The sequence below is a fragment of the Microtus oregoni genome, unplaced genomic scaffold (genome assembly GCF_018167655.1).
Source record: "Microtus oregoni isolate MIOR12 unplaced genomic scaffold, Mior012 000054F_ref0000373, whole genome shotgun sequence".
NCBI lineage: Eukaryota > Metazoa > Chordata > Mammalia > Rodentia > Cricetidae > Microtus > Microtus oregoni.
Window position 1 is genome coordinate 6,352,457 of NW_024543830.1, and position 144,179 is coordinate 6,496,635.

The 144,179-nt window shown below is 43.3% G+C and overlaps 3 protein-coding genes, 1 long non-coding RNA gene and 1 pseudogene across 12 annotated transcripts; 1 reads left to right on the forward strand and 4 right to left on the reverse strand.

Annotated features, from left to right (window-relative positions):
* Positions 1-7,374: 7,374 nt before the first annotated feature.
* On the reverse strand, positions 7,375-9,806 carry LOC121437804 (annotated as a pseudogene).
* Positions 9,807-14,206: 4,400 nt separating this feature from the next.
* Positions 14,207-24,447, reverse strand: LOC121438015 (3 beta-hydroxysteroid dehydrogenase/Delta 5-->4-isomerase type 2-like). The gene is made up of 4 exons (XM_041638187.1): positions 24,256-24,447; positions 20,710-20,916; positions 16,538-16,702; positions 14,207-15,363 (listed from the first exon to the last, which is right to left on the reverse strand). The coding sequence occupies exons 2-4, from the start codon at positions 20,852-20,854 to the stop codon at positions 14,552-14,554; spliced, it is 1,122 nt and encodes a 373-aa protein (XP_041494121.1). The 5' UTR covers positions 20,855-20,916; positions 24,256-24,447; the 3' UTR covers positions 14,207-14,551.
* Positions 24,448-24,563: 116 nt separating this feature from the next.
* On the forward strand, positions 24,564-89,420 carry LOC121438018. Of its 2 annotated transcripts, XR_005973026.1 has the most exons (4): positions 24,564-24,697; positions 27,382-27,528; positions 34,429-34,562; positions 89,233-89,420. It is a non-coding gene; the product is annotated as an uncharacterized LOC121438018 (long non-coding RNA). The 2 variants fall into 2 exon arrangements; XR_005973025.1 differs by lacking the exon at positions 89,233-89,420 and having other exon boundaries at positions 34,429-34,656.
* Positions 49,625-54,339, reverse strand: LOC121438017 (3 beta-hydroxysteroid dehydrogenase/Delta 5-->4-isomerase type 1). 2 transcript variants are annotated; one of them, XM_041638196.1, is made up of 3 exons: positions 54,195-54,339; positions 52,345-52,509; positions 49,625-50,436 (listed from the first exon to the last, which is right to left on the reverse strand). In XM_041638196.1, the coding sequence occupies exons 1-3, from the start codon at positions 54,337-54,339 to the stop codon at positions 49,625-49,627; spliced, it is 1,122 nt and encodes a 373-aa protein (XP_041494130.1). The 2 variants fall into 2 exon arrangements, with proteins under 2 accessions (XP_041494130.1, XP_041494131.1); XM_041638197.1 differs by lacking the exon at positions 52,345-52,509.
* Hao2 (hydroxyacid oxidase 2) lies at positions 75,419-94,741 on the reverse strand. Of its 7 annotated transcripts, none has more exons than XM_041638191.1 (10): positions 94,571-94,706; positions 90,420-90,559; positions 88,215-88,443; positions 87,454-87,592; positions 86,284-86,435; positions 85,083-85,366; positions 83,472-83,681; positions 77,461-77,619; positions 77,086-77,155; positions 75,419-75,816 (listed from the first exon to the last, which is right to left on the reverse strand). In XM_041638191.1, exons 3-10 carry the CDS (start codon positions 88,252-88,254, stop codon positions 75,761-75,763), a joined length of 1,110 nt encoding a protein of 369 aa, XP_041494125.1. In that variant the 5' UTR covers positions 88,255-88,443; positions 90,420-90,559; positions 94,571-94,706; the 3' UTR covers positions 75,419-75,760. The 7 variants fall into 7 exon arrangements, with proteins under 7 accessions (XP_041494125.1, XP_041494123.1, XP_041494127.1 ...); XM_041638189.1 differs by having other exon boundaries at positions 94,628-94,689; XM_041638193.1 differs by having other exon boundaries at positions 88,174-88,443; positions 94,628-94,689.
* Between the last annotated feature and the right edge of the window lie 49,438 nt (positions 94,742-144,179).

Below are 144,179 nucleotides of genomic sequence, written 5' to 3' on the forward strand. Positions count from 1 at the left end.
TGGCTAGTACAAAAGAATTATGGGTAACTATCCAGGCACTGAGATATCTCTGTCATTTCTAGAGTTTTTGAAGATGCTTACAATGCACTTCCTGTTTACTTAGGTAATATTATATTCTTCTGGAATCTTTGATGGAATTGAAGAATAGGTAGATAGTTATAGCTATAGTTTTCCTTTGTTATTATAAAAGATAAAATAGATACAAATATTGTAACTGTAATTCTTGCTTGATAACTGTTTTGTTATATGTAATTTTACTATGTTAATATTAAAGCCTTCCTTTCCTTTTTAAACAGAAGAGGGGAAATGTTGTAGGAGGTCTTTCTGTTTATGTGTCACTTTCATTGGTTAATCAATAAAGAAACTGCTTGACCTTATAGGGCAGAACTTATGTAGGCAGAGAAGCCAGAACTGAATTTTAAGAGGAAGAAAGCAGAGAGTCAGAGAGGGCCGCCATGGAGCCACCAGGTCAGACATGCTGAATCTTTCCCGGTAAGCCATGACCTTGTGGTAATATATACAGATTATTAGAAATAATTTAAATCAATATGTGAGAGTTAGCCAATAAGGGGTTAGAGATAATGGGTCAGGCAGTGATTTTAATGAATACAGTTTCTGTGTGATTATTTTGGGTGTAAAATAGCTGGGCGGCTGGGAACAAAGGGCCACCCTCTTGCCATCATCAGAGCAACAACGTCCTGACCTTTTGATAGGTTGCCACTACCTGTCTGGTAAACTAGTGACCATCCTCAGGTGGGGTCTATGGCTTTAGAGCCTGGCTGCCACACCATATAGAAATATGGGCTTACCACAGTTCAACAATTTCCTTGGCAGATAATCTTAATTTGTTATGCTATTTTTACACATGCAATTCATATGGATTGAACTCTTTTTAAAACTATTTTATTGACTCTTTGAAATTTCATAGAGTGTATTTTGATCCTATCCACCTGCAACTCCCTCCCCTTAGCTTTTCCCAGATCCAACCCTACTCAATGTAAATAAAAATGTTTGCTGGTAAATGGACAGAACTAGAAACAAAGTTGTTCTGAGTGAGGTAACCCAGACCCCAAAAGATAAATATGGTACTTGTTTATACATTAGCTGTTAAATATTTGGTAAGCAGGCTATGATCACTATAACCACAGAGGTTAGGTATAGACCAGGAATTGGGATGAGGGAAGGAATTCCCTGGGAAGGGGAAATAGAATAGATAGTTATGGATGAGTGGGGAGGGGTAGAGAAAGGCATAATGAAGTGGGGAGGGGAGGAAAGAGACAAGGGAAGAAATACTGGGCAGCATAGCTAAAACTAGAGTGCCATTTGAGGGGTTGTATTGAAACTTCTAAAAATATAACATACATAAATAATTCTAAATTGGAATCACCACTAGCAGGGGAGTCAAAACCCCAACTAGACATCTCACACCACCAAATGAAACCACCAGTACTGGAAATGGTTTACCTATAATCCAGTTTGGTTGTTGGTCACTGGAGCCCCATGGCAATCTATAAATAGCCCTGGCTAATGGCAAGGCTGTTGGTTGCTCTCCACAAACTGATGGTAAGGTCTTATTGCTGAAGACAGCACTTTCATAGCTCACTAAGCATGGAGAAGTTGAGCTGGTGCCTGCATAGATTCTTGGCCCTTATTGAATACTGCATTAATACTGGAAAACACTCTGTACACTGCCAGAGGAAAAAGTTAAATATCAACCCATGTACAAACGCTGCTGCCAGCAGAAGTTTCTGTCCTGCATGCTGCTCCCAAGTAACCACTCAGAGGTTTAATATTAATTACAAATGTTTGGTCAAAAGATCAGGCTTCTTACTAGCTGACTCTTACATTTAAATTAACCCATATTTCTACCTATTGTGGGAATTTGATCCATTTAGCCAATAACTTTTGGGGCAACAAGCCCTAGGGTGTGGTCTTCTCTGCCTATGTGATAATTTATAGATTGAGAGAAAGGGTATCTGGCTTTCTTGTCCTTACACTCTCTTGGGTGGTTGAAACAGAGCAGGCAGCTTATTGTTGGTACTCTTCACCCCTGGGCAGAACGACTATACTTAAGTAGCTGGATCCGTGGTGGCATCTAACTCATTGAGTATCAGTGAGTATTTACCCCTATTTTATACCTCAATCCATTCTTTTTTTATTTTTTATTAAAAATTTCTTCCTCCTCCCTGCATCCACCTCCCTTTTCCCTCCCCCTTCCCGCTCCCCTCCCCCTCCTTCTCCAGCATTAAGAGCAGTCAGGGTTCCCTGCCTGTTGCAAGTCCAAGGTCCTCCCTCCACCATCCAGGTCTAGGAAGGTGAGCATCCAAACAGCCTAGGCTCCCACAAAGCTCAGTTCGGTGCTCCAATGTGGGTCTCTGTCTCTATCTCCTTCCATCGCCAGATGAAGGTTCTATGATGATATGCAAGATATTCATCAGTATGACTATAGGATAGGGCCATTTCAGGCTCCCTGTCCTCAACTGCCCAAGGAACTAGCTGGGGACATCTCCCTAGACACCTGGGAACCCCTTTAGGGTCAAGTCTCTTGCCAACTCTAAAATTGGCTCTCTTAATTAAGATATATACTTCCCTGCTCCCATATCTACCCTTCCTTTATCCCAACCATCCCATTCCCCCAAGTTCTTCCCATCCTCTCCTTCTTACTTTTCTCTCACCATCCCATACCTCACCCCTATACCCCATCCCACCCCAACCCCAGTTCTCAGTTTTTACCTGGCAATCTTATCTACTTTCAATATCCAGGAGGATAACTATATGTTTTTCTTTGGGTTCACCTTCTTATTTAGCTTCTCTAGGATCATGAATTATAGGCTCAGTGTCCTTTATTTATGGCTAGAAACCAAATATGAGTGAGTACATCCCATGTTCATCTTTTTGGGTCTGGCTTACCTCACTCAGGATAGTGTTTTTTTATTTCCATCCATTTGAATGCAAAATTCAAGATATCATTGTTTTTTACTGCTGAGTACTACTCTAATATGTATATATTCCACACTTTCTTCATCCATTCTTCCATTGAAGGGCATTTAGGTTGTTTCCAGGTTCTGGCTATTACAAACAATGCTGCTATGAACATAGTTGAGCAAATACTTTTGTAGTACGATAGGACATCTCTTGAGTATATTCCCAAGAGTGGTATTCCTGGATCCAGGGGAAGGTTGATCCCAAATTTCCTGAGAAACCACCACACTGTTTTCCAAAGTGTTTTCACAAGGTTGCATTCCCACAAGCAATGGGTGAGTGTACGCCTTACTCTTACCCTCCCCAACAAAGGCTATCATTGGTGTTTTTGATTTTAGCCATTCTTACAGGTGTAAGATGGTATCTCGAAGTTGTTTTGATTTGCATTTCCCTGATTGCTAAGGAAGTTGAGCATGACCTTAAGTTTCTTTTGGTCATTTGAACGTCTTCTGTTGAGAATTCTCTGTTCAGTTCAGTGCCAATTTTTTAAATTGGGTTGATAAGCATTTAAAGACTAGTTTCTTGAGTTCTTTATATATTTTGGAGATCAGACCTTTGTCTGTTGCGGGGTTGGTGAGGATCTTCTAACAGTCAGTGGGTTGCCTTTTGGTCTTAGTGACAGTGTCCTTTGCTTTACAGAAACTTCTCAGTTTCAGGAGGTCCTAATTATTCAATGTTGCCCTTAATATGTGTGCTGCTGAAGTTATACGTAGGAAGTGGTCTCCTGTGCCCATGTGTTGTAGAGTACTTCCCATTTTCTCTTCTATCAGGTTCAGTGTGTTCAGACTGATATTGAGGTCTTTAATCAACTTGGACTTGAGTTTTGTGCATGGTGATAGATATGGGTCTATTTTCATTCTTCTACAGATTGACATCCAGTTATGCCAGCACCATTTGTTGAAGATGCTTTCTTTCTTCCATTGTCTACTTTTAGCTCCTTTATCGAAAATCAGGTGTTCATAGGTTTGTGGGTTAAAATCCGGGTCTTCTAAACGATTCCATTGGTCGACTTCTCTGTTTTTATGCCAATACCAAGCTGTTTTCAATATTGTAGCTCTGTAATAGAGTTTGAAGTCAGGGATGGTAATGCCTCCAGACATTCCTTTATTGTATAAGATTGTTTTGGCTATCCTGGGTTTTTTGTTTTTCCAGATGAAGTTGATTATTGTCCTATCAGGGTCTGTGAAGAATTTTGATGGGATTTCGATGGGCATTGTATTGAATCAATAGATTGCTTTTAGTAGAATTGCCATTTTTGCTATGTTGATCCTCCCAATCCAAGAGCAAGGGAGATCCTTCTCTTTTCTGGTATCCTCTTCAATTTCTTTCTTCAAAGACTTATAATTCTTGTCAAATAGATCTTTCACCTCCTTGGTCAGAGTTACCCCAAGATATTTAGATATTTTATGTATTTGTGGCTATTGTGAAAGGTGATGCTTCTCTGATATCCATCTCTGCTTTTTTATCCTTATTGTATAGCAGGGCAACTGATTTTTTGGAGTTGATCTTGTATCCTGCCACATTACTAAAGGTGTTTATCAGCTGTAGGAGTTCTTTGGTAGAGTTTTTGAGGATCGCTTATGTATACTATCATATCATCTGCAAATAACGAAAGTTTAACTTCTTCCTTTCCAATATGACCACATACCGAGTATGTGGTCAATTTTTGAGAAGTTTCCTTGAGCTGTAGAGAAGAAGGTATATTCTTTCCTATTTGGGTGGAATGTTCTATAGATGTCTGTTAAGTCCATTTGCTTCATTACCTCCATTAATTCTCTTATTTCTCTGTTAGGTTTCTGTCTGATTGACCTGTCCATTGGTGAGAGAGGAGTGTTGAAGTCTCCTACTATTAGTTTGTGCAGTTTGATGACTGGCTTGAGTTTTAGCAATGTTTCTTTTACGTAAGTGGGTGCTTTTATATTAGGGGCATAGATATTCAGGATTGAGACTTCATCTTGATGAATTGTTCCTGATTTGAGTATAAAATGTCCCTCTCCATCTCTTCTGATTGATTTAAGTTTGAAGTCAACATTGTTAGAAATTAGTATGGCCACACCTGCTTGTTTCTTAGGTCCATTTGCTTGATAAGCCTTTTCCCAGCCCTTTACTGTGAGTAGGTGCCTGTCTTTGTGGTTGCGATGTGTTTCTTGTAAACAGCAGAATGTTGGATCTTGTTTTTGTATCCAATCACTTAGCCTGTGCCTTTTTATAGGTGAATTGAGACCATTGATATTAAGTGATATTAGTGACCAGTGGTTGCTGACTCCGGTTATTGTTATTGTTTTTGGTAGTAGAGTTTGTGTGTTTCCCTTCTTTGAGTGTGCTGGTGAAGAGTCACTAGATGTGTGAGTTATTGTGGGCAGTGTTTGCAATGCTGGATTCCTTGAGTTGTGATTTTTCTTCTATTACTTTCTGTAAGGCTGGATTTGTGGCTACGTATTGTTTTAATTTGTTCTTATCCTGGAATACTTTGTTTTCTTCATTGATAGTGAATGATAGCTTGGCTTGGTATAGTAGTCTGGGCTTGCATCCATGGTCTCTTAGTTTCTGCAGTACCTCTAACCAGGACCTTCTGGCTTTCATGGTTTCCATAGAGAAGTCTGGTGTAAGTCTGATCGGTTTACCTTTATAGGTTACTTTCCCCTTTTCCTTTGCAGCTCTTAATATTCTTTCTTAAATCTGTATGTTTTGTGTTTTGATTATTACATGGCGAGGGGATTTTTTTTTGATCCAGTCTATTTAGTGTTCTGTATGCTTCTTGAATATTCATAGGAATATCTTTCTTTATGTTGGGAAAGTTTTCTTCCTTAATTTTGTCAAATATATTTTCTGGGCCTTTGAGCTGTAATTCTTCTCCTTCCTCTATCCCTATTATTCTTAGATTTGGTCTTTTTATTGTGTCCTATATTTCCTGAATGTTTTGTGATGAGAATTTGTTGGATTTGCTGTTTTCTTTGATCAGTGTGTTTATTTTTTTCCATGGTGTCTTCAGAATCTGAGATTCTTTCTTCTATCTCTTGTATTCTATTGGTTATACTTGTTTCTGTAGTGTCTGCTCGTTGACCTAGATTTTCCATATCCAGCCGGCCCTCGGTTTGTGTTTTCTTCCTTGCTTCCATTTCAGTTTTCAATTCTTGAACCGTTTCTATTACTTGTTTGATCATTTTTTCTTGGTTTCCCAGCGTATCATTTATGTATTTACTCATTTCTTCAAACTTTTTGTTATACTTCCCATCCATATCTATCAGGGCATTTTTTACATGCTGTTTAAGGGACTCTATTGCTTTGATAAAGTCAATTTTTTCCACTTCTTCTGGATTAGGGTGTTCAAGTCCTTCTGTTGTAAGATCATTGGGTTCTGGTGTTTTCACATTGTTTTTCAGATTGATGGAAAAATTCTTGCCTTGGCTCCCGCCCATCTCCTCCTACAAATGCTATCCAATGGGTCTTTGAAACAGGATCATGTTCTTATGCTGGCCAGTAACCTCACTGACACAAGGCCTACCTTTCTGAAGGCAGGCTACCAAAGCAAAGGAACTCCCACCACCCTTTGTCCCCACCACCTTTCCCAGTGCCCAAATGGGTTGAGCTGGCTGATCCCGCGGCCCCGCAGAAGGGAGGAAGAAGGGAGGAGGTTCATGGGTGCAAGCTGGGATGGACTAGCGAGAGAGAGGTCCTAGCAGAGGGGAGCAGACCCAGCAGAGTGGAGCAGCCCCTGCAGAATGATCAGGGAGTCAAGGGGGTCTGAGAATGTCCCTATTCCATTTTCTGGCTCTTGCCGTAGGTCAAGAACACACTCTCCACTCAGATTGGTCTTCTGGAACCAGGTTCCCGGTTCATCAGGGACCTCACTGACAAAGGGCCTACCTTTGTGCAGGCAGGCTACCAAAACTAAGGAACCCCTACTGCCCTTTGCCCCCAGCAACCGTCCTGGCACCCAAACAGACTCCCTAAGTCCATTCTTGAGAACCTTTATGAGACTCTAGTGGAGTCACACTACAGTATGCTTTCCACATGACTTGGTAACTTTTCTTAGTACAGCATGTCCATCTTGCTTCTCTCTGCAACTGCTCACAATTCCAGATTCCGTCCTTCCTCTTCTCATCTTCCTTTCTGTGTTAGGTAGTTTCATCAATCTCTTCCTGTTCAGCTACTGACCAATCAGCTTTTCACTTACAATGAGAGTGATGTGTATTTGCATTGTACGAAGATGGTTTCACAGCACCCTGTACTCAACAGTGGAGGCCTGCTCTGTGAGATAGAACCCATGCCTGATACCACACAAATGCCCAAGAACCTGAGGCTAGATAGACCAGGGACCTAGGAGAATCCAAATATTCTTCTGTTAATGAAATGTGGCAATAAAATGAGTCCTAATGACTTCTGCTATGCTCATAGATCAGTGGCTTGCTCAGCCATCATCAGGGAAGCTACATCCTGCAGTGGATGGAAATGAATACAGAGATTAACAGCTGGATGAGAAGCAGAGAGAGTGAGAGACCTTGGAACACTCAATCCTAAATGGGTTGTTTTCAACAAGTCCCTCCCTTCAGGACTCAGGGAACTGTGCAGAAGAGGAGGTTGAAAGATGTTAAGAGCCAGAGATAATGGAAGACATCAGGGAAACAAGGCCTTCTAGACACAGCAGGGCTCACACTCATGCGAAGTCATAGACACTATGCAGTAGCCACAGGGCTACACCGGTCTAAGCCTGACTGAGCATCGGTGCTGAGAGTGGAAATAGACAGAGACCCCTTCCCTAAACCAGAATTTATCTCCAATTAATAATGAATCACAAAGAAAAAAATTGTTTTTTGGAGTCTCATTGGGTCTACAAAGCATACTGAAGGGCAAGCCTCATGTCCACCAGTAGTTAACCAACACAAAACAAACTCAGTGGTACTTTTGGAGTCTTTTTTTTTAAAACTTTACAGATCTTTTGTTCACATGCTATGACTTCCAATTTTGTTTTCATCTGTTTTCTGTCTGTGCAAATGTGGTAATGAACAGGACAAAGAGGTGACTACTTACAGGAGTGTGGATGCTTCCTGCAGAAGGCTACACTAGAAAGTCTGTACATTCCTGGCATCATGTGAGAACTTTTCTCATAACCAATCACACGATCTCTCCACTCTCTAGTCCTATCTACCCTAGCCCTTCCTCGAGGTCACATGAAATTAGAATAGAATTGCATACAGTAGATCATATAGAGTGACTGGACACTCAGAGATGGGGCCCATGATCCTTCCTTCCCCTTCTTTTGCAAAACCATGTCAATGGTTGACTAGTCCAGGTGGAATGATCTGCATTTAGGAACAGTGAAACTTGGAAAGATGGCTATTGTTTGGCTCAGAGGATAGCCCTCTACAGCTGAAATAGAGACTGAGAACATCTTCTGACTAGGATCATTTGTTAAGGCAAATATGGCATCCCAGGTGTTCCTCAAAATTTCTCTTGATTCTGTAGAGTATCACATGTGGGACTGGGTAGGGGATGGAAGCCAGGAAACCTAAGGGGGTTCTATCAGGAAGCAGCAACCCATAATCTGGAGCTCTGCTGTTCCTCTGACTAATTGGCATAGACTACAGGATTCAGAGGGAACATGAAGGCTTCCAAAACTGTTTCCCTGATGAACTATGTTGACTCCTTTCCAAGGAAAGTCAGCCAAGAACAGGAGCTGGTGATGCAGAAGGGTCTTTATCTATCTGTTGTTTCATTGGTTGATTAATAAAGAAAACTGCTTGGCCTGATAGGTCAGAACATAGGTAGGTGGGGAAGACAGATCAGAATGTTGGGAGGAAGAAGGCAGTGAGGTAAGGCACTTCAGACAGACGCCATGCCTCTTCTCTCCAGTCATACGCAATGGAGCCAGCCACCAGGTCAGACATGCAGAATATTTCCCGGTACGACACCACCTCGTGGTGCTACACAGATTATTAGAAATGGTTTAATCAAGATGTGAGAACTAGCCAATAAGAGGCTAGAACTAATGGGCCAAGCAGTGTTTAAATGAATACTATTTGTGTGTTGTTATTTTGGGGCATAAGCTAGCCAGGTGGCCGGGAGCTGGGTGGCAGGAAGTGGCCCGCTGCTCCTCACTACAAGCTGGCACAGCAGGGATAGAGGAGGGCTCCAACTGGAATTGAGGCAGAGGCCCCAGCCCTTGCTCAGAGTGTAATTTAAATCATCACAGCCTTGGTGAGGAGTTTCATCTGAGATGTAGTAGAACTGTCCTTGAATGTTTGTTGACTTCTTGGTGGTCCCTGGCAAATGTGTGCTCAGGCTACATAGCCCACGTATTCTGGGTTGACTGTGGAGAATTTGACAGTAATGTCCAGAATAGCATTATTTTTGAGGGCCCTGATCATTGCCTCAGAAAGGAATGAGATTCCCTCCTCACAAATATATGTGGGTCTTAAGGCACAAGTATGCAAAGTGCCACCATCTTTCAGGGTGCAACCATTGGCTGCCAACACTACCTTCTCAGCCATCTTTTTGCTGTATGGGTATGGATCAGACCATTTATTTTCACGTTGTTTTTGCTCATGGCCATTCAGTATGATCTCCTTGTAGGAGCTGGGCCCTGCAACCTCAACCGAGCTGGTGTAGTTGAAGGCTGGTACACTAGCCCGAACACAGGCCTCCAACAGCTTCTGGGTATCTAAGCACAGACAACACTCTGTCAGAGTCAAGAAATCACCCAAGGAGTCCACATGATTCCTGTTCCTTTCCACCCTAAGCCCAGCTCCCTGCTGTATTCTTTGCTGTTTCTGGATCAGCAGGGGCTTGGGTTCATTAGCAATAAAAAAGGAAAATGGTGACATGTGCTATCTGCTCATCATGGTTTCTAGCCTTCCAGCCTTTACAGGTCTTTCTCTGTCTGTCTTTCTGTCTCTCTCTTTCTCTCCCTCCCCCTCTCTCTGATTGTGCACACACACACACACACACACACACTTCTGACAAAGTACTTTGATTCAGAAAAGAACAAAGTATTTCTAGTCTTTGCTTTGTCAATACAGTTTTAAAAAATGACAATATGTCATTTTGTTATTGGGAAGCAATTTTTTCCTTTTCTTTCTTTCTCTCTCCCTCCTTCCTTCCCTCTTTCCGTTCTCCTTTTTTCCTTCCTTCCTTCCTTCCTTGCTTCGTTCCTTTTCTGAGACAGAGTTTCTATTTATAGGAGCCTGTCTGAAATTCACTGGATAGAACATGCTAGCCTAGAACTCACAGAGATCTGCCTGCCTCTGTCTACTGAGTGCTGGGATTAAAAGTGTGCACCAAAACAACCAGGCAACAATTTCTAAATTACCAAAAAAAAAAAGCAGTCTCTGGCAAGGACAGGTGAGAATGCTAACGCTCCAGTGCCACATGCAGTTTTACAGATGCAATTGCACGGTGAGATGGACATTAGAATGCTAGAACTCTGGGGAGGACAGAAATTGTCACAAGCACCATGCCTAGTCACCCAGCAAAGGTCGCTGAGCTGTGTGGAGATATTATACTTTCTATGACTGAGGCTACCTTGTCTTCAGCACTGGAGACTCCCTCTTCCATGTTTTGTGCTCTGAGGTTTTAGTTTCACTTCCCAAGGTTTTTCATTTCTAGTTTCCTTTCTGTTTGGCTTTGCTTTAGCAACTCCATCTCAACTTTCATGTCTTGAGCTGTTTTCATCACATCCTTGACTTTACCTTTGTATTTTCATAGACTTTGATGAGAATTTTTTCATTTCCTCTTTAAGGTCCTTGAACATATTCATAATTGCTGCTTTGAAGTCCTTGTGTTTTCACACTGGTGCCTAGGCCTCTGGGTTTGTGATGAGCGACATGACTTTAGATGTTGATTTCGGGTCTTTGTTGTTTGGTTTCTGTTGGCCTCTCTTGACTTTAGGAGAGGGTGGAGGCTGTGGGTTTCCTGGTAGACAGTGCTTCTGAAGGTTGGTGAGTGGCAAAGGGTAATAGAGGTGGGTTATGTAAAATGTGCGAGAGGGGCTCCAGGAAAGAGCCAAATGTACCTGACTACATCAAGAGATGGGGTGCTCAGGGAGTGGGAGAGTGGAAGTCACCTACCCAAGTCCACTAGGGTCCCAGTTAGAGAGCTTTTGTAGGTATAGGTTGCTAACACAGAGGTGTTGGAGGAGGGGAAAGCTGGATCTGCTGCAAGGTTCCAGGAGTCCCCAGGAAAAAGAAGGGGGAAGGGTAGAGGGGATCACCCTGCAAGCCTGTTACTTCCTTTGAAAGTGGTATCTTCTACTTTTTGCAAATATCTAATCTAGGAACAACAGATAGAGTTAATATAATTTCCCACTTTGTCTCCTTTGACAATTAATTCTCCCCCCCCCCCCCTCTCTCTGTCTCTCTCTCTCCAGGGTTTCTCTATGTAGTTCTATCTGTCCTCGATCTGGCTTCTTTGTGAATGAGGTTGATCTTGAACTCAGAGATACATCTGAGAAGTAATTGCCTGTGCTAAGAATTAACTCCTAAATGCCTAAATGCTAACATTTTAGCCCGAGTGAGTTGATTAAGAACCTTCCCTAATATATTTATTTTTTGAGAAGCAACAGAGAAAAGAGAAATGGACTGGGGCCTATCAGACAGAGACACAGTCTCTGCATCCATTGACAACTTCAGCTTAAGGGCTGGTGAGATTGTTTAGCAGGAAAAGCCTCCTTCACGAAAGACTATTAATCTGAGTTCAATCCCTGGGATTAACTCCAATATGTTGGCCTTTGACTTTTATACACACTGCTGTGGTTTATAGGCACACACACACACACACACACACACACACACACACACACACAAAATAAATAAGAAATGCATAATTTAACAATAATGTTCATATACTTATACATACACATTTACAAAACTGACTTTAGGTTAGATACAACAAGAACTGTAACTTATGCAGAATGAAAAGTTCAATTGACACAGATATATAGTCATAACAGATACCCAAATCATTTACTTTTCAGAACTCCAAGGGTAGATGAAGTGTGCTGAATGCCTTGTTTTAGTTTATTTTATTAGAGGATCTTCTCAGAAGGTGAAGTGAGACCGAATGCTGGATGGGTGTTGCGGAATCATTGAGGTGCAGTGCTTAGTGAGGGTTCCTCCCCAGAGTGCCACGAAGGGCTAGGCATTGTCTTTTCATGTGTGAGGAGGGCCAGATCCTAAAGTATATGTGACATGGCTCAGGATATGGGGTGACAAAGTCCTTATGTCCCTGTCACAGAGGAGTTGTTGTAGTTTCTTCCATACCAGAAATGGGATATATTCTTCTGCTATGGTTCCCTGTGAGGCCTGTGTAGGTCATGGGGCCAGATATCTGACACTTCTATTAAGGGCCTTGTTCCTCCTTACCTGAGTGGGCTGGAGGGGACATTCGTAGAGAGAACTATTGTAACTACATTGTTCTTTCCTTCATTAGGCCAGTCTTCACAGACCCAGACACAAAGTTATCAGGCTCAGAAATGCCATGTTATATAAAATGTTAGTGAAGGCTGTCCATTCCCAGGGCCTCTAGGGGCAGAGCAGCAGGCTCTGGCTATAGCTCACACTTGATCAACCCAAACCCCTGATTTCTGTTTGTCATAAGCCACCTTGGGGAATTACAAATGGATTTGTAGAACACAAACTTCCAAAGCCCCATTCAGCTTCCTTGCACACCCAAGGGAGAGAGTGCCAGTGCTGCGTTCAGCCCCAGGTGTGGAATCTTAAATCACGGTAGGGGAGAGTGTCTGCATGGAGTCTGGAGTCTGGGTCCTGTGCAGTCCAGGCATGGGGAAAAGAGACTCCCAAGGCGCAGCAATCCTAATGCACATATTTCTTACCCAGAACTGTATGCAATGTGTTCCCATGCCCTGGGGCCACTACCTTAAGCAGAGGTTCTAAGAAGCAGGCACTCTTCACTGTGAAATATTAGTTAAAGATGTGTTACAGTCCTTTATGCTGCTCTATATTTGTTTAATGATGCAAAGATGCGTTGCTTTCTTTAATGTTTCATTTGTTAAACTCTTTAAAATGGTGTTACTGTGTCTGTCTAAGACACCTGATGGTCTAATAAAGAGCTGAGTGGCCAATAGCTAGGCAGGAGAATGGATGAGCTAGACTGGCAGGCAGAGAGAATAAGTAGGAGGAGAAATCAGGGAAGAGGGATGGAGGAGTGAGGAATGAAGAAGGGGAAAGGATACCAATCACCCTGCTACACAGCAAGCCTCAGAGTAAGGCATAAGAAAAGGTATACTTAATAGAGCAAGATAAAAGCCCAGAGGTAAAAGGTAGATGGGATAATATCAGTTAAGAAATGCTAGCTAAAAACAAAGCAAGCTAAGGCCAGGAATTCATAAGTCAGAATAAGTCCCTGTGTTAATTTGGGAGCTGGATGGTGATCCCCAAATATAAAGAGTAAAACAACAACAACAACAACAAAAGCAACTACACTTTCACATTTTTTTTTGAAACCAACAAAGGTAAGTGAGAAGATTTAGAATTCCTAAGAACAGCTTCCAAGAACTTTCCTACCACAAACCCAATAGCACAGCTTCCTTCAAAATTAGTCTGTGCTGGAGCCCATTGCCCATTCTCAATATCCCCCTATAGGCAGTTGGTGCCACCATGCTTGGAAAAGGGGATATCTCTCTCACCTCCAGCAACTGCTGCCAATCCCAGAGTATCAACCTACGGCTACCCTCTGCTGTCTAAGCTTACACACAACTGGTCCCAGGAGTCTGGGATTTGAGATACAATTCTCTGTGCTTTAGAAACAGAAAACTCTGAGGCATTAGGTTGCCAGGGGAAGTGGGTTTCTTTACAGTTCTGTCCAGAGCTAGGGAGAGAAACATTCTTAGCCTCTGCCCACTGTTCTCCTCCTAACAATTTTACAGGAAAACTGCAACACAAACCATCAGACAGACACGTGTAGATTTAGCTGTGAGGGAAGCTGTGACTCTGACAACATTCATTGGAGGGAATCTCCTCCTGTCCCAGCTGGAGAATCTCCTGGAGCCATTGTGACTTTAGCCTTGCTTCTCTCAGGGTCGGTCCCTATTCCATTAAATACAGTCATCCAGTCATCTAGGACACCCCTGAGACAAGGGGCAGGGATTAGTCTCATATCCCTCACCCTGCCCTGATTTTCCTCTGTCTACCTAAGATCTCCAATCTTTTTCTGATCCTAGCACGGCCTTGTCTAGACAGGGTAGAGGAATAGAACAGAAAAACACTGATTGCAGATAAAGTATTAGCAAATATTTATTATTCGTTTACTTGATTTTTATAAAGCAATGGGAAATTTCTCAAAATGAGACATATGTTATGGGGAGGTTAAGCAACGAGAGCTCTCAGATCCATGGGGTCTGAATAGTTTGGAATTAGGAGCCGTGTGCTCTGGGCCGGTGCTGAGGAAAGCCTGTGATTGGGGCAGTGATTGGCAAAGCTGTGGTGAATGAGGAAGAGACTGAGTTGGTCTCTGTGTGAAAGGGAGGCTGCAGGACCTGGGTTGTGCCTCTGTCCCTTCTGGAGGACCTGACAAATATTTTCTGATGGCACCCAGGGACATGTCCCTGCCATCGTTACTGAGTCTTTGTGTTCAGTGTCCCCTTGTGCTGCTGCACTAGTGACCCAATCCACTCTGAAGTTTTCTCCCTGGCCTCCTCCCAGCTGACAAGAGGCTCATAGCCCAGATCTCGCTGAGCTTTCTTGTAGGAGAAGGTGAACACAGTATTTGACACTGTGATCAAGTGGCGGGTGAAGGGAGGCCGGTATTTGTAGATTGGACGCAGCAGGAAGCTCACCACTTCCAGCAGGAAGGCAAGCCAGTACAGCAGGGGCAGGGGAGGGATCCAACTGGAACCAGGGCATAAGCCCCATTTCTTGCTCAGGTTGTAATTTAAATCATCATAGCTTTGGTGAGGAGTGTCATCTGAAATATAGTAGAACTGTCCTTGGATGTTTGGTGACTTCTTGGGGTCTCGTAGGCCCCTGGCAGCCAGAACGTGTGCCCAGGCCCCATTGCTCACATACACTGGGTTGGCTGTGGAGAATTTGCCAGTAGAGCTCAGAATAGCATTATTCTTGAGGGCATTAATTATTATATGAGAAAGGAATCGGCTTCCCTCCCCATAGATGTACATAGGCCTTAAGGCACAAGTATGCAATGTGCCGCCATCTTTCAGGGTGTGCCCATTGGCTGCCAGCACTGCCTTCTCAGCCATCTTTTTGCTGTATGGGTATGGATGAGAGCTTGTGTTTTCACGTTGTTCCTCTTCATTGCCGTTCATGACAATCTCCTTGTAGGAGTTGGGCCCTGCAACCTCAACCGAGCTGGTGTAGATGAAGGCTGGCACACTTGCCTGGACACAGGCCTCCAACAGCTTCTGGGTACCTAAGCACAGACAACACATTGTCAGGGTCATGACATAGATAATCCAGGGGGTTCACCATGTCCACACCTTCATAATTCTTTTCATCTTTAGCGTAACAGAGCAACTGTTACACATCACATCACATGCATTTTCTGTGCCCTGGTCTCCCAGCTACCACGCTATAACCTAGGGACAACAGTGGATTACCAAGAGCAAGAAACTTTAGGTTTTTATGTTCACTGCCCTGTGACTGTTTGCATGCATTAGTGTGTGTTTCTTTTATTTTCAAAGGCACCTAAGCTTCTTGCTTGTCCATGCCTAATGAGTCCATGAAATAATTATACTTTTATTCATATAAATTCATGCTTTTCTTTTAAATGTACAGAAGCAGAAGATCATATTCTTAGATTATGAACAAGAATAGTTCTTTTTAACTAAGAACTGTTGGAGAATTAAAATGGTCCAAGGTCAAATCCAATTGTGTACAGGTGATGTGCATGTTACATAGACATTTCTTAGTTACAGTATTTTTGTCATTTGATGATAATCTAAACTGTCAGAAGGACAACTAGTCTGAGTTATAGAATAATAATTGCTGGGTTTTGGGGGGGGGGGGAAGTAGAGGCACAGCTGGTGTTCCAGATTGTATACACAGTGTTAAAGATTCTTGCTTTTGTCTGTGACTTTATGTACTCAGTTATACAAAGAAGAGGTGATGAATATTCCGTCTAATTTTCATTCCGGAAGCCAGCACTGACTGACCTCATCTGTTTCTCTGGGTAGAAAACTAAGAGGAGCTGAGTGTTCCCTGCTGGGAATTCCCATAAGGGCAGACCCTTGTGAGGCCTGAAGCACTCTCAGAACTAACAGCTTGCCTGCAGGGTCTAGGCTAGGTCTAACCCTAGGGAGGCACTGGGTGGATGGCTATCAAATGCCTGGGGTTGGAGTCCAGTCTCATGGACATGAAGGACAACGGTTTGCTTGAAGTTGAAGTGGCATAGATGTGATTTACATCCTAGGTCACCCACTTTCTGTGTGCTGAGCCATAGCCTTGTAATAGCCCTGAGCTCTTCCAGCTGGGTCTGCTGAGCAGAGACATTCAACTCAGTCATGTTCCCTGATGAGAGATCCCCTTCCTGATCTGTGTTGACACTTTCAGCTTCCCAAGTTTCACCTTCCCTCCAGATACTGTACCTTTCAGATTAACATCCACTATGGTCTCTCTGGGAATGTCACCCATGACATCAATGACGGCCGCAGTATGAATGACAATGGAGATGCCTTGGCAGGCTCTCCTCAAGTACTGGGCATCCAGGATGTCTCCTTCCAGCACGGTCACCTTGGTCTTTGTCTGTAGGTCTGTGGAATACATGACAGGTCATTGGGAGGCTTTTCTGTGGGCTGGAATGTTCCCTGTGCACAGATGTCAATCAGTTATCTAGGTTATCGAGAATTGCTACAGTAGCAAAGTCAGAGAGGAGGCCTGATATATGGAAGGAAGTAAAAAAAAAAAAAAAGCATTCTTTCCCACTGCAGGAAACAAACCAGATTAGCAAGCAATCAAATGTGCCCAGGGTGTGAAATTGGTTCAAGAAAGTGGGGGGAAGTTGATCCATTCATCAAGGAGAGTCAGAAGTTAATGGGGGTGGGGGACTGAGAGTGTGACAGGGTTGGGATAGGAGCGGACTGGGTAGAAGTGAGATTAACAATCAGAATGTCTGTCCCAGGGTTATGATGAGGAAGACCCTGTTCCTAGCGGAGGGGAGTAGAGAAGGAAGTCACACAGATATGAATCTTAGGTATGTGTCTCCCCGCATACTCCCTTTGTCAAAGCCTGATATTTTCTGGGCTTGTGCTGAGCACAAAAGGAAGAGGTAATGCAGCACCAATTGCTTGTCTTAATAGACCCACGAAAGTAGAGGTGCTGGCAAGAGAAATAGGATAGGCTCCCTGGCAGGGAGTGGCGCACACCTTTAATCCCAGCATCTGGGGGGGGCGGGGCAGAGGCAGGCGGATCTCTGTAAGTTCAAGGCCAGACTGGTCTATAGAGTAAGTTTCAAGACGTAGGATGGGTTCAGGTATAGGTACAATGGAGTATCTCCTACGAGATATTACCAAAAACCCAGAAGTCTATGTTGCAACAGGCTCTCCAGGGACCCCTTACAGCTGTCTATGCCAAGGCAGTAGGTACAACGCCAGTACCTTTGGGTTCCTCTGCCACCCACAGAGAGCACTGCCTGTCATTTTGCCACTCAACTCTCAAAATGAACTGTGTGCCAGTGTGACACATGCTGTCTTCACCAGTGCCCTGTGTTTGCTTTGGCTTCTTAATTTGCACCCAACTTTCGGAGCTTCCTTATTTCCTCTCCACACTTCCTAGAGCCTGGCCCTCTGATGAGGAAAGTGGGGGCACAGGTATGGCGGCACCAACTGAGGGACCTCACTTGACCTATCTCCACTGGCGCCTCTAGCCCCATTCTCTGGGGTTGCTTGGAATCAGGTTTTCAGTGGCGAATTAAAGTCACTGAACTGAAATTGCCAAGGGAGCCAGATAGCAGCGAGGAGGGCAGGAGAAATTCGGAGCTGAGGGAACATTTCCAGAGACACAAATACCAAGGTTTGCTCCTAAGTCTCGAATGAATGTGTCCTCTTTGCAACCCCTCCTCTCCTCCAGCAACTGCAGGACATCCCTGAAGGACAGAGGGGCAAGCAGGGGACTTCTCAGGAGAAAGCCGGTACCTAGCAGAGGGTTAAATTCCCAGATTATGATCCTATCTGCCCATGTCATCCATCTTCTCTTTCACTACTGATTTAGACAGACTGGTTCAGGGATGTCGCCTTGACAGGACAGAAGGAATCCAGATCTCTATTAACATATATTCTTATCCATGAGCTATTTGGAGACCCCGAGATCCCAGGAGAAGACTCTAAGAGTGTTTCCTGGTGGAGCCACAGCTGCAACCTTATCTAGGAGACCAGGGTGTGGCAAATATTGCGCAGCCACCTGGTGGAGTGTTGCTCTCATGAGAATTGTGTCAGAGAGAGAGACCCCAGGAAACTTCTACTCACAGAGAGTGTGAAGCGCATAAAGGTTGCAGCTAAATTTCCTGGGCTCCCATTCGGTTGGTTGATTTTAGCTGTGCTATTTGGGCAAGACAGTTAACTCCTGTGTCTATTTGTCTTCAGAGATAGTGGCGGGGGCAGGGGGAACACAGTAACTACATTCCAGGAAGGTTGTACAGAGCTAATGAGCTATTGCCCCAGAAGGCACCAGAGAGGCTGGCACAGAAAGCACACACACGGACAGGAGTCTCAGCTCTTACCGTTCTGCAGGGCCTCTATCCATTCCCCCTAATGGTACTCACTGTGGCGCTCTTCCTCCAGACCAAGGCCTGGCTACTTACAAATATTGCTGAGATATTGGGATTCTAGCTAATAGAATTGGCTGTGTGTTTGTACGTGATTTCTGGAAGCAGCATTCAAGCCAATAGAGGAGCAAATTGACCTTGGAAGAGGTCGGAGATAAGGAAGTAGTGTAGAGGATTAATGGTTGTCTCAAAGAGTTGGGGGGGGGGGGGGTCCTGTGTGTAGGGCAGATCCCTAAGTATTTGACGTTTACCCTTGATGCTGTGGAGGAGGTCAAAGAACTAGCTTGAGGCAAATATAGACAATGGGAAACACTGAAGATTCTGGGGCCAAGGCAAAATTAATTGAGAGAACCTCTGGCTTGATCTGCGATCCTCATTAATCAGATGACGTTGCTATAATCATCTTTATTTTCCCAGCTCAAAGTCCTTGCTGTCCAGGTGAGAGTGGGCCTCCTTTCCTACTTTCCCTGCAAGGCTCGTTTAATGACAGGGGTTGAAGAGGTGGTTAAAATATCCCATGAAATCAGCTCGTCCAGTTGTACCTGAGATAACAAATTGGCAAAGGAATAAAGGCCTAGCCCAGTGAATTCTGCCATCTTTTTCTCAGTGATGACAAACACCAGTGAGGAACGATGAGGCGAATGTAAGAACAGCCCAGGTGAGGCATGGGCAGTCCTGCTCACACTGGCTTTGTGTTGGTCCCTTGGTGTGACCTCGTGCAATTGCTCAGAAAACTCACTACCTCAGAGCTCAGTCTCCATATCTGCTTTTTCCTGGCTGCCTGGCTGCCCCTGCTCCTTTCCTATCTTGCCTCTGTCTATTCTTCTCCCTTTTATATCATTTTACTCCTTTTATTTGACCTCTACCCAAGACACTAAATGAACGACACCCCCCACCCTCCACCCACGCCCCCACTGCAACAGAGAAAACCACAACAAAACAAACAACTAGATGGGTAGCAATTAGGAGAGACAGGGAGCTAGCACCAAAACCTCCAGCTTAATAATCTTTATGGATATTACCTGGCTATTGGCAAGTCTGCATTGAAGAGCAGACGGGAGAGAGAACCCGTCAGTCTTCCCCAAGTGTACAGTGTTTTTTATGCTGTGTGCTCTGTTTCTTCCCGATTAATGTGGACATGGGGAAGTGTAATGACTGCTAGCGTTTTTCATTTACTTGACAAGGGAGGAGCCCTCCAGGCATCCAGTCATCCAATCAGCTATGGTTATGCAGTCACGTGCCTAAAGAGTCCAAGACGAAGAATATAGAAATGAAGGTTCCAGACATAAGAACGGGGAAATGAAGAAACATAAAGTTGTAAGCCCAGGAGAATATGAACAGGTTGTCAGCAGCTTTCTTAGCAGCTTAAGGATTGACAGTTAAGAGTGGGTTACTTTGCTTTACAACCCATAGCTCTGTCTGCAAGGCTGAAGCGGCCCTCTGCAAACCAAGGGTCAGCTTTTAGATAACCCCCCAACTACTCTTGACTAACAACTGATGTGAGCTAAGTTAACCTTTAATGGGATATACACAACTTCTTGGCTGTGCATTATCCCATACCCTTCCCTGCTATACACAACTGGTAGTATCAGGGGCGGGGCAGAGCTTAGGTAAACACCATCAGAAAGCGCCAAAGAGAAACAATGGGCAAAGTACAAACATTAGTTTAACTGAAAAACCCTGTTAATGGACGTTATAAAGAAGGCAATTTGTGTCTGAGTTTTACCTCAAGATTGTAGAAATTCTTCTGTTCATGCCTAGTGCTTGCTTCTTGCTATAAAAAGGGGGAGTTCAAAAGTAGCCCATTGCCACAGCCATGCAGATTCATCTTCAACTGTGGTCTCTCAGCTAGATGAGAAGCTTTGTGTGCCCCATGGATATTTTTTTTCTTTTACTGGAATAAAGTTTTCTTCTGGTTTAATAGACTTTGATGGGTCTGTCCCCCATCTTTGTGCAACCTTGTGGACCCAACAACACCAGATCCTCAAGTTTACTTACTGAAAAATTCCTCCTTGGTTTCCGGCCTGAAGACCTTGTCCAGGACTCTGACCTCTTCCAGATCCTTCTCCTGCACCAGCAAGTGGACGACCCTCTGGCCCAGAAACCCTCCTGCCCCTGTCACCAGGCAGCTCCACCCGGGCATGGTCAACACAGGAAGCAGGTCCAGTGAATGCAAGGGGTGATGTGGGGTGATTCTGGAGATGACTGAAAAGAGAGAGCCAGGGATGACTCAAGCCCAGTTTCTCCCACCAACCTCTCATAACTCAGATGGCAAGACGCAGGAAGGTTTCTCCACAGCACTAAGCAACGTGTTTCAATGTATACCCAGAAACTGTAAGGCCTTCAGGGTGTGGTTGTGTCCCAAGATTTCTGCTTTCCCAGATGCCTGTTGCAAGCCCAGGGTGTGCTTCGGACAGGGCCCCAAACTCACTGCACACAATCAAGTTACATAAGCAGTTCGCAGAACTCAGAGAAATGTTTACTTTGTTGGCTACAAAAGGTGAGGCACAAAGAAAGAGATCCAGAGTTTTTATGTCCTTGGGGAATATCCTCCAGGGACCTGAACAGGTCCGGTGACCTGGAAACACAGGAAGCCTGTAATTGGGCATCTGTTTTGATGACTTCATTTATGGGCGTACTGGAATCATGTACAATTTTGCTGAAACAAGATAGGATTCAGAGGATCCAAGTGTATCTGATTGGATGGGTGACCTCGTAAGATCTGTCTTTTGAAATCCCTCAGCATTTCTTCCTTGAGGGTGTGGGACAGACGATGTTTAGACTAGGAAGGCTCTGCCCATAAGGAGGTACAACCCATCAACCCATTTTGGAGTGAGATTTGAATCACATACCATAGAGAAAAAAACACATTTAGGGGATAATAGCAAATCCACTGTCTGATATATATATCTCAAATCCCTAAATCCCTCATGTCAAATAGAAATGTCATCAAGAAATCTGCCATATCGAAGGAATTTTATTTAACCTTTATTAGTAAGTTCCATGCTTTATGCTATGTGAATACATTTCGAAGGCCAGAATCAGCCACCACACTTCCTTTTTCCTCGCCATCAGGTTACAAAGCAAGTTTTTTTGCAAACTTACACTTTCATCTTTCCAGGAATCTTGTGTAATTGGGTTATGACATAGTACTGTGTCTTTCTCTAGATTCGCTGGAGGTGTAGATGTAAGGAAAGATCCCCTTCCAGTTAGAGCCTAGTTATTCCTTTCTCTTCTCTCAGGGGCTCCTCCTTTTCTCCCAATTCACCAACAGCCAAATATTTTCAGGCTTGGAAGGGACATTAGGTGAGGCCACTTGCTCATCTAGATTGCATGCAGCAATGGTAGCCTAATAAATAGCCTCTCTCCCACATAGTAGTAGGGTTAACTACATCTTGTAGAACTGGTGGGCTATCTGAACCACTAGCCAATATAGCAGCACTCACTGTTAATCCCAGCATCACCCACACCTTCAGAACTCCAGGAAGTGTGATAGAAGTTTCCATGGACACTGTCCCTAGCACAACACTTTCAGTAGCTTGAATCCTGGTCTTCAGATAGTAGCCTTGGTGCATTGGGAGCTGATCTTTGAAGAGATATGTGAAGCAAGAATGTTACACAATTGCACACATTTGTGTGTGTAATCACTTGTGTGCATACGTGTGCACACACACGCACACACACACACAAACATACATGCCATTTTCCTAACCTCTGATTTGCATGGCGACCGTTTTATACACCAGGCTGGAGAAAGATTTCTCTGTTAGAGTCACCCTCTGCTCCCATAGAAGCAGGTAAAAGTGACAAGGAGCTCGGGAAAGGCTGGAAGAGATACCTCTTCTGTGAACCTTGTCTTCATCCCACCACTGTTTCCAGTTGGCCTCCATTAAGAATTCAGCAGCACATTTTGCTCTAGGAGGACTTCATCAGGGAGCACAGCTCAGCTAGAAATCCCTCCCTCCTCAACTAACACCAAGAGACCAACATCAAGAAAAAGTGGTTCAGTTTATCATATAATTCCAGTTTAAACACTTCAAGTTTGTCACCTACTCATCTCTTATATTTAAATGTTTTAGTGCCAAGTTAATTTCCTGGGTGCGTTTTTCAATCTAGTCCACTAAGCTGCTCACCCACTTGGAGGATAACCCTGTGTCCATTTTGACCAGGTAGAGCCTGCCTTCTGCAGCCATGAGTCCTGTCCTAACCCTAGTGTGTTCGTCTTTGTGCAGTTTTTAGAACCAAATCACTCTGCTCGATCAGCTACTCTCCCAATCCATTTGGACAACACCCATGAAAGAATTCCTTCACGTTACACCTTCCTGCTTCCACCGTCTCTTGCTATCACCTTTCCCGTTAATGGATTGTGCTTTTGGTGACCAGGAGACAGGAAGAGAACCCCTGTTGTGCTTGTGTAGTTTTTCTTGGAGGCACTGCTGACAGTGGAGGTCTGAGGTCAACCCCGAGTTGCTGTTCTGAGCTCCATCAAGCATCAGTCTGCCCCACCGTTCTGGGTCCTTTCCTCCCACGTCAGGCACCCTCTGTCTGCATCAGCCTGACCCAGCATTCTCTGCTAAAAATGGCCAAAGTTTCACCCCTTTCTTACTAGTCTGTGTGTTTCTGTGCACACAGGGACACAATTCCCCAGCTGTTGTAGCCGTCTCTAAGTCTCAGTGATAACTTTAAATAAATGATTGTGAAATGGGTCCTACAGGAAGAAAACAGGGGATGGAAAAAGGGCTGTTTACAGCCTTGTGCTTACCAGGCACCTTTCAGGACATATCAATATATTTATTTCCTCTCATATATTGACTTTTCTCTGATATGTTGATATTTTATATAGACCAAAGACAAGGGCAGTTACCCACGACAATGAGCAATCTATTTCTGAGAATCACCTTGTCACCTTAAGCAAGGTGATCTTTCTTGGGCAACACTGCAGAAGCTGGCCTGGGACAATGATCAGTTAGCTCACATCTTGACAAGCATTGCCATAACTCTGTTTACCTATGGCTCCTATAGCAGCTCTTCCTCTGCTGATTGTGAGCTCATAGCAGTACCATGAATATGAACTTGGGGCTCACTGAGCGCTGTTATCTGTTTTTCTTCCCCCGTCCCCCAGAGCCACGTAGAAGAGATTTTTCTCCCCTTTGTTTTTTTTTTAGCAAATACTTGTTTCATTAATTGGTAGGATGGCTGCTCCAGTCCAGGTTTTTAACTTAGAAGTTCTGGTGACAAAATGCTGTGACTGATGGTCACACAAATAGCATGCTTGGTAGTTAGTAATAGCTTAGTGTCGCCAGATAGCTTGTGTGTTTGGGTCAGGGTTCTATAGAGCAACAGAACCAAGAGGATGCCTGTCTGTCTATCTATCTATCTATCTATCTATCTATCTATCTCCCAGAATTCATTAAATCAGCATTAAAAAGAGTAAGAACAGTCAAGTCACACCTCAGGAACTAGTGGTTACCTGCTTCTTGAGGCTAAATGCCTCAGCAGTTTGAATGGTCCCATAATAGCTGTGGGGAGACAAACTGTACTTACGTAGCCTCAAGGCCGGTGTGTCAGTAGTCCCAACCTGGAGCTGGAAGTGTGGAAGGTTTCTGAGACCCAGCTGGTCTCCGGTTCACGAAGCAGGCTTGGAAAAGATTGTTTCTGCTATCTACAAGGGAGCCAACAGCAGCACTGCCAGTCAACTCCGATGCAAGAAGGAACCAAAGCCAGCACTGGGCCAGATGTTCCTCCTGGACAGGGCGTTTTTTTTTATTTGGGCTGCTACCAGAGGGTGCCGCCCACAATCAGGGTAGGGCTTCCCACATCAGTCAAGGTAATCAGGGCATTTCGTTGAGTGATTTTCCTTTGTGACAAACTGACACTAAAACCGAGGTCGGAACCAGCTGAGGAGGACTTCTTTTGGCAGAAGGCTACTCTTGAGCTAAAGAGAACATCTTGTTCTACAGTCCAAAGACCTGCCTAAAATTAAAAGGTACAAAAGAAAATAGATTTGTTTAACTTAAAAGGAAACCAAAACATCTTACAGAAAGGGTTTTCCGTAAATCTGCGGGGAGTCCCTTTATTTGTCTTATGACGTCTAATTCTATATCTTTAACTATAGATAAATCTAACTTTAAAAGGTTTTGAATAGTGATGGTCAGCTCTTTCTTTGTTGTCAAGGTTAAGGGTGGAATCAGGCGGAGTGCTGTGAAGGCCACACGAAGGCCCAGCAGAGGGCTACAGCTGGCTGTGTTTCTGTTGATTGGAAGACAGCATGGTGGGGGGGGGGGGTCACTAGGCTTCAAGAGATCTTAAGAGGGCTGGTAGCTATCTTTGCACTGTCCCCTTTCACATTTTGGGTATATTTTAGAGGCTGGAGAAGGTTTGCAGACTGAGATTTAATATATGACCATGACCACCGGTCTATGTCTCCTGCTTCAATGGATAGTTCCATATTCAATCCTGTGGATATTATCCTTAAAACGACACAGAGTTGGGAGGGGCAAGGGGCAAGTGTTGGGGCAGGGATGCTTGGGCAGTGTTTGAGGAGAGTGGTTGGGGGATGAATATGATCATGTTTCACTGTATATGCATATGAAATTCTTAAGAATAAAGAAAAATTAGCATAAGAACCTACTATATGCAACCAAAATCACAGCTTTAAAATCTAATTTCTATCTACGTTTATGTAAATTTACACGGACGTTATAACAAAAACCTCTCAGCCCCACTTAAAGATTTGTCAAAGTCCTTCTACAGTCCAAGTATGGATGTCTAAGTGATAAGGACAAAAAAGAGTGTCAATACTTGGATCTTAGTCCTGGAAGGTCAGTGAGAACCCAGGGGTGGGCAGGTGCCTCTAAAAATTCCAGCGTGAACAGATACCATGGAAGCACTAAAGGGTGAACATTAACCAGAATTCTCTTGGAAGAGGGGAACCATTGAAAAAAAGGTCTCTCATGCTTGAATGGTCAATAAGACTTTGACCCATCCCTGAAGATGGTGACGATAGGTTACCTGCATCCCCCAGGTATGGTTAAATTAGCAATTCAAGGTTTCAAGGTTAATTATTGGCCACCAACTCTGTCTTGAACACCAATAGGAAAGAATAATAACAACACCAAGCAGTTATAATATTTTGGAACACATACTACCAGGCCCGGACTAAGGCTCCCGGACTGACATCCTTCAGTTAGGGGCCCTATCTACCTACAGCAGAGTCAGTAAGTGACTGGTTTTAGTCATTCTCAAAGGGATTTTACTAGGTGTTACTAACTAATCCAGTGGCTGTTAAACTCCATGGGTTACTAATGAGCTGCACCTGGGCAGGGTCAGCATTCCTTTCCAGAAAATGGCTGAAATAAGCAGAAAGAGAGCCCCTACGAGAGCATTAAACCAACTAAGTAAGCACCGATACTTTCCCTTTAAAGGGAACCCTAAAGGTCGGTTGCAATAACTAAGTATAAAAGTCCACGACACAGAACTTCCACTTTTAAAACTGTCCTGGTGGAAAATTGTAGCACGAGACAAAAGTTGGGGTTCAAACCGAAGGCCAGGAAAACAAAACAGCCAGCCACTGGTTCTTATCTCAGTCCGAAATGGCTATCCTTCATCTCAGAATGAGACTGACTGAGAGCTGTCTCTCCCCCATCTTATGTTCCTCTCCAGTGCTGGGATTAAAGGATGCACCACTACCACCCGGTTTCTATGGCAAACTAGTGTGGCTACTGGGATTAAAGGTGTGTGTCACCACTGCCTGGTCTGTAAGGCTGATCAGTGCAGCTGTTTTACTCTCTGAACTTCAGGCAAGCTTTATTTATTAAAATACAAATGAAATATCACTACATTTCCACTTTTTGTCTAATATTAAGAGGGGAAGTTATAATTAATGTAAGAAAAACTATATACAATAAGTATAATGACTATAAACAATATATACAGATAATAACTACATCAACAATGTCTAGTCCATTTGCATTTGACAAACTTAGAGAAAATATTCCCTATCTATCCTATCTTGGTGAGTCCAAAGTCTTGTACCTAATTTACTTTCTATCATAACTTGCTTTCTGAGTCTGGTAAACTACAACTCTATCTAATCTCCAGCTTTCTCAGAGACCTAAGAAGGAAATAGTGTTAACTGAGTAAGCAGGAAGTGTGAGCAGACAAAATTCAAATGGAATATTACTACAGACAGTGTCTCAGTGACACGCATGCTCCCCATCACTCCAGGCAAATTCTTTCTTGACTGCTATAAAATTCTTCCCAGGATATTCTGTCAAAACTAATTTTGTCTGGCTCTGACTACATAAGAGTCTAACTCTGTCCGATATTCCCCCAAATCCTCCATCACGGCTCTGTCATTCATCCACAGGCTCAGCATACTCTTCCTGCCCTTTAGACAGACTTCACAATGTTCCCCTTAACTCCTGCATGGCTCAGACCCCAGGCAATGCACAGGGAACGAGTGGGCTCCTGGGACACACCAATTGATCATCCCTAGGTCTGTCCTATTTGCTGTCTGTTACCTCAGAGACCCTTATGGCAAGCAAGTCAGCGAATTCTTGTTGTAATACAGCAGGCTCTTGTTAACCTCTTCTCTTCTGAAGGGACAGAATTTATTTACTCATTTATTTTTAATGCCAGGCATTCTGCCGTGCCTCTTCTCATGCCCAGTTTTCACAGGTCCTTGTTAGGCTGCGTGCCCACGGATGTCGCATTTCTTACTGTTCTTATTCAACTGGACATTTTCCATCCCTAACACCTACAGTGGCTGAGTTCCTTTAAGAACTCTAAAGGCCTTCTGGCTAGAACAATTCTGAGGTAAGTTGTCCAGATGGGTTTGGACGCTCTTGGGGTCTTAGGGTTTCTATTGGTGTGATAAAACACTGTGACTGAAAACGAGACGGTGAGGAAAGCATTTATTTCAGTTTATAGCTCCACATCAGAGTCCATCACTGAGGGCAGTCAGGACAAGAACTCAAACAGAGGAGCCTGGAGGCAGGAGTTGGTGCAGAGGTCATGGAAGAGAGAGTTGCTTATTGACTTACTCTTCATGGCTTGCTCAATCTGCTTTCTTACACCATCCAGGCTACCTGCCTAAGAGTTGCATTGCCCACAGTGAGCTGGGCCCTCTTACATCAATTCTCAATCAATGAAATGCTCTCCAGTCATGCATGCCACAGACCAATTGCTATGGAGGCATTTTCTCAGTTTAGATTTCCTTTACCTACATGGTCCTAGCTTTGTGTCAAGTTGACATAAAAACTACCCAGCCCACATGGCTTTGTGCTTTTATGTCTTAACCTTTTGTCTGCTTAATCTTCTGATGTAATTGGAATATTCTATATAGTGAAACATTAAGCTACTATCTTTGGGATATCAGCTATTACCATCAACCATGAAGCCTGTTTCACACCTTTGAGACTGTCTTGAATTCCAAAGGCTGTTACAGGCTAAGCCTTTGGTCTCTTGTGATGGTCACTCCTCTCTTCTCTAAAATACCCCAGTGCCTTCTAGGCCTGAGAGCCCTACAGCCTTATGGTAGATCAGCCACAGCAGCTATGACACCAAGACCCATGCTCAGCTCTGAAGCAGTTTCACAGTCAATACCTTGACGTTGGTGATCTACAGGTAGAAATGTAGAGCTAAGTTCCCCACACAAAGCAAAGTGACTACATTTTGACCATCAGCCTAGGAGCTTGGTACTTTCTTTTGATTTGCTATGAGGCCTCTGCTCGTCATGGGGGTCAAGCACGTCCTAATACCAATTAAGATGCTAGTCACCTAGAATCACCCAGAACAGGCTAGCATAAACGTTTGTCTCTTATCTTTGGATTCCGGGGAACTCATGTGGCTCAATTTGTAATGAATTCATTGCTATAGGCATCAAGTTTTCAGCTTCCATCAGAGATGCAGACTAATAAATTAATATTTAAGATAATATATAAAAGTTACATTTATAGTACACTATAGGACTAGCCAGCAACAAGTTTTCTCTAGGTGATGTGGAATTCCCTTCTGTTTGCTGTGAATACCATTGATTAATAAAGGACAGTTTTGGACTTATAGCAGGGCAGAACTTAGCTAGATGGGGAAAACTAAACTGAATGCTGGGAGAAAGGAGGCAAAGGAGAGAGAAGCCATGTAGCCCTGCTGGAGACAAACGTTGAAACTTTATTATTTTTGGGCTGAGCAGTCAGGAAACAAACAAGCAGCCTCCTTGCAACATGGAGGGACCTCAAAGATAGCATACTTACTATTTCTCATAGCTACACAGAACCATAGCCATAATTCAACAAGTTGTCTTGGTTTTTCATGTCCTTTTAAGGGTTTTACCTTGGGACCTGCCTATCTGGGATCAGATTGTTGATAAAAATTTTTGTTGTTTTTCAACTCAGGTTGTCTTTCTGCTTTTAGTGGAATGGTGTTCAGGAAAGACTAGGTTGTGGTGGGCTTGAGGTGACACTTTCTTCTGTTAGTCTGTTGTTCAGGCACCAGGTTGTATCCCCAGACACCTACCGAAGTTGAGTACTGTCTGTAACTATAGTCACGGTCCAGCAATAAACACACCACACAGAGTGTGAGTTGACGACAAAACAATCATTCTGTAAATACAAAATGTTATAGGAAATAGAAGACGGCCCTGTCGTATGGTGTACACGGATTATTGTGAGAGAAAGTGAAGAGAGAGAAACAGTGGGGTAGTGGTTGGTATTAGGTTGCTTTACTAGAGGTAAAGAATGGAATATGCACAGGAAGGAATGGCAAACACAAAAACAAAAGCAAGAGGTGAGATGTAGAGGTTCTGCTTAGAAGTAGATTAAAGAGAAAGGGGTCCTGATATGCACTAAAGCGATGCTGAACATGCTCATCTCTGACTAAGGAGGTCTACACGCAAAGGTTCTACAGTGTAAAGTAGTCTGTGTTCTTTGGGAGAGGAAACTTATAGACTATAGTGTGTGGACAAAAACAAAACAAAACAAAACAAAGGTGTGAACCACTGGACCTAGGTGGCCTGTTACATTGACCATGTGTGTACTACAAATAAAGAAGAACTGAGGGGGACTGACTAGGGGGTTACCATCTAACTTCCTGGGCTAGAAGGGAAACATGGGGTAAGGTCCAGAGCATGAGCAAAGTCTCCAACCTTAAATGGTGAAGAAGAGCTCAGGCCAGAGCCGAGGTGGCTCTCCAACCTCAAGTGGGGGAACTAAGGCTGTGGTGAAGCCTAAGGAGGAAGGACAGCCTCAGATGGTGAGGCAGTGCCAGGACCTGGGCAAACACACCAACTGCAAACGATGAACCCAGTTTCTCTTTTTCTTACTTGATGGGTCCTTTCTGTCGTTTCAAAATTTAGAAGAAACTTTGAATATGTTTGTGTTCATGTGACTACACTTGTGTGTGTATGTGTATGTGAATGTGCTTGCATGTGTATGTGCTTGTGCCGTTTAGCCTATGGTATACCCCAAATGTTGTCCATCCTGTTTATGAAATAGGATCTCTTGTTTGCTCTGGAACTCTCTGACTACATCAGGCTTGTTGACCAGCAAGCCGTAGGGTTCTCCCTGACTCGAAACCTGTGACAGATGTTCATCACACACCGGGTAGAACGTTAGATTATGCGTGTAATCATTCCAGTATTTGGGTTATGAGCTAAATGTTCTGTTTTGATACTTTCAAATGCATAAGAAGACATATCATCTAAGCCCACAGAGCCATGTGGATAGTTCACTGTTTCTAAACTCTTGAGTTTTAGTTCATTTGAAAGTTCAACTATACTAATTTTGTAGGATAAAGAAAATTCGAGACAGAGACTATTCGTGTCTTCTGTGCCAATGAATATTTCAGGAATGTCTACATATTTAATAGAATGTAATATTGCAAGTGGGGAATAAGTCAACAGAGACAAATCTCTCTTGCTTTATCATCACCTTGAATATCTGCTTTCTAAAAAAATAATCAGGGGAGTTTTATCAGAAGGAGATTATTTAAATTTGATCTTAGAGTAATTTAATCACACCATTTGGAATAGAGATTTAGACTTAAATCTTTTATCTGTTAATGTGAAGAAAAAAATAGCTATAGCTAGGTTTCTAAGCAAAATAGCCAACATAGACAGCACCGGGCTGGTTTTGATAACTCCCTTGTCAAGTCCAACAGGTGTGCTCCTTGTGATGTGGTGGGCATTCTACCACGCACACATAATGTCTGTTCCCTGTTGCAAAAAAGTAAAAAACTTTGCGGCCCAAATATCTGTGTCTATATAACATGTCCTTGCTATGTTCAGATGAACAGAAGGAGATATGCGGGAGGAAAACACCAGAAAACCACCATGACCTTATGCCCTAAATATCATTAGAATTGAGAAGAAAAACATCTTGCCCTGAATTCCATTCTGGCAGTTGAGAGAATGCGCAGCTGCCTGGCTGGGCAGCTGGGTTTAAATGAGTGAGCAGGGGCTCCTTCCTGCCAGGAGAGCTGCATGCTTCTCTCTGGCTGCCAGCTTCGTCTTGTCACTCCTGCTTTTGTGGCTCCCAGCTTTTCCAGCTGTGCCAGCTACAGGTTTCCAAGTGCTCCCAACTTTCCTTCCTAATGAATTATATTTCAAAGGACATCCAGGAATCTGTAGCAAAAAACAGAACACATGTACACTGTATCCTAAATAATAAATGCTGAAAAATACAGGAAAATATGTCAATAGTTTTGGACTTTTAAAATCATCCTTTGAAAAACATACTATTTTAAATAAATCATTTGGGGACTATATGCATGTATGCAATGTATTTTGATCATGTTCACCCCCACTCTTCTACCCAACTTCTCCAGGCTGTAAGTCCCTATCCCCCACCCCTTTCCAATGTCATATTCTTAGAAAAAACCCTATGCACTCAATTTGTGCTTCCCACCTAATTATGGGTTGTACACCACCCACTGAAGTTCGGTCAAGCTACTGGGAACCACATCCCCAAAGAAAGCTAACTTTGTCTTTCCTAGCAGTCATCAGCTGTCAAAAGCTTCTCAGCTAGAGGTGAGGGCTCTGAGCCCTTCCCCATTCCAAGATGTGATGTTAACTGACTTAATCTCATGTAGGTTTGTAGAAGCAACCACAGCTGATATGATATTATAAGTACAATAGCCCTGTCACGTCCAGGAAACAGTTTGGCTTGGTTTCTTACTGACCTTGGCTCTTACACTCTTTCTGTGGCCTCCTCCCTGGTGTCCTCTGAGGCTTTGAGAGATGGCCTCTGCATCAGCTTCTGCCTCTGCATTTTTTCCCTGTTAAGAGTTTCTGTCCTAGCTTCCTTTGATGATGAATAGCGGTTTGGAAGTACAAGTCAAGTAAAACCTTTCCTCCCCACCTAGCTTTTGGCCGTTGTGTTTGATCACAGCAACAGAAACCCAAAGATAGCATGTGACATAGATGTCCCACTTAGAGGTGAGGGTGCCATGGATACCTGTTTTCTGTACTTTGACCAGTTGTGAATTTCTGTTTTGTTGTCCACTGCACAACAAAACTTCTCTGATGAGGACTAAGGGCTGCACTCGTCCTTGAGTACAGAGATACGTATTTAGAGAACAGTTTGATACTATGTCTGTCTAGCAAAGTAATAGTAGCAGCTTCCCCCCAATCCCATGTGCTCCAGAACCAAGGATTCTTCATCAGATCTACAGGACAAGGTATGCATTTCCGCTTGTGTGTGGTCCTTATACCTCACAAGAATGTTGTTGGCTACTCCTATACCATTTGGGACAGCATTGCATCAAAGACATACGTATGTTTCCAGGCTGGTTATTATTGTAGCTAACAGCACTCACAGTTGTATAAGAATGGCAATGCTTTCTTTCTCCCTGTAGACTTCATGACAACTTATGAAAGCTAGCCAGCAGGCAGAAAGCTTCCGGATAGTACCAGCTTAATTTTTCCATATCCTATGACCAAAGGGTATGGTGTATTCAGCAATAGATCTTACCATAAGTTTTGATGGGCAACCAGGAGTGATAGCATAATTTGGCAATCTGTGTTTTCTGAGAGGAACAGCATTATCCTGAGTAGAGCAACAAACTTGTATATACACAAATTAGCAGGTTTCCATATGGCTTTTTCAAGTATCTTAGTATTAATTATACCTTCCCAAGCTCTTCTGTTCTATCCTCCTAATTGCCTTCTCACTTTAATTCTTCCTCGTCATTATATCCTTTCCCTTTCATATTACCTGCCTTCTACGACCCATATTCTACATACTATCTTTCTTCCTCCCTCTTAGTGGCGCAAAGTGTTTCTCCAAGTTAAACACACAAGTCTAAAGATTTAGTTCTGAACCCTACACATGCAGCATTTGTCTCTCTGGGTCTGGGTTAGCTCACTCAAAGTAATTTTTCCAGTTTTCTTGACATCATTAACTAAGCTAGTTGTAAAATATTTACCTTGTATTAACAGATACTTAGAAATTGTTTTTTTTTGTCTCTTTTTTAGGCATAAAACTGAATATTTATTACTTAGAGGACAGAGAGAGAGAAGGAGAAGAGAAAGGGAGAGAAAGAGAGAGAGAGACAGAGAGAGGGAGACACATGTGCACACACGCCAAGAGGGGACAGTGAGAGAGATTCAAGATGGCGAAGGCCGGGATTGGGGGGGGGGTCACTGGGAGTGGGCATGGCTTGTCCCTTAAAGGGACCAGAGACCAAAAGAATAACAATAACTGATCTCAAGATTTGAGGAGTACAAACCAGTTTCAAGGATTAGGGGCCCCAGAAGGTGTTAGGAGTGGAACTTGCAGGAAACTAGTAAAATGCACACATCAGAAAAGTTCACTTTTGGATTGTTTTGTCTAAGTTTAGTTAGACATCTTAAAATCTTAGAGGCCTGCAACTTAACATTGTCTGAAAGACTCTTACATGACATTTATCCCCGTGGACACCATGCTGTTAAAAGCAAGAAATGGGGTGAGGGAAGGGGTAGAGGGAGGGAGGTCTTTATTGGACCACTTGCCAAGAATTGTGCTCATTCAAATTATGTGTAAAAATATGCTTTAAAATCACTTCCTTGTAATGAGTTCACAAACAAGGCACTATGCAGCAGCGTTAACACCCAAACACCTCTCTCGTCCCAAACTTAACTTGCCAGGGACCTGCTCTGAAGCTCTAAAGCCATAGAGTTTCATGCAGGGTTTTCCACCTTCACTGCCAGTTGCATATCTATAAACACATCTGCCATAGAAAGTGAAAGAAAAAAAACAATGAAGTTAAAACTCGTAAACAATTAGCTGTATAGCCTCTTGCATGACTCATGTGTGCTTAATGTGAATTTTGTCCTTACCAGGCATTTCTGCCCTTCCTGGTTCTCCCTTCTAAATGTTGCTCTTCTTCTACATGTACACATATACTTGTTTGCATGTATATATTACACGATATGATGCTATAACATTTAGGAAGCAATGGATTTGAATAAAGCATAGATTATATAAATTTGACTGGCAAGTTAAAACATTAGAAGATTATACTCCCTTTTGTTGTATCAACACATATCTCCAAAATTCAGTGGTAGAAAGAGAAAGTTTCTGAGATCTCACAAATTTATCCACAGAACATCCAAAGATGTAAAAAAGAAGATTCAATTAGTAGCAAATTACAGGATAAAAGAAATTAGGTTGAAAAATTGCTTTAATTAACACATTGATTTTGTGTTAAACCTTTAACCAAAATTCTGTATCAATCCTCTAGGTGGCGCCACATCGGCTTGTAAACTCTAATCCGGAGCTGTGGTTGCTTCTCCTTGTGGTCTACATGCTGAACCCAAAACTATGCTCAGTTGAAATAATTTCACCCTGTGTATCCGCAGCCAATATGCATTCAGTGTAAGTAAACTGTGCCTTCTTTCCTCCAAATGTCATAATACAGGTTCCTGGTTTTTAGATGAGGGAGGTCAGGAGGGTATTTTCTCCTTCTGAAATTGAGCCTTGCTGCTGGAGGCAGAGCCTACTGATCCCACAAACATCATTTTCCCCTTTCTTTCTGGCTGACAGCTATCATGGCTCAATAAACTTTATTCCAGAGGTCTCTTGTCTCAAAAACTTGAGATTTAGCAATGGCATATAAACTATATTTATTTCTCCTCAAGTACCATGACAACAGTTGGTCACCTGTGACACTGCTCTCTAGGCTCGGCTGGGTTCCACCAGTCTTGACATCAGGGTAAAAACTCTTCCCAGACTATAGCAGCTGCCTCTGCTCAGTGTTCCTGTTTCCATCTTTTTTTTTCCCCCCATATACCAACAAATACTAGTAAAAAAAAAAAAGCAGGGAGTACTTGGACCACTTTGCCCCCTCTCCAGCCCCACTTATTTACACACATTTTCACATATAAGAGAATCAATGAGTAAACAAAGTCAAGGAAAAGGGAGAACTCTAAATGTTAAGCAATGAGGAAGTTATGGTGTGCCAAGCATGTCTACTGTCCAGAGGCTGGGGATAGACCATCAAAAACCACCGAGTGTCTACGTGTGGGTCTGAAAACCTTGTGAAGGAAAAGTAATCTGAAGTACAGTAAAGGGAATAGAAATAAAAAAAACAGGTGACTGGATGCACACACAAAACGATGAGGTGATGGAAAAAAATTTCTTTGCTGAGGATAATTTACACTTAGTGATATGGAAGAAATGCCAAAGTGAAAGATTTCAAAAAAAAGGTTTGTATACAAATACGTCCATAAGGGGAGTGTAATGTTCCTTCCTAAAGAGTTTATTTGAGGTGATATTAGAAGATATTATTTAGACTATTCAATTGATCTTTCCCCCTGACTAAACCTCTTCATTACATAGGAGTTTATCCTGAGGCTTGCTCTCTTATGGATTCAAGATGGCTCGGAGGCCTCTAAGTAGCATATCTTTTTCTTTCTTTCTTTCTTTTTTTTTATTGAAAAATAAAAAAAATTTCCGCCTCCTCCCAGCCTCCCATTTCCCTCCCCTACCTCCCACACTACTCCCCCTGGCCCCCTCCTTTCCCAATCCCTCTCCAGTCCAAAGAGCAGTCATGGTTCCCTGCACTGTGGAAAGTCCAAGGTCCTCCCCCCTCCATCTAGGTCTAGGAAGGTGAGCATTCAAACTGGCTAGGCTCCCACAAAGCCAGAACATGAAGTAGGATCAAACCCCAGTGCCTTTGTCTTTGGCTTCTCATCAGTCCTCATTGTTCAGAGAGTCCGGTTTTATCCCATGCTTTTTCAGTTCCAGTCCAGCTGGCCTTGGTGAGCTCCCAATAGATCAGTCCCTCTGTCTCAGTGGGTGGGTGCACCCCTCACGGTCCCGACTTCCTTGCTCATGTTCTCCCTCCGTCTGATCCTCATTGGGACCTTGGGACCTTATTCTGGTGCTCCAATATGGGTCTCTGTCTTTATCTCCATCCATCGCACGATGAAGGTTCTATGGTGATATGCAAGATATTCATCAGTGTGGTTATAGGATAGGGCCATTTCAGGTTCCTTATCCTCAGCTGTCCAAGGCACTAACTGGGGACATCCCCCTGGGCACCTGGGGGCCCATCTAGGTTCAGGTCTCTTGCCCACTATAAGCTGGATCCATTATATAAGATATATACTTCCCTGCTCCCATATCCATCCTTCCTTTATCCCAACCATCCCAATTGCCCAAGTTCCCCCCAACCTCCCCTTCGCACATTTCTCTCCCCATCTCCCCTTACCCCTATCCCACCCCACCCCCAAGATCCCAATTTTTGCTCGGCAATCTTGTCTACTTCCCATATCCAGGAGGATAACTATGTTTTTCTTTGGGTTCACCTTCTTATTTAGCTTCTTTAGGATCACAAATTATAGACTCAATGTCGTTTATTTATGGCTAGAAACCAATTATGAGTGAGTACATCCCATATTCATCTTTTTGGGTCTAGGAAACCTCACTCAGGATAGTGTTTTCTATTTCCATCCATTTGCATGCAAAATTCAAGAAGTCATTGTTTTTTACCACTGAGTAGTACTCTAATGTGTATATATTCCACACTTTCTTCAACCATTCTTCCATTGAAGGACATTTAGGTTTTTTCCAGGTTCTGGCTATTACAAATAATGCTGCTATGAACATAGTTGAACAAATGCTTTTGTCATATGATAGGGCATCTCTTGGGTATAGTCCCAAGAGTGGTATTGCTGGGTCCTGGGGCAGGATGATCCCGAATTTCCTGAGAAACCGCCACACTGATTTCCATAGTGGTTAGACAAGTTTGCATTCCCACCAGCAATGGATGAGTGTGCCCCTTACTCCACAACCTCTCCAGCAAAGGCTATCATTGGTGTTTTTGATTTTAGCCATTCTGACAAGTGTAAGATGATATCTCAAAGTTGTTTTGATTTGCATTTCCCTGATCACTAAGGAGGTTGAGCATGACCTTAAGTGTCTTTTGGCCATTTGAAGTTCTTCTGTTGAGAATTCTCTGTTCAGTTCAGTGCCCCATTTTTTAATTGGGTTAATTAGCATTTTAAAGTCTAGTTTCTTGAGTTCTTTATATATTTAGGAGATCAAACCTTTGTCTGTTGCGGGGTTGGTGAAGATCTTCTACCAGTCAGTGGGTTGCCTTTTTGTCTTAGTGACAGTGTCCTTTGCTTTACAGAAGCTTCTCAGTTTCAATAGGTCCCATTTATTCAATGTTGCTCTTAGTGTCTGTGTTGCTGGGGTTATACATAGGAAGCGATCTCCTGTGCCCATATGTTGTAGGGTACTTCCCACTTTCTCTTCTATTAGGTTCAGTGTGTTCAGACTGATATTGAGGTCTTTGATCCATTTGGACTTGAGGTTTGTGCTTGGTGATAGATATGGATCTATTTTCATTCTTCTACAGGTTGACATCCAATTGTGCCAGCACCATTTGTTGAAGATGCTTTCTTTCTTCCATTGTATACTTTTAGCTCCTTTATCAAAAATGAGGTGTTCATAGGTTTGTGGGTTAAAATCCCGGTCTTCTATATGATTCCATTGGTCGACTTCTCTGTTATTATGCCAATACCACACTGTTTTCATTACTGTAGCTCTATAATAGAGTTTGAAGTCAGGGATATTAATGCCTCCAGAAGTTCCTTTATTGTATAAGATTGTTTTGGCTATCCTGGGTTTTTTGTTTTTCCATATAAAGTTGATTATTATCCTCTCAAGATCTGTGAAGAATTTTGAAGGGACCTTTATGGGGATTGCATTGAATCTATAAATTGCCTTTGGTAGAATTGCCATTTTTACTATGTTGATCCTCCCAATCCAAGAGCAAGGGAGGTCCTTCCATTTTCTGGTATCCTCTTCAATTTCTTTCTTCAATGCCTTAAAGTTCTTGTCAAATAGATCTTTCACTTCCTTGGTCAGAGTTACTCCAAGATATTTTATGCTATTTGTGGCTATCATGAAAGGTGAGGCTTCTTTGATTTCCTTCTCTGCTTCCATATCCTTTGTGTATAGGAGGGCAACTGATTTTTTGGAGTTGATTTTGTATCCTGCCACATTACTAAAGGTGTTTATCAGCTGTAAGAGTTCTTTGGTGGAGTTTTTGGGGTCGCTTATGTACACTATCATATCATCTGCAAATAATGAAAGTTTAACTTCTTCCTTTCCAATTCGAATCCCCTTGATCCCCTTATGTTGTCTTATTGCTATTGCTAGAACTTCAAGCACTACATTGAAGAGGTATGGAGAGAGTGGACAGCCTTGTCGTGTTCCTGATTTTAGTGGGATGGCTTTGAGTTTCACTCCATTTAATTTGATGTTAGCTGTCAGCTTGCTGTAAATAGCTTTTATTATATTTAGGTATGTCCCTTTATCCCTAATCTCTCCAAGACTTTTATCATAAAGGGATGTTGAATTTTGTCAAATGCTTTTTCAGCATCTAATGAAATGATCATATAGTTTTTTTCTTTCATTTTATTTATATGATGGATTACATTGATAGATTTGCCTATGTTGAACCAGCCCTGCATCTCTGGGATGAAGCCTACTTGATTATAATGGATATTTTTTCTAATGTGTTCTTGGATTTGGTTTGCCAGTATTTTATTGAGGATTTTTGCGTTGATGTTCATGAGTGAGATTGGCCTGTAATTCTCTTTCCTGGTTGAGTCTTTGTGTGGTTTTGGTATCAGAGTAACTGTAGCTTCATAAAAGGAATTTGGCAATGACTCTTCTGTTTCTATATTGTGAAATACATTAAGGAGTATAGGTCTTAGGTCTTTTTGGAAGTTCTGGTAGAAGTCTGCATTGAAACCATCTGGTCCTGGGCTTTTTTTGGTAGGGAGGTTTTTGAAAACAGCTTCTAATTCTTCACGACTAACAGGTCTATTTAGATTGTTCACCTGGTCCTGGTTTAACTTTGGTATATGGTATTTATCTAAAAAAAAGTGTACGTTTCTTCTACATTTTCCAGGTTTGTGGCATACAGGCTTTTGTAGTAAGATCTAATGATTCTTTGAATTTCCTCTGTGTCTGTGGTTATGTCCCCCTTTTCATTCCTGATCTTAATAATTTGCATATTCTCTCTCTGCCGTTTGATTAGTTTGGATAGGGGTTTATCAATCTTGTTTATTTTCTCCAGAAACCAGCTTTTTGTTTCATTGATTCTTTGGATTGTTTTCTGTGTTTCTATTTTGTTGATTTCAGCCCTCAGTTTGATTATTTCCAGTCTTCTACTCCTCCTAGGTGAGTTTGTTCTTTTTTTTTCTAGAGCTTTCAGGTGGGCTGTTAAGTCTCCAATGTGTGCTTTCTCTGTTTTCTTTAAGTGGGCACTTAGTGCTATGAACTTTCCTCTTAGGGCTGCTTTCAGAGTGTCCCATTAGTTTGAGTATTTTGTTTCTTTATTTTCATTGAATTCGAGGAAGACTTTAATTTCTTTCTTTACTTCTTCTTTGATCCAGGTGTGGTTCAGCTGTTGACTGTTCAGTTTCCTTGTGTTTGTAGGCTTTCTGGGGGGTAGCATTGTTGTTGAATTCTAACTTTAATCCATGGTGATCCGATAAGACACAGTTGGTTACTAATATTTTTTTGTAACTGTGTAAGTTAGCTTTGTTACCGAGTATGTGGTCAATTTTCGAGAAGGTTCCATGAGCTGCAGAGAAGAAGGTATATTCTTTCCTATTTGAGTGGAATGTTCCATAGATGTCTGTTAAGTCCATTTGATTCATTACCTCCATTAATTCTCTTATTTCTCTGTTAGGTTTCTGTCTGATTGACCTGTCCATTGGTGAGAGAGGAGTGTTGAAGTCTCCTACTATTAGTTTGTGCAGTTTGATGACTGGCTTGAGTTTTAGCAATGTTTCTTTTACGTAAGTGGGTGCTTTTATATTAGGGGCATAGATATTCAGGATTGAGACTTCATCTTGATGAATTGTTCCTGATTTGAGTATAAAATGTCCCTCTCCATCTCTTCTGATTGATTTAAGTTTGAAGTCAACATTGTTAGAAATTAGTATGGCCACACCTGCTTGTTTCTTAGGTCCATTTGCTTGATAAGCCTTTTCCCAGCCCTTTACTCTGAGTAGGTGCCTGTCTTTGTGGTTGAGGTGTGTTTCTTGTAAACAGCAGAATTTTGGATCCTGTTTTCGTATCCAATCTCTTAGCCTGTGCCTTTTTATAGGTGAGTTGGGTCCATTGACCTTAAGTGATATTAATGACCAGTGGTTGTTAACTCCGGTCACTTTTTTGGTAGTAGAGATTGTGTTTCCCTTCTTTGGGTTGTGTTGGTGAAGGGTCTCTAGATGTTTGAGTTATTGTGGTCATTGTTGGACTCCTTGGGTTAGTGATTTTCCTTCTATTACTTTCTGTAAGGCTGGATTTGTGGCTATGTATTGTTTAAATTTGTTTTTATCCTGGAAAATTTTGTTTTCTCCATTTATAGTGAATGAAATCTTGGTTGGGTATAGTAGTCTGGGCTTGCATCCATGGTCTCTTAGTTTCTGGAGAACCTCTATCCAGCACCTTCTGGTTTTCATGGTTTCCTTAGAGAAGTCAGGTGTAAGTCTGATAGGTTTACCTTTATAAGTAACTTGGCCTTTTTCCTTGCATCTCTTAATATTCTTTCTTTATTCTGTATGCATTGTGTTTTGATTATTATATGGCGAGGGGATTTTTTTTTTGATCCAGTCTATTCAGTGTTCTGTATGCTTCTTGAACCTTCATAGGTATATCTTTCCTTAGGTTGGGAAAGTTTTCTTCTATAATTTTATTAGGTATATTTTCTGGACCTTTGAGCTGCACTTTTTGTCCTTCTTCTATTCCTATTATTCTTAGGTTTGGTCTTTTTATTGTGTCCCAAATTTCCTGAATGTTTTGTGATGAGAGTTTGTTGGATTTGCTGTTTTCTTTGATCAGTGTGTTTATTTTCTCTATGGTATCTTCAGAATCTGTGACTCTTTCTTCTTTCTCTTGTATTCTATTGGTTATGCTTGTTTCTGTAGTCTCTATTTGTTTACCTAGATTTTCCATGTCCAGCCGGCCCTCTGTTTGTTTTTTCTTCTTTGCCTCAATTTCAGTTTTCAAGTCTTGAACTGTTTCCATTATCTGCTTAATTGTTTTTCCTTGGTTTCCTAGGGTATCATTCACTGATTTACTCAATTCTTCAAACTTTCTGTTATACTTCTCATCCTTTTCTATAAGGGCGTTTTTTAAATGGTGTTTAAGGGCCTCTATCACTTTCATAAAGTCAATTTTTTCTATTTCTTCTTGATTAAGGCGTTCATGTCCTCTTGTTGTGAGGTCGCTGGGTTCTGGTGGTTTCATGTTGTTTTTCAGATTGTTGGGTGAATTCTTGCATTGGTGCCTGCCCATCTCTTCCTCTGAATGGTCCCCTATGGATCTTCCTTTACAGGACCAGGTCTCCTTGCCCACATATGTACCTTCCCAGTGATGTCACTCCCCAGTGATGGCTCTCCTGGTGCCTAGATCAGATCTCCGTGTTGCTTGGGTAGCTCATACACAAAGGGCCTACCTTGCTTGCTGCAGGAAGGCCATTGAGACAAAGGAACTACTGCCCTCCCGGTTGCCCTCCTGATTCGGATTCGGTCCCAGCGCCCGAACAGGGAGAGGTTATGTGGCCAAAGAGAGGAGGGAGGCAGAAGGCGGGAGGATTCTGGATGCAAACTGGGTGGGATAGGAAGAAAGAAGTGGTATCGGGCAGTATAGCCCTTGCAGGAAAACCAGGAAGTGTAGGAGGGGAAAGGAACATCTGAGTTCCCTGTCCCGGGTTGCTGCCGTGGGTCAGAAACTCACTCACCCCAATGATGGCTCTCCTGGTACCTAGATCGGATCTCCGTGCTGCTTGGGTAGCTGGTACACAAAGGGCCTACCTTGCTTGCTGCAGGCAGGCTATTGAGACAAAGGAACTACCACCCTCCTGGTTGCCCTCCCGCTTTGGATTCGGTCCAAGCGCCTGAGCAGGCTGAGCTGGGAGATGTTATGTGGCCAAAGCTTAGAAATTGTTTTTGATTAAGCATTTCTTCCCATTTGGATACACTAGGCAACTGGAAGGCAACATTCTATCTCAGAACTGCTTTCATCTCTTTGACTTTAGGGTTACCTAAGTTATTGACCCAGTACATTAAAACAAGGGAAATTAAAACTGCTGGAGTAATGACTCAGCAGTTAAGAGCACTTATTGCTCTGATGTAGGACCCAGGTTAGACTCCCCGAATACACATGGCGGCTCACAACTGGGGGAGACACAGAGGTCCTTGTGCTCACAAATGAGCACTAGGGTGACTATGAATGTCAAACACACAAGCTTGCCTCTTCAAAGTAAAAGATATATGATCTGTTTTCTACCTGAAGTTTGAGAGAGGATATGGTTAATAACCTGGTGACCTTTGTACTCTCTGTGTGGCTGAGACCACACCAAATCCTCCCCAGACCCTTATCAAGAGCTTCTCAATCTACAGAACTCACCTTTATAGAAGATGTCACATGTACTCAATCTATAGAACCCATCTTTATGGTGGATGTCATATGCACTTCACAAAGAGTTTCGGTGCAGTCATGTCTCAAGCTTTATTGTACACACGGGTTGGGTTATTTATTATCAGGACGTTTTCCACCAAATTATGCTGTGCTTGTATATGCCAAAGGAGATACTATAAATAATTCTATAGAAATACAGTATACAATTACAGATGACTTAGCAACAGACTGCAACACTTCAAAGAAATGAGCAAATACATTTAGGTCTGCTCACTGCTTTTGTTTTGTAAGTCTGTGTGTCTTGGCATCATGTGATTATCAGTTTACAACTTTACATTGTTACATAGTGACCTTTTTCTTTCTTCTTAGCATTTTTATATTAACATCTGTAGTTGGAGGGCACTTATTCATTTCCTGGCCACCCAGCCTCCTTAAGTAACCACACAGAAACTACATTAATTAAATCACTGCTTGGCCAATCACTATAGCATATTCCTAGCAAACTCTTACATATTAAATTAACCCATGTCTATTATTTTATATTTTTGCCATGAGGCTTGTGGCCTACCTGCAAGGTTCCAGTGTGTCTGTCTCTGGTGGGGGCTCCAGGGCTTCTCCTGACTCCTTTCTCCCAGCATTCAGTTTAGTTTCCCTGCCTAGCTCTGTTCTTTTGTGTTTGAATTTACTTTTTAAGCTTTCTCAGGGTTTACATGGATTTAACTGGTACATTTTGGAGCACCAATTTGATCAAACATCTGTCTTCCTTATGCCATTACAGGGTTCTCATCCAATTCTGCAGCTGAAATCTCTGCTTTGTTTGAGCTTGTTTTCTTTTCTTCCCTCCCTCCCTTCCCTCCCTCCCTCCCTCCCTCCCTCCTCCTTCCTTTCTTTCTTTCTTTCTTTCTTTCTTTCTTTCTTTCTTGGTTTTTCGAGACAGGGTTTTTCTGTGGCTTTGGAGCCTGTCCTGGAACTAGCTCTTGTAGACCACACTGGACTTAAACTCACAAAGATCCACCTGCTTCTGCCTCCTAAGTGCTAGAATTAAAGGCATGCTCCACCACCACCCAGCTTCAGACTTGTTTTCATTGCTGCCTCAGGATCATGCACTTCTCACAAGGGCCTTTGTAGGCTCCAATGCATCTAACTGTGTAATGTGAGGTTTCTCTCCTGCCCCAGTTCCTGAATAATCAGTCAGAGACTTACTATTATTTATAAATGCTTGACTGATGGCTTAGGCTTATTATTAGCTGGCTCTTACATTTGAACTAATCCATATTTTTTTTTTATCTATGCTTTGTCATCTGGTTTGTGACTTGTTGCCTCATTTTCTACCTGTCTTGCTTCCTTGGTGGATGATTGGCATCTCCCAGGCTCTGCACTTCTCTTGTATCTCTGCTTGGATTTTCCAACTGGCTCTATCCTGCCTTACCACGGGCCAAAACAGCTTTATTTATCAACTGATGAGAGCAACACATATTCACAGCATACAAAAAGACCATCCCACAGCATACCTGGATTATTTTTTATTTTACAATGGTGAAATCCCACCCATCTACCATCATGCAGCCCAGTGACAAGGGCTTTTAAGTCTTTGTCCAGACAGGGTATTGTCCTCAGACACGATCTTTCTCAAGCATTATACACCTTCCTGTCTACAGCCAAGACCAGATCTCATGTTTTGTCTCCAAACTATACCATGAATTAGGAGCAGAGATGCAACTGGAGGCCAGAGGTAAGTGATCAGCCCACAGATGGGCTTTCTTAGTTTATATTCTTCACATGGCCCCACAACTGACTTTCTAAAAAGATCTTCAGTCAACTGAAAACACGTAGTAGGTTAAAATGTGGTAAAATGTATTCTTGTGTCAAAGCAGCACAAAAGAACAGATATGTCACCATCTTGCCGAGAAAGATGATTCCACACCCACCCTCTTCCTTGAGCTTCCCAAAGCTCACACTCCAGTCTTTGGAGATCAAAATCAAACCCTTGATATTCTACCACACTCCTGGAGATGATCTCTTAAACAGACCATCTACTGGACACTCTGCTGGGTCCCAGAAGCCACCCTTGTTTAGTGCCTGACTCTGACCGGCACCCAGGACATCCACTATCTCTCAACAAAGCCTGCTTAAGTAGAGTCCAGTGTCTTTACTCACTTTGGGGTTCTACCCTCCCCCCATTCCTCTTCTGCACCATCTCTTGGGCTGTCCACCCTGCAAGGATCCACCTGATTCACCTTTCCAATTCCTACCTATTTCCCGAAGCTTTCCCAGACACTTTCTACTCAGTTCCGTTCCTTCAGTCATATGCACACCACACTTAAACCCGTGGGGGAGCTCTGTCCCTGTGCTTCTCTTATTCCATGACCACAGACTGCATAATCCAGGGGGAAAAGGAAGGGGGCTCACAGGCTGGGACAGCTGCCATTTTCCTGTATCTTTGCTGCCCCTTCTTGTGTTTTACTTGTGTAGTAATAAGGGCGGCGGGGCTGCGTCCCCAGCACCCAGCCGCCCCCACAGCTAGCTTTACCTGAAATAATTACACGGACACTGTATTCCTCCAAACACTGCCTGGCCCATTCTCTTCTAGGCTAATTCTCACATATCAATTTAGCCCACCTCTAATCATCTGTATGTAGCACCCCAAGGTGCGCTTACCGGGGAGATTCCAGCCTAGTCCATCCTGGGTCGGAGCTTCATCCTGGGAGCAGGGCATGGCGTCTCTCTCTGAGGCATCTGCTCCAGAGAGAGCTGTGGAGTCTCTGACCTCACTTCCTCTTCCTCCCAGCATTTTGTTCTGTTTACTCCTCCCACCTATCCTCTAACCAATAAAATGGGCCAGGGCAGTGCCTTTATTAGCCAATGACCTTCCTCCATCATTTCCCCTTTTTTGGTTTAAACAAAAAAAAAGGCTTTAACATAGCAAAATTTCATATAACAAAACAGTTATCAAGTAAAAGTTACAATAATCTTTATCATAACTAAGGAAAACTATAACTATAACTAACTATTCTTAACTCCATCAAAGACTCCAGAAAGATATATTACCTAAGTAAACAAGAACTAAGAAACTTCAAACTCTAGAAATGACAAAGACATCTCGCTGCCTGGACAGTCACCCAAAGTTCTTTTGTACCGTTGGGGCATCCATCTTCAGCCTTCAGGCCCATGGTATCCAGCAGACATTTCCATAAAGCAGGAAAATTCAAAGTCAGTTCAGTCACTATCTGTTGTGTCCTGCAGAATGTCTCACAGACTCTTTCAAAATGAATCAGGAACCCCGAAAGATCATCTTACCTTAGGCAAGTTCAGTAGTCCTCTCTCTGCGGGTTCTCTGTGTCCAGTTTATGCAATAGTCCAGGCAAGAGCAGTTTCTTGCCCAAATGGCTATCAAAACTCCATAACGAGCCTCTTCGATGCCCATCTTCCTCTTGAAGTAGATTGGTGCTGCCAGGAGCAGAGTGTCTCATTGTCATGAAAAGTCCTCAGTTATTAAAACATTAAATGTCCTATTCTGTAATCTTTGAAAGACATGAAGAATGTTTATCTAAAATATATCTCTATATATCTAGAAAATCTAACTAACATGACTACAAGCTTTACTATTATCGATGATTATCCATTAACAACCTATATTTCTTAATTATACAGTACATATTTAAATGAACTACACAATCACAATACCTTAATCAAAATCAGAAACACTTATACATATAACAAAATTGACCGTAAATCTCTATCAATAAAGCAAAATCTATACTAATGCAAATTATTCATACCTATATCATATCCCCCTTTAAATGTAAAAGAACATTTATAAACATTATTTGGGAATATGGGCGCAGTTATTTCTCTCCAAACTGCTTCCTGCTGAATGGGGGCGTCGTTAATTAGGTCTTTCATGGTATAACCTGTGTGCTAGCTTCATCTCAGTTGGCAGTTGAGCGAAGCAATTTTTTGAAGGCGTTCACACCAACCCTTCAGGAGGGCGTGGTCCATCATACCAAATTGGAATAGAAGAAATGAACAGCGTCTCATCCTCTGTGAAAACAAAATAAGAAACTCCTTTCCAAAGTATCATATCCTTAGATCCAAATTCATAATATCTATGTTGGATTAGTTCAGCAGTATTTATAAATAAATATCTTTTAGTAGCTTTTGCTCTTTCCTCAGCATTTAAACAATTCAAAGAGAGCATAATAGCATACAGTATCAAAATTCTCTGTTTATTTTCCATCTTTGTACACCTTTGTTTTAACCTCTATTTCATTTATTTTTACTTTTAACTTTTTGCTTTTTGAGACAGGTTCTCTGTATCTTTGACCTGAAGTAACTCTGTAGAACAGGCTGTCTTCGAACTCTCAGAGATCCGCCTGTCTCTGCCTCCCAGGCATTCGGGATTAAAGGTGTACACTACTACACCTTGAACTCACAAAGATCTGTTTGTCTCTGCCTTCTAGGCACTGGGATTAAAGGCGTGTGCTACCACACACAACAACTCTCTTCCTTTTTTTTGTTTTTTACTTTAAGAACTTCAACTTTTAGTCTGCATATATTTTTAACACACTTTAAACCATTCAGAAATTTTCTCTGTCTTTGAATCTCTCTTTACTGTATATCTCTCTTTTTCTGACCACACGAGTCTTTAATTTACCAAGCAATATCAGTAGGATTAAAGGCGTGGCTTTCCCAGCTGGATCCAGTCCATTTCTTAGCTTTCCAGCCTCATGGCGGATATACAGGCTATAGCCATGTTTACTGCAACAACTGTATGGCATTTCAAGGTCCCTGCCAGCAAGTGAGCTACAACAGACAACACTCACGTCCTCTCTTGGTAGCCGGCCCTCCTGCCTTAAACAGTCAGAGTTTGCCCTGGCAGGATGGCCCAGAAAGCCAGCATTTTTAAACGGCGCAGCTTTTTTCCTGCTACGGCTGAAAACCGAAAAGCATGCGTTCAGCTTTCCGTCAACACCATTTAAGTGTTTCGTGGCAGGACCTCTTAATGAGCTGCAGGCTTTGCAGCTAAAGCTGAGTCAGGAAGCCTCTCTTAGATGAGGCGCTTGCTTGCCTCTAGCAAGCAGAGTAGAACCGAGAAATTGCTGCTACCAAGAAACCAGGCACAATGCTTTCACTTTGTTCTAGAATTACTTCCCAAGCTGTCTCAGGCTTTATGTGGAAGCAGTTGTCCACGTGGGCGCCATATGAAGTAATAAGGGTGGCGGGGCTGCGTCCCCAGCACCCAGCCGCCCCCACAGCTAGCTTTACCTGAAATAATTACACGAACACTGTATTCCTCCAAACACTGCCTGGCCCATTCTCTTCTAGGCTAATTCTCACATATCAATTTAGCCCACCTCTAATCATCTGTATGTAGCACCCCAAGGTGCGCTTACCGGGGAGATTCCAGCCTAGTCCATCCTGGGTCGGAGCTTCATCCTGGGAGCAGGGCATGGCGTCTCTCTCTGAGGCATCTGCTCCAGAGAGAGCTGTGGAGTCTCTGACCTCACTTCCTCTTCCTCCCAGCATTTTGTTCTGTTTACTCCTCCCACCTATCCTCTAACCAATAAAATGGGCCAGGGCAGTGCCTTTATTAGCCAATGACCTTCCTCCATCATACTTGTGTTTCAAAGGCTTATGTTTAGGAGTATTTACCTCTACCTAAAGTAGCTGACAACTGTTGGTTAACTATTAGTTAATAGTTGTGTTCGCATTTAGGTTACTACTCATTTCCTGACTGGCTTCCTCTCCTTGGAGAATATGGAAAGGGGTAAGGGGAGAAATGGAAGTAAAGACAAAGGCATAATGTCAGAGGAGTCCCTGCGGAAGGGTGATGGAGACATGCAAGATGACAGGAGTGAATCAAATCTGGAGTTGGGATAATATCTTTGAGATTCTAAGTTGAGAAGGAACTCATGTTTGATTGAATCTGTTCTGTTCCTTTTAACCTTCCAGGAACAAGGTTTGTCTTTAGTGTGTAAGTTTGAAGGTAGAATATGGCGTAATTAATGATTAAAATAGCTGTAACAAATATATCCAGGTGTGTTCTACAAGCTTCCAGGACCTTGACATTGGAGGTGGTGGCTGAGAGGGCTTCTTCCTCTCCTGCCCCTCTCTCTCCAGAGCCATTTATTAAGGAGTACACAGTTTTTAAGGTACTTCAAGGTTCTGGGGAGTCTTGTGTATCAGTCTAGGTAGGCAGAAAGGAGGCCAAGAGAGTTGGAGCTCTTCCAAAGAGGAGTCATCCCACTCTTCAGGGATGCTGTCCCTATAGAAAGCAAGTACGGGCTGCAAGGTTTAGTGGGAAGATGAGACATTTCACGTCAGTCTCTCTGGTGAAGTGAACTTTCCATCATCCCATCAGGGGGATGGAGAGGAAGATCCCTCATATATGACGTAAGAATGGGAATACATGCTTCCTGTCTGGGAAGTGTGAATTGAGGTAATATGTGCCAGTCATGTAGTCAGTGCCCACACATTTGGTTAAGCCCAATCTCAAACTTGTACTTCCTGTGAGTAAACGCCAGTTCTAGGTTCCATTTGTGATCTGGATGTGCCGAGCCTGGCTATGGAAGGGAAATCATAACAACGCCCAATAACAGAAAGATGCTGTCTTCGTGTAAGGCATTGCAATATTTATTGCTATTTCAGTTGAGCTTCATGGGGTTTTCTCAAAGGCAGGATGTGACACAAAACTTAAGAGTGGAAAGAAACCAATACTGAGATCTAGGTGACAGGAAATTGCAAGTGTCAAAGCCTTTAGTCACAACAGCTGAGGCACAGCAGCTCCCATGTCACAGGGTAGGTGCTAAAGGGAGAAAGTCTGGGGCTGGGCCAGTGACTGGCAAAGCTTCTGGTGACTTGAGAAAGACACTATGTTGATCTCTATGTCAAAGGAGGCAATAGGACCTGTGTTGTACCTTTGTCCCTTCTGTAGGACCTGACAAATATTTTCTGATGGCACTCAGGGACATGTCCCTGCCATTGTCACATCACTGAGTCTTTGTGTTCAGTGTCCCCTTGTGCTGCTCCACTAGTGACCCAATCCACTCCGAAGTTTTCTCCCTGGCTTCCTCCCAACTGACAGGTGGCTCATAGCCCAGATCTCGCTGAGCTTTCTTGTAGGAGAAGGTGAACACACTATTTGACAGTGTGATCCTGTGACGATTTAAGGGAGGCCGGTAGTTGTAGATTGGACGCAGCAGGAAGCTCACAGCTTCGAGCAGGAAGGCAAGCCAGTACAGCAGGGGCAGGGGAGGGCACCAGCTAGAATCATGGTGGAAACCCCATTTCTTGCTCAGATTGTAATTTAAATCATCATAGCTTTGGTGAGGAGTGTCATCTGAGATATAATAGAACTGTCCTTGGATGTTTGGTGACTTCTTAGGGTCTCGTAGGCCCCTGGCAGCCAGAACGTGTGCCCAGGCCACATTGCCTACGTATACTGGGTTGGCTATGGAGAATTTGCCCCAAACATCCAGAGTACCACTATTTTTGAGAGCCCTGATCATTGGGATAGAAAGAAATGGACTTTTCTCCCCATAGATGTACATAGGCCTTAAGGCACAAGTATGTAAAGTGCCGCCATCTTTCAGGGTGCGCCCATTGGCTGCCAGCACTGCCTTCTCAGCCATCTTTTTGCTGTATGGGTATGGATCAGACCATTTATTTTCACGTTGTTCTTGCTCATGGCCATTCAGGACGATCTCCTTGTAGGAGTTGGGCCCTGCAACATCAACCGAGCTGGTGTAGATGAAGGCTGGCACACTAGCCCGAACACAGGCCTCCAACAGGTTCTGGGTACCTAAGCACAGACAACACATCGTCAGGGTCACAAAATCAACAAAGGAGTCCACATGATTCCTGTTCCTTTCCACCCTAATCCCAGCTCCCTCCTGCATTCTTTGCTGTTCCTGGATCAGCAGGGGCCTGGGCTCACGAGCAATAAAAACAGGAAAATGGTGACATGTGCTATCTGCTCATCCTAGTTTCTAGCCTTCCAGCCTTTACAGATCTCTGTCTTTCTCTGCCTGCGAACTTTGATTCTGGTGAAGAAGAAAGGCTTTCTAGTCTGTACTTTGGCAACATAGCTTTAAGAATGAGAATTTGCTGCTTGTATCATTTCATTGTTTTCTCTTGAGCCTGCTGGAGAACTGAAAAAGAATGTGTATCTACTGCTGGTCGTTCCTGTAATGGCAGAATACTATAGACATAGTGCAAACCTGCAGATCCTGGAGGAGAGACAAGGACACCATCCCGTGAGGAAGGAATGTCCTGGGCAAGGATTTATTATTACTATTACCATTTACCTATTTATTAATAAGTCCTTCTGCAACTTGATTTCCTGAAGAAATCACTTCATTATCTTAAGTTAAATATATTTCCTAATTAAATTTGGACTTTGATGATTAAATTTTTGAGGGGGGTGGTGGAATAGCATTGATTGTGAAATATTTTCCCCATCTGTGACAATGATTTAGTAAAATAATGCTTTAATCACTAGCCCCGTTATTTCACATTCCTGCTGGGAAATGCAACAGGTAATTGTTATAGGTGAGAGATGGTTGAGGAACACCAGAGGCTTTTGACACCTTCTTACACATATGTGTGTGTCATGTCAGGGACATGGAGGTCGATTCTAAACTGGAAACGCTTTTTTTAGATGTTCCTGGAAATTCTAAACCTATTATTTTCTTTTGTAAAGGAGTATTGGAGCAACCAAATGAAAAATCAGCATAAGGAACACACAGGGGGACTTTGCAGAGGGTGTAATGGTCATAGAGAAATTGGTCCTCGGAGCTCAGAGTGAGAACAGTTCAGAGAAATCCTATGCAAACTTTCCTGTTTCACCCTAACTTAAATTTTTAAGCCATGATGTAGAAAGGCCCACCAAGTACGCGGAATTACCCACGTCCTCCAGAGGAGATCCACAGTGGCCTGAGAAGTTAGTGCTAAAGACACAGAAAATAATGGCTCCTAAGTAAACAAAGTGGCCAGGGGCGTGCTGGGTCATTCTTCCTTGCCGACATCTGTGGAGAAGCTTTCCTATAGTCTGTGCAGGGAACACCTTCCTTCAGGTGGACAGGGCGGCTCTCCCAGAACTAAAATAACACACACTGGGCTGTCTAACACCTGTCGGGTCTGGATCTGACCTGCAAGGGGGCCAGAAGGAAAAGAATTTGGACTTGGAGTCCAGTGTGCTGGCTTGGAGGAGGAGAGCTGCTTTTCTGGCACTTGAAAGGACATGAGTGTGACTTTAAATCTTCAGTCTCTTACTGTCTCTGGGGTCTTGATTGTGCTCCTTTTCCTCTCAGCCTGTTTTCCTCACCGAAACTGTAGGGACTAGGGTTCAGCTGGATGGCAAATCACTTAAGAGCACGGATTGCTCTTTCATGGGATCTGAGTTCAATTCCTTGTACCCACATGGCCACTCACAACCTCCATAACACCAATTCTAGGGTATCTGATGCTCTTTGCTTACCCCATGGGCAGCCCACCCATGCAAATGGTGCTCAGACCTGCATGCAAACACAAACTAAAAATAAAACAGAAAGTGAAAGAAATAGCGAGACTAGCAGCTATGGCTCTGCTCTCTGAAAGAAGTGAGCAAGGATAGCAAAGTACGGGTCCCGCTTCCCTCCCTCCCCCCGGGCAAACTTGTTTTTCTGTTTTCATTTTCCCACTCACTCCGCATCTTCCTGAGGTACTGTACCTTTCAGATTGATATCCATGATGGTCTGTCTGGGAATGACACCCGAGACGTCAATGACGGCCGCAGTATGAATGACAACAGAGATGCCCTGGCAGGCTCTCTGCAGGCACTGGGCATCCAGAATGTCTCCCTCCAGCACGGTCACCTTGGCTTTTGTCTGCAGCTCTGAGAAACACAAAGCAGCTCATTGGGAAACCCTCCTGCTCGGAATGGAAGTTTCCTGACACAGTGTCAGTTGCCCAGGCCTTCAAGGGCAGCCAAAGCGAGGGGATCCTGGGAAGGAGGCCTTTCTACTGAAGGAACAATAGATGCACAGCAGTCAGAATGCAGCATTTGGAGGGAAGGAGGGAGCATCGTTTCCACCCCCATCCTTTTGTGGAAATGAATCCGAGCAGGAAGATGTCATTTGTGCTTTGCACATGAAAACAGAGTTATGGAAACTCAAACTCATTAAACCGATCAGAGAAGTGGTGGTAGTCAGACGTAAAAAGGGAGAAGTAGGGTTTGATTGACAGAAAAGGGGAATCACTTGTGGATTTGGACTGAGGAAGACGCAGAGGCAGAGTCCTGAGTGGGAAGCTGTAACAGCGGTCTCAGGTTGTGAATATCCAGGCATGAAGACGTTAAGAGTAACCCGGATAAGGAACAGGTTACTCAGACTGTGTCCTCCAGAGCTCCAGTGAGGAGGACCCACAAGAGGGAGGCACAAAGATGGAAAATTCAGGCCCACTCTGATAGGACTCGATGCTTTCTGGGTCTGTGCTGAGTCCAAATGGAGAGTCAGATCAATTACAAGGGGAAACTTGAGGGGGAAAGAGAGAACTCAGAATGGGCTCCAATGATAGGTGTTATTGAATGACTGTCAGCATATGGCAGATGTCAGAAGTGTGCACTGCACACAAGTCACCCCCTAAGAGACCTGCATTGCAGACAGGAAGCCAGGGCAGCGGATCAGGCACTATCTGCAGGCTTCTCTAACACCCACACGATACTGGCCATCATGCCATCAGCTGAATTATGAGCAACGTGACGTGGGCAACCTACACCCATTCCTGACACTGAGCCTCTACTTCCCTGCAGGGTTATCTTGCTACACTTTCAAACCAGACCTTGGCCTTGCCCCAGGGACCGTGATAACAGCAAAGAATTAAGAGCTGCTCCTCCGGCAAAGTCTGCAGGCATTTTCTTTGTCAAGATGAAGGGTGGAGAGGAGCAGAGGAATTCAGGGGGGCACCTATGACCTTGCTCGCCCTACCCAGGTTCTGATTCTGTCCTTTATACTGCTCTGTGTGTGTTTTCTCTGCCATAGTCTCTCACTCTCTGCTGTCTGTCTCTCCTTCACTCGCAGATTCTACATACACACACACACACACACACACATTTCCAATTCAATGGGAGAAAGCTAAATGGCTTTTCTCTGTAAAACAAAATGAGAAAAGGAACAGCTAAGACCAGTAGGAAGGCAGTGATCTATTTATAAGGTCTCCAACCCCATGACATTGCTTATGCTGTGGAGCCGTAGGCAAATCTGCGGTAGCACAAATCTACAAATCTATAATGCACTTTAAAAAAGAGAGAACGGATGTGAGATTTCCAAATGGGAAGAAGGCCAGAGGCCTGGAGGTCCATCAGTTACCCCCATAACCACCTTGTGTAGATCTGGGACAAGCCAGATGACGGCCTTGTTGCATGGTGTATTTTATGCTGTGTCGTTGTGAGTCTTCCTGATGAGCGTGAGCACGGGAGAAGCATTGGGCTCCAAGTGCTCCATATTTGCTAAACACCAAGCCCTCTCAATGCCCAGTCAGCATTCACTGCTGTCACACAAACAGAGCCTCTGGTTTACTTACTGGCGAATTCCTCCCTGGTTTCTGGTCTGAAGACTTTGTCCAGGGCCCTGATCTCCTGCAGCTCTTCCTCCTGAGTCAACATGCAGATGACCCTTTGGCCCAGAAACCCTCCTGCTCCTGTCACCAGACAGCTCCACCCTGGCATGGTCAACACAGGAAGCAGACTGCAGAGGGAGCAGGTGCGATGTAGGAGACCCTAGAAAGGGCTGGAAAGAGAGGTGCGATGAAACCCGTTTTCCAGTAGTCCCTCAGATTCGCTCTATCCGATTTTTGCAGACACTCGATGTCCTCACCAGCACTGAGGGACTACGGTAAATGTGGTGCCCCAACCTTCTAAACTGCTAATAAGTGAGCGGAAAATTAGGCTGCTGGTTGTCTCAGCCCACAGGACCCGCATTTTATGCTCTGATCTCTTGATTCATCTTACCTTGACTTATGCCCACTTTGAGATCATTATTTGTTTTTCTCTATGGTTTCTTCCTCCGCTGGAGACTGATAAATGTTACGGCCTTTATGCTTGACCCTGGAAGAAAAGCCTGCTTCAAGGCTATATTGTGATAAAGACTTTATTTTGCTTGGATGTGTGCGCACGTCTTACAGGAGTATTGACGACATACAAAGGACCAATAGACATAAAATACTGAAGAATTTTAGAAAAAATGAGGGGAACGGTGGTGCATGTCTTTAATTCCAGCAATTTGGAGGTAGAGTCAGGTGGATCTCTGTGAGTTCATGGCCAGGCTAATTCACAGAAGGAGTTCCAGCTGGATAACCCTGTCTCTAACAAAACCAAAAAGAACCAAACAAAAATAATTAGACTAGATACAACCAATTACTAGGTGGCATCTCAGGATCATTATATGAAAGTTTTTTTAAACCAGAATTTGAATTTGTTTCATGAATACCTACAAGGTATCCCAGTAAGCATTTATTGAGACTACTTTAATATTCTTTATTAAGAGTATTTATTTCTTAGAATAATTTGTATGACTTTATTAATAATATTTATAATAATGACTTAATAAAGTCATACAAATAGCTACAAGTTAACAAACTTTATTAGAAAGGACAAGCGCAGAGACTTCTCACTTCAGACTGTAGGAAATGGTAATTGCAGACAGCCCCGAAGAAGTGTCTGAGTGTGACCCCAGTAGGTCAGAACCATGGTAGGACAGCTTCAAGGGTTGTGTAACCTTGGAGTTGGATCTTGGAATCTTTAAACAGTGAGGAAAAAAATCCAAGAAAATACAGATTAAAAAGTTCACTTAAAGCAGTGGGGATGTTCTGTGCCTGTGTTTCAAGAATTCTGGGAATCAAGGGGATTACTTTTTAACTTGGAGACCGATTCCCAGTACAGATAATGGGTTTTCCGTCAACAAAAAAGCCAATGGTTCACACAATGGACTGGAGTTCAGGGTGTGAACTTAAACTAGAATAAATAGATAAGCCTCCAGATGCAATGGTGGAGTTTGTTCCGTGAAGTAAGCACGTCTGAAAAGAATGCCAACCTTGGCAGATTCTTTTGTCTCTAGCTTTGAGTACGACAAGGAATGCCCATCCTTGCTTGCAAACGTTAGAAACTTGCAGTGGTAGCACTTTTACTCATTAAGTAATGCACAGAGATTCCAAAATCTTCGTCCCAAGACCTTTGGGCTCTCATTGAAGGAGGTGAGTTAACAGCAGCCACTTTCTTAAGTGGCTGTGGTCACAAGAGAGATTGTACGCGTATGCCACAGTGGCTCTCCTCATGGGGGCTTGTACTAGTTTGAAGTGAAGGTAGTAGGGGTACTTCTGAAGCCTGCAGCTCAGAGTACTCCAGCACCCTGCATGTGCTACTTGGGACATGGCTCTTTTCTCTACCTTTAGAACCGGTGGGTGTGAACACACGCCAAAATGGCCAGAGAGTAGGCTGTTCAGGTCGGTCAGTCTTCACATGGATACCCCCCCACACACACACATGCACATACATACACACACACACACACACACACACACACACACAGAGAGAGAGAGAGAGAGAGAGAGAGAGAGAGAGAGAGAGAGAGAGAAAACATGTCCACTACCCCAGAAAACTCCTCCCTGCCTTTTTACAGAGCAGACTGTCTCTACCCAGTCTACTGCAGAGAGGATGACCATCTGATTTTGACCATGAACTTCTCATTATATTCCCATATCCTGACAGTTTTTTCTAAGCTACTTTTGATTTTTGATATATGTTGAAATATACAAACAAAACTAAAATTCAGCTTTGTTCGTAGAGTGCAAAAAAGAAAACTTGATTTTTCTCCAGTTTGTCTATTTCCTTATTTCATTTGTTTCTTTTGTTTTTATTATTTGCATCTGGTGATTTAATTTGGACTTTCTCTCTTCTTTTTTCTGACATCTTATGGTAATACCTTAGCTGATTAAAGCCTTCTTCAACTGTAATCCGCACTCAGTGAATCTGTTTCCTACTGTCCCAAGTAGTCCTTTCCTTCACTCAGGTATTGTTTACAAGTGTGTTTCTTATGCTATAGAAGTGAGGAGCTTTCTTAGCTTTATTGCTATTGGTTCTTAATTCAGTAGTCATGTGACCATAACATGATTGCTGAGTGTTTTTTGACTCTTTGATGCTTATTGAGGTTTTTTTTTAAAGGATGTGTTTTCTGAAATGGTTGGAGCTAACTTTTATTTGAAGAGTTTCACATTCCACTTTGGACCACCTCCTTGCCATTTTGTCGATGTTTTTCTCTTCTGTCCTGGGTCCTGAATCCCTGAGCTTCAGACACACTTGCTCAGGGAAGGATGACCCTGTGTATCATGCAGCTCTTAGTTAAGGGGCTTTCTTCTGATGACCTCTTCAGGCTTTCTCAGCACCCCTCTAGGTGAATTGCACCTTTGCCAGGTATAGCTAATGTCATAGCGTACCTTAAAGACTCCTCCGTTGCCCTAAGACTAGGGAATTAATTCTGTAGTTCTAATTATTTCTGTAGCAGTGTCAGAGGCTGGGAGATCTAAGCAACTTCTCCCCTCGGAAACCTCTTGAGCTGGTCTTCTACATACGGTACATGTTACTCTCAGCAGTACTGCCTTCTGAGCTCCTACTTCATTCCAGGGTTGGAGCACTACCCTTCTTTGTTACATTTTGTATGAAGAAAGCACAACCAGAGAAGTTTTACTAACAGAGGAACACTTCGGCTGGTACTGCTAGGTAGTCCGGGCTGCATGTATTAGCTGTCCACAGGGAAGATATGGGGAAAAGTAGCACTCAGTATCTGGAGTTCTTGAGACTTGTGGAAAAATTTCCCCTCTTTTCCATCAGTTTTGAATGATTGTGTCCCTGTCTTCTAATGCTCTAGAGAGGCAAATTTGGAAAGGAGCAATCTAGGACAGGTTTTTAAGCTATAGGACTAAATGGAATAGTCTAAAAATAGGCATTGATAAAAGTGCTAAATCTCAAGATAGAATCCTGGACAGACATATCAAGATTCAGAGCCTGATCAGAGGCACAAGAGCCAGTCAAGGAGAATGAATAGGAGATGGGAGGTGGAGGACAATGAAGATGACACAACACCATGGAAGTCAAGACAAAAAAAGAGTGCTTTCAGCCAGAGAGATGGCTCAGTGTTTCTGTGTGTACAGTGATCTTCTGGAGGACTTGAGTTTGGTTTGTAACACCCATGTTAGGTGAGTCACTGTGTCCTGTGACCCCGTTCTAGGGTTTTCTGTTCTCTCTTCTAGCCTCCATGTATATCTGCATACATGTGGCAGCACATGCACATAATATACATACATAAAATAAAGGAAATTTTAGGGAAAGGAAGAGTGTCTCTAAGAGGAGTGTGCTGGGTGTCATTAAGGTGTCTAATTCAAGAAGACAGAGTTGGCTGTTGGTTTAGGTAATGTCAAGCTCATTATTAGAGCAATGTCCTCAAGAAGTTGGGGTGAAATCCACTTGGAAACCAACAACAAATTTATCTGGGTAGGAGGAGCAGATAAAAAAAAATGAAGGAAATGAACAAATGCGCAAAAATCTGATTTAAGAATTTGTATGTTGAAGATCTCGGTTTAAAAAAAAACTTTTGAAGGCCAAAGTGTCAAAGTTTTGTTCTTATCATGAAGCTTTTAAATCTGAGTTATTCTTTTAACCAGTACCTAGCTCCTAGTATTGTAGGTGGCCAAAATGAATCATAGAGAATAGGAATTCAACACAAAGGGAATGTTGGCTTTGGGAACAGCATGTTCATTAGTAATTTGACAGCAACATCTTCCATGAAAGGTTGTTCTGCAAGTCTTGGATGTTTGGGATGTTGTGCTGGCTAGTTTATAAGACAACTTGACATAAGTTATAGTCATCTGACAGGAAGAAACTTCGATTGAATAATAATGCCTTTATAAGATTTGGCTTTAAGCAAGCCTGTTGGGCATTTTCTTAATTAGTAATTGACCTGAGAGGACCCAAGTTCATTGTGAGTGGGTCACCCCTGGGCTGGTAGTTCTGGGTTTTATAAGAAAGCAGTCTGAACAAATCATGAGGAACAAGCCTGTGAGCAGCACTCCTCCGTGGCCTCTGCATCAGCTCTTGCCTCCAGGTTCTTGCCCTATTTAATTCCTTCTCTAACTTCCTTCAGATTATGAACAATGCTGAAGAAGTATAAGCCAAATTGACCCTTTTCTCCACAGTTTGCTTCTAGCCATGGTGTTTTATCACTGCAATAGAAACCCTGAGTAAGACAGAAATTGGTATCAGTATAGTGGAGTATTGCTGTGACAGACCTGACCATGTTTTGGCGAGGATGGTGGAAGGACTTTGAAACTTTGGGCTGCAAAAGCTATTGCATGTTCCAAGTGTGATGAGTTGTTCTATTGGAGCCTGAAAGATAAGAGTGTTGAGAAAAACACAGATAGGGAAGGCTGGCTTACGAAATCCCAGTGGGAAATTTGATAATCTGTGGTTCTGGTTAGCTGGGGCTGAAGAATTGTCTGAGATTAGCAAGAGACCAGAACCACAAAAGTGAAACCTTTGCTTTACTTGGCTAATTGACAATGGGCATCTGGAACTGAGAAATTATCAGTGGTTAAGAAGAGACATGCATGGTTGAGGTAAACACTTGTAGGAGCACACAGAAGCTGTGTCCTAAGGGTGGCCGAGAGTATCTTTTTTTTTCTTTTTTTTTTTTTATTGAGAAAAGGAGAAAAAAAAAAGTTTCCACCTCCTCCCAGCCTCCCATTTCCCTCCCCCTCCTCCCACCCTACGCCCCCTCCTCCCACCCTTCTCCCCCTCCCCCCACTTTTTTCCCCCTCCCTCTCCAGTCCAAAGAGCAGTCAGGGTTTTCTGCCCTGTGGTAAGACCTAGGACCTCCCCCCTCCGTCCATATCTAGGAAGGTGAACATCCAAACTGGCTAGGCTCCCACAAAGTCATCACATTACGTAGGATCAAAACCCCGTGCCATTGTCCTTTGCGTCTCATCAGCCCTCCTATCATCTTTTGCTGGCAGCTGAGTGTTAAGAGTCACTTAGATGGTACTGGTTTTGAAGGCATGAAGGATTTATGGAGAACAGGTGATGTATGACACCGTGTGGCAGGATGGGAGTCCCTGAAGAGAGCCCAGGAGAAGGTGAAGGGCTGGTAGTTCTGGGTTTTATAAGAAAGCAGTCTGATGAACTGGGTCCTCCCATGTCTATTACTAGTTAAGAAAATGCTCAACAGGCTTGCTTAAAGCCAAATCTTATAAAGGCATTTTTTACAATGAAAGTTTTTCCAACTTGTGTCAATAGGAAGGTGGGTGAATAATCAAGAACTCTAGAATATCTTCCTTCTCTTATGAAAAGATTTTATTCTATTTTTTATTAGGAGCATCTGTACTTGGCTATGTGTATGTGAGTTCAGGCATTTGAAGAACCCAGAAGACGAAGTCTGATTCCCTGGAGCTTGTGTTACAGGGAGTTGAGAGTCATCAGACATATGGGTGCTGGGAACAAAATATGGGCCCTCTGAAAGAGGAATGCATGCTCTTAGCAGTTGAACCATCTCTCCAGCCCCCATAATAGTGTTTTTTTTTAAAAAAAAAATCTGTGCACTAACACTTATGAGTAAATAGAAGAAAGAAGTGCAACAAAAATAATAAAAAGTACTGGCTTCATAATTAGCTGTTTGTCACTTGATAGATTCTGTGGAGTAGGCAGTCATGGGCTTTAATTGTGGACCAAATGGTGACTTCACCAGGCTCCCATGGGTATAGCTTCAAACCCATTGCCACATAGACAGCACTGGTTAAACCAGACTCACAAAACAAATACAAAAGGTTTAGCCATGGAAAGGACTTGCAGGGAAGAGAGGGGTACTAAAGGTGGGAAGGAGGGAGGGAAGAGCAAAGAGGTTAGTGTGAAGAGAATGCACTATACACATGCATGACATTGACAGTGACCAAATTTAGTCAGCGTGGAGTTTTAAAAGAAAAATACTCCAAGACTTCAAGACTTCCATTCTAATTGCTGACTGGAACTACTGTCTGAGGGAAAAATAATTTGTGGAAGAAAAGCATTTTCATTCCTGCCTCTAAGATGGTCGTCAGTAGAGCATCAACATTTCAACTCTGTCTGAAGATAGCATAGAGGAGTTAGCATAGAGGAGGATGCATGTGCCTGTTAGTGAAAAGGGAGGCTTAGGGGCATGTCTCTTAAACTTCCCTGTGTACAGCTTGGTTGCCTTTGCTAGGAAGGAATTGGACATGAGGGAAGGGAAGGCTGTGGGTCTAGGTCCTGTCTCCCATCTATGACTCTGCCTGCTAGTTCCCTGGGGAAGACATGGATGTTCTTTTTTTTGTTTTGTTTTGTTTTGTTTTGTTTTGTTTTTTTTGTTTTTTTGTTTTTTCGAGACAGGGTTTCTCTGTGGCTTTGGAGCCTGTCCTGGAACTAGCTCTCTAGACCAGGCTGGTCTCGAACTCACAGAGATCCGCCTACCTCTGCCTCCCGAGTGCTGGGATTAAAGGCGTGCGCCACCATCGCCCGGCTGACATGGATGTTCTTAAGTGTGTGCTTCAGCGTGATTGTGTGGTAGCCAGCTGCTAGAGTGGCTCCCGTATCTCTACCTCTTAATATTCACACCCTATGTAATCCCTTCCATTTGAGCATGGACTGGACTTCAGCCACTTGCTTCTAATGAATATAGTGAGGTGAACATGAAAAAAAAGCTACTTCCATGATGAGGGTAGAAAGGATTGTCGCTTTCATCTAGGGTGCTGGATGCCTTTCTTGCATTAGTTACGATGAAGTGGGATGCTGTATTGTGGAGGGCGCTTCAGGGAGGAACTGAGGTTAGCCTCTAGCTGGTAGTCAATGAGGAACTGAATGGGGGTTCCTATTCAATAACATTCAAGGAACTAAGTCTTTCAGTGACCACATAAGTGAGCATGGAAACAGATCTTTCTCCAGTTGAGTCTTCAGATAAGGTCTCAACCCGCAGTATCCTGTTGGTTGTGGTCTCAAGAAACCCTAGAGCAAAGGCACTGGAAAAGTTTTACACCAGTGTCTGATGCGAAGAGATGTGCAGTAGCAACTGTGTGCTGAGATTGACACAGCTTGTCACACAACAGTAGAAAACTAATGCAGGTGGCGTCTTTGGGGAAGATGGACTATTGATCTGGTGGTTGAGCACAAGCAGAAGCTATCATTATAAAGAGATCATTGTAGAATCACACTCATCTTTTTTTCTCTATGAGGGATTCAGAGTAAAATCCTAAGAGTATTAAGTCAGGAAAGATCTGGGTTGAATTATTGATTCTATTCTAGATGTGGTCTTGGGTATGTCATGTTCAGTGACATCTTTTAGAGTGAGACCTTACCTAGGTTTCATCTAAAATATGAAGTAATTAATTTGGAAGTCTGAAAATCCCAGAAAATCTAGTAAAAAAAAAAAGAAATAAAATTTCTAGAGGTTTTAATGAGAATTGTTCTGTGGACCAGGGTTGAGAGTTACATACCAATTTCAGCTACCCATCTGATCTTTAATTCGTGATGTTACTCAGAATCCTTGGGATTACTTGGCAAACATCATCCTTAAGCTTCCCCAGGGATATGGCCATGCTTCATTGACTTTGCAACCCCGAATATATGGTATAGAGAAGCTTAATGGGTATGTGTTGCACATGTTAATGAATGAGTGGTAAACGTGTGGATGGTAGATGCTTCTGTCTGTGCCTTTGTAGGTGTCCTAGCATGATGTGTACTGTTATAACATGGATATGAGAGATGGGGTAATTTAGAATGAATATAAACGTGTCGCAGCCTGATTGACTGCCCAGGATTGAGTGGCTGCATTTGGCATGGTCTAGCTTACTACATCATTGCATAGTAGAAATAACAAAAAAGGGTGGGAAGAGAGCAAGGGGAGGCTAGACTCGACCTTGCGTAAAGAAACTACTGCCTTGGTAAGGGACCCACTCCAAAAATAGTGACACTAATTCATCCATTGTGCCGGACCTCTCGACCGGCGAGAAAGAACAACCACCACATCAGGATTCCACTCAGATCACGCTTTACTGGAGTACCCTTGATTGATAGGGAGCATGAAACAAGAGGGGCAGGGAGCGAAGGGGCAGGGAGCTAAGGGGAGAGACAGCATGAAGCGAAGGGATGAAGGGCTCTTAGGCAGCTGCTTAAATAGGGAAATGGCACACGGGTCGCCCTGTGATTGGCTGCCACCAACAGCTGACATCAGACCGCATCAGGATAGGCTCAAGGATCCTCATCCACCGCACATGCGGGAAGCAGGGGACACGCAGCTCTCAAAGGCATAGCCAAATATGGAGTTGTTTATTTCCAACAAGACAGGATGTCGGCGCCATCTTGTAATCGTGATCCTGTCTGGCTCACTACAATCTATGGAGTTTAGCTTCTAGCACATTTTTGTTTTGGGTAGGAAGTAATAGCAAAAGGCCAGGTCTAAAATTTCTACAAGTTGAATATAGATCAACTTCTGTCCCTTTAATAACCCTGGGGCTCTGCGTGGCGTTGCTGTGGCTGAGTTGATGTGGGACTAAGGGGTGATGAGAACATGCAGTCCTCTGTGACTCAGAGAGGAGCATCTGCTGATGTCAGCATTGGGGGAATGGGATGGGAGGAACTGGAGGAATCATTGATGAAGATGGCATCCTGAGCTGATGGTTGTAACTGATCTCTCTGTGTGTCCCCTCCTCTTGTAGTGCTATAATACTCTTCTGCTGACTTCAAAGCTTGGATTCATAGCTCTGTGAGACCTTAGAATTCATTTTAACTATTGGGAACAATTGTCTATGTTTACACTTATAGCGAACACTGAGCTTATTTGATCCCAGTCTTCAAGCATTCTGAGTATTCAAGATAAACTATCTCATCTGTGGCCTGAAGTTTTCCCATAATGGAAACTTCTACGCTGTACAGTCACCACCATATTTCTTTATTTCTGAAGGGGCTACGTCTCCTCATTTCTGTTCTCTCTATAAAACCATCAAAAATGTTCCTGCTGAGATTGGAGTATGGGAAAGCAGCAGAGTACTTGGTCACCACTGATAAGGTCAGAGTTTTATCATTAGCCCTGACTGAAAAAATAATTTTCCTTTTGCTGTGGGAGAGGGGAGGTGACTGAAAAGAGTTCAGAGGGCCATGGCTGTGACTCTTATGATCCCCCAGTCCAGCTCTCATGCTTCTCTTAGATGCAGGCTAAGAGCAGATTTTAAGGCTCTAGCTGACGGGCGTGGTACACCGGTAGTTAGAATTAACCAGCAGCTCAAAAACAAGGAATATAATTTAATAATTGGGAAAAGGAGAAACTCACATGACCGGGGTCCCGCGAGCACCACGCACAGCTGAGAAAGAGAGAAAAACAAGAGGAGGGCACCTGGATCCCCAGGTCCTTCTTCCTTGTCCCCAGGCAGCCACACCCTAGCCAAATGTGATTGACTGAGATTCCCCATCATCTAGCCACAGCTCAGTTTTGATCAGACAATGATTTGGGAAGGCTTTCTTTATGTGTGTTGCTTTTATTGGTTAATTAATAAAGCTCTTTTGGCCAATGACTTAGCAGAGTAAAGTCAGGTGGGAAATCCAAGGAGAGGAATAGAAAGAGTATAGGCAAAGTTAGGGAGATGCCATATAGCTGCCGAAGGAGACAGACACTGGACAGAACTTTATTGGTAGGCCACAACCTCGTGGCAATACATAGATTAATAGCGATAGGTTAATTTAAGATATAAGAGTTAGCCAGGAATATGCTTGAGCCATTGACCAAACAGTGTGTAATTACTATAATTTCTCAGTGAATATTTGGGTTTGAGCTGCCAAGAAACAAACGAGCAGTCTCTATTTACAAGAGGGGGTCAAGAACTATATGGTTTTCTTTTAAAGTAAAATGAAGAGTCATTGTAAAGACAGTTTTTTTTTTAACCCTCAAAGCAATAAGAGATACCATGATAGTTAATTTTGTCAACTTGACACATGCTAGAGTCAACTGGGAAGCCTCAGTTGAAAAATGCTTCCATCAGATTGCTTTGTAGGCAAGCCTATGAGGAATTTTGCTTGTTGATTGAAATAAGAGGTCCCAGCTCACTGTGGGCAGTATCAGACCTGAACAGGTGGTCTTGGGTTGCATACGAAAAGCGAGCTAAGTAAGACATGGAAAGTAAGCCGGTAAACAGTATCCTCCATGGTCCTTCCTTCAGTTCCTGCCTCCAGGTTCATGCTTGGAGTTCCTTCTCTGACTTCTACAATGTGACTGTGACATAGAAGTCTAAGCCAAATAAACTCATTCCTTCTTCAAGCTGCTTTTGTTATAATGTTTCATCCCAGCAACAGAAAGCAGGCTTGAAGAGATAGTTGACTTCAGAACCATAAACCAGTGATCATGGCCAAGGAATAAAGATTCAAGTTTTCCTGAATACCAATACTCTGCCATGGAAGTGGTTACATGGGATTTTATTAGCTGTAGAACAAAGAAATTAAGGCGTTCTTAGCTTTCGGGCTGGTGAAAGCTCGTAGTCTGCTAAGTGTGAGTTGTAAGGTAACTTTTTATTAAAGAGTGCATTTAATATCCATATATAATCCAAATAAAGTTTGGGTTAGATAGTTTAAAATGTTTTTTATTAGTTCTTTGAGAGTTTCTCAAGACTTGTTGTTGTCATAGTCAGCTCCCGCTTCCTAGACAATTTTTCTCAGATCTACCGTCCTTTCTATCCCACCAAACAGCAGCAGCAGCAGCAGCAGCAACAACAACAACAACAAAAACAACAGCAATAGCAACAACAATAGCAGCAGCAGCAACAACAACAGTAGCAGGAGCAACAACAACAGCAGCAGCAGCAATAACAACAGCAACAGCAGCAAAACCAACTTTTTTCTTCCTCCTCTTCTTTTCCCTCCTCTTCCCTTTTTCCTTCCTCCTTCTTCCTCTTCCTTTTTTCTTTTCTTCTTAATCCATCGAGACCAATGTGCTGCCCAAATATTCTTGAAAGTGTGGCCTTCCACTGGAGCATGGTAGACTTACCTGGAGCTATACTCTTAGAGAAAATTGTTCCTCCATCTTCAAACATTAACAGAGGCCAATAGCTCTTCAGCTAGAGGTGATTTTTGTGTCCACATCCCCTTTCCAGCCTGGGATTTGGTCTTGTGCAGGTCATGAGCATGCTACTACAACCACTGACTTCAAACATGCAGCTGCCTGTCTGTGTCCAAAAGACTCTTTCCTTGTCATCAACAGCATCTGGCTTTCCCACTCTCTCCACCCCTCTTCTGCAGTGGACGCTGGAACTTAGGAGGGAGTGCATTACGTTTGTTTTATTTAGAGCTGGATATTCTGCAATCCTTTATTCTTTGCACCTCAACCAGTTTTCTCTCTCCCTCCTCTTTGAGTGTGTGCTTCAGAAAGATTCTAATGTGATAGGTTTCTACATGACTCTTCCCTCGTCTCTCTCCCTCCCTCCCCCCTCTCTCTCCTAAACTTTTATTCTTCTGTCATACATTACATCCTGACCACAGTTTCTCTTGCCCCTATTCCTCCCAGTCACTCCCCACACCTCCCCTCTCTCCAGATCTATTCCTGTTTTCCTTTGAAAAAATCAAAAGGTAGCACTTCCAGAGATACCCTCTGAACATGGCCTAACAAGATACAAGACTGGGCACAAACCCTCATATCAGGGCTGGCTGAGGCAACTCAGAAGGAGAAAAAGGGTCCTAAGTGCAGGCAAAAGAGAGAGACATCCCCTCACTTCTACTTTTGGGACTCTTACAAGAAGACCAAGCTACACAACCATGAGGAATATGCAGAGGGCCTAGCTCAGATCCACACAGGGTCTGGGCTTGTTGCTTCAGTCTCTGTGAGCCCCTATGAACCCAGGTTAGTTGATTATTTGGGCTATGTTCTCAACCCCTCTGACTTTTACAATCTTTCCTCAGCCTCTTTTGTGGGGTTCCCATGGCTCCACCTAGTATTTGGCTGTGGGTCAATGGATGACAGCCCTCTGCTGACAGACAATCTATGAGTATAGCAGAATATCATTAGGAACAATTTCATTGACTGATTTTTTTATCAGTTGTGTTTGGTTCTATCCTGGGTCTCCAGACTGTCCTACTCCTGGTTCCTGGCCATTCAGGCAGTGTCAGGTGTGGGCCTCAAGTTGGACCAGTCATTGGTTGGCCACTCCCACACATTCTGTACCACCATTACCCCAGCTCACCTTGTAGGTTGGACAAATTGTAGGACAAAGGTTTTGTGGCTGGGTTGTTGTCTCAGTCCCTTGCTAGGAGCCTTGCTTGCTTGGTTATACAGAAGATGACCAGTTCCATATTTCCCACTCCTAGGAGCCTTCACTAGGGTCACTCTTTTAGATTCCATTGCCTCCACATGCCCCCCAGTTCCAGTCATCTCTCCCAGTACTCACTCATCCCACTGCTCACACTCCACCTGATCCCTCCTGTTCCCATCTCCACCTTCCAAGTCTACCCACAAAATCTATCCTGTTTCCCCTTTCCAGAGAGATTCATATGTCCCCCCTTGAGCCTTCCTTGTTACTTAGCCTCTCTGGGTCTGTGGATGATAGCATGATTTTCCTTTACTTTATGGCTAATGTCTACTTATAAGTGAGTATACACCACGTTTGTCTTTCTGGGTCTGGGTTACCTCACTTAAGATGATATTTTCTAGTTTCATCCATCTGCTACAAATTTCATAATGTCATTTAACAAGAGAGTAAGGCTCCATTGTGTAAATGTATCACGTTTTCTTTATCCATTCTTTGGCTGAGGGACATCTAGGTTGTTTCCAGGTTCTGGCTATTATGAATAAGGCTGCTATGAACATAGTTGATCAAGCGTCATACAGTGGTAAGTTTCCACATGACTTTTTCAAAAATTCTTCTTTTTATAGAATCACAAGGATGTCAGTTCATACATATTTGAGAAATGTCAGATTTTCAGAGGAACCAAAAATAGCCAATGATACTTTGACTCTGGTCTGTAATGTTTTAACTCTCTGTAACTCTTGAGATTTAGCCATTTGATCTCAGAATCCTTAACACAAGGTTAGCTTCTCTCCCTGTTCCCTTTCCAACCTCCCCTGCCCCTCTTCTCCTTTCCTGGAACTTCAGTTTACAATGGGATCCAGTGATTCTGTTTATCTTTAGGATACTGACATGGAATTTGTGTTTAAGTAGAGAAAGAACTGGGATAGGGGATGATACCAATGCATAATTAACGAACAGTCCTGGTCAAGATGTGGTCCTGCCCACAATTATCCTAGCTCCAGTTCTACAGGGTAGTCTGAGGACGTGTGCATTGCTTGAGCAGACAGGGTGTCTTAGGTGTCTTCAGGGCATGGTTACTTCTGCTTCTTTTCATGGGTAACTGCCCACATATCAGGGTAGAGGGGCTCTCGGAGAACACGTCTGAATTTTGCTCCCTAAAGAAACAACAGGGCTGCCTCCTCTGGCCCTGGGTCAAGGCTAGGCTAATATTTTTTTTTTTTTTTTTTTTTTATTTTAATTTATTTATTTATTAAGAATTTCTGCCTCGTCCCCACAACCGCTTCCCGTTTCCCTCCCCCTCCCCCGATCAAGTCCCCCCCCCCCTCATCTGCTCGAAGAGCAATCAGGGTTCCCTGACCTGTGGGAAGCCCAAAGGCTAATATTTTGAACGGAGTAGTTATGTAGTCACACTGTCCCCCTGGCTCTTGTTTCCATCTTTGGTTTTACTCCTCCTTTCTGAAAACATGTTTTCAGAATTGATTGACTCCACTATGCTGTCCGGGTGGGAGGTGCAGAGCCTGAGTGTGGCAGTTGAAAAGGCAAAAGGACAACTCTCCTGCTCTTACGACCTCAGGGCCAGCTCTCCCACCTGCCTCTGGCATTGATGAGGGTGATTTCTCCCTTGCCATCACATGACAGATAAGATTGATGGGAAGAATCTCCCCTGACATGTGACAGATGAGTAACAGGGACAGCTCTCCCGTGCTCACAACCTTGGGGCTGGCTCAGCCACACCTCTACCAATGGGGTTGTCTCTATTGTTCTGCCTGGGGGGGGGGGGGTGGTTGCAGGGCCTGCCTGCCAGAGTTTTTGCAGCTGGTAAGGGACAGGGGCAGCACTCCATCGCATATGGCCTTGGGGGTCAGTCCTTCTACCTGCCTCTGGGTGGGGTGGGGGAGGGCATCTCTTTCCTGTCCCTGTTACAGTAGGACAGATGAGTTTGGGGTTGGCTCAACCACACCTCCACATTGATCATCCATCAAGTGGCAGCATGGGCAGGGGAGAGATACCTTTCCCCACCCCCACCCTACTATCTATCAATGCCTCAGGCGGGTGGGGTGGCAGAGCTGCCTCTGTTCCCCACCAGCTGCAACACCTGGGAGATCAGGCCCTGTACCACACCTAGGCAACACAGGGAGCCATGTTGGCAGAGGTGTGGGTGAGCCAGCCCTGAAGTTGTGAGCATGGGAGAGCTGTCCCTATTACTCATCGGACATGTGGCAGGGAAGATGCTCGCCGTCAAAGCCTAAGGCAAGTGGAGAGCTGGCCCTGAGGTCAACAGCTGGAAAGCTGTTCCCACCCCCTCACTGACTGCAGCACTAGGGAAAGTAGCCCCGACACTATGCATGGGCAGCTCAGTAGAGCTGGCCTTGAAGGTGTAGGTTAGGGAGAACCAACCCTGAAGACTTGAAAGCAAGAGAACTGACCCAGCCCCTTGCTCATCACTGCAAGGGGTGAACTAGCCAGGGCAAGGCAGGAGAGCTCACCATGGTGATGAGGACAGGGGAAAGCTGGCGGGGTGACCAGGATTAAGACTTGGCCCACCCCAACATTCACACCATCAGTGATCTGCTACAGCACATGAAGGGACTGGTCCTGCAGACCCAAAACTTCAGGATTTCCACAACACAGGGCCACAACAGAATAACCAAGAGGAGTTCCAATGAGGTTCCGGTATGGATAATGTGACAGAAATCAGAGGTCTTGAACCAGACCAATGACTCTTTGCAATGAGAATTTGCAAGTAAAGATTTATGGCTAAAAGGGTAAACTGTGTGACTCTCTGTGTCACACTGCAGCTTTCGTGGAGAGATTGATTTTTCTTCTCTTTTTTTTTCCTTTTTTTCTCTTAAATTTTATTTCATTTTATTTTGAGGGGAGGTTGCAAGGGCAGAGGGCAGATACGAAGGGATGGAGAAATGAATGGGATGGAGATGCATGATGTGAAAGGCACAAAGAATAAATACAAAAGAAAGTTAAAAATATTTTCAGAGACTGGAGCTATGGCTCGCGGGTTAAGGGAGTACTGTTTACCGCTCTTGCAAACACTACAGCTTGCTTCTCAGCCCCTATGTCTGGAGACTCACAACCAGATTAGTAATACTCCAGGTCTAAAGACTCCAACTCCTCCTTTGGCCTCCATGGGACCTGCACTCATGTACATGGGCACACATAGATATGCACAATTAAAAATTTAATAATGAAACAAAATCTTTCAACAATATTTTTACTCCTGACTTCTCATGAGTGCAGGTCCCATTGGACTTCCCACAGGTCAGGGAACCCTGATTGCTCTTTGGGCTGATGAGGGAGGGGGACTTGATCGGGGGGAGGGGGAGGGAAATGGGAGGCGGGGAGGAGGCAGAAATCTTTAATAAATAAATAAATTAAATAAATAAATAAAAGAATATTTTTAGCAGAATATTATTTACAAAGCTTATATCATGTGTTTCTTTAGGCAACTTTTTGACATAATTTATGAACCAAATGGCTCATAATTAAAAATACAAAATTCTATTTTTTTTAATATCTATGGTTGTAACTATCAGCGCTCCATAAATTAGGATGCTTCTCACCCATGGAAATGGCAAACACCCATTAGTAGCTGCTACTTGCTCCCCATTTCCATCCCTACCGGGCAAATGTTGTCTCCATGGTTTTGTCTGTTTGGACATATCATATTAAAGGGATTTATACAGTATTTGTTTATTTTGCCAACTTCTTTTGTTTAGTGTAATTTTTAAGGTTCACCCAGGTTGTAGCATATTTCAGTACGTTTTTCTTTTTTTTTTTTTGAGAATACTTTAGAGATGAGGAAAAAAACACAAAGAAGAAAAGTAAAAAAGCAAAGTCTTATTGCAAGATAGCATTGCTCGCACATGGGTGTGCCTCTTTCTCACCTCTTGGGTGAGTTTGTGGACTTGTACACGTTCATTTGTATTTGTGTGGGTGTGTTGCACTGAGATAATGGCAGATAGAGTGTTATGTCTTGCTTGTGGCTCCTGGATATACTTAAAAGTGGTTTCTTGCTGGGTGGTGGTGGTGAACGCCTTTAATCCCAACCCTCTAGAGACAAAGGCAGGTGGAGCTCTGGGAGTCCCAGGCCAGCCTGGTCTATAAAGTGAGCTCTAGGATAGCCAGGGCTACACAGAGCAACCCTATCTCAGAAAAGATAAACAAAAGCAAAAAAGTGGCTTCACGTAGTATTGATATTCTTTGATAACATGATCTTGTGATAGTCCCTCACGTTGATATACTACAAGTAAAAACTTTTTCTTTATTCTTGAAAGTTTAGCTCATTTTTTCATATTCTTACTATTAAGTAATTATAAATAATATTGAATTGACTTCATGAGAAGTTTAAACACACACACACACACACACGCACACGTATGATCACTATATGCCAATATTCTGATTCCTCTGATTCCACTCTTTTGAAAAGAAGACAGTAAACTGTCATGTCTCCCAGTCACTTCCCTTCCCTTCTTGTGGATTTCTTTTGAGTTATAAAGCACATTAAGCCTCTACTAAACCTAGTTCAAACGAGGTTCTCGAGAACCACAGCTAGTTTTGCAAATAAACAGTTGTAGCCATTAGGGGTTGGTGAAGCTATGGGGAGACAAGTTTCCGATTTGTGGGAACTGTAATTGAAGCAAGTCTGTGTCTGACAAAAATAATTCAAATAGTCACCTACTTGACCCGAGGAGTCCACTCAAAAATGTAAGGTGTAGATTGTTCAGATCAAGCCAAGAAGGACTGAAGAGGTAGCTCTGTGTTTGAGACCATTTATTGCTCTTGCAGAGGATTTGTGTTCAGTCCCTAATACCCACATGATAGCTCACAACTGTCTGGAACTTCAGTTCTAGGGGGTCCAACACCCTTCCTGTCATCTGGAGACAAAACACACACACACACACACACACACACACACACACACACAAAATCAAATATTTCTAAGAAGATCAAGAGTCATCTTGCCCATAAAAATCTTTACATGAGAACCGTAATACATCTAGTATGTATTGTCACTGTGCATCAAGTATGTTACCCATGTGTCCACTGTCAGCTGGGATTGAACCCAGAACCTCATGCACAACAATCAAATGCTCTGCCACTGAGCTATGTTCCTCCAGTGGGGATTAATATTTATGTAGATTATTTTAAGTAACAATTTGAGTTTCAGAGAAAAATTGGGCAGGAGGTACGGGGTTCCTGTAGCTGCACAGCCTCTAAATGCCCAACCTCCTTGTGTCAATACCCTGAACTCAAAGAATGCACGTGTTACATCAGTGAGTCTGCACTGGCCCTCTGTCTCCAAGGTTTTGCTTTTCCCACAGTGTCACACATTTGGAATTTTACAATATTGAGCTTTTTATAACCAGCTTTTTTCACTTACTGACATACCTTTAAGGTTCTCCCAGTCATTTCCTGGTTTGGTAGCTTTTTTTCTTCCTGGGAACTGAATAATGTCCTGGGGTACCAACATTTATCAGAGAACTTATTAAAGAACATCATAGCAGTTACCAAGTGTGGGCAGTTGCCAATGGAGTTCCTTGTTGTGAAGACTCATGCAGTTGTTTTCTATGAATATGGATGTATATTTAAATGTCTTTGGGTAAACACCATAGCTTGTAGTTGTCAGTTCGTTCAGATGTTTAGTTTTGTGCAAACTGGTGAACTCTTTTTTTTACAGAGTGGCTGTGCTGGTTTATATATTCACCAGCAGTACACATCCTTGCTAATATTTGGCGTCAGTGGTGGTTTGACTGTTGACAGAGGTTTTCTGTCCTGCCTGAGCCCACAGTTGTTCAGTCCCAAAGAAACACATAGAGGTCTACATTACATGAACTGGTTGTCCTATTAGCTCAGGCTTCTTATTAACTCTTATAACTTATATTAGCCCATAATTCTTGTCTCTGTTAGCCACATGGCTTGGTGCCTTTTTCGGCAAGGCAGTCTCATCTTGTCTCCTCTGTTTCTGGGTGATAGCTTCAGACTGCGTCTTTCCCCTTCCCAGAATTCTCCTGTTCTAGTTGTTCTGCCTCTACTTCCTGCTTGGTCGCTCTGCCTCTACTTCCTGCCTGGTTGCTCTGCCTATACTTCCTGCCTGGCTACTAGCCAATCAGCATTTTATTAAACAAGTACAAGAAACAAATCTTTACAGGGTGAAACCATTGTCCCACAGCAGTTTGACTTTTCCATATTCCAGTAGGTATACTGTGGTATCCTATTGTTGCTTTAATCTGTAGTTCCTTAAATACATGTGACATTGAGCATCTTTCTATGTGTCTATTTTCTATCTCCATACTTCCCTTAGTGAAATATCTGATCATGTCTTTTGTCTACTTTATATCAGGTCATATTGTGATGCAGAGTACTTCTACATTTTAAAACGTCCCTTTCTGAGATATAATATGTATTTTTTAAAGTGACAAAAGTAACACCATCTTGTCGTGACTTCATTGTGTATCTTCTTAGCCCTCTACCCTAGAACAATCATGTTTGCCTTAGCAACATATAACCATGGTCCAGATGCATGAATCAAAATAATTAATGCTTAAAATAATCAAAACAGGGTTTACATAGAAAATAATTTTTATGTTATACCTGAAATAACCATTATGTTGTAACTAAACCAATGTTGCAAGTTTGCTCTGGCCCTTATCTAATATTGATGCAATTGTGGATTTTGCTTTTAAAGATGCTGAGCCCCTGAGCTTTAGTGCCAAGAGACTTTGAGTTATGATCCTGCTCTTGGTCACTGGCTAAAATTAAAGGACCCTCATGCTCTTAATTGGCTTAGTTAGTGTGGTAGCTATACCTTTCTTGAATGAAAGAATTACCCTCTGGATCAGGGTGTCATCTTATGCTCATTTCCTGAGCAATGGGGGGCACTCAGTTGGTATTCTCTTTATGTAATTACCTTGGTTTTTTTCCTTTAGAAGTCTCAATTTATCTGTTGGAACCTAGAAGAAAAAGCAGCTTCATTGTTATTTTAAATCTAGGCTCCATAAAATGCAGGGCTATTACTCAAGGGGATGTGTTCAGGGAGCACTTGCATTTTTAGACAAAATAATGCCACTATCTGCTTGTCAAATTATATTCATACCCTGGACTTTCTTCCTTCCTTTCTTTCTTTCTTTCTTTCTTTCTTTCTTTCTTTCTTTCTTTCTGAGACTATGTTTCTCTGTGTAGCCCTGACTGTCCTAGAACTCACTCTGTTGGCCAGGCTGACCTTGAACTGAACTCACAGAAATCTGCCTGCCTCTGCTTCCCAAGGACTGGGATTAAAGGCATATGCCACCGTGCCTGGCCCTGTTTCCCCCTTGAAGCAAACAAATCTACAACAACTCAATCAAACCTCCAACTGCTAAATCTGAGATTGAAGAGATGATCTATGTTGTGCCAATTTCAAGTTATTACAGAAAGAATGGCTATTATCAGGGAAGTTGGAAGAGATTTCACAGCATATTCATCAGCAGGGGTGCACGAACAAGTTTAGTTATGAGGTAGTTAGAGGGTGAAGGTTGACTTGGCCCTCTGGCTTGCTTAGCTAGCTTTTCAAATACAGCCCAGGCTCGTCTGCCCAGGGATTGCTCTGTCCACAGTAGGCCAGGCCCTTTATCAATTAGTAACTAAGAAAATCCTTCCAAAACATGGGTACAGGCTAATCTGATTGAAGGAGTCCTTCAGCTGGCATTCCCTCTTCCCAGCGGACTTTAGGTCTATGTCAAGTTGACAGCTGAAGTTAACTATGTCAATCATGGAGGCAGATTAGTACTGAGGCATTCTTATTCTCATATGATGAGAATGGTGGAACTAAAGTTATTGGGGTGTAAATGGGGGATATAGAAAGATATGGTGCCTGGCACACAGTTCTGCGATACAGAAAACACTGGTCCAAAAAGGATCGAAGGAGTCTGGGGTTATAGAGCATCTTAAAGAAGAGCAAAGCCCGTCTAGACGTGGCCATATCCTCCAGGAAATGGGTGAGGCTGGTTTCTTATGTGTGAGTTTGGGTAGCAGATTTTAATCTTTGCAATTATCTTATGTCTATACACTTTATTGAAAAGGTGTACATTCATTTGACAAAATTAATATGGCCAGAATAAAGATATTGGTGAAAGACTGTAATAGTTCATTTTAATTTAGTCACAGAGTCTTGAAAAATGAATTTCAAAATCTTCCTTTTGCTATTTTTTTTTTGGAGGCCAGTTACTAACTAGAGTGGACATTAGGAAATAGTTCATAAAATTTCCATAATATCCTGTGTCAGAACCTTGAATAATTCAAACATTCATTTGGTCTCTGCTGTTTTATGTTTCAGGCTTGACTATATGAATTAAAGTTTAAAAATTCCCAATATATCTTGCAGGATGAAATGAGTAAAACGACATCAGGATAACCCTGTCCCATTTCTTTTTGAACATATATTGTTATTTTAATTGATACATAGTAATTGCACACAATTATGGTACAACATAGCATTTTAATAATGTATAATGTACATAATAATCAGATGAAGATAATTGGTATGTCACATTAGACTTAACTATCTCCTTTCTTGCTGTTACATGGCTATTTTACACAGTCAATTAATTGTTGTCAACTGTAGGTATCCTACAGAACATTAAATGTTATTCCTTCATCCACATACACTATGGTGAGAGCTGTTAGTTTTCTTTTCTCCATTCCTCTATATTTTTGAGGATACAGGGCTCAAATTCCTAGATTGGATAGGGCCGAAGAAGAAAAGCCTTGCATATCACGTCAAGGTCTTGTCTTCCCCTTGTAGGCAACTCAGTAGTTCTTTATAATCTGGAAAAGTGAATCAGGTCTGGACTGATCTCGGCGACTGACCGGCAGCCTGAAAGAATCACGTAGTGAGCCTGCTGCCAGGCAGCTGAGCGGGCTTAGTGGGGAGAGGTCCCTAGATGCAGATCTGATGGCCTGGATGTACGTTCCACAGAGGAGCTGGAGAGAAGCAGCTGCCTTCACGCCTGCTCCTGCACATCCTCTCTCCCCTGTGTGTGTGTGTGTGTGTGTGTGTGTGTGTGTGTGTGTCTCCGGATCTCTCTCACTGTCTCTGTCTCCCCCACGTGTGTCTGTGTGCATGCATGTGTGCCTGTGTATCTGTGTTCCTCTCTCTGTCACACCTCATTTCTCTTTCTCCATAGGAATGGGATATGCAGCAGCTACAAGACTTTAATCTCTGTGCTTACCTTGCTAAAGTGTTATTCATATTGAATAAATACTGGAATTCTCATTGTATGGTTGCAGTGGGAATCAATGATCTCAAGTTGCTCACAGTTTACACATAACCAGATCAAAACATAAGATGACTACACACATACACACACATATACACATACACACACATACACACACACACACACACACAATCTCTATTTTAGCACCAAAAACCTAACAGCATGCACTAGCCGTCTTTGGTCTTTAGCTCAGTTCTAAAGGTGGGTATACTTAGGCAGTATGTACTAGTCTGGGAGGAAGAATAGACTCAAGGGTATTGTAGCAGTTCGGGTGAGTACCCTATATACCAATTGCCTCCTAGGGAAGTTTCTGCCAAGGAAAGAGCGTTCTTTATTGGAAGATCTTAATTAATATGTACCATGAAGACTAGAGCCGGCTTCCACATGGGGATTGAGAAAAAATCTAGACAGCAGGGCCAGCATGGTGGTTTGGGGAGCTGCGAGAAAGGGCATCAAGCAGTCCTTGGTGATGGCAAGCCTGAGAGAATTCAGGAAGAGGCTGTGTGGTACTGAACTTGATGTAGCCACCTTCACCTCCACATTATGTGCCACAAAAATGTACCCACAGAGAGATACTTTTCCTAAAAGATGTCAGGAAATGGTTGACTTTCACACCAGGGGTGAGAGCCTTAGACAGCCACAGAGGGAACTACTTTAGCAACTGACCATGACCTACAGACCAGCACAGTGTTTCCATTCCCAGAAAGCACCCTCCAATTTTTTACCAATTTCTACCCTGTTCTTCCTTCAAGACAACTACAGAACCAAAGCAGGGTTAAGCAGAGTGAAGGATTTCAGCTTCCGTCTGTAAGCCAGCCACCCGAAGCTCTGAATGGAGAGCAATGGGCAACGAACAGAATACATACCTGAAAGGGCCATGGAAGTGTGGAACTCTGCTTTTAAAATATTTAAGACTTCCCGAACACCATGTTCACCCTAAAAAGTAGGAGGGGAGAGACAGAGCTTTGATAGAACATTCTGACCGCCTGTTGGTGGCAAACTGTGTGTATGGTCAGTACTGTTGCAGAGAGGATAGAATCAATGAAAGCAGAATGATGTAGCGACTAAAAGAAAACAAAGCAGGAAAGGAAGGGTGAAGGATGGTGAAGTCTGTGCAATACTGCAGAGGCCTGAAGGGGAGGCTACCGGAAACTCTTTTGCAAGCGTCTTCACTGGAAGTTGGGTTGCAGAAACCCGTGGGAATGAATGCCAAGTACAGAATCTCTTGCTAGCAATCCTACCTTGTAGGTAAGGCCCCAAAGGATTGGTCTTCCGAGAAAAATGCACTTAGCCCCAAGGGCCAACGCCTTCAGCACATCATTGCCGGTTCGAACCCCACCATCCATGTATACTTCAACTCTCCCTTTGACAGCAGCCACCACTTCCGTCAGGGCATCGATCTGAGAAAGAAAGACACACGGGTTCAGGTGATTCTGCTTAGCTTCTCGTGGCATCGTGAGATGAATGTCCTCCCAAAGTAGAAGAGGACCAGGCCATCCGAGCAAACTCTAAGTCCTTCACTGTTTTCTCCAACTGTGCTTGCAGTCTCCCGAGGCCTGGAGCCTCCTGAGGACCAGACGAGAGTCCCGCTCACTGTCCCTGCAGCCGTTTTCATCTCCCCTCCAGTCTTGCTTCTGACTTCAGGCAATCCTCTCCAAGTTGGACAATTTGCTTGGTTCCTGATTATATATTCGGGGGTCGTCTTCCCAGTCATGGGATTCACTTGGCCCTAGGGAACCTGTTGTCCTTCAGATCCCTTCTCTCATCTCTGTTTCTAAGATGTCAAAGTCAGAGATGTCCTCTGCTGCTTTGACCCCAAGTAGTCTTTTTATTTTTTTTTAAGAAGAATAAATATGACCAGACCCTGACCCTATGAAAGGAAGCCATCAAAAACTGCCCAAGTCTGAGTAGAGACATAATTAAAAAAAATGAATGAAAGAACTTTGTACTTTGATGTTGGTATGGAGGGAACACAGGATGTATGTTAGACCTATGTAATAACTTGAGAAAACTCATGTCCAAGTATGATCTGGAATATTTTTATGGTGCTGTAGAAAAGGAAGTAAATGTATTTATAAAATCTCCTCTAGACCTCCGCAGCAGAGCAGCTGATAGTAATTGAGAAGTAGAGCGCAAGCCAAGAGAGATAGTGCCTGGAAGCCCAGAACTCAGGAAGCAGAGGCGAAGAGAACCAGGAATTCAGGGTCAGCCTGGGCTACATAACATACATAGACACAGGTGAGCATGTACACACAGACACACACACACACAGGTGAGCATGCACACACCCACACATACACACAGGTGAGCATGCACACACATACACACACAGAGAGACACAGATGAGCATGCGTGCACACACAGAGACACAGGTGAGCACGCACACACATACATATATACACACAGGTGAGCATGCACACACCCACACATACACACAGGTGAGCCCACACACACATACACATATACACACAGGTGAGCATACACACATAAACACACATACACAAAGGTGAGCATGCACACACAGACACAGGTGAACATACACACATACACACACATATACACAGATGAGCAAATACACACTAAACAAATAAATAAATGTAAAAACTAAATTAAAAAGCAAATACATGAAATAATAACAGTAGAAATTGGTTTTAGCCTAGGGTTTAGAATAGTCCATTTTTAATAAGTTAGAACAGGCCATTTACTGAATTCCTCTGAAAATGCTGTGTCTTGATTCCAAGAGGAAGCACAAAGACTGTGTTTTCTTTTTTATTTTTTTTTGGTGGGGGGAGGAAAGGGTTTATTTTTCTTTATTGTTTTTATTGAGCTATACATTTTCCTCCACTCCCCTCTCTTCCTCTCCTCTCCCCTTCTACTCTCTCCTGTGACTGCCAGGTTCCCTATTTACTTAGGAGATCTTGTCTTTTTCTACTTCCCATGTAGATTAGATCCATGTATGTCTCTCTTAGGGTCCTCTTTGTTGTCTAGGTTCTCTGGGGTTGTGAATTGTAGGCTGGTTCTTCTTTGCTTTATGTCTAAAAGTCACTTATTAGTGAATACATATTACATTTGTCTTTCTGGGTCTGGGTTACTACACTCAATATGGTTTTTTCTAGATCCATCCATTTGCCTGAAAATCTCAAGATGCCATTATTATTTTACTGCTATGTAGTACTCCATTGTGTAAATGTACCACAATTTCTTCATTCATTCTTTGGTTGAGGGGCATCTAGGTTGTTTTCATGTTCTGGGTATTACAAATAATGCTGTTATGAACTTAGTTGAGCACATGTCCTTGTGGTATGATTGAACATCTTTTGGGTATATATCCAACAGTAGTATTGCTGGGTTTGAGGTAGATTATTTCCTAATTTTCTGAGAAATTGCCATACTGATTTCCAAAGCAGCTGTACCAGTTTGCATTCCCACCAGCAATGCAGAAGTGTTCCCTTTACCCCACATCTTCTCCAGCATAAGCTGTCATCTATGCTTTTGATCTTGGCCATTCTGACAGACGTAGGATGGAACCTCAGAGGTGTTTTGATTTGCATTTCTCTGATGGATAAGGATGTTGAGCATTTCCTTATGTGTCTTTCAGCCATTTGAGATTTGTCTCAAATGTTTGGGACAAGGACGGTGTGTTCTACAGAGACTCACAGAACAGGCTTACTCATCTCTTTGAAGTATTTTCTTTTGAAGATGCAATTGTGAGGGGCCTTGCTCAGGCTTATTGATGAGACAGAAGTGTTGATAAGGTTGAAATCCAAAGCTACATTCTGGTCCTTAATCTGATCTCCTTGTTGGCTCAGCACTCTTGGCTTGAGTCACTGCTCAAAGAGAGGAGTGTTATCTCAAGGCAATCTCCACTGAGGTTTTGGCTTGCTTAGTTGCGTCAAACGCTTTGCTAATTGAAAGTCAATATATGAGGAGAAATCGGAAAAAGCAGACACCAAACCCACCCATTATTAACAATGAAGCTCTATTCACTCAGCCACTGGGCCAGATTTGCACGCCAGATCCTGGAAGTGAAGGGCCCATTTCCAGTCCCCTGCTCCCTTCATCTTCTCCTGACTATCAGCTTCACTGAGAGGCCCAGCAGTGTGAGCCTTTCTCGACACAGGCCTGGCATCCTACTGTTCTCAATAGGTAGAGCCTGCTAGGGAAGGAGTGATGGGCAGCTAAAGTCACTCGGCTCCACAAGTCCCAGAGTCCAGCTAGAGCAGCTTTGGGATCCCCAGTCTTAGAATATATCTTCTAAAGAATTAATCAAGGACACACTTCAGGTTTTAAGTGTGTTTGATGTATTGTTTAGAATATTTTTAAAATTGATGTCAGATATAGTGGTGCATGCCTGTAATTCCCACACTCAGGAAACAGAGGTGGGAAGACAGAGAATCCAAAGCTAATATGGGCTACATGGTGCAACCCTATCTCAGTCAAACAACAAACAAACCAAACCAAAAGAAACAAAGTAGGAAATACTGGAATCAATGCAGATGTTCAACTATAAGGGGTTGATTATATAAATTGTCCATTCATGACACAACATTAAAAAGAAGAGAGACATGAATAGAAGTACATGCCGAATACAATGGGCAACTGAATAGAAGGAAATTATGAAACATATTAATATGTATACATATTTTAAAGCAAAAGATCTATTTTTATTAGATATTTTATTATTTCTATTTTTTGTGTGTTTATATTTTTATTTTACTGGAAACAAAGCCTATGAAGAGAAGAAAGTGAAAGTCACTTGATGAAACTACTATAAATTCCATTTGAAGTAGAATTTGAAATTCTATTCCTTACGCTCATGTAGATTTACAACAGTTTCAACTAACATTTCTTTAGTTTTATTTATTTTCTGCATATAACTTTAGAGCCATTTTAATTTTGATTCAATTCTGCTTTTCCAGAGAGAAAACCAGACTAGCACCAATTTAAGAAATCAAATTCCAGTCTATCCTTCCTCACACTGTATCAATGGTCATGCATCTACTTATTTTTCCTAATTTTTTTTATCAATTTTATATACCAACCACAATGCCTCCCTCCCTCTCATCACCCCAGCCCACCCTCCCCCCATCCTCTCCTCAACCTGACAGAGGGTTGATCTCCAAAATACATAAAGAACTCAAGAAACTAGACATCAAAATACCAAATAATCCTATTTAAAAGCAGAGTACAGACCGAAACAGAGAAATCTCAGCAGAAGTGTGGAGACCCAAAACCGCGAGCTGATTCCACCTTGTCTGAAAGTAAAAGATTGGAACTGATTTTCGCTCTCTCAACGTTATTAACAACAGGTGTGGCTACAGACAAGTGATTCGGGCCTAGGGTGTGGCTAATTAGTACTTTGAGTGTTGAAGTAGATCTGCTCCACCTGGACCAAAGGTTGGTGAATTCAAGGCTTTTCCTTGCTTCATGGTCATGAAGCTTGTTGCCTCCCCTACTCCCATTTTGGAGTGACGTATTACAAGCATGTGGGTAAATGAGGCGAGTATTCCCTGAGTTCAGTGTTCACCGAGTAACCCTCCTGACGCTGGCCTTTGTGTTTCTTTCTTATCTCCCTTCCTCTCATCTAACATTTCTTATCCTCAAGCTCCTACCCTGGAACATACCAACCAGCTGCGGCTAGGATCACGGCAGAAGTCACCCCAAAAAGGTGGCTCCCAACATAGAAGGATCTCAAATGGCTGAAAGACATTTAAGAAACTGTTCAGCATCCTTACCAGGGAAATGCAAATCAAAATGACTCTGAGATATTGTCTTACACTTGTCAGAATGGCTAAGATCAAAAACACTGAGGACAGTTTATGCTGGAGAGGATGTGGGGTTAGGGTAACACTCCTCCTCTGCTGGTGGGAGTCCAAACTTGTACAGCCACTTTGGAAATCAGTGTGGCAGTTTCTCAGAAAATTGGGAATCAATCTACCTCAAGACCCAGAAATTCCTTACTTGGGCATATTGCCAAAGGATGCTCAATCATATTACAATGACACTTGCTCAACTATGTTCATAGCAGCATTATTCGTAATAACCAGAACCTGAAAACAACCTAGATGCCCCTCAACCAGAGAATGGATAAAGAAAATGTGATACATTTACACAAAGGATTATTATTCAGCTGCTAAAAACAATGACAATATGAAATTTTCAGGCAATGGATAGAACTAGAAAAAAAAATCACCATGATTGATGTAACCTAGGCCCAGAAGAACAAATATGGTATGTACTCACTCATAAGTGGATACTAGATGTAAATCAAAAGATAACCAGACCACAATCCACAGCTCCAGAGAAGCTACATAACAAGGTAAACCCTAAGAGGGACACACTGATCGTCCTGGGAGGGGGAAAGAGATGAGATCTCCTGGGTACACTGGGGACTGGGGTGGAGGCAAAGGAAAAGGACAGGAGATAAGAAGATGTGGGAATGGGATGGTTGGTTGGGGGAGGGATGGAGTGGGAGAGCAATGAAAGATATCTTGATAGGGGTGTTTTTTTTAAAAAAAATTATTTCTTTTTGTTCATGGATGTTTTTATAAGAGATACAAGGAATTGGGGAGGAAAAAGTTTTCTTTCTTTTGAATGAGAAGTGCTTTTGGGGAAAAGAGTGTAAATAGATCTTCCAAGACAAATTAACAGCTGCTCTCCATTTAAAGACTCCTTCCCTATTTCCCTTTTCTCATTTTCTCTCTCTCGAGCACATTTGCGGGCCAGTGTAAGCTGCTAGAGATTTGCATAAAGGATTCGTCCATGTGCTATGCACTAGTGAATCAGTACATTTCAGATCCATGTTGGAAAACACTTTTGTGTCCACGTGAGGTGCTGCTCCTTCCTGCACTGTGTCAGACAGGATGTCTTGAGATTTCTAAAAATCCATGAAGAAACATCCGTTTTAATCGGATCACTGCTGGCCGATGACAGGGGCCTCAATGCCTTTGGAACATCTCATTCGCTACTGTGAACTTTACACGTTAGCTGATGTCTGTAAATTCCTGTATCCTAACTGTAAAATTAGGATATATCTATTTTGCAGCTGTGTCACAGAATTTAGGTATGTGACACATACAATTTACAAAAATAGTCATGTGTACCTTAGGCTGTTATTAGTTATTCACCATCCTTCAAATGTATAGGTACTAGCCCTGATAAGGGGGACAATGTGCAGCAGATTTAGTAGGGGGCTTTGGTGTAGCCATGCACAGAGCATTCAGACACACCCCTCGGAAATCACCCTACTTACTGAAGCAGGAACCTCGTCAAGCTGCCTGCCACCGTGGTTGGAAACAATGATGCCTTGGACGTTGTATTTCACTGCTAACTCTGCATCCTCTTTCGTTAAAATCCCCTTAAGGATAATGGGCAATCGAGTTATACTCTGAATCGAGGAGAGGTCATTCCAGCAGAAAGATGTACTTGGCAAAGATGTAGGGGCAGGAAGCGTGGAACTTCTCTGTAGGGAACAGTAAGGTGAATATTAGTCCCAAATGATCACACCACCAGAGCCACTCAGAAGATGAGTGCACTTGGAGCAATATTATTTGTAAGCTGTGAGACCTGAGCAAAGCTACCCAGCTCTGGTTCTAGCTCCTTCTTCTCACAAAAGTTGTATGAAGAAATTCTGCTTCAATGACGTGTTCACTGACCGTTAATCAATGTCTTTGCTTGATGATTATTCCAGGATTTGGAGACACAATGACAGATAAGACAAATCTATACTTTAAAAGGGTGTGGAGTTTAGTATGGGAGATGGATAAGAAAGAAAAACAGTATGGGTCATTTTGAGATTTTCTTTCTTTTCTTTCTTTCTTTCTTTTTTTTTCTTTTTTTTTTTTTGAGACAGGTTTCTCACGTAACAACTCTGGCTATCCTGGAACTTGCTTTGTAGACCAGGCTGGCCTCAAAATTACATAGATCTGCCCATCTCTCCTCCTGAGTGCTGGGGTTCAAGGTGTGCACCACCACTGCCAAGAGACTTTGACATTTTATGGTTGAGCTAAGAAAACTAATAAAACCAAAGCAATAAGAAGCTTAAACTAGGCATTGCCTTTTATCTGGCCTTGGCTCTCGGCATGCAGCAGATTTCCTTAAGTTTTGACGTGTCTCTTGATCCAAGGACACCCAGAGGAATCAGAGCTGCCCACAGGCTGAAAAGGCCCTTATCGCTGTGGCCCTGATTTTCACTCTCAAGGGCATGACATCCTTTTCGATAGTTAGGACGTAACGAAGGAAGTGTCCCTTGTCGTCCTTAATTGAGAGGCTTCCAAAACACGTGCTGCAGTGCCCTAATGCTTCTGGAGGAGTTGGAAGTTTTCAAGGCAGCAGATTGGGGTCCCAGCTGTCTGGACTAAGCTAGCTGTGAACCTGTGCCGCGGGGGTCCTCTCCCGAGAGTCGGTTTGTCTGTCTATTCCGTGCCAAACAAACACTTTCTGACAAGAAATAGAAAATCTTAGATGACTACTTTAGTGTGCTCTCCAGTTCCTGCACAACTCTCTAAGAACCCCCCCCCCCCACACACACACACCAATCTCCCAACATCAGGCCTAGTTGAAGTCTCTGATCGCAGCCTGAACAGCTTCAGAGATGCGCATTTGGTCTTCAATTCTGCCTGGAAGCTGTGGGCAGCTAAAACCAGGTACCAAGTCTCTAACTGCTCCCCTCTTGCTCCCCCATAACAAGGCAGGTAGGGGAAAATATTCATGGAAAAGAAGGCAGGAGGGAGAAAGGAAGAGATGGTGAGGGAAGGAAGGAGCGAGGGAAGGAGGAGGAAGAAAAGGGAGGGACAATAAGGGGTTCTTCTTATTGTAAACACTGCTTAGAAGTAATGCCCTCCGGGTCTGATGGCTTTCTCACCTCTTCAGGTGATCGGAGGTCCATCCGCATTAAGTTTGCCACTAAATTGAGTTGGTTTCTTATGTCCTGTCGCCTTTTGGCGCCTACTGGTACATCTACAGTGATCACCAAAGCTTTGAAACCCAGGGCTTCTGCTCTCCGAATCAGCTGTTTGTTGAGCTCCCAATCTGACTGTACGTAGAGTTGGAACCATCGGAGGCCTCTAGGGGCAGCTGCAACAATGTCTTCCAGGGGACAGCTGGCATAAGTGCTGGTGACGTAGCAGATGTTGGCTTCCTGAGCAGCTGCAAAGCAGGGGGTGGGACCCAGTTTGGAAAGCAGAGTTGTCTGAACTAGCCTCTGGCCAGATTTCCCTGTGAGTGGAGAGACTGCCCCGTTCATTCTACTTCCTCACAGGGTTTGGGTCAATGGAGAGGCCTGGTGTTGTGTTCTCTTCTGCATAGGCTGCTCTTTAAATCTTGTTTATAATAATGAGAATTTTCTAGCAGGAGAAGTCAATGAATCCCCCAGAGCTGCCCTTGGTGTGTTATACCCTTCAAGCAGAAAAGCAAACCTCCTAGGAATCCCTTCGTGGAAGGGAGGCGATTTAGACCTGGAAGATGCTCAATTGTGAAATCCCATGCTTTGTAGTGGAAGACTCGCCTATCTGAGAGGAAGAAGACTCAGCCCCACTCCTCCTCTTCTATGTGGCTTTATTTGTCAAATGGAAAGGTATTAATACACATCATGGCTACTGAATTATTCTTTCTCACTTCCCACTGCCTTCATTTCCAGGTGTCTCCCCAGCAGGGTAATCTTACTATGAAGGTATATCACTGGCTAGAGAATTTGGTCTAATCAAAAATTAATGACAATGCATGTATTTTTACAATCTATATGCAATGTTATATAATGGCTTAAGCAATCCCTTTGATACCCCCCCCCTTTTTTTTGAAGACAGGGTTTCTTTGTGTAGCTTTGGCTCACTCTGTAGACTAGGCTGGCCTTGAACTCACAGAGATTCTCCTGTTTCTTACTCCCAAGAGCTGGGATCAAAGACATTTCCCACTTAATTCCAACAAGATTGATGCCCCTAAGGCCTTTTTGTAAGAAGTTTTGATGCTCCCTGACACTTCTTCTGGGTGAGTCCTCCCACCCCCCAGTCTCTTGTGGCCTCCTGTGGCCTCCTGGAAAGGAAGCCTTCCTATGGGATGATTCCTACCTCTGGCTGTGCTCCTCTCTCCATCTGGCCAGGCAATGGAGTGAAAAGCTGTGGGAGAGATGCAGATGGGAGCCTGGATCTCCTGCCCTTGGATTATGGTCCTGGTGTCCACCATTGACACATCTCTCAGGTATCGGGGGCGGAGGCGGATTCTGCACCAGACAATGCAGTGGATTATTCTCTAGCATGCTGATGTTTTCTGCAGCTGGGACCCTGATTCCCAATGCAGGCCTAAGCAGACTTGGAGCTTAGATCTTGGTGGGATCAGTGGGCTGGTTTTGAATAAGCCGGTGTAGGCTCAGGAGGAGACTAATTGCCAAGCAACCATTTCCCCCACATTGACTCGGTAACTCCTGAACTGCCATTGAACCAGAGTCCCCCTTAGCCTGTCTTGCTCTGTTAAGAGTCCTGTTTCTGTGGCTGGGTTGCCACTCAGTGCTTAGATACTTAATTTAGTCTTTATCAGCAAAGACTAGACAGGGAAAGAAAAGGAGGGGAGGAATTTTAGGCATCACAAGGCAATTAAAAGCATCCAAATCCTAGAAAACAATCATGTTATCATCCCCCCACCCTGCCGCCCCACAACTAATTCATTTGACTTATATACTGCTTTAGGGAAGGTAGACTAATTCACAAATGACACCTAAAACATTGTTTTAGGGCAAATGGAAACTTGGCTTTAGCTATTGTCCATTGACACACGTTCCTGCTCTTGGTTTGCATGTCCAGTTCTCACCGGAAGCAATCTTCCATCATCCCTAGACACCCCTTGATCTTATTTTCTCCAAACTTGAGACCTTTTCCATCTTTCTCATTTTCATCCTCCATGGTGGGGAGGTTTTAGGAGCTCGAGAGTGCTGGAACTATATGTAGGTTTCCCTGCTGGGCACGCTGGCAGGTCTTGCTCCATTTTGACATGTCACAAAGCTGCTGGCATGCAGAAAACTGATAACTCACTTCCCCTAGCTGTAAGACAGATTCTCTCCACAAAACATCTCCCCCCGCCCCCGCTCCCTATGCCTCATCCCCACGCCACAATAAACCAGCACAGAAGCCAGCCGAGTTCCTGTATACGCTGTGTTGCTAAAGGCAGACACTGGAGTGGTCACCATCTAAGGAGCTCTCCAGCAAAGCACATTAGGGTGACAACAGAAAGGGCAAAGGAAAAACCTTCTAAATGCGGCGATGTTGTCCTTGCATGTGATGCCCTCGTCAGCTGCTCCTTCAATAAAGTCCCACGATGACTTCGCCAGCTGCTCACGTGCGTGTGCCTTAAAGTCTGCCAAGCACACGAAAGACATTTCCGGACCTTCAAAAGACAAAACCCGAACAAAGCCAGTGAGAACACTTTGGTCATGAAAGGGAGGCTAAAGGGGGATCAGAGTGTGAAGCTGTCTAGATGTAACATCTGTATTTTGGTCTTCTCTAACTGTATGTCTTTACTGCTGACCCCCCAACCGGAAGACCTCTATGCTCTCAGGGCCACTGCCAACACCGGGTTATTCCTTATTCTAAATGTCTACCATGGCTGACACGGAGATTGTATTAAGATTGTCCCACGTCTTAAGAGATTACCACCCTCCTCCAAGAGTCTCATGCCTCCTCATCTCCTTCCAGGTAGCTGGGGTCTTCCTGAAATGGAAGTTTCTTCGCACTCCTGGTGTCTCCAGGTGCCCATTTCACCTCACTTGCCCTGACCAGGAACTGCCTCCTAACAGCCTGATTAGCTTCACATCTCAGTGGCCTTGCTTTTGTTTGGCATTCACATCACTGTTCGAAAACTCCCGTTTGAGCTGATATCAAGTGAGAACTTCCAGGAATCCCAGGATATCTGAATTACACAAGGTGTGGACAACGTAATGAAAACAATTGACTCGGGTTACTTCTTGCCTGGGTGATTAGGAAGTTGCCAAAGTGTCACCACCTTCTACCTCTTTGCCAAGGAGACATTTTGTTTCCATTTATTGCCATCCATGATCTGAACCCTGCAAACAGTACATGGTACTTCTGATACAAACACACAGGAGGGGCGGAGAGTACAGAGTTTAAGGGGCGCCAGTAACTTCTCCAATAGGATCAAGGACAGTGAGATCAATAGCTGCTTAGATGCTGAGACTCTGGGGTTGGTCGCAGCATCCAGGGCTCTCATGTGAGAAGATTCTAGAAGGAAAGGAGGGGAAAGGCAAACTTTAAAGCTCTAGCCAACCCTAGTGTGGGACACAACAGTGTAAAAATTACCCCAAGCCTAAAAGAAGAAACCAAAGGACTTTTAAGTTATAGGCTGAGGGGAAAGGTATACTTCTCAGAAACTCACTCTTCAACCAGAATGGCAAAGGACCAAAAAGGCAGATGAAAATGTGGGGTGCTGAATACCTTGGCTTGGGTTGAAATGAGGCAGAACTGGCCTGAGGGCAATTGGAGTGAGGAAAAAGCCTGGTAAAGTACCGCCTAATTCCTACCTAAGGGGCTGAAGAGAAGTTTTGTGACAAAGACCAGGGTCTCAGGGACGTGGAAGCTTTAGATGGGGGTTAGGAAGAGGCGCTGGCCTTCAGAGAGCTTTGCATAGCTGACCTTGTCAGTGGATGGGTGGGAAGTTACTTAATACGAGTTAATCCGACAAAATTCAGCAGCCACGGTTAACTCAGCCCTACCTACCTCACTCACTGATGTATCAAACGAACATACAAAAACAGTCCAGAAACCCTAGGCCGATGAATTACTCATTAACACCCAACTATCTTGCATTTTCTTGTTCGTAATTCTGCGTGCATAGAAAAGTGAAGACAGCAGCCCCCTAGAATGCCATTGCTCAGAAGACCTGCTTTCAAGGTTAGGTCTTGGTTTATGGCTAGCTAGAAGCTTCTATATCAGCAAGGCCTGATAAGAGAGATTTAGTGTGTCTGAACTGTTTTTACAATGATTTATGCTAAACACCTGCTTTCCTACTAGGAACCTAGGACTTTGGAACGGAAGGTGATCATATGACCAGCTCCCAACACGAACCTGTAGGCTGATCCCGAGCGCATCTCATCCTGGCATTAGAGGATTCAATGCACCTTTTGGATCTTTATACTTGTTTTATTTTTTTTTTCCAGACCTTTCCCTGTCCTAACTTCCCTTTGCTTCTTTTCACTAAAACAACCCAAATCCTCAACTCTATGCTGAGTTCTGTGAATTCTCCTGGTGAATCCACTCATCTACGTACTGTACCTCTTGGCTTTAGGAAAGTACGGCGCCGAATTACTGTGTAGACTGAAAATTACCTCAATTTAGAATCCGTCTGTGAGCCATGTCTCTGCTTTGATGGGGGGGGAGGTGTAAAATTTCAGCAGATTTTGACGGTTGGCATCTTACACATTAAATGCCCATGGCCGTGTTCTTGTAAACATATCTAGCATAGAAACTGCACAGAGCTGGAGTATAATCCAAGAGAAGCAGTTCTGTTACCTGTCTATAGTACGGTGATTATGGAACTTGAAAACTGTTTGACAATGACATATTAGTCTCAGCATCCTTCAGTGTCAGCGAAGCTGTCTGCTTTCACACACCCTTCTGATCTTTCTGCCTACTACGAGCTGTCAGCATCTCTGTTGAGGAGACAGGAGCATCAAAGCTAAGGGGCTATTAATCTCTTTCTTTTTGATTCAGACAGACTGAGGCTCAGAAAATAGGAAACTTGTGGATGATTAGACAGTACAGTAGTGCAGGGAATGACTTGGGAACTGTATCTCCTGCTAGTCCCCCAAAGAGAGATGCTCTCTTCCAATTCAACAGTAAAGAGCAACATTGTCATTATAGTAGTTTAAAATATGAATTTAGTCTAAAATAAATTACATGTTAAATTACATTTAAGAAAATGTTGGAGGTATAAAGATACAATTATTCATTTTCCATTTTATGGCATATGTCAAGATTGGTAGAGTGCCGAGTTCATTATTCTTATTAAAAGAACAATGGGAGGGTTACAGTTGAAGGGGATCTGGCATACTGTGCCATCCAAAGCATTTCCCGAACTTGAGAAGGCACTTCTTGTGATGTTTCTGCATGTTGCAATCTGCTTCCCACCCGAGCTGAAACCAGAAGCTGAAGGGAGGGTTCTAGTCACCTAGTGATTCCTCCATGTGCATTTCCTGTACCTCATTCGCAAGCTTCGCTTCTGTTCTTTTCCACTCTCTTGTCCTGAGAAGCAGGCTGGGCACAAGGAAAGCCTTCGCACACAGCTCTTACAGCACGTGAGTTGTTTCAGGGACTTTATCTCCTGGAGCTTCTTCAAGCTCTTTCAGGGTTGAAAATTGGAGAGAAACAGTTCAGAAATGAGTGACGACATGGGAATCCACGAGCAAGGATGTTCAGGGTACCTGCTGCTTGGTTTGATGTTCAAACTCTGATCCCTGACCCAAGATGCCAACTGAGCTGACTCTCCTGAGGAGGAAGACCTTGTTTTGTTAGGGTGATAATGGGAGCTGAGTCCATACCCTAGACCATGCGTCTTTTGCCTCTGAGAACTGAGTCAATCATCCTAGACAATGCCTCTGAAGATTTTATAAAGATTTTATGAGTTGCTGTTACTTGAGAGACTGCGGAGTGTCAGATTTTGCATTTGGATGGAAAACTCTGGGGTTCTCTGTGGGGAACAAGATTAGAATCATGAGGGTACTGAGAGACAAGGGGTGAGAGAGTGGAGGGGAACAGTTTACCTCACTGAAGGCTTCTTTGGTAATTCAGGAACTGTCCTTCAAGGTCCTTTGGCCTGGTCTCTTGGAATTTAGAATTTAGGCCAAGATTTAGAATGTCAAAGATAAAATCAAGGCTGCAGTTTGGAAGATTATAGGGTCCAAGGTTGGCTAAAACTCTGTCCCAACCTCAAGGATAGATGTTGCAAAAGGCAGGGTGATCTTCAAAGCCTTTATCCACAGCAGTTATCTTAGAAAAGAGCAGCAATAAATTCATGGCTGAGTTATTTAGGGAGAAGATAGCAGAATGGGGCTCTGCAAGCTTTCAGTACAAGGGCCCTATGACTGAGGGCTTGATCCCTTGGGGAAACAGCATGGGTCACAAGATCACAAGGGATAATAGTCCTGGGACTAGGCAGGGGAAGCCTCAGAACAAGAAAACAGGAGAGTAACTTACAGGAGAAGGACTGGATAAATAACAGGTCTGCCCTCAGAGTAGTAACAGTGAAGGGGTGTTCCAGCATAGGGGGGCTTTGAGAAACAGAATGTCACATTTGTTTGAGAATGAGGATACAGAGGTATCCATTAAGTCAGCGGTTTCAGAGAGCATAGAAGCAGTTCTGGTCGAATCTCCGGGCCCTCATGTTAAAGGCACAGGACCCTCTCAGGCCATGATGCTCATTTGTTTTATAAGACGGTACTTTCTCCCCTTCGCCCCAGTGACCCTCAACCACGCTCATTGTCTTGTACACCTTCTCTGTCACGTCACTTCCTTTCTTGTCCTGTGACCATGTGCTGCCTCGGAGAGTGTGCTAGCTGGGTGTTTCTGAATTCTCTCTGCACTGGTGCAACGAACTCACTGATTCATGCTTGTGTGCAGCTCTAGGGGCATGCATATCACAACTCTGGGACACGCTCAACCCAGAGCCCTAGAACACTCTCTCAGGAGCATCTTGGCAGTCCTTACTTACCTTTCTGTTAACTTCTCCTTCCCTCTGTGGTGTTCATGAGAAATAAAATAAATTATGTATAAAATAATTTTTATAGTTTCCCATGTTGAATAATGATTACCAACATAACAACCTTGCTTTGCAGCATTTTGTATTGCGACTATGCCCATTTTCAGAAATTTTGCTAATCAAGTGGGTGTTTTCTGTCACTTAGAATCCAATCACTATTTTAATATCATTTTCTCTAGGGGAAAATATGTTCTTAGCTCCAAAGGAATATCTCCCAAGTAGAGCGTTGATGTCCAGGTATGCTGTTAACTGTTTGCTTCCTATAGGTATTAGAGACACAGATAGCGTGTTTAGGATGTTGAGGGGATTTCCTGATTCAGTTAAGCAATGAGAGAATTTTATTGTGCGTGTTTGGAACATCATGATGGTTTCCTTACAATAGCAACAACAACAACAACAACAATGATGATGTTGACAATACATTGCAGTGGTTTGCTTAGCGCTCCATGACACTCAGCACACTGTGTGAGTAGCTAATATTCACTGGTGTTTCAATACTTTTTGCTATTCTCAAAAGAAAATATTATTATCCTCCATTTTGCAAGTGAGAGAAAGAGCAAAAGACTTCATTCAGAACCACACATCTAGCATCTTGTTCTTACTTCAGTTCCTGGCTGCTGATCACTATGAAAAGCAGAAAATGTCTGTTGCCAAAAGTGCTTTATAGTGAAGGTTTGTACACATATGCTTTGTGTACACTTTATGTAACTCACTGATTAGATATTTGAAATGTCATAGTCAAACACAGCATCTCACTTCGACTGGCAACATCACAACTCTACCAGGAAGTAGAAGCTACTAGATAAGCAAACAAGTTGCCAAGATACCAACTAAACAAAAACACTCATCCAGATCCATCTCAACACCTTACAAAACCTTCTTCCGCATGTCACAGCATTTGATGCTCACGATACAGCATGATGTAAGAGTTTAATTGTAGATCTCAAAAACTGACTTTCTCCTCTTGTCCTTGAAGCCACATGGACCAGCAAATGGAGGAAACAGGGCACCTGCTGTTTAGCATGTGGTGAACTTGGTCAATTCTTACAAACTCAAGCCACTGGGAGAGGTGTCCTCAGTGATCCCATGAGATCACTGTCTGGCCTCTATTTGCTCAGGATAGGGTGTGCAAACAGACATAAGTTACACAAATGGTTTCTCTTCATCATAGATGGAGGAGTTAGAAATCCCAAATGCTCCAAAACCTAAAACTGACAGCCAACACAATGCCGTTCCATTCCCGATGTCATACAGTGACATGCAGGTCAAACCACAATGTACAAAATGACCTTCAGACTATGAACGAGGTACAAGTGAACTTTATTTTTAGATCTGACATTCACCCCCAGGGTGTCCTATAATGCATCCACTAATATTCCACTAGCGTATCTGTATCATTTATTGCTCCCTAGATTAGTAACATTTCCCAGTTGTTTAAGAATAGTTGGGATTGTATGGCTAGCTCTGCCAAACAGGCTTGGTGTGGGCATGACTTGTGCTAGGTCTCTGGTAAGATTCAGTACACTTCTTTTCTGCTGCTAGACAGCCAAGAAGAGGCCCCATCTTCCAAAGCCACAGCTTTGAGATAAAGGCAGAGATTTGGGTTTCCAAATCTCTATTTGGAAAGGGGCAACCTTGTATGTTAGATAATTTTAAACGAACAAATATGTGTTATTTGTACATACACATTTTCGTGTTACTTCACTGATGTTTCAGAACATATTTTTATAATAGCAGCAAGCTTTAAACTAGATATCTAAGAGCTGTCCTAAGTACTGGGAATTAAATTGAAAAACTGTAGTTTTTCTGTCTCAACTCTCAAGACATTTATAGTCAAGGTTGAAGATGGGAGTCAGTATTTCATCTCAGTTTAGAGATTAATATGAGTTCTTTCCGAGGGGAAGCTACTGGACATGTGGGGGAAATCTCCATTGCTTCTCAAATGGGACCTCGGGTGATGGCCACTATCATTTGTACAAGTTCTGGTAGTTACTGAGGTATAAAATCAGGACATCAATATCTACCTCAGGGTGCTCGTGAGAGCAAAAGGATTTAGTAAAATACAGAATTACACACTGGTTCCCAGTAAAGGCTTTGGGAGATTGTATTCTGGGAAATACAGAAGAACACAAAAACCCCCTTTCCTTTTGATTTGTTCCCCGAGTCATCAATTCCATTCAACTATTGGCTATCTATATGCCAATAGCACCCTGTCTTGGTTCCTGTTCTTTCCAGTTCTTCCCAGATTGATCTGTAGATTTATTTGGGAGATAAGTGCAATCCAAACAAGCTAGTCTTGTCACTGTGTGGCCAATGTTCCATGTCCTAAGCACATCTAAGGACAAGGACCTTATGGGTTATCAGAACCCTTTTACGTGAACATATTTTGATTGATTTGTCCCTAGGGTACATACACATTCTACCATCTCCAAGTTTAAATTAACCAGACTGAACCTTTTCTGCCCACAGACTCTTTGATGCTACAGCTTACTCTGGCAATGCCTGAAGGGACCCCTGCCACCTATCTCCATGTTCCGCTCATTGCCAAGTTCTCAATATGCCTCCCGCAAATGCCAACCCTAGGTAGAATCTCACCTGCTATGCTGTCTTCTCCCCAGATTCCAAGCACATAGACAATAACCCAAGACAAACCTGATCCTAAGGTCTTCCAATAACCAGGAATAGCGGTATGGAGAGGTAGCCATGCAGAGCCTGGTATGGTGGCTCACTGCCCAGTGCAGGGATAAAGGATATTCAAGGATAAATATTAACCTTTTGGTGAAACAGTTATCAGGGAAGTACTAAATAACTAGTCCAGGTCAAAGTTGACTTTGACGTGATCTCGAGTGGTTTTGTAATGTTTGCTCCCCAAACTAGTTGTTTACTAGCATTACAAGGATCCTGAAATGTGTTTGAGATAAAGTTTGCTTGTTTGCCTTCAAGCACCTGTTCAGAGATGGTTAGTGGAAAGATAAGGGTGATTACAGGGAGAGGCTTTAAAAAAAACCTGCACTGGGGAAAGAAGGCCTCTGCCTGGGAGATGGTAGGCAGATAGGAGAGCAGATAATAGCTTCCCATGGGCAGGAAGATAGTGAGGATCCAGGACGAAGCAACGGAAGAACAGTGTTAAGCTCTACATACTGAACCAGAGGATCAAATTAATGCAGCAGACAGGGCAGACTCACGTGCGGACAACATGACTCAGTGAAGCAGGGTGACAGATTGGAAGAGGAAATGACACTATATTCAGAAAAGAAAGGCTGATTCCCTCAGAACAGTCCTGGTGGGGGGGAGGCTTCAAGATTTATTAACTTATTGATTGCTCAGGTCCTCCCTCGCTTCTTCTACCCCAGTTGTATGAGCTGTTTTTGTGTCACGGGAGCTTGTACCATTTTAAGTGGTTACAATATACCAGACACATTCTATGAAATGTTCTATTTGATTGCCTCACCGGGTACGTGGTTGTTTTCCCCATTTCTCAGAACAATAGAGGAAGTTAATTAACCTGCTCATAATCGTCTATCAGTGTTGAGATTAATCTTGACCCTCAACTTGATGGGATTTAGAGTCACCTGGGCAATGCCATTCTGGGTGTGTGTGTATATGGATGCTTCCCCAGAAGCTTAAGTGACGTGAATGGATCTGGCCAGAAGGCTGGAGATCTGTGACCCCAGACTCAGTCAAACAGGGAAAACAAGTTGGATGTAGTGGCTCCTGCCTGCAATGTAGGTAATCCAGTGGCCGAGGCAGGTAGGTTGTCAGAAGTTCAGGGCCAGCCTGGAAGGCATAGTGAGGTCAAGGTTTGTATAGCAACAGTGTAAAGCCCTGTTCAAACAGAAGAGAGCAGAAAAGAACAGAACCAAACCAAATGAGAGAGGGGGGGAGGGAGAGGGAGAGGGAGAGGGAGAGGGAAGACACCAGCATTCACCATTTTGTTTCCTGGTTGTGGATACAGCATGACCAACCACCTTCTGCTGCCACTGTAATGGAATGTAACCCTGTTTAGGGAGTGACCTCAAACAAAGCCTCCCCTCCTTACATTGTTTCTGTCAGATATTTTATCATAGCAATGGGGGAAAAAAGTGATGGATACGAACACTAGTAAGCAAAATTGGGCACCAAACCTACCTTGCTCCCACACGCAGCCATAGCAAAGCTTCAAGATCTTCTGATGGTCGTGGCGGTGAGACCTGACCCTCTTCTGCCTCTGCAGTGTGAGAGAAAAGGAAACATTTCCTGCTGGCTTTCCCAAACTTTCCCTTCTTTACCTGTTTTCTGCTTTATCTGCTTGGAGGGGGAAATGATAACTTTCTGACCACTAGATGGCAATCCTATCTTAAAAATGCTTTCAAAGCAGCCTGCTGTTAATCTGGGAATTTCTTTTCCGCAGCAATTTCAGCCTTTTGTAAAGAGCTCTGGAGTATAGCAGTGGTCGGCTCTGATATTACCTGGACTGTAGGCAGTGTTTTGATTGACATCTCCTGTCACATCTTGGACCCAATCTTCTGTTCCATAAAGCAGCTTATGGAAAGATGATTTTTTTTTAAAAAAATAAAAAGGTTTATTTATTATGTAGAGTGTTTTGCCTGCATGCATGCCTACGTGCCAGAAGAGGGCACCAGATCTCATTCTAGGTGACTGTGAGCCACCATATATGTGGTTGCTGAGACTTGAACTCAGGACCTCTGGAAGAGCAGCCAGCGCTTCCAACCTCTGAGCCTTCTCTCCAGCCCGGGAAGATGACTGTTAAGTTTCAATTTATATCACATGTTTAGTGACCTTTACACGTCACTTGAATTCTTTGTGTCTCATTTCTTCACGACATTTTTTGCACTGTGATGAGAAGGGTCCTAGTTTGTTTTCTGTCTGCTGAGGGGAGGAAAGTGTTCATTCTGGCTTCACAAGTTCTAATCCATAGCTGAGGGATGCTAAGGCAGGAACCTGGAGACAGGACCTGAAGGAGTAGCCACAAAGAAGTGCTGCTTACTGGCTTGCTCCTCGTGGCCTGCTTGCCCTGATTTTTGAATACAGCACAGAACCATCTGTCCTCAGGGGATTGGGTCCTCCTACCTCAGTCATTCATCTAGAAAATGCCACACAGCCTTGCCTAGAGGCCAACCTGATGGAGATGTTTCCTTAACTGAGTCTCTTCTCTGACGACTCTAGCTTGTGTCAAGTTGACAAAAATCTAACTGGCATAAGAAGCAAATGAGCAATGTATGTAAGTACTGGTAGCAAATAGAGAAGAGGGAGTTCTCATGGGAGACTCCCAAATTTGAACTATTTACCATCCTAGATCCTTTAGGAATAAGATCATTGAACTGAGCCAAGGACCATCCTTCTTCCAAGATGGAACATTTTATATCAGTATCCCCTGCCCTCACCTAAGGGAATTAATCTTAGTGGCTAGCTATAAGATCACAGGTAGAGCCATTTGGGGTGGCATCTTGACAACACCTCTTAAGTTCTAGAGAATTGGTTCATGGCAAAACAAGCCAGACTTGGATCCATCTGGGTTCTCCAGACAGAGTCAATAGGATTTGAGTGTGCTTAGGATGCAACTGGGAAGTGGTATTTTTCTTTTCCAGGCAACCATTACTACCTGTTGAGCAACGTGCCTGTGTAGTTTGAGTGATGAGAAGGAGATGCATCCTAAGCAGTTGTGACCCAGGCAGGAAGCAGTTGTCCATCATGAAATGCTGGAGTCCTGGGCAGTTCAATAAATATGGATGAGAGACCGTCTGGTCCTCATGATCTTTCTGCTTCTGTTCTGTGGTGTGTCTCGTTTGAGATAGATTTGCAAGTCAGGATGAACCCTGGACTTGGTTGTGCATGCCTTAAGACCATGAGGCTTAGAGTGACACTTGACCTTTGAAGGCAATCAGTCATGGATAGGGCTAAGTCACATCAAGAGAAGTTTGCATAGTTCTGATCCCATTAGGGACTATGAACCTTCAACTGTGGCTATGTTATTGGTAGGGCCAGAGGCATGGCATGAGCTACAAGGACATATGGGAAGAAAGGCTAGAGAGGGACTGCTGGAGATCTTGGGTATAGACAATGACTTTTGTTATAGATCGCACTATGTCTCCTTATCTTAGAGAGTCAAAATCGTCCTCTTGCTGCTGAGTTCACTACATAGGCCAGTTCAGTCTGGAAAGAAATGAAGCATCTGGACCTCGTATTGAGCCTTCCTCAAATCCATTGATGTGAAAGCCATGGGCATTTTGGAGTGAGTTTGGGTTTATCAAGAGGTTTGTGAGGATCCAGGATCAAACTCAACTAAATGCAAATCAAGTGTCAGGAGCCAATGCCTAGAGCAGGAAAGAACGTTCTTTCGTTAAGAAGCAGCAGCGTACTTCCCCCTAACCCCTGCCACCTTGTACTGGGAATCCTATGCAGAGACAGCAGACTGCCTCACAGCTCAGCAATGAGAGGATATGTAAAGGGCCTGCCCTGTGTGTGGTAGCAGAAAACGCGCCTTAAATGAGAGCTAGTACAGCTGGCAACTAGACGGATAGGCTGAGGTTCAGTCACCTATGGATGCTGTGGCCCTCGCTGAACTTACGGACTTTGTACTTACTAAGAGGCAAACCTGTTTCAGTGACAAAATTGGCCACCCACATGGCTTGTGGCTACTTTGCCTGCCAACAGGAGAATCAGTGGGCAGTGGTATTTTATCCTGGCTTGACTTTACTCTGTTGACAGAAGCAGGCCACCAAGAGATGGGAGAAGTCATTTCGTGATGCCGGACTGCACTCCTAATAACTTGGGTTGAATTAGTGGCTGTTCTGAAATTTGGTTCCAGAGTTTCTCTGGATTATGAGTCATGCCGGACCCTTCTCTCTGTGGGCAGGGATCTGGGGTCATAGAGACAGATCTATGCTGGAGATGCACAGAGGGGTCGGCATAAATCCGAAGCTACAGCACGGAGATCTGGCAGGTTAAAAGAAATCTTGGTGCATGCCAGATGCCTTCAGTTAAAGTTCTGGAAGACTGAAGAACATCTTTAAAGGAGGGGTTGGTTGGAGGCACATGTGGCTATGAAAGCTGGGCAACTGAGAAAAATCTTCATCTTGGCTGTGGACAAAGGTCTGGGAAATTGGGTAGTGTCTGTTTCCACACTGTGGTCCTGCATCGAAATGATGGTACCCCAGAGGAAAGGTCTGTTTAATTTTTACGAGATAATTGTAAAATTTTATGGGTTAAGGAAGATGGGTTTGGGTCTCTTTCCATCAGGATGTTCTTGTCTCAGTGCATATAATTAGGGAGCCCATGTGTGTATAATTAGAAAATTAGCACCTTGGAGAGCTTAGGAATGAAACACCTTGGGCCAATTCTGCTCATCAGAAGTGGGATTTTCAGTTCAAGTTGTACTCCATGTCTGCATTTCTGTAGATGCTGTCCTAGTTGCACAAGGAGTGGTTTGTTCTTTTCTGCACCACACACACACACACACACACACACACACCCTGCTGTGTTTATTTTACATTGATGCTGCTGATGAAGTTCAAACTCATCTTGGAAGCACTGAAAGCAGACATCCTGTCTTTAATAGACACCCACAGTACAGTGGTTTTTCAGAATAATTATCCTGGATTCTCTAGGGCATTAAATCTAAATTTTCTGTGTCACTTACCTTAGGAAAGTTCGTTTGACCAAGTATGATGTATTTAACCTGCTGTGAATTGCTCTGTAGAATAATCACTGAGGGAGTCGAAGAAATGTTTTCATATGTTATTGTTGGTGATCATAAAGACTATCACACCTTGTTTTTTCTTTATTCTTCTCTCATACAATACATCCTGACTATAACCTCCCTTTCTTCCCCTCCTCCCAGTACTTCCTCAATTCCCCTCTTCCACAGATCTATGACTCCTCTGTTTCCCTTTAGAAAAGAGTAAGTCTCCCAAAGATATCAACAAACACGTAACAACATGTAAAAAGGCTAGGCACAGAAAGGCCCTCATATTTGCTGTGGGACAATAGTCTTACACCTTGTAAAGATTTGTCACTTGTATTACTTTAATAAAATGCTGATTGGCCAGTAGCCAGGCAGGAAGTATAGGCATGGCCACCAGAACAGGAGAATTCTGGGAAGAGGAAAGGGTCAGTCTGCAGACATCACCCAGACATAGAGGAAACAAGATGAGAATGACTCATTGATAAAAGGTACCAAGCCACGCGGCTAACACAGACAAGAATAATGGGCTAATGTAAGTTATAAGAATTAATAAGAAGCCTGAGCTAATAGGACAACCAGTTTATAATTAATGTAAGGCTCTGTGTGTTTCTTTGGAACTGACTGGCTATGGGACCAGGTGGGACAGAAATCTCTATCAATACATATTCAGGCTGGACAAGGCAACTCAGTAGCACATTTGATTAGAATGCTTGATTGTAAAAACTGTTGATTAGCAGAGTGATGTCACACACTTTTAATCCCAAAACACAGAGGCAGGGAGACAGATCTCAGTGAGTTAGAGGACATCCTGGTCTATATAGTGAGTTCCAGGACAGCCAGGGCTATGAAGAGAGGCTTTGTCTCAAAAACAAACAAAAACCCTGTTTGAGTTTTGCTTAATATAAAAATCATAAAATAAATTCTGCCCAGAAATTAGGAGAGAACTTCCAACCACTTCTGAAATGGCCCTAAACATATTTCTAATAAGTTACAGTAGGTATTTATGCCATGTTAATCTTAGCATTGATGATAACAAAATCAAAATAGCTATCAAACATGAAAAATTCTGATGATGTTCTATAGCCCACATTATAAAATACATATTCAAGGTTTAATTTAATTTGTAATATGCTAAACAAGCATATTGTTAATAATAAAACCATATGTATCCCAAAGAATTGTTCTAAAATAGATTACTTTATGATTTATTAAGTGTTTGATTTGTATTTCTGGTTGTTTTTTGTTTTTTTGTTTTTTACCTATATACCCAAGGTTGTTCTCTGGTTCACTGGTTCTCTAGAGGGAGAGGTTAACTGGTGGGGGGGGGGGTTAAGAAGGCCTGGCCTAAGATAGGACAGTAATCTATTACATTCATAAAAGGTCTGAGTTCTCCCTTCACCCTAGAGGATGATGTACAATCTCATTGATCCTTGGTGCAACCCTGCAATGATACCAGGGGCTCTCTCCGACATTGCCTCGTTAGCTCTTCGCCTCTGAGAAACTGGGCTGCTTTCCCTTGTGTCATTTCTCCACAATCAGTTGCTCCTCTGTTGAAGGTCCAATGTTTCAGTTCCTGTTCCCTGAAGCTGTCCCATGCTGCATGCACTACATGTAAATAAAGTTGGTTCTCTCTTAGAAAAGAAAAAAAGAGCTAGTGATTGACTGGGTAACTTTGGCCTCTATCTGCACCAAAGCATATTGATTTCATGTTTCTGTGCCTTCTATTTGCTCTTCTTGCTCCTCCTACCCGTTTCTGAGACTCAGTTGGTGTGCCTCTTTACCAAAGCAGCTGTGGAAGAGCTGTTGCCCCTCCCAGTAACTTTGTGTGCCTTATTCCAGATGATCCATCCCCACTTTCCCAAACAGTGCCATCCACTGGAACCAAGTGTTCAAACATAAGCCTATTAGTCCACTTGATATTCAAAGCCTGTGTTGGCTCTGTAAAGTGCCTGCCTCCAAGTGCACATCTATCCCTTAACACTGCATCTAGTTTTTCTCCCAAATGTCTCTGAATATGCTCAGGACTTGTCTTAGTTAGGGTTTTCATTGCTGTGAATAGACACCATGACCATGGCAACTCTTATAAAGAAAACATTTAATTGGGGTGGCTCATTTACAGTATCAGAGGTTCAGTCCATTATCATGGTGGGACATGGTGGCTTGCAGGCAGATGTGGCTATAGATACATACTGGCTTGCAAGCAGCAGGAAGTCAACTGACTGTCTTAGTGAGGGAAAGCTGAGCAAAAGAGACCTCAAAGCCCACTCCCACAGTGACAGCTTCCTCCCACAGGCCATACCTCCTGATAGTGCTACTCTCTTTAGGGACCATTTTCTTTCAAATTACCACATTCTGCTCCCTGCCCCCCCAAAGGCTTATAGCCATATCATAAAGCAAAAATGCATTCAGTCCAACTTCCAAAGTCCTTGTAGTCTATCACAGTCTCAAAGTTGTTTCCAAGTCCAAAGTTCAAAGTCTCTTCTGAGACACACATGGCAATCTCTTAACTGTAATCAGCTTTAAAATCAAAATAAAAAATCAGATCACATTCTTCTAACATATAATGACACAGGATACACATTACCATTCCAAAACACAGGGAAGGAGCATAGTGAGGAAATACTGGACCAAAGTGAAAAGTTTCTACACCCAAAAAAGCCTCTCCACCAACAGAATAATCCAAATCAGACCAAATCAAAGCGAATTAGAGAAAGCCCAGGTTTAATGGATACCACACTCCGGGATTGTTTTCCAGTCCCCTAGAGAGGAGATGGGAAAGGAAGACCAGAAAACCACAAGTCTGTTCTCCGGGGGAGGGGGGCAGTTTCAATACCCTGTGGGAGTGGTCTTGAGCATCTCTGGGAGAGGGGGTCATCATTTGGAGGGCTTTCTCAGAACTGGAGTCTGGACTGAGGCAACTCCAGGGAGGGGGTTAGTGTTGAAGGTACCACCCAAACATTCTAGACTCTTTGGACATATGGAAGCCAGGTTCTGGGGTAAGGATTTCATCCAAACATTCCAGACTCTTTGGATATGTGGGTGCTAGGGACTGGGATGAAATTTCCATCCAAACACAAAGCAAGACCAAAAACCAACAGGGCAAACTTCAAGCTCTGCGTCTCCATGTCTGATGTTGAAACACTCCAGATCTCCAACTCCTTTCAGATTTGTTGACTGCAACACACTTTTCTCTTGGGCTGGTTCCACTTCCTGTGAGCTGCTCTCTTCAGCCGGTATCCCACAACTCAGGCATCTCTGACATCTTGGGTTCCCCAAGACAATCCAGGCTTCAACTTCACAGCTTCATGTGATGGCCTCTTCACTAGGCCACCGTCAGTTAACACCCCTGACACATGCCTGGCCTCAGAGGCTTTATTCCATAACTCCATTCTTCTTTCCTTAACTCTAAAGCCAGGACTACGTAGCCGAAGCTGTCCAGTTCTGCTGCTTGATTGGACTGGAATACAGTCTTCTCATTCAATTACCTCTTCATCAGCTTTCTATTTTATAGACGGTTTCCTTTACTGCCTAAACTTGGCTGTCCTGAAACATGCTCTGTAGACCAGGCTGGCCTCAGGCTCAGAGATCCACCAGCCTCTGCCTTCCCAGTGCTGGCATTAAAGTTGGGCTCTACCAAGATTTTCTTTAGTTTCTTTCCACAAGTTTGGAAATTTAACTGGGTGTGATCTTGCCCTGAGGTCACCACTCCCTTTATTCCAGTTCTTCTTAAAAGGGATTTAGCTCTATTCTACTTCCTGGTGCTCTTTTTCTCCTCAAAATTTATTCTTTATAAATTACCCTGCTCAGCTTGCTCCTTTCCATTATAAATCTGCTTTAGAATTAACCACTAATACCCACATGACAGAGTCTATACAGGCTGTTTTGAGATTTCTTCTGCCAATGGAATTAATCCAAACTTTTCACTTTAGCTTCAGGCAGACTTGCCAGACAAGGGCAAAGGCAGTCACTTTCTTCACCAAAATGTCACAAGAATGATCTCTAAGCAACATAGTAGAATTTTTCTCCTCTGAAACCTCTTGAGTGAGCTCCTGACCGTTCAAATAACCCCTGTCTTCCATGTTCCTACTTGTATGACTCATTAAGCAGTGTGGTGTAGAGGTCCTTCTGTATTTGTGTTGCTTTCATTGGTTAATAAAGAAACTGCTTTGGGCCTGCTGATAGGACAGAACTTAGGTAGGTGGAGAAGGCTGAGAGGAAGAAAGCAGAACCAGAGAGTCGCCATGGAGTCGCCTGGTCAGACACGCTGAATCTTTTCCAGTAAGCTACGACCTTGTGGTGATACACAGATTATTAGAAATGGGTTAAATCAAGATGTGAGAGTTAGCCAATAAGAGGCTAGAGATAATGGGCCAGGCAGTGATTTAATGAATACAATTTCTGTGTGATTATTTTGGGTGTGAGCTAGCCGGGTGGCCGGGACAAACAAAGGGCCCCAGATCTCCTTCAACTGCAGTGCTTATAGCATTCCACTGCTTTCCAATCCCAAAGTACCAAAGTCCAAATTCTTCTAAACAAACACATGGTCAGGCCTATCGCAACAATACCCCACTCCTGGCACTTACTTCTGTCCCAGGATTTTCATTGCTCTGAAGAGACAAGAAAACATTTAATTGGGGTGGATTGCTTACAGTTTCAGAGGTTTAGTCCATTATCATCATGATGGGGAGCATGGTGGCATGCAGGCAGATGTGGTAGATGCATTTTGGCTTGCAGACAACAGGAAGTCAACTGACTGTCAAAGTGAGGGAAGCTTGAGCAAAAGAGACCTCCAAGCTTGCCCCCACAATGATATACTTCCTCCAACGAAACCACACTTCCTAATAGTGCCATTCCCCTTTAGGTGCCATTTTCTTTCAAACCACCACAGGGCTGTTCCCTGAACTCATAGGCTGCTGCCAGTAACTCCACTGTAGTCTATTTCCTATTTTTCTCATTTTCAGTCTTAGAAAATGTCTTTGCCAGCCAAAATGATCTTGCTTGTTTTTCTGGATTGATTTTAGGAACTCTGTCTAATAATCATATACAATGTGAAACTAGAATGTCCCATGCACACAATAAAGGGATGTCACCAAAGTGTGCCATTCACCATCTCCATTTGCCCACAGATTATCTCTCTCTTTTTTTTTAAAGATTTATTTATTTATTATGTATACAACATTCCTTCTATGTATGCTCACATGCCAGAAGAGGGCACCAGATATCATTACAGATGGCTGTGAGCCACCATGTGGTTGCTGGGACTTGAACTCAAGACCTCTGGAAGAGCAGTCAGTGCTCTTAACCTCTGAGCCATCTCTCCAGCCCCAGATTATCTCTCTTAAGCCCTGGGCAACACTCCTTTCTGTTTGGTTGGAAACATCACCTCAGCTCTCTGACACCCCTTTATCCAAGGAGTCTGGAATGTTTGGTTGGAAGAGTCACCCCAGCCCCTGAATGTTTGAGTGGAAAGCTCCATCCCAAGCCTGTCCAAACTCCACCTCTAAGAAAGCCTGCCAACCTTTGACCACTCCCCAGAGAGGGTCAAGACCACTCCCACGGGCTATTTAAACTCCCTCCCCACCCAGATCTCTCTGGTTCTCTTTCCTCTTTTCCGTGGTTTTCTTATCTTCCTCCCAAGTGTGTGGTGGGGGGAGCTGAAGAGCCACCCTGGAGCGCTAACATTCATTAAACCTGGGCTTTTTCTAATTTGGTTTAATTTGGTCCGATTTGGGTTATTGTGTTGGCAGAGAGGCTTATCAGGCCGGAAAAACTTCACACTTTCTATTTCTTTCTCTGATCCTTACATAATTCCCCCTCCTTCCTAAACATCTGAAGGGGAAGGGTGAGACACCAGTCTGTCTCCTGCTGAGTTGTTAGCACTCCCAGTTAAACCTTGCATTTTTCCTTCAGTGTTTGTGTCTTAGGTTTGGATTTCTAAGGGATGAACTTTCAAACCTATGTTCAGTATCAATTTAATAAGAGGGCCTGGGGTAGGGAATTACTTAATTAATTAGTAGTGCTTCATATATTGTTGAGCCACATCAGAATCAGGGATTGAACGCGTGTTTGTATAAGACACCAAAGGTCACCCATTGCCCCTGGTCCCCATTCTAGTGGAGTTCTCCCAGTGAAGACTGACTGCATGATTCACCATCACTGGTGGTCTGAAACATGAGAACAAGAAGAAGAGGGGGAGGAGGAGGGCAGAGTTTGGTCTTCTGTTACCTGAATAAAACAGGTTTGACCGGAGAATAATTTATATATTTTTAGTGTACAATTTTGACATTTACGTCACCTGGGAAAGCTTCCTGGCCTATTCCCAGATGTTTTCTCATTTCCACAGAGAATCGCTGTTTGAATTTCTATTGCCAGAATAGACACCTATGCTATGACTTCAAATTGTTTAAATATTTATTTCATTACATATTTCGTTGTTTATTTTTACATACATTCATTCAACACAATGCATTTGAGATTCTTTCATGTGGTTAGCATGAGTGTGCTTTCATTTTTAATATTGTCCTATTATAAAACTGTGATTCAAATTTGTTTATCCTTGCAGCTGGTCTTGGGAATTTGAATGCTTTCCAGTTTGGATGGCCATTCAGAATAAAGTCTCTATGGACCCTTTGCCCAACTTTTTGTAAACATGTTTTTGTTTCTCAAGGATAAATGAACGAAAGAGCGAGATTGCTGGGCAGTTGGGTAGGTGGATTTTTAACTTTATAAGAAAAAAATTAACCAAAGTTGGGTATATTTCCACTCTCAGAGGTCATCTGACTTCATTTTAATAGCTCACAGTCTCTAGTTATTAAGAACAGCTCACACCATGGTAAACCTACAAACTGATCTTTTGAAGGTGTCCTCTTAGGACATCTTCCTCCCTTGGACACCATTGACATGACATGGATTCCTGTTCCTGAGGCCTACAGCCCACTGTGCAAAGTTTGAAATACTGTTCAGGGCAGAGCGCATGTAGAAGGCAGTACAGCAGGCTCCCTGTGCAGGATCAAATGCAGCCACTAGCTTCTCCGTGAGCACTTTTGCAACAAATCACCATCTATCCCTGAGAGTAATCAGAGGATTTATTTACACTCTGTTGGCTAATTGCTCCCATACTGAGCCAGATCTTCACAAAATACCCTTCGCGATAGTGAGATTTCTGGTCTCTATTATGAAGCAGTTGATAAATTGCCATGCTTATATCCTGTCAGCATAGTTTGATTTAATTTTCTGGATGCTACAACTGATTTCTGAGAGTCCTTAGAGCAAAATATGATGTAACTATCACAAGATATGAAGATATGACGTGAATGCTGAGCAGACCGGGACCTGAAGTACGAGATAGGACATAAATGTTTGAAGTAATGGATATGCAAGTTACTCTAATTTGATTACTACACATTGTATGCATATATTAAAGCACCACAGCATACCTCATGAATATGTGTGATTATTGCAGATCAATTAAAAATTCTTAAAAAGGAAGATGTTGCACACCAGACCAGCATCAGCTTCGCATCATTGAAATTGAACTGTGGCTTCTCAAAACGAAAGGGGTATCCAGCGTTCCTAACTGTAACCATCCACTTTCTAGGGTAGATGTGAGGTTCAAGCGTGCTGGCCACAGCCGTGCTCTGAACTGGGCTCTGTCCACATTCCATCAGGAGATAGATGAGTTTAACTTTCCAGATCTGCATTTCCATTTTCCTATGAAATGAAGAGAAAATGCCTGTCTTACAGAACTGCTACAGTTACATTTGGCGTTGTTCTGTGCCACCTTGTCACAGTAGCTGCCTGACCAACAAGAGCCCCGATACTGAGTAGGCCACCTATCTAGGATTTACAGGGACACCAATGACTAGATGACAGCTTCGCCTGATTGATAATCAACCTTGTGAAGCAGTTTCATGACTTTTCCTACTGATAAAGGTCACACACTAGCAGCAACACTCCCTGGGCTGTCCATTCCCCCGCTCCTAGTCATGTGGGGGTCATGCACTTTTTATATTAAACAGAAAATAAACCAGTGCTAACTTCCAATTCACATTGAGTGGGAAGTTGCCATCAACTCTTCTTCCTGTTCCCATGGATTATCAGAGGACATTCATTGTTTTAGGCAATTTCCTACATAAAAAAATATTCTGTTTGTGTCTTACCTCCTGTATCTATTTTCTTTTCTCCATTCTATATCCATCTATACGTAAGACTTATTTTGCTATATCTATCTATCTATCTATCTATCTATCTATCTATCTAATTAAAATTATTTCCTTCGATTTCCCAGTCATATACAAATAACCAAGCCAGGCCTGGAAAAAATGGTTCAGGGGTTGAGAGTGTTCCTGCAGAGGACCAGAATTTAGTTTCCAGCACTCACACTGCAGTGCTCCCACTGTCTGTAACTCCTGTGACATAGCCTCAGATACCCTCATCTAGCTTCCATAGGGACACACAGACACATACAGACACACACAGACACATAGACACACAGTGAGAGACACACAGACAGAGACACACATACACACACAAACACACATATAGACATACACACGCATGCACACACAGATACACACACTCGTATACACACAGATACACACACAACACACACAGATACACACACAAAGCTAGTTTGTATCACTTCTCTTTTACTTTCCTGCCTTTTTTTTATATAATAGTTCTTTTTTAACGTTTGAAATTAAAGCTCTCCTCCGACTCACCCCCAGCTCTGTAGCAGAACACCTGCTGTGGCCTCCCCTGCTCTCCCTCATCTCCAGCAGATGATGCAGACTTCTCCCCCACCCTCTCTCACCATCACTCACATCAGTATCCCTGCCTCCATCCCAGCAGACATCAGTGGCGGATAACAGGTCTCCTGGAGCTGGAGTTACAAGGGGTTGTGAACCAGTGATGTGGATGCTGGGAATAAAACTCAGGTCCTCTTGTAGAGCAGCAAATGCTTTTACCACTGAGCCATTCCTGCCATTGCTAGCCCAAAAGGAACAAACCTGGGTCCTCAGAAATACCAACAACTACCGATGGCAGGAGGAGGCAGCAGAGTTAGGGACATTTGTGTAAACTGCAGACAAGGAACATGCTCTGAGCTAGACTGGCTACAGATCAGAGAGAAAGGACAACGAAAACAGACAGAATCTGCTGATCAACTTCCCTGGGAGGGACTGTGAAAGCAAAACCTATTGCTAAGGTCTCAGGGAGGCTTTAGTTGGAAAGGAGGATCATCTAGGCTTAGTACTTGTAGCTCTGGAGAGGGTTTGCACTGAAAGAAGAATAAGAAGTTTGTGAAATATCCTCCTGGGCTTCTAGGATGGAAGTTTCAACATGTGCTCAGGTAGAGAGAGGGTTTTCCCAAGTGTTTGGTCTTCAGCTCTCAGCTCTGTTTGTCTCATTCTCTTCCATCTTCTGACCTTTTTCTAAATGTATAAAATCCCTTCATTTTAGTCTTTCGTCAAGGACATTGCTGTGAATGGAAATAGGTCCGGGAAGGAGAAACCCAGGCCTCTGCTCAGCAGGGTGGGAATCTTAGTGATCTCTAAGAAGTGAAATAGAGGGGCTGGAGAGATGGCTCAGTGGTTAAGAGCATTGCCTGCTCTTCCAAAGGTCCTGACTTCAATTCCTGGCAACCACATGGTGGTTCACAACCATCTGTAATGAGGTCTGGTGCCCTCTTCTGTATACATATACACAGACAGAATATTGTATACATAATAAATAAGTATATAAAAATAAAAAGGAAGTGAAATAGATGCGCTGGGTATAGATGGAGCTAATGCTTCGTTATTCTCTCTCTCTCTCTCTCTCTCTCTCTCTTTCTCTTCCTACCCCCTCCCTCCTCTCTGCTGGTTATTCAACATGTAAAGTCTCCAAACAAACTGCATTAAGATGCCTTTTGAGAAAAACTCTAAAGAGTCAAAATGCCATGATTTTAATTTTTTTTATTCTTTTTTATTGATATTTATTGAGCTCTACATTTTTCTCTGCTCCCCTCCCTGCCTCTCCCCTCCTCACTTCAATCCTCCCTCAAGGTCCCCATGTTCCTGATTTACTCAGGAGATCTTGTCCTTTTCTACTTTCTACTTCCCATGTAGATTATATCTTTGTATGTCTCTCTTAGTATCTTCATTGTTGTCTAATTTCTCTGGAATTACAGGCTGGTTTTCTTTGCTTTATGTTTAAAAACCACCTATGAGTGAGTACATGTGATAATTGTCTTTCTGTGTCTGGGTTACCTCACTCAAAATAATGTTTTCTAGCACCATCCATTTTCCTGCAAAATTCAAGCTGTCGTTCCTTTTTTTCCTGCTGTGTAGTACTCCATTGTGTAAATGTACCATATTTTCCTTATCCATTCTTTGGTCGAAGAGCATTTAGGTTGTTTTCAGGTTCTGGCTATGACAAACAAAACTGCTATGAACATAGTTGAGCACATGTCCTTGTGGCACAATTGAGCATCCTTTGGATATATGCCCAAAATGGTATTACTGGGTCTTGAGGAAGGTTGTTTCCTAATTTTCTGAGAAATCACCACACTGACATCCAAAGGAGTTGTACCAACTTGCATTCCCACCAGCAATGCAGAAGTGTTCCCTTTTCCCCACAACCTCTCCAGCATAAGTTGTCATCAATGTTTTTGATCTTGGCCGTTCTTGCAGGTGTAATATGGAATCTCAGAGTTGTTTTGATTTGCATTTCTCTGATGACTAAGAATGTTGAACATTTCCTTAAGTGTCTTTCAGCCACTTTAGATTCCTCTATTGTGAGTTCTCTGTTTAGATCTGTACTCAAGGCTTTTTTTTTTTTTATTGGATTATGTGATCTTTTGGTGTCCAATTTCTTGAGGTTTTTTTTGTATATTTTGGAGATCAGACCTCTGTCTGATGTGGGGTTAGTGAAGATTTTTTCCCATTCTGTAGGCTGTCTTGTTGACCATGTCCTTTGCTTTACAGAAGTTTTTCAGTTTCAGGAGGTCCCATTTATTAATTGTTTCTCTTAGTGTCTGTGCTGCTGGGGTTCTATTTAGGAAGTGGTTCCCTGTGCCAATGCATTCAAGTGTACTTCCCACTTTCTCTTCTATAAGGTTCACTGTGGCTGGCTTTATGTTGAGGTCTTTGATCCATTTGGACTTGAGTTTTCTGCATGGTGATAAATATGGATCTATTTTCATTCTTCTACATGTTGAAATCCAGTTATGCCAGCACCACTTGTTAAATATACTTTCTTTTTTCCATTTGATATTTTTTGCTTTTTTATCAAAGATCAGGTGTTGGAAGATGTGTGGATTGGTATTCAGGTCTTCTGTTCAGTTCCATTGGTCTTCCTGTCTGTTCTTATGACAATACCAGGCTGTTTTCAGTACTGTAGCTCGGTAGTATAGTTTGAAGTCAGGGATTGAGATGCCTCCAGAAGTTCTTTTATTGTACAGGATTGTTTTTAATGAAAGCTCTGATACATGAAATTGCCTGGGGCAACAGTCAGGCTGAATAATCAAAATTCAGATTGAATGGAGTTCAGTGGGTCTTTCCTGTGATCCTCATATAAAAAGTGAGGCCGATTTGGGTGAGTCAAGATGTGTTCTTAAACAAACAAACTCATGAAAGTCCAAGGCCATTTGGCTTAAATGCCAGCAAAACACAATGTAAAGGAGGAGAGAATTTTCTATGTTGACAAACACAAAGTAAAAGAATTCAAAAGGAACACAGGCCAGGGAAGCAGGTGGGCTCATTTCACCTCTTCCTCCAAACTTCCTTCTGCACTCACTGCTTTGCCCCAGCCCCAGCTCCAGCAGGAACTCCCTGGGAACCTGAGTTCACACCAGCCAGGCAAGCAGGTAGGCTAACTGAGGATCTTTATCACTCTTTCCTCTCCTCCAAACACAACACAACCCACCCCCACCTAATCCCATCTCTGTAGGAGACCACCTAGGCAGCCTGCCCTCACTCTCTGCTCCCATTCCTAGGGGACTAAGCAGATCCTGTGGAACACCCTGTTTTTATTCCTCTTGTGAATCCTTTCAGCTTTTCTTCTAGCCCTTTCCCAGTCCTAAGTATCAGCTCCCAATATCTAAAAATACACAGTACTCAGAACGCTCAGAGGCCACACCAAGCAGGTTTCTAGAATTAACCCCTTCCAGGCAACACAAGGCTTCCACACTCTCTAAGGAGCCTGAAGGAGCAACAGAAATCAAAGGATAGAATACCAACCAACCAAAGACAAGAACTGTCGTGATATTTTATTTATATTTTAATAATAATTAAAAAAAAAGCTTGCCTGAAGACCAGAGTGCAAAGCTAGGCCACTAGAGGCCAGGGAGTGGTGGTGTACACCTTCAATCCCAGGATTTAGGAGATAGCAGTAGATGGATCTCTGTGAGTTCAAGGCTACGCTGGGCTAGAAACAGATCTAGGTGGTGATGGCTCACACCTTTAATCAGAGTGTTTGGGAATCACACACCTTTAATCCCAGACTATGGAGGTGGAGACAGGAGTGATATGGCTGGGTGCCAAGAGGAATATAAAGGGGAAGAGACAGGAACTCTCTGGAGAGTGGAGTCTGAGGTTTGATGGAGACAGTGCAGTCTAGGCAGTCTGAGGATCGCTCCTCCCGTTGGAGCGTTATAGAGGGAAAAGTTCTCTCTACTGGCTTACTGCTCTGCTTCTCTGATTTTCAGCTTTGCCCCTATATCTGACTCTGGGTCTTTATTATTCCTACTACAGATATAAGCACTTGGAATTACAATAATTCCCAAACTAGATGCCCAGATGCCAGTGTAAAAATTTAGTGAGTAACAGCCAGGGTGATATGTCTCCACTGGAGGCCAGCAGCCCTATCACAGCAGGCTCTGAGAACTGCAATATAGCTTACACACAAAACAAGGACCCTAAAAATAGCTTTGATTATAGAGATGCTTAGAGAGGAAATGAATGCATCCTTTAAAGAAATGCAAGAAAACACAGTCAAACAGTGGAAGGAGGTGAATGAAACAGTTCAGATCCTGAAGGAGATCATTGAATCAATAAAGGAAACCCAAAGTGAGGGAAATCTGGAACTGAAAAATCTAGAAACTTGGACAGGAAGTTCAGAGTCAAGCCCCACCCCCAGAATACATGAATTGGAAGAGAGAATCTCAGGCATTGAAGACAAGATAGATACTCTAATCAAACAAAATATTAAATCTAAAAATCTCCAGGCACAAAACACGCAGGAAATTTGTGACCGTGAAAGGACCAAAATAATTGAGCAATAGGACTAGAGGAAAAAGGAGAAATCAAGATCAAACGCACAGAAAAACCAAATTGAACTGAAGACTTAGACATAAATCCACACACCTATGAACACCTGATTTTTGATAAAGAATTTCCATGAATACACATTAGAAAAAAAACAGCATCTTCAACAAATAGTGCTGGTCAAACTGGACGGCTATATGTAGAAGAAAGCAAAGAGATACAAAATTAGCATCCTGCGCAAAACTCCTGTCTAAGTGGGTCGAAGACCTCAACATAAAGCCAGATACGCTGAACCTCACAGAAGAGAAAGTGGGGAACAGCCTTGAACTCATCAGTGCAGAAAAAAGCTCTCTGAAGAGAACATTATTAGCAAAGGCACTAAGATCAACAACCAGTACATGGAACCTCCTGAAACTGCAAAGCTTCTGTGCAGCAAAGAACACCACCCACAGCACACAGTGGCATCCTACAGAGTGGGAAAGACTTTTACCAGCTGCACACCTGGTAGAAGAATAATATCCAAAGCACTCAAAGAACTGGAAGAAAATGGACATCAAGAAAACAACTCAGTTAAAAAACAAGATGGGATATGAACCCAAATAAAAGGCAACACCAAATGGCTGAGAAACACTTAAAAAAAATGCTCAGCATCCTTGGTCATCAGGGAAATGCTGGTCAAAACTGCTGTGAGATTTTCTCTTACACCAGCCAGAATGGCTAAGATCAATAAAACAAACGGCAGTGTTGAGGGAAGTGCAGACATCCCCAGGAAAGGGGAGTAGAACAGATAATTATGGATGGACAGGGGGGTGAGACAGATTAATTGGAGATGAGAAGGGATGAGAGGAACAAGGGAGGGGATATGGGGAGGGATGGCTAAAAGCTTAAGGACCATTTGAGGGGTCATATGAAAACCTAATACAGTAGAAGCTTCTTAAACTATATACATATATGAAGGTGATCTAAATGAACTTGCAAAATAATGAGGGAACCCCAACTGGACATCTCTTATCCCCAAAAGAAACTTCAGTACCTGAAATGGGTTACACCTAATCTAGTTGTTGGCCCAAAGGGTCCCAAGGGAACCCCTAAATAAGCTACTGTGGAAGGCTACAGGTTGCTACTCTCCATAAACTGAAAGCAAAGCCCTATTTCTAAAAATAACACCTACAAAACTCATTGAACGTGGAGAAGTTGAGCTGGTGCCTACCTAGAGCCTTTAGCCCCATGGGCTAGGGCTCCTGGTACCAGCAGGTACTATGCATGCTACCAAAGGAGAATTGTAAACACTAACCCAGCTGCAAACAGTCTATAATACATTAGTGCAATGGTGACCCCAAGCGTGTGGGAGTAACCAAACAATATCTGATTTGATTTAAGGCCCACTTCAATCACGTGAGATGAAACCCATATCTGATGCTGCTTGGGTGACTGAGAACCTAGGCCAAGTTAGCCCAGAGATCTAAGATAAAAATCAAACAGTGCTGTTCTGAAAGAGAAAATGAAGTAGCAATAAAATGATTCCTAAAGATGCTCCGCTCTGCTCCTAGTTCCGTGCCTCACTTACCCATCGTCCGGGAAGCTCCCTCCTGCAGCAATGGGAACAAAATCGACAGACAACTGCCAGAAACAGAGACACCTTGGAACACTCAGTCCTAAGTGGGATGTCTCTTTCAGCTCTACTCTCGCCCTAACCCAGGGCTCAGGGAACCCCATGGAGGAGGAAGCAGAAATGGTGAGGGAGGCCAGATGGGATAGAAGACACCAAGAAAATGAGACCTTCTAAACACGGCAGTACTGATGCACCTAGGAGCTCACGGAGGAGACTGAGGCAGCATGCACGATGCCTACCCAGGTCTGCACCAGACAGGGGCCTAGAGCTGAAGGGAGAACGGGACACAGATTCCCAACCCATAACTCAGATGAAATCTCCAATTGATATCCATTTACAAATAAAAATTCAGTTTTCTCCAAGGGAAACAAACCACATGTCCAGCAGTGGATGGCCAACACAAAACTCACTCAAAGGCATCTTTGAAGGATCTTTGTTTCATAAGGTCATGTCAGAGGTTTTATTTTTAATTTTACATTTTATTAATTAATTAATTTACTACTCCAGGTTTTGCATATATATTATGCTTTTGGTCTTGTGTTCTTACAGGATTTCTGAATACACAAACGAGTGGGCCTCCATATCTATAGCTGTTTCTAGTGCCTTTTGGGGTCTCTTCTCCTTCCTCTAGTTTTGCCCCATTCCACTCTGTTTGCTTTTGTTTTGTCTTATTATATTTTATTAAATTTTATTATTATCCCTTAGATGGCTGTTTGTTTTCTAAGGAGAGACAGAAAGGGGGTAGATTTATGTGGAAGGGGATGTGGGGAGGAACTGGGGGGAGTAAAGGGAAGGGAAACTGAAATTAGAACATATGGTATGAAAAAAATGTATTTTCAATAAAAGCAAAGAAGACCATCCTTTAAAAATGCAATTATATTTATATCATTTCTCCCTTCCTCTGTCACCCCTCAACCCCCCAAACACTGTCTCCTTCATTCACACATTCATAGATAATTAATATAGAAATATGTTTGAGTTTCTAAATATGCCAGTCTGTATAATGTTACAAGGCTGGCCACTTGGTATTGACTAACTGATTATGGGAGTGGAAACATCCTAAATGTCTTTTAAATAATGACTAGATAGTGAAAATGTGGTATATACACACTACAAGATAAACTGTAAAAAAAAAAAAAAAGGATAGCACGAAATTTGCAGGTAATGGGCAGAACTAGAAAAGATCATAGTGAGTGAGGTAACTGAGACCCAGAGAGACAAAAGTCCCATGTCCTTCCTTATCTGTGAGTCCTTGTTTCTGCCTCTCTTGTATACTCTTACTTCTTACTAATAATGGTTAAATTCAAACTTATTCATTCTATGTAAGTAAAAAGCTAGTGGCCCAATTACATGTTGAACGTTTTAGTAAATACATATTAAAATACATTATTGCTTTGTAATTTCAAATTTCTTCCTTTTGTTAGTTAGCATATTATTTGATTTTATAGTAATGTACACAACAGGTTTTAAATGCCTATAGATTATCTTTGAGGATGCACAGAGTGGTCATAACTTACTATGAGTTCCCTGCAGGAAATGTGTTTGCTAGGATTGACAGCCACTGCTCTAAGCGTTGCCCAGATGCACGGAGAAACTTCTTTTCATTCTTACGACTCTCCATCCACTGGCAGTCGCTGTTGTTAGAGAAGAGGCATCTGGTGTGCACACAGCAAGGTTACACAACTCTGGTTGGGATCCTCCCTTTGTGAGTCCCTGAGCATCTGCCTGCCAGTTGATTCCCTGTCTCTACACTAGATGCCAGCAGCGCCTGGGACATTGCTCAGATGGCTCTACGTGTTCTCTGGTAATTATTAATGACAACTCAAAATACTGCTCCTGTTTCAAGCCCACCGACATCTTAATGGAACTGAAGGGCTGCTAATAAACTTTAGGTCTCCGGATCACCGTCTTCTCTGTTTCTGAACAGCGAGGTTAACCTTATGCAGGGCAACCTCACAGGTGAGCCTGGAGCACCACTGTGGGCTCTCGTCCCTGTGCTGACTCTCCCGCTCCCCACAGCCCACATCTGCTAGAGACTGACCGTATATATTTACCTTTCATTAAACGTGTCATCGCTGCCATTCACGTAGACTCCCAGAAGCTTTGCACAGAAGCCAGGGGCCGAGCCCTGGGGACAGGGAACTGTGATCCTGTGATTCTTTCTGACTCCTGGGAAGCAGTGTTCCCCAGCTCTGCCCCACACACAGCCAGAGAGAAAACTGAGTCAACTCTGTCTTTGCTTTTGCTCAGCAGAATGAAAAAAGAAAGAGTACCTTTTGCAAATAAACACATGTCTCCTCTGCGTTTCTGGGGATCTGGTAATAGTACGGGAAGAAACGCAGACATCAGCAGGTGCTATGGTGTAGGGCTGTCCAGGCAAACGTCCGTGATGCTCCTGTAGACCACGGCAGCACGTGGCTGCTGACACCTGATCATGTGACTAGTGTGGGTGAGGAACCGAGCTTCAAATTGTATTGAATATCTTTCATTTATGTTTTATAAACCATATGTGGCAAGTGACCTCCGTGCTGAACGTAGACACATACAGGGTAGGAGACAACAGCATCAACACGGGGCTTGCAAAGTATCCTGTCTGTGCTGTAGTGTATCAACACAGCTGATTTCTGAATGGCACGGCTCAACGTCCATCAAGGGTGCACTGAAAATAATAATTGTAATTGCTTTCTTTCATCTTCTAGGAACAGCAGAGCCATGGTGCTCAAGGACCAACTGCAGTGGTGGTCATCTTCATGAGACTGGCACAAGATGGAGTCTCTCAATAGTACATCAAAGCTGGATGACTGCCCAGTGAGGTCCCGCTCTTCCCCAGGAGACGACTGACAATCAAAACCAGTGGTGTCGTCACCTGTTAAGGTGTCCCAGCTCCAGTCAAGAACCTCCCATCACACTTGTGAGAAACATGAAAGTCAGTACTGCTACAGGCAAAAGAAGACATCAAAGCAAAGGGAGATTTACTGAGAAGGGGCTGGTGCATGCGAGAGAAATGAAGTATATAAAATTATTGGAACTCATTTTATAAAGGTATGAAACTGCCAAACAATAAAATCTTAAAATAAATGTGATAAAACACTACATATTACATATATAAGCATTATATGAAATATACATATAATATATAATTTAAGTTACATTCTGTACTGAATACATAAAACTCTCTTCTTTCATTATTGCCCAAATAGTAAACTATATTACCTATGACCTACTTAAATAACATTGTAAATGCTCCATTGTGTTAAGGGTTGTAAGTGATGCATAGCTCATTTGTGTGCATATATATCTCCATATGTGATATATATTTAATTTATACATACACATACATACATACATAAGTAAATATGATGATGTAGAAAGATACTGAAATGGGACCTGGAGCTGGAAGCTGTTATTATTGGACAGGTAATACTGGGGCGAGAATTTACCACAAAGAGTAAGATGAGTCTGCCATTTGGAATAGGAGCTTCCTACAACACAGAGATAAAAGGGAGCAGAATCAAGATGTAAGAAACAGAGAGGGAATGAAGGGCATTAAGCAAAGAGAGGAGATGGGAGTCACCAAGGAGATCACCCTCCATTAGGTCCATGGGTTTCAATGTAAACAAGAGAGACAAGCCCAGAGTAAGAGAGCCAGGGGTCGCTCCAGACAAGGAAGAGGAGGCAGGGCCAGCCTGCAGGCCAGGAGGGCGGCCTGAGACTGGAGATTGCTGGGACCGGCAGCAGACAGGCGCCCAGTGCGATGACCAGAAGAGAAGCAGAGCATGTGCAGTACTGACGTCTGGGCATCAAATGGAATTTTTGTTAGCTACTGATTTAATGTTTCTCACTTATTTCCTTTTTATTCTTTAAATGATGTTATAAATGGAATAAGAAAACCATCGGATCATACCAATAATTTCAATTTACAAGGTGCGCTGGAAGAAAGCCTGTGTAGACAGAGTTTAGCAACTCAGGCAGATGCAACACGCTTGGTGCCATGTGGTCTCCACAGCATTTTTGGTAGGTGTTATAAGCATTATAGCTAGGAAACTGAGGCTCAGGAAATGTAAGAAATTTGCTCAAAGTTATTCAGCTCAGAGAGAACAGATGCCGCTTTTAACCAAGACTCAAGCACTTTGTCTTGGTGTTTAAACGTCACTGGCTTGCACAATTCTGATAGCCTGACATACTTGTTTATAAATGCCCAGTAGATAAATGATTAGGAAATACATAAATAAAGCTGAGATTTTGTGTTTATTGTCCTACATAACCATTGACTTCTTTACATTTATGTAACTAGTCCCCCCCACCGCTGCCCCAAGAAGTTTTAGATGTTAGTTGCAGAGAGCTGTTTCGAGCCATCCATCTGAGCGATGGGCCCACCAGCCCTCTCTCTGTACCCCTCTGCAGGATGTCTATTGACCAAATGATGATGGAGCCGGCCATGCAAATTGGCTTCTGCTCTTGGGCAGAGTGTTTACAGCCTTGCTGTTCAGCTGTGAGGAGCATGGAGCATCCTAGATGAACTGGTTTCTCTGGTGGGATTCGTCTGCATGCTTAGGAACCCAGCATTTTCACTCTTTCATTCCAGATCCTGACTTGCCTGATGGTGAAAGCAGCCACCTCAGTGCCTGCATGCCCAGTTGTGGTTGACTTGGCATTGCTGGATGGCTAAATGACCATTCTTGATGGCTTCATAAGCATCCCCCCCCCAATAAAGACATGCACTCAAAATTCCATAAGAACAGGGGCTACATTTTCATCAAGGAGGCCTCTCCTCTAAACAGAATTCTAAGATACCTTGTCCTCTGGTAGCAAAGGCTCAATGATTCAAGAGAGAATCCTACAAAATCTGTTGAAATGGCTATAAACAGCACAGATGGCTATGAACTTTACAAATGACTAAGAGAAATTAGTTATCAATTGTGAGTTTGGCACATGGATCTCTTGCCAGGTTAATAATTTCATCAGATTGAATCTTGGATAATTTGTTCTCAGCAGCCGGAGGTTTGCTGATCCCCCCTCTCTCCCCCTTTACTAACAACTCTCAAGCCTCCTGTCTCTCGAGGTCCTGTTCTCAGTCCTCCATCTTCTCAAGAGAGATCACAGAGACCAGCGGCCCAAAGCTGCTGGTGATGAGGAACTCTTTCTGTTCTTATTATTCCTTAGACAGTATGGCCTTGTGGGAAGGTTGTGGTCAATCTCCACAGCCACCATGATCCTCTGTGCTGCTTGCTGGCTTTGTATCTCTTGGCCAGTGACTCATGGTCCATGGCTTTCTTCTTTCCTTTTTCCCTTTCCTTTTCTTCTTTTCTTTCCCTTCCTCTCCCTTCCCTTCCCTTGCTCTCCTCTTTCCTCCCCTCCCTTCCTCTCTTCCTCCACCCCCTCCCTCCCTCCCTTCTGCTTCCCTCTCTCCTTTCCTCCCTTTCTATTTTCTCTCCTCTTACTTTCTCCTGTAATAGGAGAATTATATATATATAATTATACATAACAAATATATTTAATAATATATAATAAAATATATAAATATATATTTGAGAACGATTTTACAAGGATTAATGGAATAGTGTGTGTGATGGCCTATGGCACTGCTGTACCTGGAAACATTCTCAGGTCAGCTTTTCGTTCTTCCCTCTGTGGCCTCCATCTCCTCAGCACACACTTTCAGCCTTTCCTCTGACTTGCTTTGCTCTTCTTACCTAAGCCTACTGACTCATGTCCTATATCCTCACACCTCAGCACCCGTAACTGGTGGAATGATCTGAGATAAGGTGAACGTTGGTACGCATTGCCAACAGGTGGTTGCGCAGGCAAAACTCACCCACTGCCAACTTTCACTCCCAACTCCAAATTCTTGGCGCTTAGTGCTCTGAGGGTTTTTCCACCTTCTTTCTATTACTTTGATAAAAGATAAATTTATTCTCTTTCCAGGGCTTGAGAGTGAGCACGATGCTCAGTTCCAGTCATCGTGTGTGTGTGTGTGTGTGTGTGTGTGTTGGGGGGGGCAATAGGAGACTTCTGAAAAAAGAGCTTGCCCTTATTGAACACAAACACTCTTGGAGACTGCCATGTTTGTGGGTAACAGGATACCTGAGACCGTCAGATGTGAGGAAGGCCACCAAGTCAATGAGAGACGATGCTAAAGACGGTAGAGGAAAAAAAATAGATGGACCCCCAAGTCTTGTAACACTGTTATGTGGGAACTGTGTTTAGTAAAGACCACAGACAAAGGAAGTATGTTGCATGAAAATCCAGCAGAGTGTCAAGGCCATAGATCCCGGGGAATTTTGGGGATCTTCTAATGCCTCCACCTTCCGTATCTGCAGCAACTGGAAGAATGACGTGGTGCTCAGCAAAGCAAGCACTGGAGGAGAGACCTTCATCCTACCAAAAACTGATGCTACGGAAATGAGAGGATGTGGGCTGGGTCCCGCAGTCTAGCTGTTTGAATTCTGCCTTCAGGTCTTACTGACTATACCATCTTGACTAAATTAATGAACCTTTCTGCACTTTGGATTCCTCATCTGTAGAATGGGTTCAATAATAGCAATTACCATTTTGGGTCACTATGAAGATTAAACAGATGAAAAATATGTATATAGATGATTATGAAAGTCAGGATCCCAGAGTTACAGATCAGTCAACATCATCCATTGTTCTAGAAAGCTGAAAACTTATCATACCTGGGTGAGGCAATTATTCGGCAGCATCAAAGAGAACTGAAACTTCCAAACTGAGAGCTTAATCTTTCAAATACAGAAGACTGCCCTACCGTCTTCCTTCCTTCCTTCCTTCCTTCCTTCCTTCCTTCCTTCCTTGCTTCTCATACATATTATATTCTGATTATGACTTTTTCTTCCTCTTCTCCTCCTAGTTCCTCCCACCTCCCCTTTCATCCAGATCCACTCCCTTTATCTCTCATTAGAGAAGAATTTCTAAGGCTTCTAAGAGATAATAATAAAATGTAACAGTAAAATATAATGAGAGAATGGAAACTATAGCATTGGAATTAAATAGGACAAGCAAACTGAAGGGAAAGAGCCCGAGAGCAGTCACAACGACCAGAGACCCATTTGTTCACACAGTCAGTAATTCCATAAAAACACTAAAGCCATAATATAAGCCCAAAGGACCTGGGCCGACCTGTGCAGGCTCCGTGAGTCTCTGTGAGTTCATTTGAGCTCTGCTTTTGTTGAATCAGAGGACCTTGTTTCCTTAGTGACCTCCATCCCTTCTGGATCTTACACTCTTTGCCTCCTCTTCCATGGGATTCCATGAGCTTCTGGGGAGGGATTTGGTGGATACATCCAATTTACGGTTGAGTATTCCAAGGTCTCTCACTCTCGGTGTAATGTTTAATTTTAATTTCCAAAAATTATTTTCTTAGATAAGTGATGTCAATAATCATACCCATTTTTTCCTGTTAAACCAGATTTTTGTTTCTACTTTTATAGGTCAAAATCACCCCTAAACCGAGGTTTAAGACTCCACTCTCGTCTTGAGATGTCAACAGCACCTAAGCTAGGCTACTGGGTGCTATTTCTACTTACTTTGACTTGGTTCTTGCCTCACTGGCTACTCTTTCTCAGCCTCCATCATCATCTTGATTTATCCGTGTCCCCGGCCATAGAAATTCCTTGTTTTCAGTTTCTTGGGCCACATAGCTCAGGTTTGCCATCACACCTGCTCAGAGCAAAAGGGCCCTGCAACTGATTGTCCCACCAGTCACGTTCTCAAATGCAGGGGCACTAACCACCTCATTGCCCCCCCCCCCGGCACCTGTGATAAAACACAAGCATTTTAGAACTGTAATGACTCGTGAAGAGTGCTCAACCCACCCAAACCAATGGCATCCATGTTATAAGAGACCTATTTCATCTGCTCTTTCTTCCCTTTCTCGGACTCATTTTCTTGCTGTATGTCTGTCCTGCTCCATCCTGCACGTCGAATCTTTTTGTGTGGACTGTGAGTTTGTTTCCCAACTCCTAAGACACCCATACTATTGCTTATATCAGAAGAGTTGAGCAAACAGATGGTCAGTTGCTCAAAGATCCCAATTTGAATGCTTTATTTTGATAAACATAGAGAAAGGTACCGAGATGAAATGACAGAATCACACTGGTCCTCTTCCAAGAGGCAGAAATGGGAGAAGAAAAAGAGAGGAGAAGGCAGACACATGGCTTCTCCTCCTGACTGTGTCCGGTTCCATACTTGGAAAAATAACCCTAAATTTCTCTGCATTTATTTTTGTTTATAATAAAAAATGAGGCTAAGCTTGAGATGGGTCAGGCTGTCAGAGAGCAAGCAAGGAAGGAAATCAGGCTGGAGTGCATGTTACTTGTGAGTGTGAGGAATGAGGAAGCTAGGGCTTGCCTTTCTTTTCCTTTTAAAATATTAAAAATCACCAAGTCAGGTAGAAATCCTACCTTCCTATTTCCTTCCTGGGGGTATCCGTGAGACTGTCCTAGCTTTTGCTTGCTGGAAGTCTGCAGTTTTAGAGTGAACTTTTTCAAAGCTGATACCATGTCCACAATTCCACATGAAGACGGACTTAGAGACCGCCAAACCCGCATGGGCCCCCAAGCTGATGAATGAATAGGACCACATTATAAGGGTCTCCAGAGAGTAGGGCAAAAGTTACCGACTGTCTTCCTGAAATATACCGGCAAGAATGCGAGCCTTAATTAACGAAGCCCAAGGTTGATTTTTCTTGCTGCCTTTTTCTCTGAAAGACAAATAATAAGAAATGAATGAGGTTGGGAGCAAATGAGAACCATATTGGGAAAGCGAAGCATAGTCAAACTTTTGGCTGGGCTGGTTGCAAAGAGCTAGAGTTCTTTAATCATCTCATTGGATATGTAGCCAAAAAAAATGCAATTTGAAACACACACACTCATGCACACACTCACACACACACACACACACTCACATACACTCTTCCACACCCACACCCTCCCTCTTTTTCATTGCAGATGAATCAGGATGGTAAGATGGTGGAGACAGGATATGATGAGAACCATTCCTGCTCTCCACCTACTTTATAAAAAGCCTTGGCAATCAGATTTGGGGGACCCATCTATCAATTCTTATAGCTTAAGTGTGTATGGTACAATGTTCGTTGACCCCAATAAGCCCCGAGGCAGCTGAAGTTGGCCATGGGTCGGGCATGTGCTAAAAATGGTAGCACCCGGAGGCTCCAGACTTTTCTAAGAGATGTGTTTCTGGAAGAAGATGGATCTGTTTGAGAATGAAAGCACTCTGCTCCATCTGAAAGTGGGCAAGGCCCCCTCTAATAGGATTCAGATAAGCCTCTTTTGGAAGTAAGATACCCCCTTACTAGCGAACAAATTGATGAAACACAGAACAGTTTTTCTTATGCCTGGCTTGGCCAGGTCAGATGTACACAAAATCCCCTCTCCACTCTGCCCTTCACAATTCTTTTGTATAAGGATTTAAAAGGTGCTATTGTCTTTGTTAATAAAGAGACAGAAAAAACTGTCTTGTTTTATGGCAGTAAAGGGTTGTGATGGGAAAATTTTTAATAAAGTCTCACTTAGGTTGATAGTAAATAAATTCAATGTACCTTAGGAATGTTTTTATTCAGCTTTCAATATTTCCTATGCTTAAAGGGAATGGTTTAGCTTCCTGGTTCCCTTATCTCCTTATTTATTATTCTCCAGGGAACAATGGAGTCTCTTAGCTTCTGAATTATCTGGGAACGCTCAGCTCAGATTCTTCGCGTTTCAGAGGGGGAGTTGCTCACAGAGAGACATCATCTTGATTTCCCAGGGAAGGTTACTTCCCACTGTGGGAGTCCAGAGACGCCAGACTCACTTGAGTGACAGAGAGCCATATCTCCAAGTCTGGCTTCTGGAAATAGCAGAATGCATTTCCAACCTTGGCTTGCCAATTGCCTATTTTAGTTATCAGTTTGTACAGAACAAAGAAGTGAGAAGCTTTATTGGCCCTTCTTTGCCATCCCCTTTCATTGTTTAAAGGGCAAGATAATGAATGGAGAACTTTAAAGAGAAAACCGTCTTAGTTCTGATCAGGGTTCTCTTTCTTTAGGGGTCTTAATTTAGGAACAATATTACTATGGTCTAGATAGGAGCCACCCAAAAGTTCGTGTGGGCAAAGGCTTGGTTTCTAAACTGGCACTACTGAAAGGTAGTAGAAACTATAAAGAAGAGATCTAGCTGGGTGGTGGTGGTGCATGCCTTTAATCCCAGTACTTGGGAGGCAGAGGCAGACAGATCTTTGTGAGTTCAAGGCCAGCTTGGTCTACAGAGCTAGTTCCAGGACAGCCAGAGCTGTTACACAGAGAAATCCTATCTCGAAAAACAAAATATAAGACAAAACAAACAAGCAAGCAAACAAAAAGAGATCTAATGGGAGATCTGTAGGTCATTGGAGGCAAGGCCTTGAAGGGGACAGTGGGACCCTGGTCTCCTGCAGGTGGGATGGCTAGCTAGTGTTATCACCCTTACTGAATCCAGACCACCAGGGTGTCATGTCTCTGGTCATGCCTACATGGATTGTCTTGATTATGTGTGTGTTAACTGATGTAGGAAAGAACACCTTAACTGCAGGAAGTACCTGGACCATGTCAGTGGAGAGGGCATGTTGAGCAAAGCTAGCACACACCCATCAGTTGCTGTCCATCTCTTTACTGAGGATACAGTGTGAGCACCTCTCCCCAGCTCCCACTGCTATGACTTTCCTCACAGTGATGGATTGTAACCTTGCACTGTGAGCTGAAATAAGCCATTACCTCCTGACCTTGCTTCCTTTCGAGCATTTCGTCACAGCAACATGAAAAGAAACTAAGATATCTGTTCTTGCCATGACATGCTGTCGGAGGCCCAAAATAGCTGGGTCAATTGACCATGGTGGGAACTCTCAGAACTATGAGATAAATAGAGTCTCTTCTTTCTAAAAGTTGGTTGTCTTGGGCATTTATTACAGAGCCAGAAAGTTAACGAACACAGATGTACAGATTGTGTATACTACAATTTTTTTGAATTTAAAATTAGTTCATAAAACCATTTGCTTGGAATTATATGTGCAATAGGATACAAAATAAAGACTTACTCATCTCAGTGTGTTGTCAGAGACATTTCCAACTAGAGAAGCCTTCAAAGGCTCGTTCTGGGAATTCCCAGGGGTTTCATGGAGTTGGCGGATCATACTATTTTGTTCTGGGAGAGGAGTATTGGTGGACTTTTTGATCTTTAAACACTCACAAACTTGCCTTTGTCTTAAAGAAGAGAATCTTTGAAAAGGGACTATGAAGACGTTACAAAAGCAAAACAAGAGAGAAACTGGAGAAACTGGGAGAGAACCACTGAGTTAGAATAGGTTTCCAGTGTCAGAGATGGGGAAGACCAGCAGAGCCTCTGCACATCAAACTGTCTTGAAAAAAAGTGGAATCACAATTGATAGGCTGTGTTGGAAACACAATGAATGAATAGCCACCCCGAGGATCAGCTAACAGATTAACACTGAGGAATGTTAACCACAACATATCAGTGTCAAAGCTGGAAGAGGTAGCTCTCTGTTCTGGTTGACTAAGGACTGACCAGTCTGTGCTGAGCTCAGCTGTATGCTCTATCTGACTTCTAATAGCCATGCTCAAACCTGCTCAGTTCTGTTAAAGCTCAGCTGCCCTAGTAAGGCTGTATCTGGTATAGCTCAACCCAATTCCACCAACAAAAATGCCAACAAAAAAATCTTCTTACATCCTAGTATTAGGACAGACAGCTAGTTTTCTTCTTTCCTGCTGGTCAAGGTCAGTCACATGGCTACATTTAAATTTAAGACATGGGAAATGTGCTCTGCTCATTATAGCGGAAGATCTTCAAAGTCATAAGGCAAAGGGTGTGGAGGTAGAGAGGGCTGGGTAACTAAGACAGGTGGTTCAGTCTGTCACTGTGGGAGAGGACATGCTTAGGCACACAGGGCACATTTCATAGTGGGGGCTCCCTTAGACATAAGGACGCAGGCACCAGTGTTTGTGATCTGAAGAACGAGGATAGAGCTAGGAAATAGGAACTCACAAAAGTGCTACGTCTTCGCGTGGAGCACTATACTAACCCAAGGAAGACCATCATAAAGAGAAGATTAGCCATCAACTTGGGTGGGAACTGCCTAAGTCGCCTGCCTTCTGTCTAGAAACAGTTGAAGGCTAGGGATCACAGCTCTGCGGTCCTTTGCAAAGAAGAGATAGGAAAGGAGTTTTGTACCTTGTGAGTGACATTGTCCTTGGGGGTGATGAAGATGTGGAGATAAAGATGGTGTCACTAAAAACATGAACATGCCTGAGCTTTAATCTGTATTTATGATTATTTTTATTGTTACAAGTATGACGATATAAACACATGGTTTAAAAGTCAAAGGTCCACATGGTGACCTGGGTACATTATTCCCAGTGTCCCAAGGAATGCGCATGTTTAGCTACATACAGGCAATCTGCATACAGCAATGGTTAGCAGGTGATTTGGGGTAGGTAGTTTATTCTACCTGGTTTTGTTTGGTTGGTTGGTTTTTAGAGTGAGGAAAGTAATATGTTCCTAACATAATTAAGATTAGATGAGTTGGTATGTTCAAAGTATATGTATAAAATCGGTATTTGATAAACAGTAGCCAATGTAACTACTCATGTCTTTAAACAGATACAAACAAACATGGAGGAAATTCGGTTTTCATCCTTCCTATGTCAGGCCGGATATTCTGCCTTGAATCTTCATTCATGCTAACAGAGGTAAGTTAATGTGATTTCTTAAGTAAAGTCATTAAATCCACTGACTTCTAAACTACTGTGGGAAAGTTATGAACAAGTCAAGGTGAAGATTTTCTTTGCCTTCTTTCTCCTCATCCTAGGGGACTGTTCAGCCGCAAATGTGTGGCTGCTCCTGCTTACTCACCTAAGTACTGCCAGGGGATGAGTTAGAGATAGACTCCTCGTGTTTGTTTGCTGTGGTGCTGGGCTAACCCTGCTTCCAAGGTGCCTGGCCCTCTGTGCATCCAAGGTGTGCTCCTATACACCAGCTATCCTCTAGGAGGCAGCAACGTTCTCCCAGAACTCCAGAGGTGACTCGTCTGAGCTTCATCCTTCTGTTTCCTTATGATGGCTCCAATGTCTCCAGTGGGCTCACTCTTTCCCAGATAGCTTTTGTGTCTTATTCAATGTTTCCTCATTGTTGTGACCAAATGCCAGACCATAAATAACATAAGAGATAAACAGTGTAGCTCATAGTTCAAAGAAATGAAGTCCATCGTGCTGGGAAAAGCATGGCGGAAGGAGGGGTTTGGTCCCTGGTGCTGATCAGGAAGCAGAGAAAGGGAAAAGCCTGATTTTCTTCCAGTCTTCTCCTGTTTCTCCCTCTATTTGATCTGGCATGTCAAACCATAGGGTGGGCCCACCTTAGGGCAGGCACTACCATCTTAGTCAACCTCATGGAAATGTCCTCATTGGCACCTAGAGTTGTGTCTGTCAGGTGATTTCAAATCAAGACAAGACGACAGAGAAGATCAACCATTATACTCAGCAACCTGGGAATGCTGTCAGATGGCCATTCGTACCCTATTCAAAGTGACACCTTAAGGACATTCACTGGCTGCCCTGTCAAGCTGTTGTTCCTACCTCACTTTGGATATATAACAGTAGGTTGTGTTTATAACTCAGTAGACTTCACACAGAAAGTAAAAGCCACGTTCTCTCCATTCTCAGACTACCCAATTTAAAGAAGTTGGTAGTCCTACAGACACGTCTACACCCACGGCCTTATAATTGGAAGGATACGCAGCTTCTATTTGACACCTGGCTTTCTTCTTCACCGCTTCAATCTCTACCAAACTCTAAAATAGGGTTTTTCCTCTTAGCTGGCTATTGGGGAGGGTCACAAGTGGAACAAAGGACACCCCAGCCCACCCCAGGTCCTTTCTAAAGCCAGAGCTTGGGTTTTTTCTTTCTGTCATGTTTAGATTACACACAGCTATTCAGGGCACCAGCAAACGACATGCCAGAGAATATGTGTGGGAAGTATGTTTGTCTGTGTTATGCGTTCTCCTTCAGACAGTGCTCCATAGCTACCTATGACTTTAGCTAGTCCGTCAGCTGGTCTTTGTTTCACAAGGCAGTGTAGTGCATTACCCAGGAACCCTCAAGGAGGGAGCTTTGATTGTTTTAAAAAGTGAGGACAGCTAGAAAGACGGGAGATATGATGAGGACATGAAAGCGAAAAGAGCTTCTCATCCCAGAATCTGGTTGAAGCCTCTCGCTGGTGGAAAAGCAGGAATTCCAGGGCAATTAACAATTAACCTCCTCTCTACCCAGGTGTAAACCTGCGATCTTCTAGGAATCTCACCAGAAACCCCATTTAAAGTAAAGGTACATAACTTTAAATCCCCTGTGCCGCCTGAACGGGTTCAGATTTTATTCTATCATACTGTAATTCCATCGAAGGCATCTTTGGAGCCACCCTGTGATCTCTATTATTAAAATGGGAAACGGAGATAGAGCAGCTGAGGGTCTCTTAGAAACCTGTTGAGCAGTGAAGTTCCAAAAGCTTCCAAACCCTATATATGCCCACCACTAGAATGGGCACACACACACACACACACACACACACACACACACACTCACGTCCCCTTGGAAACTTGAGTAAGTCTTCTTCCTTTCCTGGACATCTCACATCTTACTAACCCCTTGTCTTAAGATCTTTGATAAAATGTCTTTCAATAATAGACTTAAACTCTGCTTCACACTGCCTTGTTCTGGAATTTTCTCCACTGAAACCAAGAGCCCAGTTTTATCCAACTGGAAGTCCTCGGAAAGGTTAAGAAAATACCCAAGGCTGCTGGTGGCTGCTCTGGGCTGTTTCCTATCCTGCTGTCATTGACAAAATGAATCAACAATTTGAGGACAGCATCAAGCTTGGTATGCAAAAGCCTGGGCTGACTCCAGACCAGGCTTTAACATTCCTAGGTAACCTTGAATATATAATCTTTAGAGACAAGGTTTTCTTCTTTCAAATTTTAGACAACATATCCACTATTTTTCCTCAAAATTTTACAAAAAGTCACCCTAGATGTTGTTGAAAGTGATGAAATACAGTACCATTGTAAAGGTAATTAAACTCTCTAATATGGCTTCCTGATGCACCGTATAACTGAGCTCACATTAGTAATTTTCTATAGCTCATTCAAATAAATTAAGAGAAGCTAAATGGCCCTCTAGAAAACTTGATAGAGCTATTCAGGCAATAATCGGGGCATCATAAACAGGTTATTTAGAAGAATTACTTGGCTTTCTGGTGTTTGAAGCTACCTCAAGTAAAAATAGTGGGCTTTGAGGCTTTGATATAGCCCATATAAACGTCAGACACCATTTTGATCATTTTACATTATTAATTCACTTAATGACAGGCAAATCAATGTACTCTTAAATATACTTAGGTTTTTTTTAAACTGGTTAATCAGATTTTCTTTCTTTTTTTTTTTTTTTTTTGATTTTTCGAGACAGGGTTTCTCCGTAGCTTTTGGTTCCTGTCCTGGAACTAGCTCTTGTAGACCAGGCTGGCCTCGAACTCACAGAGATCCGCCTGACTCTGCCTCCCGAGAGCTGGGATTAAAGGCGTGCGCCACCATCGCCCGGCTTAATCAGATTTTCTTAAAAATCATTGTTTGACCATGTCAACCTCCCACGTCCTCGTTTCTTTCCCATATCCATGACTTTGTTTGTGTTGAGCTGGCCATTTGGTTTAGTTAAGGCCACCTGTGAGACCACTGCATTGGGAGAATACATTGGAGCCTGGAAGGGTCACCAGTTGTATACAACTAAGGGAATGACTCCTTGTTTCCATGAATCTATCTGAAGGAATTACGTAAGTAGCATGGGGTAGCATCCTCTGAGACCCTCTCCATTCTTGTCTGTCTATTGTTGATGGGTCCATTTTGTTTGTTTGCTTTGGTTTTGGTTTTTTGAGATGGGGTGTCTCTATAGCTTTGGAAACTGTCCTGGAACTAGCTCTTGTAGACCAGGCTGGCCTTGAACTCACAGAGATCGGCCTGCCTCTGCCTCCCCAGTGCTGGGATTAAATGCACGTGCCACCACCACCCAACATGATGGGTCCATTCTTATGAGACCCTATGCATTCTTGTCTGCCTGTTGATGGGTCCCATTCTTGTGCGGGCCCAGTTCAGTCATCGGCAGATGTGGAGAGTTTCTAATCGCAATGTCTGAAAACACATACCTTTGATCTGATATCTTATATTGTTCCTGAGGGGTAAGGGATAACTCCCCAACTTCAGCACTCAACATGCAGCTGTTATATCATTTTGAGTTTCAAGGAAAGGAAGCGTACAGGCCCAGGGTCAGCCTTGGCATGAAAAAGAAAGAAGCAATTCAAATACAGCTTCTTACAACCTGTCCTCCCAGCTGACCAAGAAAATAGGCTTACTCTTTCTGTTGAATAAAAACCTATATCATTACAGCAGTGTAGGGTCATGCTTTTAGGGTTAATAGTACAAAATTTTCCTTTGTGATTTTATTTGTGTTTTTAAAAATGTATATTGATATATCTAAATATGAATAATGGCTGTTGTATGTGTGATAATGAAGAATTATTGTGTTATTTGCTAAATGTTAAAATAGATCAATTTTATAATGACATGAGTTATTTATGCATAGAGGTATACTTGGAGTCTTCATTAATGAATAAACCTATATTTTGGTTAGGTGCTTGTATAAAAGCTCAAAACAAAACTCTTAGAAGTTGATAGTTTTCCAGTATTCAGCAGCATGACTGGCCTGTATTTCCTTTCTAGTCTTTCCCATCGCTCAGTCAGTTAGTAGCTATGTAACTTGTGCCTTTGTATAACCCACTAGCCACCAGTTTCTCCTTCACCTGCCTTATTAGGTTGTTCTGAATATTCAAGAGAGGTTGGAAAGATCTTTAGAACATTGCTTGATTTCCAAGTCCTCCTCCCCAAATTACCCCCTCAAACTCCTGAAAAATCCTTCAAATGACAGAGAAGGTGACTGTGCATTTTCTAAGGGGGTCAGGACTCTCAAGGGCTTAGGGGTTCAGAGGCTTCATGGACAGACTTGACTGTGTGGGGACAGTAAACGTGCTGAAGGTTGGGCAAATGACAATATTTGGAATCAGGGAGATCAGCAAGACTGGAGCCCTGGCCTTCACCGATTGTTATATAAGCCTACCTATCGAGACTTTGTGTTCCTGAGCCTTGAGTTCCTGTCCTGTTACGTCCTCAGTCCCAGATAAGGAGCTCTGTGCTGGAGCTTCTTAAGTCATGAGGGAGGAAAAAGAAAACAGAGGTTTCTGGAATGTGGGGGCGGGATACCACAATAACGTGTACAAACCCAAGGACTTGAGGACAAACACAAGGGAAACCAAAGCAGAGATACCAAGTCCACGTCATAGAGTAAAAGAAACAGTCATTTGAACTTTGGGAGGAGTGGAAGCTGCCCAGAAAATGAGGCAAGGTGAGCTTCTTGGCCGAATTGCTGAGCAGTCAGGTCACATCTGAAGGACTAATTCATTCACAGCCTGGGAGCCATGACTTCATCTCTATATCCTTACGCCGTTATTTCAAGGGAAATTCCATCTCTTTTCAGTAACTTTATAAAACATTCATCAAAGCAATACCCTGCACCTCATAGGGGGTTAAATCTTCATTGGCATGAATTGAAGCTCATTGTCCACGGAACTGGGATTTGCCTGGAAGCTTCTCGGATGATGTGTGTTACCTTGATTTACAATCTAATGGTCCATTTGTCTTAACTTCACAAGACCAGTGCACTCATTCCTGAATGCTGGACTTGGCCCAGAGGCTCAGCGTCTACATTCTCCTTTCTTGTTCGTGTTTCTAACACTGCCCTGTAAGGTCATTTCCAGGTTGTGATGGATATGGAGGCAGGATAGAGGAATAGATTCTTGGCCCTATCTCCCAATATTACTGTAGTTCCAGCCCTGTGTAAGCTATCTCTTAACTCTGTTCTCAGTTACTCCATCTGGGAAATGGGAATAACAAACCTCCTCTTGAGAACATGAAGACGCATAAAAAACATTTTTACGTGATTTCCAAGCTAGCTAAGAGGATACTGCATCTTTCAGAGATGTTCACAGGGATGAAGTCAGGCACACATAAAAGTAATCCTCTTTACTTTGGAATCAAACAGGATTATAGAACTTGGGCAATACATTGTTCAATACTTGATGGGGAGTGGCTGGTGTTCTAAGAAAACTGCTATCTAGAGTTGATATCAAGAGGGACTAAATACTAGTTTATGAACCAGCAAGTTGCTCACAAAAGTCTAATCTAGGCTCTGACTCAAATCTCTTCACTATGTTTCAAATTCTAATGCTCTCAGAGTTAGACCAGGAACTGTACTTCCCTAGGGTCCATCTGATCCTTATAAAACTCTTTCACCCATGTAGAAGTCAGCCCCTGCTCACTAGGCAGGGAGGACAACCATTGCATGCTCTTTTAAAAAGCCCAGGTCTCAGCCAAGCTGGAAGCACCATGCAATGCTTCACTGAAGTCTAGGTGAAGGATGTACGGTGGGCACCCAGTGATATCTGTCAAATGACTGGATGTGCTTGCTCAGTGCAACTGAAGATTCGAGCAGGCCACTTACTTTCCTCTGCAATTAGATACAACTCCATACCTAGTACAGAAACATTTGGCCGGCACTCAAAGCGGTAGAGGGGCTGGCGATAATAGCACTGACTAAATATTTGCTAACCGTGTAATTCATGACTGTCGAACTTTACACACTTCATCTGACTTTCACGGTGATCTTGGGAGGCATGGATTAGGATTTTACTCCTTCCAGGGAAAGCCAATGTGGCCCCAGAGACTTTTGTAATGTGCACAGTACCTTAGGTTGCTGGGTGATCTCAATGCAGGCAGTTTGAATTCATACTTCTACCCACTCAACTGCAGTATACTTGAGAGGTTGATGGCTCTGATTAGAGAAGCAGAGTCATGTCAAAGAGTCTGCACACTGTCACTGTCCCCTCTAACTAACCAGCATGACAGCACTCCAGGTAAGTTGGGCCTGGCAGAGCAGGCAGGTGTCTTATGTTTTTTAGAGTTACTATCAGGGCATGAATGGCAGGAGGGGCTGCTGGCTCCTTCTGTGTTCCTCGAGGTAGGTGGGGGTCCTCAGTTCAGCTACCTCTGTGTTCATCTCACGCGCTTCCCATGCCTGCAGAGAGCAGGTCTGACAGTCACGTGTGCCTAGCAACCAAATGCCAGACACCTGTTACGTAGGAGGGAATATGGGCTCTAGAGTAAAAAGCAAAGGCCTATTTACAGAGCATTGAGTCCACGCTATCACTTCACGAGTACAGAAACTGAGGCAGCTTGCCAAGGGTTCCAGTCTGCCTGGTAGTGGTGTAGAGAGCAGAAGCCAGGTCTCCTAACAGCACATCACAGGTGCTTTCTCTGCCTTGTAGGACACACTGGAGAGAGATGACCCTCTGACAGCTGTGTTACTCTGAGGATCTGGGCACAATACCCTCAGCCAGCCCAGTGGCCATAGACGCACAGAAGGCAAGCCCAGCCATGTGGAAAGGAGAGGCTTCTGAGCCTCTGTACAAAAAGGATCCTTGGAGGAACCATTCATCCTGACCAGCCCCCTCCCACTCTTTGCCTGAAACTTAATTAATCATGTTTGCATCTGGATTCAGACAAGACAATAGCGGGGATGTGTTTTTGGTTAGGAACTGAAGCTGCATTCGCCGAGGAATGTTGATTAGTTAGTGGTCGGTATCATTTTTCATGCCTTTTTAAGTTACAAAAAATTTTAATATCAAAGCATTTCTCCCTGCACCGCACGTATCTATTTCTCATAAGTGCATTCTGCTGGCATAATTTCCCTTCTCTTCCTGCAGGCTCTGTTTATGGGATGATCCATCAGGCTGTCTCAGTGTCTCCACGCGGCCCTTCAGCAGCCAGAGGCTTTCCAGGTGAGCTGGGAGCTGCAGGCTGCAGCCTCTCTCCATGGGGAAGGGGAAGGAGAAGGGCAGCTCAGGCCAGGGTACCATCCATTGTTGATCAAGGAGATAGCAACTCTCCACCGTACAGAGTGCAAGGTCTCTCGCTGGCATGCCCCCGATCGCCACAAGAAACCCTTACAGTGGAGAAAATGGCCCAGACCTCCTCTAGACCTCACCCAGCCTGAATACCTGAACTCACTCTTCAATTCTGCTTTCAGGAAGTGCCCTGGATCTGGGAAAAGCAAGCATAGGAAGTACGTCTTAATGTGTACAACATGCCCATATGTGTAGAACATGTCAAATCACAGATGGTAAGTCACAGCAGATAAACAATGTTCAAATATGTGGCAGACGTGGAAATCTATCTGCCTGACCAGCAGCCTCAAGGTAGACTTCCTTTGCAGACAAAGGAGATAGGACCATAGAAGACAGTGAGATGCCCCTTCCTTCCTATCAGTCACAGGCCTTTCCAGCTCTGTTCCAAGCTTGGTGCAGGTATCCAAGGATACACCTGCCTGAGAGGGGAGCAAGTACAAGATGCTGCAAGATACTCAGATACAGGTTGGCCTTCACTGTCACTGATTTCCCAATACCAGTAGCCCAAAGGAACCACAGGGCTCACTACAGGAGAAGATGTCTGGGGAAAATCAGGAGACTTGAGACCTATTTGGATCACACCAGTTTCCAAAGATGTTCAGATCAGCTGAGGTAGTGTTTGACTTGACCTGAGCTCAGCCACGTTGACTCTGCCTACTTTGCTCCTGACTTGTGGCAGAGAGGGCCGACTGAAGATAAGGTAAGAAGCTGGTGACTGACCTGAAAACCAACATGCTAAGGTGTCAACCAAACAATAAACACACTTTTGTGGAAACCAATCACGTAGACAAACAGTTATTTATTCAGAAAATAAGGGACTTCTCTTAGGCACTGAGCTACGCAGATCTCATGTGACACTACACTTCCTCTTTTGAGTTTGCCTTAATTCGATCTCATTCTTTTGCCCTTCTACTCCCCAGGCCTCCTGCTTGTGATTGACCAAGGACCAGGGTGAATGCAAAGATGTAACTACTCTCAGACCCGTAGACAACTTTTAGCACCAGAAGTATCGATGGTAAGAGCAAGGGGCTAGCAAACTGTAGCATGTGGGCCAAATTTAGCTCATTACCTAATTCTACACAATTGTATTATAATGGTCTCATCTACCTGTGATATTGTTTATGGATACTTCTAGGCTGTTTAAAGACTGGTTAAGATAGAAACTGAGAAATGTTAAAAATGTTTATATTTTGCATCTGGATAAAAGAACTTGCTGTAAGGCAGAAGCCTCTTTCCAGCTAGAGAGCCAGTGGTCACATAGGCAGCCTACCCAGAATCCTTCACACTTAACTCTAAACCCCAGGCTGACAGGCTTATTGGGAAGCTCTTGGTTTTGTTTTTCATCTTTGTGACTCCTGCCCTCTGGTGGAAAAATGTCTAAGTAGTCTATAACTACGTCAGGAAGTGATGGAGAACCGTCTTGAAACTCAAGCTCTGTGGGAAACTTCAGAAACCAGGGCAAGCGTGGCTGCAGGCTCTTGACCTTTGGAACTGATCTGAGTTCAGAAGGATGATGTCCCTCAGTTACTGACTTAAGGCTACAGTCACTCATGGTAGATTTGTGCTGACTCTTAGACAGTCACTTGATGAACACAGAAAAACGAAATCATTCTCACTCAGTTATTATACAGTTTAAAGGTGTGTATTTATTGAGGCCTGGAGAGATGGCCTAATGGTTAAGAACACATAACTGTTGGAGAGGACCAGGATTTGGTGTCCGGCACCCACCTGATGGCTTATAACCATCTGTAACTCCAGTTCCAGGGGATCTGATGCATTCTTCGGACCCTAGCCACACACGCGGCACAGATATACATGCAGGCAAAACATTTATACATATAAGATGAATATAATTTTTAAAAAAAATGTACCAATTTTTTTATCACAGATATAATACTGTGAAGCATGAGCAAATTAAACAAATCTTTAGAACACTGCAATGATATATTTTTGAAGGGCCAGCAGGAAAGGAAGCAATGTGCATTCAGCTTTACTATTACCTGGTGAAACCATAGATGCTTGTGCTGTAGTCTCATACTTTCTGGTAGGTAAATGCATGAGGAAAAATGCCCAGAGGTATTCTATTCCTTTCCTAAAGCCACATCTTTAAGCTAGGCTCATGGGAAAGCCTGGGTTGTAAGCATCCTACGTTAGCACATGGCTGTTGGAGGAGAGGGAAGGTTAGTGCCTCTGGACAGCTGCCCTGGAGAGTTTCTTATGCTGAATACATTGTTATCTTCAAAATAACTAAAATTTTTAATTGACAATGTTTTTCCTTTACCATATAAATAAGGTATTTAGCAATTTCAAAATAATGATGGCTTGGGTATTTTCTTTCAAGTTACAGTTAACTCATTTTGATGACAAATCTCTGACTCAGGAAAGCATGGCCAGTATCACTGAAAAGGCAGGTGGGGTGACAATGAAGCTTGCTGACATGCACCAAACAGAAATAGCATGACATGGGTATCATACACTTGAATACAAATGAGCACATACATATGGCCTCAGACTCCCAGTCTGCACTCACTGGTGCTTTTCACCTCCTGAAAACCATTGATACAACACAAGCAATATGATCAAGGCTTAATAAGATAGTGAGATTCACTCAGATAGACACAGAGGACAGACATTTCCTCCCATGCGATGCTGTAATATGAGCGGCGGGGCTGCGTCCCCAGCACCCGGGCCGCCTGCTAGCTTATGCCCCGAAATAATTACACGGACACTGTGTTCCTTTAAACACTGCTTGGCCCATTATACCTAGCCTTTTCTTGGCTAACTCTCGCACCTGGACTAGCCCATTTCTAATAATGTGTGTAGCATCCCAAGGTATGCTTACCGGGAAGATTCTAGCCTACGTCCATCCTGGGTCGGAGCTTCATCGTGTGTGCCTCAGAGAGCAGAGCTATCGCATCTGCCCGGGAGAGGGGAGCATGAGCATGGCGTCTCTCCAGAGAGCAGAGCTGTCGAGTCTGAGCTCACTTCCTCTTCCTCCCAGCATTCTGTTCTGTTTACTCCACCCACCTATGTTCTAACCTATGAGGGCCAACCAAGCAGTTTCTTTATTTTTTTTAACCAATGACCTTCCTCCATCAGTGCGATCCTTAACACACGGTGAGAAAGCCTTCCAACAGCGTACTAAAAGTAGTCATAACTCAGCAGCACTTTACGACTTAGGGTCGTAAGAGTCCGCCTGTTTCTTACTGTCACAGTGGAGTGGTGCTCTGAGAAAGAATAACCAAAGAGAAGTCTTGACTCTCTCAGTCCGAGTCTGTGCTGCAACTACAGACAGTAATTTGAGGTTTATTAGAATCATAAGCACTATCCTGCCAGCATGGGGTGGGGGCATGAGTTAATCCCTTTTTATTTTCCAAAGGTGTCCTTTCCTCTTTTTGCCCCTCCCCGTTATCATACCTGATGACTGTCTCAGAATGCTGACGCCCCCTGTCTCTGTTTCTGAACGCTGATCCATGTGGATGGGAAACGGCAGCTAAGATGTGGCCTTCATACTGTTCTATGGTTACAAGGGTCACATTCCCATGGTTAAGATTTGCTCACAAATGCACCTACAGGGTCCTGAGGTGGTCTGGAGAAAAGAACAGCACCAGTCAGATGATGCCAGGTGAACACCTGACACCTTCCTTATTCTTTTAGCCTTTGTGATGAGCCGGAATTGTAAGCCCAGGTTTTCCCTTCTCCAGCAGTTAGTTGTCTTTCTGTGAATTAGTTGTCCTCTCCTGTCCCTAGACATCAGTTCAGAACACTCCTGAGGCCCCTTTACAGATTTTCTCCCAGGACATCCCTGAAGGGGCTGGGGAAGCCAGAGACCTTAAGGACTTGCAGTCTCACTTGGGTGAGTGTGGCTTCTCACTTCTTGCTCAGGTAGGAGGTGGTAGACCTCAATGTTGTCATAAAACCAGGACAGTTTAATTGCTCCAGCGGAAAAAATATGCCTTGTCTTGAATCATTACTTGTAGACAAAAGAGAAGGTGAATTTCATCTTTGCCTTTATAGAAGCCCAACTACATTTATTGATCTAATGTTGTGGTAAGTTCTGTCTTGGAGTAATGCCATGAGATCAAGGCCATGCACAACACCAGATTGGCTGAGAAATACCAATGTTGGCAGCAAAAAGCTGATAAAAAAAAAGTGGGTTTGACTACCTTTTATATACTTGGATAGGCATAACCATCCTCTATAGGAGCCAGGACAGTGTCCAACCTGTGCATAAGAGAAGCAAAATGTAGAGCGTGGATCCCAGCTTCATCTCCAACAAGCCTTGCTTACTTTTTGTGGTCCAGAGCAGGTCTTTTGCACGCCAATGCTTTCATCATCCTTTGGGTAGGGTTAGAATTTTGCTTCCTGTGGTAATTCTCCTGGCCCCGTGTTCAGTATTAACATCATTTCTAGTTAAAGACGAGGAGGCAGGTGCAGAGGGATGATGTAACTTACTTCGGATTCCCCAACTAACAAGAATTCCCCTCCAGATTACTTGATTGCAGGCTCTGAGCCTGAACTCCACTGAAGGCCAGATGTGACAGGAGAGACCCCAGACAGGAGTAAAGACAAGAATACTGTGCCTCTGGCCTCTGAAAGCCCTATCACCGCACAGTGCTCTGCTCTGGGAAGTGAAGAGGTGCGGCTGGGGACCTTGGGCTGGCGTCTTCCTGAACTAAGGAGACAGGGACATTCTCAGTCAACTCAGCTGCCAGCCACGGGAGAAAGGGTGCTGGCCACAGCCCAGAGAGGATCCCCCACAAGAAATATATCGCGTGCTGACACTTTTATGACCTGGACCCGCTTACAAAACACAGGCCGGTGCATGGCTCTGCTTTCCACGGCCCAGCTTGACATCACATGCTCGCCCCGGGGCTGCCACTTGGAGTCAGGAAAGCCCATATATTTCCTTCCTCGGATAGACCTAGTGGTTCTAGTCAGGTGCAGAAAGCCAATAAATCACCAGCGAAGCCTCGGTGTATCTATCAGTCAGGAGGCTTGTCATCTTCAGGCCTTGATCCACATGAAAGGCAGATGCGGGAGGGGCGGGGCGCGGCGGGGCGGGGCAGCAGCCCGGGACACCTGGTGTGAGCTGGGGCTCAGGGTCTGCAAATGTTCACAGCTCCGAGGGGCCGCGGGGAGGACCCAGGCTTCCTCCCTCTCTGCACGCGCTTCCTTTTGCTTTGAAGTCGGGGTTGGGGGGCTGGGAGACTGGAGTTCAACTAAGCAGGTCTTCCAGCCTGGGGCTTTTAATATTCACCTCACGTCCTTCTTGCAGCTACTTTGGGAGGAATGAAAGCTATAAAGAAAGTGTGGGAATCCAGGGGGTGACTTCGTGCCTGGCTGCCCTGTCTTGAATCTTCCTTTCTGATTGGGAAGTGGAAAGGAGATGGGGGCATGGGAAGAGACCCACAGAGCAGTAAAAGGCCTCTGCGTAGGTATTTTACTGATAGAGTTTCATCCAGGGAGCAGGATAGATAGAGGATGTCAACTCTGGTGAACTTAGATCGCGTCTTATCCCCGCTATTTCCACCTTTTGGAGCTTTTGAATACATGTATTTCTTTTTGCTGTCACGTTTCGCGGGGGTAAGTGGAAACGCAAATACCAACTGCTCAGTCAGCGAGGGCATTAGAACGGACAATCATTGCTTAATCTCATACTCTCATACCGCATACAGTAATATTGCTAGACCATAGAAGATGCTCTTATATTTCGTTTTCCTATCCAATGCAGGCTGTCCTCTGAGTGGTGCGCATTCTGCCTCTCCACTGGTCAGGTAGTGAGTGTGTGTTGAAGCTGCAGGGAGTCTTCCAGTCCTAGGATAGGACATCAATTCACCAGGGAGCAAAAGCAGAAGGCTCCTTTAATGGGCTCTTTGGCCTTTCAACTTTCTCTCTGTTTCTGTCTCTGTCTCTGTCTCTCTCTCTCTCCCTTCCTCCTTCCCTCCCATGTGTTTGTGTGTGTCCTTTCTTTCTTTCTTTCTTTCCTTCCTTCCTTCCTTCTTTCCTTTCTTCCTTTTCTGTTTCTTTATTTTGTCATTGTTCTTGGGGAATCCCTAAAGAAGCTATCATTTAGCCTCTTTTGAATTGTAGTATGAACAGGAATGGCGGTGGTTTAGTGGGTGCTGCTGTGCTCTGTACTGTTGCATAGACTGGGGGAATCTGTGCTAGGTACTGTTTTATTGACCAGATAGAGCTCCCAACAATCCATGTCGGCAGAGTGCCAGGCCCATCACAGCCAAACCGGCTGACTTTAACCCTGAGCAAAAAAAAAAAAAAAAAAAGCTTTATGAAGTGATGTGGGAAGTCCTTCTGTATATGTGCTTCATTCGTTAATAAAGAAGCTGCTTTTGGCCAACGGCTTAACAGAGTAAAGCCAGGCTAAAAGATATAGATAGAGTAGGTGGAGTTAGGGAGAAGCCATGTAGCCCTGCCTGAGACAGACGCCTGACGAAACTTCACCCTGTAAGCCACAGCCATGTGGCAATACACAGATTAATAAAAATGGGTTAGTTTAAGATGTAAGAGTAAGGTAAAAATACACTTAAACTATTGGCCAAACAGTATTACAAATAATATAGGTTCTGTGTGTTTATTGTGGGACCTGGCGGGACAGCAACCTCACCCAACAATGAAGCAATCATATTAAGGAGTCCCAGTCCAGGTATCAACCAAGCACCCCTGCCATGACGTTTCATCAATTATCAAGCAGTCAAGAGTCCTTAAAACAACTTTTTTCTTTTCTAAAATACCCTGGAGGGGCTGGAGAAATATCTCAGTAGTTAAGAGTACCGGCTCTTCTTCCAGAGAACCTGGGTTTGATTTCCAGTACCCATGTGGTAGCTCGCATCTATCTGTAATGCCAATTCTTCTGGCATTAATCTAATGTAATGTAATGCCAACCCCTTCTTCTGGCCTTCAAGGGCACCAGGAATGCATGTGGTCCACAGATATAAATGTAGTCCAACACCTATACACATACAATAAAAATTAATTAAACTTAAAAATATTTTTTTTTAAAGCATGGAAATGGCAAACTAGGCTACAAAGCAACTGTCAAGAGATGACAGCAGCAATAAAAAGGAGAATGCGAAATTATGCAAACGGTTTCTCAATAGAAGGCACTGCTATTGTGAGACCCATCGCCACTTCTCATTAGAAGGGGTCAAAACATCACCTGCACACTCTCGCGCTTGTGTATTTGCATATGTACATGTGTGTGGTCATGAGCGTGGGGAATAGCGGTCAGCCTCAGGTTTCATTCCTCCAGGGCCACTCACCTTGTTATATAAACAAATCAATGAATGAATGAGCACGTGGGCATGAACAGAAGTCAGAGCACAACTTTTGGGAGTCTGCTCTCCCCTCCCGTTGTGAACCAGGACTCGGGGATGGGCCAGGCTCGCTAGCAATGAGCTTCAGGGACGCATCTGCCTCTACCTCTTCAGCGCTGAAATTAGAAGAGGGTGCCATCACACCCAGATTTTCATGGGGGTGTTATACTAGAACTTGGGTCCTTACTATTGTTTGCAAGCCTCTGAGTATTCTCTCCATGCTCAGTACCTTTACTGTCTACAGAAGAAATATATTGAAAGGGCAGAGGTTTCATCAAGATCACACAACTAGAACTTGAACCCAAATCACCCCTCGTAAAATCCAAGCACCAAGCAACATCTTCTACTTCCGGTTCATGTGGGTGCCCTAGATCAAGGCAGTGTCTTGGTAACCAAGCAGCATCAGACATCACTAATAGTTAATGGTAGCTCAATAGTAGCTTTGAGAGTGGGAATTAGAGGATTTCACCAATGGGAGCTAGGGACTTCAACATGAAGTTTCTTAAAAATCACTTGGGGGAATGGAAAGATGCTTGGTTGTTCAGACCACGAATTACTTTACCAAAAACCCAAGTGTGATTCCCAGAATCCATGTGGCAACTCACAACTCTCTGTAACTCAAGTCTCAGGGAAGCCAATGCCTCCGAGGTCGCCAGGCATGCATGTAGTATGCAAATGTACCTGCAGACCAAAGACCTGGACACTTAAAAATAAACAAATAAAAATATAAAAGATACCATACTAAAAGGAAATGACTTGGCTCCAAGTCTCTCTCGATTGTGACTCAGGTTTGGCTGTTGACCTGTAATACCTTCTTCCCTACACCCTCTGCGAAGCTGAAGCCTCCTTCTGGACATTTTAATAATTTGTATGTATATCCTGTTACTGCTTCCTGTCAGCCACCGCCAACTAACTGTCAGTACACACACACACACACACACACACACACACACACACACACACGGGTCTAAGGCTGGTTTCAAATTTTTCTAAATAAAAATTCAGGATGCAGAGTTGAATTCAAATTTATTATAATTGGTGATTTTTTTTACAAGAATATCCTGAATAGACATGCTTGTATTTTAAAACTCTTCCTTTTTACTTAGAAATCAATAATTAATTGAGAATTGTGTGTTTTATCTGATGACTCTAATGGGAAATCATCATAGACAAATATTCTTCAGGCTTCTGTCTGCCAACAGACAGGAATGGAGGACACTCAAGTCCGAGAATACACAAGTCCCCATCTTAGTCTCGCCACGTTGAAAGCAATCATGAAGACAGTCTAGAGTCTCCTAACAGTTCCCTTTGGGAGGCCTGGCGGAACTCACTCCCCAGTCCTGATGCCACCCCTGAATTCATCCCACCCTACCTCCTCCCCAGCCCCAACATGGATATTTTTGCTATTGTAGTTCTGCTTTATTTTATTTATTTATTTTTTTTTGCCGTTTTGATTTTGCTCCTGCACTTCAGCCTGCTCGGGAGGTTGTTAGCTGACACCCACTGTAGTGGCTCAGTACTCGTTCTGGGCTCTTTCCTTATTTCTCCATTCAAGACCCCAGGAGCACACTCTATGGCACAGGAGGCATCTGTAATTCTGTTCTTGCTCCTTCCTCACTCCTGGCAGCTGAATACGGAACATGGACCAGAACACCTCATGAACGGCTCACCACCTGATTAGCTGACTGAGCAAGCCAGGTGGCTGCCCCGCAGTGAGCAGCTTCTGTTCAATGGGTATAGGTTGCAGCAGAGAGAAAGATCTGATTTTCCTTTGAGTATAATCAAACTTCTGCCTCTATGGCTGAACTGAGAGCTAACCTTTTCCTGGCCTCATATTCCAGCTGTGGCGCCCCGGGTCATCTGGCCTCCAGACTGGAGACACATTTGGGGTTGCTGATATCCAGCTAACTGACTGCACATTTCCTTAGCCTCCCTAGTTCAGTATCTGTGGCATAAAATAAGTCTTGATTCTAACTTACACACACACACACACAAACACACACATGTATACACGTGCTTCAGTTGATTTTTTTATGTAAAGCTCTGATTACTACAACTATTAGACAATGATAAGCCAACCAAGTGTCAAACCAAATAACCTGAAAGAAGTCAAAGTTTACCTACTTTGTCTCTGTTCGTTTGTCTCCTCCGATCACCCAGCCTGGCCGGTCCTCCTTTCTTCAGCGCTGTCAGGGTATTTCTCTGCTGACTAT

What these genes read in the sequence shown, in the direction of transcription:
- LOC121438015 (XM_041638187.1), bottom strand. Translation starts at nt 20,854, where the DNA reads ATGCCCGGGTGGAGCTGCCTGGTGACAGGGGCAGGAGGGTTTCTGGGC. An exon ending in AACCAAGGAGGAATTTTTCA is followed by an intron (nt 16,703 to 20,709) that starts GTAAGTAAACTT and finishes TGTATTCCACAG; the next exon opens with ACCTACAGACAAAGACCAAG. An exon ending in AGTGGATGTTAATCTGAAAG is followed by an intron (nt 15,364 to 16,537) that starts GTACAGTATCTG and finishes GTCTGTGCTTAG; the next exon opens with GTACCCAGAAGCTGTTGGAG.
- LOC121438017 (XM_041638196.1), bottom strand. Translation starts at nt 54,339, where the DNA reads ATGCCAGGGTGGAGCTGTCTGGTGACAGGAGCAGGAGGGTTTCTGGGC. An exon ending in AACCAGGGAGGAATTCGCCA is followed by an intron (nt 52,510 to 54,194) that starts GTAAGTAAACCA and finishes TGTGTTTCTCAG; the next exon opens with AGCTGCAGACAAAAGCCAAG. An exon ending in CATGGATATCAATCTGAAAG is followed by an intron (nt 50,437 to 52,344) that starts GTACAGTACCTC and finishes GTCTGTGCTTAG; the next exon opens with GTACCCAGAACCTGTTGGAG.
- Hao2 (XM_041638191.1), bottom strand. Translation starts at nt 88,254, where the DNA reads ATGGCAATAAATGGAAACAAAATGTCTCCTTGGCAAAGAG. An exon ending in AATGTCTCCTTGGCAAAGAG is followed by an intron (nt 87,593 to 88,214) that starts GTAGAAGGTGGT and finishes TGTCTTTTGAAG; the next exon opens with GTCCGGAAATGTCTTTCGTG. An exon ending in TTGACGAGGTTCCTGCTTCA is followed by an intron (nt 77,620 to 83,471) that starts GTAAGTAGGGTG and finishes TTTCTTTCTCAG; the next exon opens with ATCGATGCCCTGACGGAAGT.